Raw genomic sequence first — 144179 nt, 5'->3', positions numbered from 1 at the left:
ACTAACAAGGATGTTGTTGTATACTGAATAGTAATTCCAATATCACCTTAGTCCAGTAACCGAACTCTAAAACTAGCTAGCTAATGAATCTCATGGGATATTTCCCTATTTTCTGGTTGTAAATATGACAGGCTACCCATTGACCTATGGCTGAGGGTGTCGGCTACTATATTCGTCTTCCCCGGATGGTATAAAATATCAACGTCATAGTCTTAAGTAGCTCCAACCATATCCTTTGAAATAAATTCAATTCCTTTTGCTTGAAGATATACTGAAGGCTCTTATGATCCGTACAGATATCAACATGAATGCCATAAAAGTAGTACCTACACATCTTTAGTGCATGAATCACCGCGACTAACTCTAAATTATGGGTCGGTTAGTTCTTCTCGTGCTTTCTTAGTTGTCTAGAATCATAAGATACAACTTTACCATGATGCATCAGCACACAACCCAATCCAATGCCTGAAGCGTCATAATAGATCACATAACCATCGGTCCCTTTTGGGAGCGTTAGAATCGGTGCTGAAGTTAAACTGTCCCTTAGTACTTGGAAACTCAATTCGCAAGCATTAGTCCATTGAAACTTTGCTCCCTTCTGAGTCAAATTTGTCAAAGGTGCTGAAAGAGAAGAAAATCCCTCTAAAAATCTCCTGCAATAACCTGCCAAACTAAGAAAGCTACGAATATCCGTTGGTGTTGTGTGTCTAGGCCAAGTCTTTACTGCCTCAATCTTTTGTGTATCTACCCAGATGCCTTCACCGAAATAATATGCCCAAGGAAAGCTATAGAGTTCAACCAGAATTCACATTTAGAGAATTTTGCATACAACTTCCCTTTTTGTAGAACTCTGAGCACAGTATGCAAATGATCTGCATGCTCAGCCTCTAAAGGAGAATACACCAATATATCGTCGATAAATATAATTACGAACATATCTAAAAAGGGCCTGAACACACAGTTCATTAAATCCATGAATACTGCTGGGGCATTGGTCAAATCGAACGACATAACACGAAACTCAAAGTGCCCATATCTGGTCCTGAATGTTGTCTTCGGAATATCTTCCTCCTTAACCCTTACATGATGGTACCCGAACCTCAAGTCTATCTTTGAAAACCACTTTTCACCTTGTAATTGATCAAATAAATCATCAATCCTCGGAAGCAGATACTTATTCTTGATCGTCACCTTAATCAACTGTCTATAGTCAATACACATCCGTAAGGAACCATCTTTCTTCCTCACAAATAACACAGGTGCTCCCAACAGTGATGTACTAGGTATGATAAAGCCTTTTTCAAGCAAGTCCTTTAGTTGTTCTTTCAACTCTTTCAGCTCTATGGGGGCTATTCTTTATGGAAGAATAGATATTGGATGAGTATCTGGTAGTAGGTCAATAGCAAACTCAATTTTTCGCTCTGGCGGAAGACCCGAAAGCTCATCGGGAAAAACATCGAAAAACTCATTAACCACAAGGATGGACTGAATGGTTGATGACTCTACTTCCACATCCTAAACCCGAACTAAGTGATAAATATGGCCCTTTCATATCATTTTCATTGTCTTGAGATAGGAAATAAATCTACCTCTCGGTGACGTCGTATTACCTTTTCACTCTAAAATAGGCTCCCTTGGAAATTGAAATCGGCCTATCTTTGACCTACCATCAACGTTGGCATGACAAGAATCCAACCTATCCATACCCATTATAACATCAAATTCTACCATATCTAACTCGATTAGGTCCGCTATGGTAGTTCGACTATGAACTACTATTATACAACCCTTATATACTCGCTTAGCTATCACTGAGTTCCCAACAGGTGTAGGCACCTCAAAAGGTTTAACCAATTCAAGTTTTATTCCAAACTTACTAGCAATCAACGGAGTAACATATGATAAGGTGGAACATGGGTTAATCAGTGCATATATATCATATGAGGAGACTGAAAATATACCTGTAACCACATCAGGCGATGACTCCTGATCCGATCGTCCTGCCAATGCATAAATGCGGTTTTGAGGACCGCTTGAGCTAGATGATCCGCCTCTGCCTCTACCATGACTCATTGGTGCTTGTGAACCTTGACCAGGGCGTACCGATGAGGACGAACCATCTACAGATCTTGCTGGCTGAGCTATGCTTGCATCACCTCCATCGGACAATCCCTCATAACGTAGCCCGAATAACCACAAGTATAACAAACACCTGATCTCATACGACACTGCCCGATATGTTGCTTACCATACTGAGCACATCGTGGCAAGGGAAAATTCTAACTATGCTTATCTAATTCAAACTTATCCTTATCATGATCAACTTCTTCAACACTTCCCCTCAAGCTAGTGAGAGGTGTAGTTACCACTCCTAGCTTGCTCTGAAAACCTGCAAACATTTGCTTAGTCAATGCCTTAGTATGAATGTCAGCTAGCTGATCTTTTGATCTAACAAACCTTGTGACTAGCTATCCACTAGCAACCTTTTCTCTAACAAAATGATAGTCCATTTCAACATGCTTAGTTCTGACATGTATTACTGGATTGACTATCATATATAGTGCATTTAAGTTATCACAGAACAGGGTTGGTACAGTTTTTAAATGAACCCCAATGTCATTGAAAATGTAGTTATCCATGTCCTTTTAGCTGATGTCGAGGCTAGTGCTCTATACTCAGCTTTTGCACTAGACCTTGCCACTGTGTGTTGCTTCTTGGATGTCCGAGATATGCAATTTTCTCCTAAGTAAACATTGTAGCCTGTAGTTGATCTCCTAGTCATATGACACCCTCCCCAGTCTGTATCAGAGAAACCATATAGCATGAATGGTGACTGAGATATGATTCTTAGACCATACTTAGTCGTGCCTTTCACATACCTAAGGGTCCTCTTCATAGCTTGGTAATGAGTGTTGTTTGGGCTTTGCATGAATTGACTTGCTAAATTCATTCCATAAGCTATGTCTGGCCTTATGAGAGTCAAATACTGCAGACTACCAACAACACTTCTGTATAGTGAGGTATCAACTAGATTATCTACAGCTTCTTGTAGACCATGCTTCTGTGCTAGAGGTGTGCTTATTGGCTTAGCAAGTGTCATGCTAGTCTTGGCAAGTAATTCTGCAACATATTTACTTTGATTCAGATGGATACCTCTAGTAAAGTAAGTGACCTCAATCCCTAAGAATAAGTGCAAAGGGCCAAGATCCTTCATAGCAAATTCCTTACCTAGTTCATCAATAATTTCTGAAATTAGTGCAGTATGACTTCCAGTGATAATTATATCATCAACATACAGAAGGAGCAGGATTGTTCCTCTTTTACAATGCATCACAAAAAGTGAGGAGTCTGCTTTACTGCACTTAAAACCAAAGTAGAGCAGGTGCAAACTGAACCTGTCAAACCAGGCTCTAGGTGCTTGTTTAAGACCATACAGTGCTTTCTTTAGGAGATACACACTGTCAGGATGTCTAGGATCTTTAAAACCTGGTGGTTGACTCATGTACACCTCCTCATGTAGATGTACATGCAGAAATGCAGTCTCTACATCTAGTTGCCTAATACACCAGTGGAGACTCACAACTACTGAAAGAACTACTCTTATAGTGGTTGCTTTAACAACTGGGCTGAAGGTTTCCTCAAAGTATACTCCTTCAAGTTGTGAATAAACTTTGGCAACTAGTCTTGCCTTGTACCTGTCAATGGATCCATCAGCCTTTAATTTGGTTTTAAACATCCACCTAGAGCTAACTATATTCATACCAGTGACTTAGGCACCAGTATCCAAGTCTTGTTTTGGTGAAGTACATCTATCTCCTCTTGCATAGCTGCAAGCCATTCTGGTGAGCTAAGTGCTTCATTTATAGTCTGTGGCTCCTTATCTGCTATCAGACACATGTGTCTCACTGGTATGTATTTTGATTTCTGTCGTGTGACCATGTGATGATTTTGTGCATTTGATGTGTGCTCTGCTGGTTCTGTATCATCAATTGATGTAGGTTGTAATGGTATAGCTTGTGTGTTAGGTTCAGTATTAAACCAATGAGACAAGTTGACTTCAAGTTGAATTCCTTGTGGATCATAAACTGAAAATTCATTAGAGTTAGAAGGTGCATTGTCTTGAGCTGAGCTGTTTGGTTCTTCACTCTTAACAGTCATAAGATCATCTGTTCCTGTAGGGACTGCTGCTAAAGGAGATTCAACAGGCTCAATAGTAGATACAGGCTCAACAGCCCATCAACAGCCTCATCAAGAGCATCAACTGGAGTTAGGGGTGAGCTGATCACAAGGTGATGGTGCATTCACATCAGTTGTAGGTTGATCACCTACACCAATTAATGATGAGCCATTCAAAACTTTCCTTAAATTAGAGGAGTGCACATCTGGTCTTGAGGAGTCCTGCAACCTAGAGAAAAACTTATAAAAGGTAGTAATGTGAGTAGAATCACTGGAACAGTATAGTGGTGCACCTGGTTGCACATAAGGCAATGTGTGCTCATCAAAGACCACATGTCTTGAGACAAACACTCTTCTGGTAGGTGGGTGATAGAACCTATAGCCTTTGTGAAGACTATTGTATCTAATAAACACACAAGGACAGGTCTTTGGAAAGAATTTTGTTTTTCCTTTCAAGTAAGGAAAACATATGCATCCAAAAACCTTTAAGCTATTATAATCTGGATGTTCTCCAAAGTGCTTAAAGAATGGAGTTACCATTTGTAACACTGATGAAGACATTCTGTTAATTAAGAATACAGCTGTCAAGAAGGCTTCTACCCAAAGAAACTGTGGCAGCTTTGCATGAAACAGCAGGGTCATACCAGTTTCTACTATATGTCTGTGTTTCCTCTCAAAGACTCCATTCTGTTCAGGTGTGTGAGGACATGATATATGTCTAACAATACCATAGTTATCTAGATGTTCAACAAATGCAGTGCTATTAAATTCACCACATCCATCACACTGAAAAATCTTAATAGTCTTTGTGAATTGTTTCTCAACCATCTTTTGAAACTTAACAAAAATATCATAGAATTCAGATTTCCTTCTTAATGGATAGAACCAGGTATATCTGGTACAGTCATCAACAAACACTACATAGTATCTCATATGCTGAGATGATTCAACAGGAGCTGGACCCCAAAGATCACAATGAATTTTAAATAAAGGCTCTTTTTCAATCTTATTTCTCAACTCAAATGGAAGCTTACATCCTTTTCCTAACTGACAACTGACACAAACAGTAGGAACTTTATTCCAATACTTGACATAAATACACTTGTTACTACTAAGAATCTTTAAAGACTTTAAGCTTTGATGACCTAATCTAGCATACCAAATACTATCTATATTCTTCCACTCCTTTGATGCAGATAAGGCATAAAAATTATTGTCTTCCAATGCATATAGATCATTCTTCGCTTAGATCCCTTGGCTAGAAGTCTCTCTGAGCTCTTGTCCTTTACAACAAAATCAAACTTATCAAACTCAAGTATACAAGAATTGTCCTTAGCAAGTTTACTATTTGACAACAGTTTCTTCTTAATCTTAGGAACAACAAGGATTTCCTTTACTTTAAGTCCAGATTTTATTGTATTTCCAATATGTGATGTCAAGTTTAGAGCCATCCCCAATTATTATCTTATCACAACCATTATAAGGTTGAAGGTTTGATAGATTTCATGTTGAATTAGTTATGTGACTGCCTGAACCAGAGTCAACATACATAACTTCATCTTCAGCCTGTGTATTCTGCAGATTAATAGCAGAAAAGGCCTGTGGTAGATCCTCTGTGGCTGGTAGGAATAGTCCCACCTATAGAAGCATTTTAACGCGGTGTGATTGTTTTTTTCCACATATTTGGCAATTTTCCTTGCCCTGTTGTGGTCTTGAATTTGCAGTGTTCTGATTAGTTTGATTACTCTGATTTCTGCCTTGTCCTGCAGTCTGAAACCTCTTTCTCTTGAGGAGAAGTTTGAGTTTCCTCTTCTGTTAGAGTAACCTCCACGACCTCTTCCTCTTTGAGCAGCAAAAGCCATATTGTAGCCTTGTTAAACCACTTCCTCTTCATCTTTTCTCATGTCAAAACCTCTAAGAGCATTGACAAAGTGGTTCAGTGTAGTATATGGGGCTTTTCCCAGCATGACAATCCTAAAAGTTTTGTACTTTTGACCAAGTCCTCTAGCAAATTGATTATTTTGCTATCTTCATCAACATGATTGTGTATGGCTGAGAGACCATCACATATGCCTTTGAATTCCTTCAAGTATTCATCAAGCTTTTTGGTTCCTAGCTTGATGTTCTGCAGTTGTTGCTTAAGCTGAAATTCTTTATCTTTGGTTGCTTGTAGGTATGCTTCCTCCAAACATTCCCACATTTCCTTGGCAGTTGAGCATCCCACTATGAGATACATGCTTTCTTCAGTCATTGTAGCAGAGATCCAACTCCTCAGGAGCACATCTTTTTCCTCCCAGTCGACAGTCTTATCAGCACCATCAGAGACAGATGAACTGCTTGTGTCTGACTTACCTTCCTTGATCAGGTTTGTCACCTTCATTACCTAAATCAACTGGAGTATTTGTGTCGTCCAGATCAAATAATTTGATGGGTTCAACTTAACTGGACAAGAGGCAATTAGATGGTGCAGGAAAGCAGGTGACAGACACAAAGAGGTTGAGGGTGTTATTATGGCCATGTTTGATCGTGTGGGCAGCGTAGCTTCAAGAAGCTCTGATACCATATAGAAAATCACACGATTGAGAGGAAGATTGTATTGAAGAATCGTGTATTTCAGATGATGTTACAAAGCCATAAGTGGCTGAATTTACACAAGTCACAAAACAATAACTACTACTAGTGAACTTAGGGGTCGTTTGGTATGAGGTATAAGAAGGTATAAGGGTGGTATAAAAATTTAATACCACCTTAATACTCTATTTGTTTAGCAAATCATGTATAAGTTATTCCGGTGTTAATTTTAACACTAGGATAACTTATACCTTACAGAAGGTGGGGTAATTAGTACCGGTATAACTTATACCTTCTCCTTAAAAATTATGCAATTATCATTCTTAATACGACATATCAAACAACGAATAAACAACAATCCCAGCATAACTAATCTCAGCATAACTTATCCCAATATAACTTATACCGGCATAACTTATACCGGCATAACTTATACCAATATAAACTGTATTTCAACCAAACGACCCCTTAGAGTTCTACTACTTGTATAACTATTACATTGAGTTAGAGTTCTACTCTACAATACTATCTAACTATGCTTATCTAACTCAAACTTATCCTTATCATGATCAACTTCTTCAACACCAGTAATTCCCATAAAATTAAAATTGTAGCACCGCTCCGCCTTTGTTAATCACATTCCTATATTTTATGTTCAACTTTTTTTCTTTGTTTAATAATCATGTGGCATGCGCATGAACTGTTCCCAGTACTTTTTATCAGAGATACCAAATATTACAAGAATCCAAACGTCAAAAAATACCAACTCACACCTACTTTGTTTTGCCTCTTTACACTACCTCAATGCACGCATAGTATTCAAGAAACTGTGTATAAACAATCAATTCCCTTCCCTTTTACGTAATTCATAAGCTATGTTATTCTCGTACTCCTTTACTATTCCCGGAATATTTATTGATTGCACTTTCTATTCACCTATTCATATATTTACCTTTATTATTTTTTCTAAGATTGGTTAACAGTAGTTTCCTTTAATTATTGTTTTTTACCTAGCAGATCAATCATTGACATTTCTTTTCTATATATAAATTTAAATTAACCAAAAAATTAAAATATCATTTAATTTACGCTTGCAAATAATTTCATGTAGCATTTTCACAATATTAAAGAAAAAGGAGGAAAAGAAGTCACTACTAGTAAATTTAGCACAAGGTGACCACTATCTCGTTGCCTAATAAACCTTTTGAAAAGTTTATGGTTAAAATTAATTCCAAGAAAAACCAAAACAGTGGTTAAGAAGACAGCTTTGAGGTGGTGACCCACCAGTATTTTAATAAGAGCTGTACTTTATAAATCGCTCCATGTTACACTCTGTCAAATTTCGGGCAGCGGGCAGCCCTTCCTTTATTTGCTGTCACAATTTGAGTATTATTTAATTAACTAAACTTTAATTTCTAAATATAAAATAATGTATGGGCTGTTAGAAGGGTTACTCCTTTTCAGTGTGAACAATGTTAGTACTCCTATTAGTTAGATAGATAATAGAAAATGAAATATAGTTCAAGTTTTGTTCGTTCCATTTTGAACCAATAAATGGTAACAAAATTTTCCAATAGCGAAACACCAAAATTCTAGCTTCAATTTCTCCATAAATGACGCTTCAATTCAACAGTAGTTGAGCTCAGCTACATGCATTTTTTGTACAATTTTACTATATTTTTATGTGTTCCATTCAAGTACAAAACCTAATATAACTTTTTTTCTTTTGTTTAAAACCAATATTCTTTGCAAAATCAGTCAATCTCATAAACTAGTTCGTTTAGTTCAAAACTAATGACACTCCCAAAATCATATATATATATATATATATATATATATATATATATATATATATATATATATATATATATATATATATATCAACAATTTTATTGTCGGATCAAAATACTTATAAGTAAGGAAAGAAGAAGTCTTGTCATGTTACGACCGAAATAATTATGTGTCATGAGACAGTTAAAAAATTAAATCTTAAATGACGATAAATCAAACAATAAAAGAGAAACATACCAAAAGAGATACAAATATTTAATGTGGTTCGGTCAATTGACCTACATTTACGGCGAAGATAAGCAATCTACTATATACAAGAGAGTACAAAATATCGAGAGAACAACCTCACGAATAGGCAAATACAAGTGACACACTAACACTTTTCCTGTAAAGTTCTTCTCCTAAATACGACTCTCAAACCCCTACATTATGGATGCTATTGAATTAGAAAAAAAGATCCTCAATTTATAGAACCCCAAACCTTTTCCCAAAAAAAAAAATTCACGGAGATTTATGTTTCCTTCTAGAAATAGAAAAACTCAATTATAATAAATAGATTATCCTTTCCTTGCGTGTATAGGAAAGATAAAGAAATCAGGACAACATGATTAAAGACTTAATGTCCAACATAATTAAAACACTTTCACATGTGGTATCGCACTTTCAACGGGCAGCACACCTGCCCATAATTCTTCTTCGCTTTCCTACACCACACAACAGCTAATATAAAAACAGCATATTAGTCCATAATCCTCCTTCACTGTCTCTGCGGTTCCTCTTTGCATTTGCTTTTTTCAGCATTTTGCTCTCAAAGAGGAATTTCAGAGTCTCTCATTTACTCACATTCCCAAATTTCTACAAGAAAATGGAGGGCATTAACACGAAGATGTTTGTTGTTGCTGTCGTCATGATGATGATGGCTATCTCCGCCGTGAAGGGCGTCGCCGCCGCTGATGCTCCGGCACCTTCTCCGGCATCCGACGCCACCATCTTTGTCCCCACCTTCTTCGCTTCGTTTGTTGCTCTTGCTTTTGCTCTTCTCTTCTAATTTAGCGCCATCATGTATTCTTGATTAAATCATGAGGGTCGTTTCGTAATTTGGGTTTTTATTTTCTTTTTTCTTTTTGTTTTGGGGTGGCTTTTTTATTGTATTTTGTTAGTTTCATGTATTTTTGTGTAATATATTTGAAATTTTAGTGAGTTTTTAGGTTATTACTATTAATAAGAGATCTTGACTCTAGTGATTTGGCTCCGTAATTCTCATTTCCTTAATTATATTTAGCTTTTATTGATGATACTATATTAAGATTCGTTTATTTAATATGGTAGAGATAATTATATGTTGAAAAAGTGATCAAACGACCTTAAAATTATAGTATGATGTTTTATTCCCTAGTATATTTGAAACTAATTTGGTAAATACTTCTTTAATATGTTTTGTTTCCTTAAATGTGTACCTAATTGCAAAAATCTCAAAAAGCAAGGGCACATTCTAACCAATTCAAAGTAAATTGAGAAAAATAAATTGACGAAAAAGAATCTTTATAAGCATCATATGTTGGACAATGTATTATGTTGCAACGAACTCTCCAAAATAATGTCGTATTCGCGTCGGATCCTCCAAAAATACATGATCTGATATTCAACCAGCGACATTTTCAGAGAGTACGAGCAACATATACCATATATAATTTTTAAACCTCTTTTGTTATTCTTTCTAGAAAGAACTCCAAACCTATAAATTTACTTTAAATTAAAGGCCTAACTAGTTGAACTACCTTTGGAGCCTTTTGTAAGGTGAAGTTCTTTATTAAAGTAACAAACAAGTTGAGTGATTCCACTACTTGCAGTTGCAGTGGAATATATGTACAATAATGATTATTATTCTAAGAAATGTGAATTCCAAAGTCTCCAAACATATGCATTTTCAAACCTCAAAAGGTTACAATGATCTAAGAATTTAAAGAAAGACCATATTCTGAAGTCCATATATAGCAAATTAAGAGATTGCCTTTTTATTATTACCATGATATTTTGCATGCATGGAATCATCAATTGTGTAAGGTGGAGCGAAAATAGGGATGGCATTTGGGCAGCGCAAGGCAAACTCTAAATGAGGCAAACTCTATATGGGGCAAAGCAGGGTAGGGCGGGACATGGCAAACTCTAAACGAGGCAGGCAGGGGAAGATTTAAATGGGGCGGGACGGAGCAGGGCAGGGCAAAAATCTGAGAAAATACTAAATGGGGCAGGATAGGGAGGGTCAAAATGTTAGCATGCCCGGGCTTGCCCCGTCCCGCCATATTGTCATTCCTAGGTGGCTACCCGAAAAAGAAAAGTAGCTAGGTTGAGGTATGCAAGCTAGCACGAACACTATAATTATTAAATAAAAACAAAATTAGCTAGAAATTTCTAAATTCGAATCATGTGGTAGCATTACATGAAAATAAATCCTTAGCCAGGTAATACATATGAAGGGGAAAAAATGAAGCCCTACAATGGCAAGTGATTAGGGTATTAAGAAAAGTGTAAAATGGGACAAAAGGGTGGCAAAGTTGCTTTTTAACTATTTGAATGGTCAAGTAAATTGAGGAATAGAAGAAGCACAAGTGAGATTGAATAGATGCCATAAATTAAGTGATACTCTTTTGTTGATTAGGAACCATTGAAGAGAATTCTCTAGGCATCAAGTGATGGTGACTCTTGAGTTGTACATGTGAACTAACAAGTTGTGCTCTTTATTGAAAGTCTCAATGAAAGGCCACCAAACTACGCCCAAAATATGGACAACTCATCTCATAAATTTATAGCTTACCAAATTTGGACAATGATGGACCTACATGAGAATGCTGATATGAGTAACGAAAAATACTGTGAAAAATATAATCGCCTGCTAATGGAAGGCTTTTTTACGTTCAATCAATCTACGAGGTTCTTGGGGTATTCGAGCCCTTATTGTTTTTAATCCAAACCCTATAGTTATATATAGAGAGGGAAACTATCATTAACATACATGTAATTAGGGGTGTTTATAAAAACCCGAAAAATCGAACCAAAGCAAAAACCGAACCAAACCGACCAAAAAAACCGATACTTTTTGATTTGGTTTGGTTTTGGTTTTGAATTTTAAAAATCGATCAAATTTGGTTTGGTTTTGGTTTTAATCACAAAAAAAACGAAAAATACCGAACCAAACCGGCTATAGGAGTAGCTATTTCAAATTTATTATTACACCTATATATATGTATATTTTTATACAAAGTTTCAAAAATTTAATGGTAAATGTTAATAGTTTGCACTTTTAGTATAATTCTTTACCTTTACATTCTAGTTTGATTGATAGTTTTCTTTTGTTAAGTGTAAGAATCCATTTCGTGTTAAAAATAATATATTTTTAATTGAGTCCTTAAATTTCATCACTATTTGATTCAATTATCATCAATATATCTTGGTAAATAATAGATTTCTCAAAGGGCAATTAATTTGATAGTGTTACATTGAAAATGTGGTCGCCGGAATATGTGCTTGGTAGTGTATGCCTTATATTTAAGAAAAAACCGACAAATAACCGAAAAAAATCAAAAAATCGACAAAATCCGACATAAACCGAATCGAGAAAAAACCGACTTAATTGATTTGGTTTGGTTCTAATATTTGAAAAACCGACTTACTTGATTTGGTTTCTTTTAAGGGAAAAACCGATCCAAACCGAACCATGAACACCCCTACATGTAACTTGACTACACATTCTTTTGTGATTAGTAGCAACTCCAAAATAAGCATCCACCATTGAATGAGGCTGATAGCTAGGTGTTCTGATACTTTATATTTAAATCTTGTTCCTATGAGCAGCTGCCACCAAAATCTCATTTGATAAAGATTTACCTTAATGTATTAACTTTCCTATTTCTTTAGAAATAAATTAATGGGATGATCTCCTCTTTATGTTGCTAGATTTCTTTGTTTTGGTTTCCATGTGTGAATATAATTCACTTAAACCAAAAGTATGAACTTTTGGAGCCATCACAAACAATGTCAAGGGTCACTGCCAAAATTCAAAAGCCCTAGAATTTTCCTTTTAAGCAAAATGTTTAAAAGTAGAATCCACTAATTCAAACCTCCACATGGCTAAAAAAAAAGAAGAAGAAGATACTCCACCAAATCAATATGCTAATATCTTGATTAAACATGATGAATATCTATCTATAATTCATTTGGGGTGCACATGGGGGGTAGATAATGGAAAAGAGAAAATGCCTAAACATATGCCTTTCCCCCCTAAATATATGATTAATCCATCCCTCGATAATTCTTCATCATCATCAAAATGCAGCTCCAAAACTTGGTCGGTTGGTTTGGACCTTTATCACTAAATTATACAAGTACATATTTATCTATCAATGCCTTTTTTTTTTCCCTTTATTCGCGTGAGTTTGTTCGTTTAAGAAATATGTCAAGATTTACATCACTTGAACTCTTATTTGGGATATCCATGTATGTTACTTTTCTTACTTTGCATGGTATATTTCATTTTGATGACACTACTAACAACGACCCAGTATCAAGTGAAATCTAGAGAGGGTAGTGTGTACGCGAACCTTACCCCTACTCCAAAGGAGTAGAGATGTTGTTTCCGAAAGACCCTCGGCTCAAGAAGACGGAAAAGACGAGACGAGAAGGGAAGGGATGATGACATAACCACAAATGTTGCAAATAATTTACTTTGTTTTACTAATGCCAATTAAACTCGAAGTTAACGACAATAAACCATCACAGACAACAAATGTTCTTAGTGAAGAGCATCCTCCCCTCAACAGTCGACGCCTTTTGTTAATGACAATAAACCATCACAGACAAATTCATGCAGTGTTACAAGTCTCCCTCTGTCATCATGTAATAATATACATAGAAACCTGTCTCAAAATTTACAAGATTGTTGTCATGTTTCCATCTAAACTCTAAAGCACAAGAGCTCCGGTTACCTGCGTATTTGAAAAACTTTCTGAAAAAGATAAGATACAACATGGGGCCGTAGCAACTAACCCAAAGGGGAAGAAATAAAAGGGAACGAAGAAGACCACTCTACTTGCTGTAGAAGCCAGATTCTGAGATCTAACTTCTCTTTGCTTTAGTGATAATCCAATGCAAGAGACAACGACTAGTGGCTTACGAGTCTCCTGAGGAGGACACTCTTGCTGATGATGTCTCTCCCAGCGAAACAGATGCCAAAGACGAAGCCCAAACTCGAGCATTCCTAGCACCTTTATGAAAGTTTCTTGTTTTGCTCAGCTTTAGCTTGCTCCAAGCCCTCTTGAGGTCAATCACGTGGAAAACGCGCCCCAAAAGCTGCCTTGACTCTCCAAAGATTCCCATGTTTAGATGAGGAATATATGCAACCCACAATGCTACTACATGAGCTACCAACCCAGGAAAGAAATAAAGGGACGCCCTAAACAATAGGAATGCAACCGACAGTACAAGGTAAGGTTCACTCAAGAGCAATTCCCTTAAAGAGGACCCTTTCCATTGCTGAAAAGCTTTGTGACCATCAGCCTTATAAGTAATTTGATGTTCAGTCACTTCTATCACAGGATCAAGCCCTGAAAACAAGCATAAATGTGTGAATTCTATACCATTAAGTTGAAAATGAGAAAGTGTAAATCTGATTTGTTGCATTCCATAAAAATAAGTAATTCTATTACTTATATATCATATGGCTGCACGGTTAAACCCTGTATATATGCCAAAGTAGCACTTCAAATTTTTAGACTTTACTAAACAAAGCAGTCATTTTTGGGGGCAGGTGGGCCCTTACTGGTGTTCATTCGACAAGCTACAGCGAATTTCTTGGCATTTCAGCAGTCTCATATTAAGGAATGTCCATCTGTGGAACTCCCAAGGATACCAAATCTCACTTCTATGCATCAGTTTGATTGGGATGTGGATATATACTTGGTCTTTGCTGACTTATTTCATCCTAACTTAATTCTTGTTCTTTCTGTTATGTAAACATGCAACAAATAATTGCAGGCATGCCTTTTGCTAATCTACAGTCAGCTTAGCAGCTAATGTGTAGCTCATCTAGTTCTCCAGTATCTTAAAGGTTGATCCTCCAGATGCCTACAAGCTACAGCCACTTGATTACTTTTACCTAATTATATATCACATGGTCATGTTAATTTTGAAAAAAATGCAAAAGTAAAATGAAACAGAAAAGGGAAATAAGAATGTAAAGCCCAGTACTATTCAGATTCTAGTGAAGTTTTTAGTTGTGGGCTCTTCAGCTTGGGACCAAATCTAAATGTTAAGTGGGGTGGGGTTGTGCTTCAATATAATTGTATGGACCTTAAATTGAAGAATATACTGGGGTTACCGATTTTAGCTTTTCTTTGCTTCAACATTGAATTTTGCCAAAAGTGCCAAAGTGAGGAAAAGCTATAGTGGAGAAGCGTACCAAAATAGAAAAAGCCCTTTCCCCTTTCTCTAATAATAAGGTAAGGTAGGATGCATTTTAGAGTATTCCATTCCGCTTTTCAGCTGGATCTGAACCTCTTGTTATTGTTCGGCCTGAACTATATTCAGTAGAGAGAGGGACTTTATCGAAAGGCTAGAAATTTTTATGTATATAGATATAGTGTGTGCATACAGGGTGTAGGTATGCCACTTAAAACAAAGAACCCCAAGTCAGTAAAGTAGTTAACCAAATACAAGTAACAAGTTAAGAAAGATCCTCACACATTGCAAATATTAATTGGCTTAAGCGATGAGCATAGGCTAAGTGTAAAACATTTTAAAATCAGAATTCAGCTTTTTTGGGCCGATCCGCTCCATCTTTTCCTTAAAAAAATGGCACCAGGCTGAAAACCAAATGTAATGAAATTGAAAAGCTAAAACCATTCCACCACATTAATCAAAGCGCAATGACCTAATTTTAGGCTTAGCTAGTGTTTTGGAAAAGATGAAAAATGCTCACTCCTCCAAACAGTTAGGATGAACTCTTACAATTATGCCACCCAAGAGCAGGCAAAAGGAGAATATAGGCAAGTAATTGGAAAGGTCACCTGTAGTCCTCTTGTAGAAGTTCACAAGAGACTGAAGATCTTTCCGGCCATGATACCACACTCTCGTTGTCTGATTCACAATCAATATTGCTGGAAAGCTGTGAACTCCATATCTGGAGAAGACACTGCAGGTGAGAGGCAAGACACGTGATTAAAATTGAGAGGAATAGCTGAACGAGAGCAGAGAAGCTTGGGAGAGAGGAAAATGCCAAATACTTTTATCAATTTTCCTTTTATTGGGAAACTTTATGATGTAGCACACATGCCATATTATTGATGCACATAATAGTACCTATTTAATTGAAAGCATATGTAGGTAAGGACTCAAAAAGGCTTCTGTCACTACGAGGAAATATTCATCTGATATTTACTTTTTTGATAAGGTAAATTTATCTGACAGTTTCAATCTCATACTTTTCCCTAGACAAATTTGCATGCAGTACATCCACATCCTGAAAACAAAAAGGTAGAGTTGGGACGACATCCCAGGTACGGACGACCGGTGCACACCTAGGGCGGACCGGCCGGCCCATCCCAAAGTCCAACTACGAGCTTTTTAACTGCAACAACTTAAATATACGCTATTGGAGCTCTTTGTGTGGGGTAACTACCTCGTAGGGATTAGTTTGATTGTACAATTTGAATTGCGTGAAAGACACGTAAACGAGGTGACGAGTGTGTATGCGGCCTTATATGTGGAAACTTTACCGGTTTAGACTCTTTGGACTGCCAGTATCAGTCATAGATGGCATGCTTTCAGCACTTTTTCAACTATTTAATTATTTAATATCCAGCAATGGTTAAGTATTCTTAAAAGGGGCAAAAAGGGGAGTCAGGGATCAGCAGTTTTCATAAATTTTAATGGCACCTTGTGAGCAGTTACTGCTGTATTGCACAAGCTCTAATGGTGGAGCAAAATGCTAATAGAGATGGCACGGCTTTAACATACTCAGAAAAGATAATAATGCAGCAAAAATTGAACCCACCTAGGCATGGCTTTTGATTGCTCAACCATCACATGTCTGATTCGCGGGAACATGGAATTCAGAGCACCAAACTTTGATTTAACATCTGTCGAGAAAGGACACCACGAGGCATAGAACAAAATAGCAGTAACATCATCTTTCTGACTGGACCCTAGAGCCTTGTCAAGTGATTCTCCATCCGTCTTTTGTGAGGAGATTGAATAAAGGCACAAAAATCACGATAAAAAAGAAAAATAACTATATTAAGATGCATGCCATAAAAAAATAGAAGAACGTAGTTTACGTGACGAATTATAAAGTTATTTATGAGAAATTAGGTCCACAATTCCCTCTCCTACACCATATAAGAAAAAGAAAAGAAAACACAACCCAGCTCTCTTGCCCCAAGGAACAAATGGAAAGAAAATGATAATATAACAAATGTAAACTATGGAAAACTGTAAAAGGAGATCTAAATAAGATCCATCCATTCAGCACAAACTGCTTAACAAGGCTGCACGCACTTCAGGCTGGAGATGAATTAATGTAAGAAAAGAATAAACATTCCTCACAAGTATCCAGAAGAAACTAAAAGACCAGCTATGGAGGTAGAAGCTAAATTTTGAAAACAACTTACAAATAAAAAAGCTTTCACATCAAAGAGAGAATAAGCCGCCTGTTGCATTCAACACATAACAAGCCCCCCCAAAAAGGAGCAATCCCAGAACCAAAGTGATGTATATTACTGAGACACAAACAATCGCACACTGATGGACATTTATTTGGTACATCATCATCTAGAGAACCCACATTATAAGTTGAATAATCTATTTTTCAAAGATGATCCCAACATTACAAAACCATTTGAAGCCCCAACCGCAAGTTAGGTAAACATCCATTCAGCATAATAGAGCTTGACTACCAACTACTCCGTTATTAACCACTTGATGACCACTTCTTCATTCACTTACCTGAAAGCCGGTTCTTTTCCTAATTCTATTCCGGCTCTTATACATGCTATTGTCACCCTTCAAACCAAGCTCTTGCCATCTTTAGCTTGTAGGAACTAGGAAGTTGTAATATAAGTGCCTTGCTTTAACTTGCATAGCAAGTGTGGATTTACTAGGACAAGAGAAGCATGGAGCCAGAGGAGGTTAAATAGAAACTTATTCTTATGGATTCCCCCTTCCCTAATACTGTTGAAAAACATTATAATGTTCACCTAGAGTGGAAATAATGCCACATTCTGATTGCAGCCAAGATAAAATGCCATGATTGATGTTTCACAATCAGTCAAATCATTATCAGCGGATGTTTGCTGATAAAAGAAAAAAATCATTAGAGGATGTCCATAGGAGCAGTCATCCTAAAGGACATTACAGAAGCTGACCAGTTCACCTAACACTCTTCGAACCCAAGTTTTCCTCTCTATGCACACTTCGTTGTCTACTCTCGAAACAATAGAATACACTTTGCAACACTTGGCAAAGCTCCAAAACAAAATTAATCACATGATATTGAGCTTTTCCAACTCAAAGGCTTCGCCAGGGGATGAGGGGAGGCTGCTGATACCACTTACACATCTTTTTTATCTAATACATATATTCATGATAAAATATCCAAAAACCAATATTTCTAAACGCACTATGTACACTTCACTGTCTACTCTCGAGACATGAAATACAATTTCCAAATAAATCTTCAAAAACAAAGTAAATGTCATTCCATCATACAGTATCCTACTCATGGGCGCCTCTGCAATGATGGGGAGGCTATCAACAACAACAATAACAACAACACCTCAGTCAAAACAAGTTTGGGGGGACTACCAATACAACTTAATACTCCAGATTACTTTGATCTGTTTCTCCAATCCTCAATAAAAAATATTGTTCTTTTGTAATTTCTTAATTCAAAGAAAATCTTTAGTTTTTCCATCTAAACTATGCTCAAATGATCAGCTATGCTGCAACAAGGAGTTACAAAGAGGACCCTGAAACAGGAATGTTCAATACTTAATGATAGAATTTCCATATCACCGGTGACTTAAGTAATCTTTTCAACGTCTACAGCAATATACATTACCAAATTCATATTTTTCAAAAGATGCTCCTAAACAATCAGCTGCAACTCCATGAGTAAGCAAAACTAAACCATGATTAGCTATTGAAAGTACTTAAAATGAGCTATGATGCAACAAGGGAGTTATAAAACTGCCAAAGTTGACAGCACATCTGAATACAAGTATCTCCACATTACCATGACTTGAAAAATCTGTATTTTCTCCAATACCTTATCTACTGAATCATAAGATAATCTCAAACCCCAAATTAACTTTAAAAATCCAATCTTTTAAAGCAAATATAATGAAAATCAACAAAAACAGAAGCAACTCAATGAAAAATCACTTAATCACAAGTCATAATCAAACCATGATAAGCTATTGACAAAATAAACCCAATTAATCAAAGGGAAAAAACCCCAGCAAAGATTCTCACAAATCCTATAACAACTTCAAACCCCTAATAATCACAAAAATAAGAAAACCACTTCAAAAAATATGAAATCTTTAGCAAAATCAAACAGCAAAATTTTTGAAAAATTCAACCCTTTTCAATTAATCAACTAAACCCCAATACAAAAATACCAGATATATACTGAAACCAAATAAACAAAAAATCCCCAGAAAAAAAAAAGAGATAAAGAAATTAAATTACCTCAACAAGCAAAGGAGGTGGAAAGGAGATCCGAAGAGGGCATTGAGACCTCAGATCGTACAAAAACGTATTCGTATTATACGATGAAAATACGTATCCAAAAGCTGAAAATACATAACACAATATTACTATGTATCTCATCGACACCATCATCCTACAAACAACAATACTCACTCCTTTCTGATTTTCTCCAATAAAAAGAAACCCAAATAAAATTCTCTAAATATTAAATACAAAAAGAAAAATTCTTCCCCTCTTAGCCTCTCTTTAAGAAAATCTTGAAATTTTGGGTGATGAAGTCGCCTTCTTTTTTCCTTTTATATTTTTTGTATGTGTAGTGTCAATGTTCTGTCAAACTAGCTATTCTTCTAAAACTCTCTCTCTCAGCCACTTTTTCGTCTTCGCACGATTTTAATTTAATTATTTTTCGATATACTTTAATAAGGCCTATTTGATTTGTAATCTTGGAAAGTAAATATTAAAATATCTTCCTACTTTTGATAAAACAAAAGAAGAAATTACTTTCTTTTTTTTGTGGCACGAGTTTGAATAATATATGATCAATTAATTACTATCAATCGAATACAGTATTTTTTGTAAAACAAAAGTAATAAATGTTATATTAAGCTACAGAATATTTTGTGATTTTAATTATGTTATAATTTTATTTTAATTAAATATAGGATAAACATGTCTTAAATTTAATTTCGAGATTAATTATTTTCCCTCGTACAGATCAACCCTAATAATGCAATTCTTCTAGGGTGGATGGAACATAAAAGGGTTGAATAAATTGATCAATTTTGACAATTTAACCAAAGACCATACCAAGCCCCAACCAAATAATCTATAAAAATTATATAAATACGTAGAAAATTTATTTCCATGCTGGCAATTATTCCAATTCTTCTCCACGCTTGGGAGAAAAAGAAGAAATAAATAAATAAATGACAAAAAAACATTATTTTGTACTTCCACTTGTTGCTCCACTCTACCGACAGCTTCAGGTAAATGATTCTTTTCCCTTTCTTCGTTTTGTCATTCTTCTGATGACTACAGTAGCTATATGGTATTTCTTCTGATCTTTGATTTTTTTGTTGTATTTTTATTTGGATTTTCTGTTTATGTAAAGGGGCTTAGATCATTGCACAGTGTTTTTCCTTGCATGCCTTTAAGACCTCAACATCAAAATTGTTTCTGAATTTCCACTGCTTTAGATTTGGTTTTCATATGCTTTTTCAAGAATTTCAAGCCTTAAGAAAAAGGCCTGCTAGCTTATATTGATCCATTCATATTGTCTTTTTTTTTTTTTTTTGAGAAGGATATACTGTCTTTTTGGAGTTGCAGTTTCTTGAATGTTGCTGATTTATACTGTAGTTTGATGTCTTTGAGTTTTGGTGTATTAAGATTGTGTTCAAAGCTAATTTACCATTTCAAAAATAAAAAGATTATGTTCATAGATTGAAATTTGTTTGATTGTAGCTGAATATGATGGGATTTATCTCTTACTAGTATGCTGTAATCACCAATGATTTTCCTTTTTGGATTGATGATAAAGATTGACAAGAGTGGGTTGCTCTAGCGGTGAGCACCCTCCACTTCCAACCAAGAGGTTGTGAGTTCAAGGTGGAGAGTTCTGGGAGGGAGGGAGCCGAGGGTCTATTGGAAACAGCCTCTCTACCCTAAGGTCTGCACACACACTACCCTCCCCAGACCCCACTAGTGGGTTTATACTGGGTTGTTGTTGTTGTTGGTTGTTGATAAAGATTAATGACTTTCTCCTTTTATCAATCCTGGGAAAAAATCTCATCCTTCAGTGAATAAAGTCACCCTTTGACCCTATTCCTGAAGCAATTGAGATAACTATATGCAGTGAACAGGAACTGAGTTCTGGATTATTGCCAAATCAGTGAGCTTGTCCTCGAAGTTGATTCCTTTCCCCTATGGATCGACTTAGTGAGCTGCCTGAACGGATACTGGTTCACATCCTCTCATTTGTGAACATGAGAGATCTTGTCAGAACAGCCATTCTCTCCAAACACTGGCGACACCTGTGGTCAACTGTCCCAAATCTTGATTTTAGTGATGATGATTTCTATCCCTATCAGAATTATGTGGACTTTGTGAATCGGACCTTGCTTTCTCGTGGCACTTCTAAGATCAGAAGACTTAAAATTGGTCTCTTTTTAAATGCTAGTTATCGTAAAGATTATGATGGATGGATTCTGTATGCTGCAAAGAATAATGTAGAAGAGCTCTTCTTAGAATTTAATCAAGACTGTTGCTACTGGTTCCCACCTCAGTGTGTGTATCGCAATTCTTCATTGAAGATATTGAGTTTGTGGAGCTGCAAGTTTATAAGTGATGTGCAAATATCCTGGAACTTGTTGACAAAGTTAACCCTCCGGTTCTCGGTGTTGAGGAATCAAGATGTTCATAAGATTATGGTGGGTGCTCCAAAACTGGAATTCCTTGACTTGGATTCTTGCTGGGGCTATGATGATCTGAATATTGATTCTCCTTCTTTAAGAACACTGATTGTATGTGAATGGGAATCAGTTGAGTTTGAACTTGGTCCCATCATGACAATTTCAGCGCCCAATGTTCAGACCCTGCGCCTATCAGGATTTCTTTATAGGAAGTGTATTTTGATGAATGTGCCGTCCGTTGTTAATGCCACCCTCAATTTTCGTCCGCACACTGGTTTTAGTGCTGAAAAGAAGAACTTAAAAGGGCAGCAGGACAACCTAATGGAGCTAATTAGGAGCCTTAAACATGTTGAGAACTTAACTTTGGGTGCTTGGTGCGTTGAGGTTAGTTTTCGAAACAAGTTATCTGTATCTGATCTTTCTCTTTGCCTACCTTTAAGAGCTTCTTTTTTTTGTGTGTGTCGTTATGAGGTAGATATTGGGTGTCTTAACCTTTGGAGCAGAATGAAGTAATTGTTACAATCACTAGCTTTAGTTCTCTCTTCTCTGATTAATTTTGCTGTCTAGGCATGACTATATACATCAAGCACATTGGCCGAATCTTGATGTTGAAACAAGCACATTAGAGAGATGTTCCTTAGGGTCCTCCAATTTTTTAGCATTAGGTTACTTTGTAAAAGCTAATAACTTCAAGACACAAGTATTATTCTCTACTTTTTCTTTGTAAACAAACAATATTCCTTCCAAATGCAACTGTAAGTACAATTCCCGAAGCTCACAAGGAAATTGAACTGTTACTGGCTCACCTGAATTCTTCAACCACATAATATTTGTAAACAAAATCTAACTAAAAAAAAACTAATTCCTAGGTTTACTTAGATCAGAATCTATTGAGAAGAAATCTCTTAAGCTCTCCAATGGCAAAAAGATATCTAAAATGACCAAATTTTCAGCACGGTAATTGAATGCCTAAAGAGGGAAACACCTTAGAGGAAGTAGAAATCATTTCAAAGCAAGCATGAATGAGCACATTTCTCACCTCCTTTGATCTTTATCTAAGAAAAAATGTTGTAGTGGTCAATTTAGCTTTCTCGTTAGCCATTTGTTGGGATGCACCAGGTGGAAGTTGCAGGACTAAAGACGGTTGAAGCCTTACCTTGAAGTTGGCATAAATCCACAATGTTAATCTTGGTACCGAAGTTCCTGTTAATGCTTTCCGCACTCTCTCATTCTTCTGTTTTTCTTCCTTCAACCACGCCACAAACCTTTTATGTCTTCTCTTATACTTAGACAGGATGCTAACTTTCACTGAACTACCAGACTTCCACCTAATGTGGCCTGTGTTAAGAAAATGACAAAGACCAATAGCACATAATGCTCTACGGGAGCACCATGCTTGGTTTGGATCATGTCAGAAGGAGGCAAGCCAAAAGTTTATCATGTTTTCTTTTTATGATCTAGTACTAGTATATGGCTAGGTTTAAGAAATTAACAGCTTGGCAGTGTGTCTGTATATTATAACTTCCCCATAACTACACATTACAGAATTTCTTTTTCTTGAAATTCTGACGGGTACTAAAAATATCTACTTTTTCCCTCTGGATTCTGTGAATTTGATGATACAAGATTCTAGCACTAAGGGAGAAGAAACGTATTCCTTCTCAGATTTCAACTCGCAAATGTGTCACGTTAAGTATACATATGAAAGAAGATGATCTTTTGGGAACAGTTAACCTGCTAAAAGGTTCACCAGCTCTGCAGATGCTAATAATAGACATGGAATATGGACCCTATGAACAGGTACATATTTCCTACACTTTCTTGTTCTCTATTTCTTATCTGACATATTCTGCCCAGAGTATTTGCTAGAAATTTGTGGAGAAAAAGCACTTTCAGTCAATCTAATTCTCTTGTAGACAAGTGGTATGAAAGCATGGTGCTATTTCTTCTCTCAACTTGACTTAGAAACCAAAAAATTTAAGTATGTAGGTTTTTATATGTATTCTTCTTACATGTTCATAGTTTAATCATACATGCATTCTTACATTAATCTCCTAATACATGAACTAAGAAAATCCATATGCTTGGGATGAATCTAGTTTATTTATCAAACACCCCCTTAAAACCTGATTCATAACTCCAAGAAACATTCTGGATTTTAAACTGGACTCTTGCTGGCACTTGGTTATAATACAATTCAAATGTTAAAATTAATACTATAAGGCTCAAAGAGAATGGAAGAACGAGATAGCACAAAGCACAGTAGTAACATTAAGAATAGTTTAATCTTACAAAAGAACACAGTAGACTCACGTATGCATAGCTACTACATTAACCCTTATACTCCTTATTTCATGAACCATCTAAGATATCTCAACTCAAATGTCACACTTCAAGAACAACTTTCGAAACATACACATTAGACTTAAACACCTGGAAAAACTCAATATACAAATAACCTCGAAACTTGTTCATACTGTTTATATTCAATTTTACTAGTATTTCCAACAGTATCTTCGCGATGAACAGGTTATGGAAATTTAGCTTCAGTTAATAAACTAAATGCCGCATTCATTACATTTTCTTGAGCTGATTTTCTGTTTTCTCCAAAATAAATCTTTTTTCCTTTCGCTGTCAGAGAATTAGACAATGCTTTCATTGACATAATATTCATTGATCTCATCCTCCTTATAAAAAGAAAAGAAGCATAAAGAAAAACAAAAATAAACATTATCCATTAGGTCTGATCCTCTACTGGCTTCTGGAGCTCATTTCTATTATTCATTTCTGGTTCTATCTAAATGTAACCGAACCTTGGAAATTTTTTCTAGCCAAAAGGCGCGGAGTTGGCAGATTCAGAAAATTTCTACACTTCTATTGGTGCAAACTACTTAGCGTCACAAGCAAAGCAGGTTAAATGTTTGCTACACCATTTGAAGACAGTCAAGATTACCCAATTTGTGGCAAAAACTTCCGTGTTTCCATTTCTGGAGTTCATTTTGAAGAACGGGAAGGTACTAGAGAATGTAGTAATCATAGCAAAAAGGGTAGATGCAAATTCACCAGACTACTTGCTAAAAGTTGCTCAAATATTACTAAGTCTGCCTAGGGCTTCCTCCCGAGCAGTTGTTACGCTCCTCAACTGACGACATTAAGTCATTTTGTAATTCGATAATTCATCAGCTTGTTCGGAAGCTGCATGGATTATGTTTTATTTCTGTGGGGTGTCAGACATCTTAAATAGTTCAAACATGTTTTTCTAAGATGAACTAATGCATTTTGTAAAGGTAAATGTCTCTTGTTGTTGTAATATTGCTATGATGCTTCTTGTCTCCTGGATATTATATATTCTGTTGCCTCAAGTTAATACTTGAGTATGTATATCCCATTAGGATTGTTGTTGTCAATTTACACAGATTCTATGTAAATCCTCAGTAATTGAAACATGCAATGAGATGGATCTACAATGGAGGAAAGTTTGAGAGAGAAGGAAGAAGAAGATTTTTTATTTCAGTGTCTCTAACATATGAGCACATTGTTCTTAACAGTGTTAACTACCCTTTTTACCGACTAATAATTACAACTTTCTCTAATTACAAGTTGACCCTTACAATTTATCCTATATCACAACACTCCCCCTCAAGCTAGAGGGTGTGTTAGCGGAAACGTAAAAGAAAGAACACAAGATTTAACGTGGTTCAGATCAAAATAATCCTACGTCCACCAGAGAACAATTGCCCTTTTAATATTAACAAAGGAAGGGGAGATTTCCAAATTACACTTAAAAGAATTTCTCTCTTAACTCTCTACGCACTACAATGTATTGTATTATTTTGGGATGATTTCTACAAGTGAAGGAGTGCATCTATTTATAGAGGTAGAGACCTCCTCTTGATGTCATTGGTGACATCAAACTACCTCCTCTTGATGTCATGGGTGACATCAAAGGAGGAAGCTTCCTCCTAGCATCCACACCAACTCTTTCCACCAACTCTTTCAATTGGCATGCCATTGTTGACTAAACATAAACCAACATTTTCAGCATGCCATTGTTGACTAAACATAAACCAACATTTTCAATCTCCACCTTGGTTTGTGTTTCGAGCGTGTGAACAACTCTGGCCAAAACTTCTAAGCTTACTGGGCAACCCCGTTGTAAGAAACAAGAAGAATCAAACCATTGTTGAACATACCACCTCTACCTAGCAACTGTTCTCTTCGGAGTTGCATCAGTTGATGCACACCCCCGCCAAGTCCTTGCAGTGTGCAAACTTAGCGAGCGAGACTATCTTGGTCAACATGTCTGCATCATTATCGTCTGTGATAACCTTCACGACTTTGATAGTTCCCTCATCAATAACATCTCGAATAAAATGAAATCTGACATCAATGTGTTTAGTGCGCTCATGTAATCTCTGATTTTTCATTAGATGAATAGTACTCTGACTATCACATCTAAGAGTTGATTCCAGCTGAACCAAACTCAATTCCGTTACTAAACTTTTCAACCAGATAGCTTCCTTTACCGCCTCCGCTGCTGCCATGTATTCTGCTTCTATCGTAGACAAAGCGACAATCGACTGCAAAGTCGACTTCCAACTGACGGCACTGCCAACGAGGGTAAAGATGTATCCAGTTGTGGACCTTCTTCTGTCAAGATCTCCTGCATAGTCAGAATCCACATAACCGAGAATTGAAATACATGTACCACTTTTTCGAAAGGTAAGACCAACACCAGAAGCTCCTTTGAGATATCTCAATATCCACTTGACAGCTTCCCAATGCCTCTTTCCTGGGTTGGACATGTATCTACTTACCACACTTACAGATTGAGCAATATCTGGACGTGTGCATACCATAGCATACATAATACTACCAACTGCACTGGCATAAGGAATCTTTGACATATGCTCCACCTCATCCTCGGACTGAGGCATTTGTGACTCTGAAAGTTTAAAATGAGGAGCTAATGGTGTACTTACAGGCTTGCACGTTTGCATATTGAATCTTTCGAGAACCCTTTCAATATACCTCTTCTGAGAAAGATGTACAACATCGTCTTCTCTTGAAATCTCCATACCAAGGATTTTCTTTGCAGCTCCTAAATCCTTCATGTCAAATTCCTTACTCAATAGTTTCTTCAAAGCATTTATCTCTGTAATGTTGTTAGAAGACAATAAGCATATCATCAACATACAACAGTAAATAAATCATTGAGTTACCAGACATCTTCTTGTGATACACACAACTATCAAATGCACTCCTTGAGAATTCATGTGTAGTCATGAATGCATCAAACCTCTTGTACCACTGTCTAGGGGATTGCTTCAAACCATACAAAGACTTCTTTAGTTGGCATACGTGATCTTCTTTTCCCTCAGCTAGGAAACCTTCAGGTTGATCCATATAGATTGTCTCTTCTAGATCACCGTGTAAGAAAGCAGTTTTGACATCAAGTTGTTGAAGCTCCAAGTCAAATTGTGCAACCAATGCTAGTAGCACGCGAATTGAGCTATGCTTCACGACCGGAGAGAAAATCTCATTGTAGTCAATTCCCTCCTTTTGGCTGAAACCTTTTGCAACCAATCTCGCCTTGAACCTAGCATCTTCCACTTCAGGAATTCCCTCTTTCTTTCGGTAGACCCACTTGCATCCAACTGTCCTCTTCCCTTTTGTCTTTTCACTAAGACCCATGTCTGATTCTTGTGAAGAGACTCCATCTCTTCAGTCATGGCTAACCGCCATTGTGCGGCATCCTTGCAAGAAGTTGCTTCAATATACGAGGAGGGCTCCAGATCTTTAATCTCTTCTTGTGCAGCTACGAACGCATATGCAATCAAGTTTGCTTGATTTATAAGGCGTTCCGGTTCTCGTGTCTGCCTCTTCTCCCTCCCCTTCGCAATTGTGTATGGTTCATTGACAGCAAGTTCTTCAACGCCTACATCTTCTGACTCATTTTTAACCTGAGTCTCTTGATCAAGCTCCACCGGAAGCTCCACCTGCTCGTTGTTCTTGTTTCCTGAAAACTCCACGGAAACTTTACGGGGATCAAGTATAGAGGATTCATCGAAGGTGACATCTCTACTAACTATAAATTTGAGTAAAGACAAACACCAAAGTTTGTACCCTTTTACTCCATCCACATACCCTACGAATATGGCCTTCTTAGCCCTTGGTTCAAGCTTTCCTTCATTAACGTGATAATAAGCTGGACACCCAAATACTCGTAAGTATGAATAGTTAGAGGGTTCACCTGACCATACCTCATTCGGAGTCTTAAAGTCAATTGTCGATGCTGGAGATCGATTGACAATATGAGCAGCAGTGTGAACTGCTTCAGCCCAAAATACTTTGGACATTTTGGCTTGTAGGAGCATACAAGGAGCCTTTTCAAGAAGAGTTCTGTTCATTCTCTCGGCAACTCCATTCTGCTGTGGGGTATGCCTGACAGTCCTATGTCTTGAGATCCCATGAACCTTGCAGAATTCATTAAACTCTTCATTGCAAAACTCCAAGCCATTGTCTGTGCGAAGATACTTGATTTTCCGCTCCATTTGATTTTCAACCAAAATCTTCCACTCTTTAAATGCTTCAAAAGCATCACTTTTTGCCTTCAAAAAATACACCCAAACCTTTCGTGAGAAATCATCAATAAAAATGAGAAGATACCTCTTTCCGCCCTTCGATGGAAGTTTAGAAGGACCCCATAAATCTGAATGGATGTAGTCTAGCACTCCTCTTGTCTTGTGTTTGCCAGTGCTGAAGCTGACCTTCTTCTGCTTCCCTAGAACGCAGTGCTCACAGAAGTCAAGCGTGCTGATCTTCTCACCTTCCAAAAGTTTACGATTGCTCAACATCTCCAGTCCACGTGCGCTCATATGACCCAGTCTCATGTGCCATAGTCTTGCCTTGTCATCATTAGATAACTGCACTGTAGATGCATTTGCAGAGCCAACAATGGTGCTTCCGGCCAATGTGTAAAGGCCGTTCTCCAGCTTGCCTTTCAGCATGACTAAAGAACCTTTAGTCACCTTCATAGTTCCTGCTTCGCTCATGTACCTGTAGCCTTGTTCATCCAGAGTACCCAAGGAGATCAAATTCTTCTTCAGATCAGGAACATAACGGACTTGTGTAATAGTCCTCACGATTCCATCATGGCAGCGAACCCGAACTGAGCCAATGCCAACTATTGCACAAGTTGCATTATTGCCCATTACTACGGTTCCTCCACTTTTCTCGTAGCTGCTAAACCAGTCTTTTCGGAACGTCATATGCAGAGTACAAGCAGAGTCTAACACCCATTTGTTTTCATAACTACTATTATTATTACACGATGTTGTTAGTACATAATCATTATCAAAATTATGTACCTGTTCAACTGTAGATGCACTCGCCTTTTCCTTGGACTTTGACATTGGGCAATCTCGTTCAAAGTGCCCCTTCTTGCCACAACCCCAACACTCTGTATTCTTCTTGTTCACACGAGACTTTGATCTGTGCTTTGATTTGGTCTTTCCCTGTTGGCTAGTCCGGCCTCTTACAAAGAGGCCACTTGCCTGGTCATCTCTATCTCCTTCAATGTGCCTCCGCACATCACTAGAGTTAAGTGTCTGCCGCACTTGCTCAAGCTTGATAGGCTCCTTGCTATACATCATTGAATTCTCAATATCACGATATCCTGAAGTCAATGAAAATAGCAAAGCACATGCAAGCGTCTCCTCCTCCCTTTTAATTCCTGCAATCTGTAAGTCCATGACAAGTTTATTAAACGCATCTAAATGATCTTGTAACGAAGTACCTGACCCCATCTTAAATGTGTGAAGACGCCGTTGTAACAACATTCTTGTTGTCACTGATCGGTCTTGGTATAGCCCTTCTAGCTTTTCCCACAACTGTTTGGTCGTCTCTTCGGTACCCGTACTCACTTCACAAAGCACGTTAGGTGCAAGGGATAGTTGGATTGCACTCAATGCATCCCCTTCAATCTTCTCCTTGTCGGGAGCTGATATATCCGTAGGATACTTTCCGTCAATAGCATGGATTGAACCTTCCCTCCGCAGTAACGCCATCATCTGGATCTTCCAGATATTGAAGTTGTTGCGTCCATTGAATCTATCAATTTCAAACTTCATGGAACTCATATTTGCTTGTTCTTTCTCCTTGGATCGTTAAAGAATCATGTCGCTCTGATACCAATTGTTAGCGGAAACGTAAAAGAAAGAACACAAGATTTAACGTGGTTCGGATCAAAATAATCCTACGTCCACCAGAGAACAATTGCCCTTTTAATATTAACAAAGGAAGGAGAGATTTCCCAATTATACTTAAGAGAATTTCTCTCTTAACTCTCTACTCACTACAATGTATTGTATTATTTTGGGATGATTTCTACAAGTGAAGGAGTGCATCTATTTATAGAGGTAGAGACCTCCTCTTGATGTCATTGGTGACATCAAAGGAGGAAGCTTCCTCCTAGCATCCACACCAACTCTTTCCACCAACTCTTTCAATTGGCATGCCATTGTTGACTAAACATAAACCAACATTTTTCGGGGTGGAATACATCGAGCACTCCTAGCTTGTCCAAGAGTAACTTGTGTTGGGCTGCTGCAAGTCCTTTTGTCATTAGATCTGCCATCTGTTGCTTTGTGGGAATGTAGTTAGTTGTGACCATTCCTTTCTTGATCTTTTCCCTTATAAAATGACAGTCGATTTCTATGTGCTTTGTTCTTTCGTGAAAAATTGGATTTGCTGCAATTTGTAATGTTGTCTTACTGTCACAATGTAGATGTATAGGTTCCTTTACTTTGTTTCCCAGTTCTTCCAACAGACCCATCATCCATATGAGCTCTGCGACAGCTGCTGCCATGCTTCTGTATTCTGCTTCTGCAAAGCTTCTACTAACAGTTTGTTGTTTCTTGGATTTCCAGGACAGTAGAGAATCACCCAATTTCACCACATAACCTGTCACTGACCTCCTAGTGTTTGGGCAGGCTGCCCAATCTGAGTCACAGTATGTTGTGAGCTCATCACTGGCTTCACCTTTTAGTAAAATTCCCAGACCTGGCCTTCCTTTAACATATTTGACAACCCTTAGAGTTGCTTCCATATGTGACTCTTTAGGATGTTGCATGAACTGGCTCAATACTTGGACATCAAAGGATATGTCTGGCCTTGTGATTGTTAAATACAATAGCTTACCAATTAGCTTTTGATTGCTTCCTGCAACTCTGCATCATTGATATTTCCAGCATGCTTGTCATATTCAACTGTGGTAAGCTTGTGATTTTGTTCCATTGGTGTAGATACTGGCTTGCAAGCACTTAGTCCAACTTCTGAGATCAGTTGCAAGGCATATTTTCTCTGGTTGAGTAAAATGCCTTTGTTGGATCTCATCACTTCAATTCCCAGGATGTAACTGAGTTTCCCTAAGTCTTTCATCTTAAAATTGTTGTGTAGAGTCTCCTTTGCTTCCTGAATCAAACTACTATTACTTCCTGATATTAGAAGATCATCCACTTATACCAATACAATGACAATATCTGCCTTATCCCTTTTGGTGAATAGTGAATGATCATATGAGCTCTGAGTGAAACCAACTTGTAATAGTGCATGTGTTAACTTGATGTTCCACTGCCTCGAGGCTTGCTTGAGGCCATAGAGGGATTTAAGCAGTCTACATACTTTAGACTCCCCTTGACTGTGAAATCCCTGAGGTAGCTGCATGTAGACTTCGTCACATAAGTCCCCTTGTAGGAATGCATTTTTGACATCCATTTGAAAAAGAGGTCAGCCTTTAGATGCTGCAATAGCAATGACAGTTCTGACAGTCACCATCTTAGCAATAGAAGAAAACGTTTCATGATAATCTAAGCCTTCCTGTTGTGTGTAGCCTTTGGCTACCAATCGAGCTTTAAACCTTTTAACCTCACCATTGGCTTTATACTTGATTTTGTACACCCATTTGGATCCAATAGCCTGTTTATTAGGTGGAAGATTTACAATCTCCCATGTATGATTGTCTTCTAAAGTTTTGATTTCCTGTTGCATATAGGGCTGGGCATAATTTGGTAAACACCGAATTACCATACGGAAACCGAAAATTTTGGTATTTGGTATACGGTATTTTGGTATTTGATATGGTATTTGGTTTAAATTTTTAAAAAATTGGTATTATGTATGGTATTTGGTATTTTAAGATAAAATGTCGAAATACCGATACCGTACCGAAATATATATTATATTATACAAGACACATATTATCAATTATAACATAAATATAAAAAATATAAAATTTTACTTTCCTTTATTCTCAAAGTTCATCAATTAACTCTAAACAAGTAACAAGACATTTCTAATGATAAAATATTCTTTTATGTACAATTTTCTCTATTTGGGTCGATATTTGCTAGTTTTGGACAAAATTTTAGTCAACAAACATTTTCAATTTTGTATTTTTGAGTACTTTAATTAAGAATATTAGAGTATATGGCTCTATGCACTAGTTAGTATTCAAACCGAATAAACCGAAGTTACCGATCCGAATAAACCGAAACCTAAAGGAGAATAACCAAACCATACCGAATTTAATTAGGTACGGTATTGGTAAAGGATTTTAAGAAACCGAATACCGAAAATACCGAACCGAAATGTCTAAATACCGTACCGTACCGACCGACAAACACCCCTAGTTGCATAGCAAGTACCCAGTCTGGATTTGTTGCTGCTTCCTTGTATGATGTAGGCTCCACTGAAGCAGAAAAAGCTTGAAGATATGTCTAATATGCAGTTGAAAGTTGAGTATAAGATAGATGATTGGACATAGGATATATATATTTGCTTGGTAGTTTAGTGGTGACATAGTCTTTGAGCCAGAGTGGTTGCTTGATTTGTCTGTGAGGTCTGGTGTTTTCAACAATTGTAGCAGGTGGAGGTATGGTAGTAGCGGAAGGTGAGTTGATCAACATGTCATTTTGGGGAGCTGGTTCCTCCACCTGGGAAGTTGACTCCTCCACCTGGGAAGTTGGTTCCTGGCCTTCATTAATAGCAACAGTCTCAAAACCCTCTAATGTTATTTCAGGTTCTGTCAAGATGGGTGTAAAGGTGGCTTCCTCATCTTGTGAGGTAGATTGTGTATGCTGGGAAGGTGGATTGAGATAAAAAAAATAGGTTCAACAGATGTTGAAAACAATGCTTCTTCATTAGGGTTGTTAGAAGTCTGTTTGAAAGGGAAAACATACTCCTGAAATTTGACATCACTGCTAACAAAGACTACATGAGTATCAAGATCATATAGTCTATAACCTTTTTGTGTCTCAGAATATCCAATGAACACTTCTCTCCTTGCTCTGGGAGAAAATTTGTCTCCTTTAGGAAGATTACAAGCAAAACTTTGACATCCAAATACTCTCAAATGATCCAAGATAGTTGACTTCCCATAGAGCATAGCATATGGTGTCCTGCCTTGCAGCACTGAAATTGGGAGTCTATTGATTAAGTATACAACAGTCCTAATACATTCACCCCATAATTTCAAAGGTACTCCACTGTGAAGTTTCAGTGCCCTAGCAACATCTAGAATGTACCTATGTTTTCTCTCAACTATGCCATTTTGTTTAGGAGTATATGGGCAATTACTTTCATGTATGATCCCATTTTCAGCCAGCAATTCATTACACTTGGCATTGAAAAATTCTGTACCATTATCTGATCTCATGGTCTTGATTCCAGTGTCAAACTGTGTCTTTATTATTGCAATAAAATTCTTCAATACAACACACACTTCACACTTCGATTGTATCAAGCATACCTATGTGTATCTAGTAAAATCATCAACCGTAGTCATAAAGTAATACTTTCTATCATATGTATGTGTCTTGTAGGGACCCCATACATCTAAATGAACCAGCTGAAAAACTACTTTAGACTTGCTTACACTGTTAGAAAACTGCAATCTACTCTGTTTAGCTAGAGGACAAACACTACAATTTCTTGATTGTCCTGCACATATCTTGTCTTGTAGAGATGATATATGTTGTATAGAATTCCATGATGCATGTCCCAGTCTGTAGTGTCAAAGTTGTGTTTGCTCTTCTTTTATTACTGCTCCTACTGTTATGCATGTTGCTTGTGCATATTCCCTTAGTATGTATAGACCATCAGATTATCTACCAATCCCCAATACCTTGCCACTGTAAAGTCCCTGCAACACACAAAAATCAGGGAAGAACTTCACTGTGCAAGTGAGGTCTCTAGTGAGTTTTGCTACTGACAGCAAATTAAACTTGAAATCTGGCACATGCAATACATCCTTTATACATTTGCCTCCTAAAATAGTAGTTTTTCCCGTATACATTATCTCTGTCTTATTTCTTGTTGGCAATTGAACTCCCTGTCCTCCAAATTGTTTTATATTACTCATTATATTCTTATCATGAGCAATATGATGAGTTGCCTCAGAGTCTACTATCCAACTAGTTAGAGGAATATTGGATAGTAAAGTCATAATACCTGCTATATTTGTAGAGCATTCTTCACCTCCTTGCTTGTTCAGAAGCCCTATAAGTTGTTGATACTATTCTCCAGTGAGGAAATGGCCTTGTGGCTGAGTGCTTGTCCCTCCTGTTTCTTCAGTTCTTGTAGCATTGACAAAAGATCTGTTTCCTCCTGGCTGAGGTTTCTTTTTGCTTTTAAAGTCAGCTGGATAGCCAACAATTTTGTAACAGCTCTCCTTCAAATGTCACTTGTAGCCACAATATTCATAAATCAGTCCAAACTTCTTAGGCTTAAAACCCTGTACTTTTCCTGCAAGCATAATCAATGGATCTCTATTTGTGTCAACTACACCTAGTGTTCGATGACTCTCCTCCTGTGTCACTATGGCATAAGCTTCATTTACAGTCACAACTGGTCTTTTGAGAAGAACATTGCTTCTTACATTGCTGTAGCTCTCATTTAGGCCCATGAGAAATGAGTAGAAGGCCTTGATTCTTCACAATCACATGAAGGTAGAGGTACCAATACATCTAATTCACTCCATAGATTTGACATCTTTATATAGTAAGTAGTCACAGAATCAGTACCTTGTTTAAGACTAGAAATCTCTGACAGAGGTGATATATTCTAGTCAAACTACATCTATCAAATTTCTCCTTAAAATCACTCTATACTTTCCTAGCACTAGGTGCAAAAACTATGTTTGGCATCAATTCATTAGAGACTGTGCTTCCAATCCACTCCTTCCAATCCACAACAGTACAATCGCATCACATTTTTTCCATTGTACTACTAATTCTCCTCTATATGAACTTTTAACACATGTTCCATCTACAAATCCTAGTTTGCCTTTCCCCATAAGTGCTAGTTTTATTGCCCTACTCCACAGGGCATAATTTTCTGGCCCTATGAGTTAAATTGAAACTCAAACTAGACCTGGTGCATCTGCTGCTTGAAGAAATAGAGGATGATTGTGTTCGAGTGAGGTTACCTCATTTCCTGCCATGGCGATCTGAAATTCTGCTTCTTCTCCAGTGAATTTCTTCAAACTTTAGCTGACTCGCCGGAACCTCTCGTCGGAGCTAACGTCCTCAGTCTCGCTGCTCTGATACCATGTCAATTTACACAGATTCTATGTAAATCTTCGGTAATTGAAACATGCAATGAGATGGATCTACAATGGAGGAAAGTTTTAGAGAGAAGGAAGAAGAAGATTTTTCATTTCAGTGTCTCTAACATATGAGCACACTGTTCTTATATAGAACAGTGTTAACTACTGATGGGTTTTTAATGCCTTTGCTTTATGTTTTGATGATCTAACAAACTTACTGTAAAGACCCAGACAAGGAACCTGACACACTTGGTACACATTTCAAATGAACGAAGTCCAGCCTAAACTCCAGCTAATGTGAACTGGTGCAAATAAAGAGAAAGAGGAACAAGACAGGGACCTGATCCCTGGATGTTCTCTGAAAGAAGTATAAGTCAACTATACAGCTGGAAAGCAACTGCAAAAAGTAATTGCCTGCAACTGTACACGCGACAGTGCAGCAGTCACTTCCCATTGGGAAGAGGCGTGTACCAACCATGAACTGACATCATCCTTGGGATGTCTTTGGTAAGTATAACAACATGGTGCAAGGCACAAGATACTCATTTGAGCATTTAGTGATATTCTCTCAAGCATTAAGGAGTTGATCCAGTATTGAAGTCACAGTGCATCAAGAACAAGAAGACAACTCCACTAAGGATCAGTTCCACAATGAGTCTATGTGTATCCGTAGTTGAGTTGTAATCTTGTTATTTGTTCTTCATTGTAACTCATATCCTGCTTTCTTAGAAGCTGTGTTTCAGGAAACCCAAAATCATAAACCTTCTGAGTTTATGTTGTAACTAGAGTTAGTCATAAGTTAAAGTCTTTGTAACTAGTGTGTGACAAAGTGGCTTGTGGTAAGTGTATCACAAGTTAGTGAGTTGAAATCTTTGTAATAGAGTCATTACAAAGTGGCTTGTAATAGTGTGATTGCAAGTTAGTGAAATTGAAAGCCTACAAGTGTAGGTCGTGGTTTTTGTCCCCTTGAGTGGGATTTTTCCACGTAAAAATCTCGTGTCTCATTTTCTTACTGCTTCATTAGTATTCTCAGTAGAAACTTATAGAGGATCAAGTACTCTATAGTTTGGTGGATCCATATAAACTATCAATACCTGGATCAACTCTTTAATGCTTGAGAGAATTGATCAACTCTCAGAAAAACCTGTAAACCTGATTCTCTTCCAGTTAAATCAACTCAGGAACCTCTTGTTTATCCTAAGCCCTTAGAATCCATTCCACCTAGTGAGATCCCTGTTGATGAAGATGATATGGTTCTCAGCGTGCGGTTTAAGATGCGCAAACCAATAGAGACTCCTGAATCCTCTTCCGAACGACTCACTACCAGGTTGCAGCAGAAAGAGACTTTCGAGTCTGCCTTGCAGAAAAGTAAGAGGAATGTTAAGAAAAAGAAGAAGAAGTTGATGAAACAGGGGGAATTTGTGTCTGACAAAAGCATTCTAGTGGTTGAGGTTAATGAAGATGTTGTAGAGGAACACAGTTCCTTAGTAAAACGATCTAGAAAAATCTAGAAGTCTGTGGTTGGAGCTTCCGGTGAAGCTATTGAAAAACAAAGTGGAACATCCATGAAGGGTAGCAGTAAGTCTAAGAAGGTTGTAGTTGAGCAAGCTATGTCTGAAGGAGATATTGTTGGGGTTGTAAATCGAAAAGGGAAGTTTGTTGAGGAATCTAGAAAACGAAAACGGGAAACTGTAGGGGCACCTTGTTCTATGAAGACCATACCTAGTGACAGTGGTCGTTGGCAGAAGAGATTGAGAACTCAGAAAGTCTTGTGGGGTCGTATGTTTGATCCGGCAATCTCAAAGATGGCAGGTAGGAGGCAAGTTCTGGAGATGGTGAAATTTTAGCAATAGGAGCATTTGTTCCAAGAGGATGTGCCTAAGGTGTACAAAGATGCGGTACAAAATTTCTACGCATCTCTCTTCACTGTTGAGGGGGATCACATCTGTTGCTAGTAAATGGAGTAGACATTGTGCTTGACGCTTCAGCATTGGGGAAAGTTCTCCAAATTCCATGTGAAGGGATGTCCTCAGTCAAGGGTGCCTGTGGTGCTAACTTTAGGAGAGCTATCATGAAAGAGCAAGTTGTTCAGTAAGAGGAACGGGTGCATAAGAAGGCACTACATCCTGAGTATCAGCTTCTCTTTGAGCTGGTCAATAAAGTGTTTTTACCTCGTACTGAGAGGCGGTCTATCGCTTTAAAGTCTGATCTGGTATTAATGAAGGCTCTTGATGAGTTTGTCCTGATCAATTTGCCAGCAATCATAATAGAACATATGCAAAAGGTGGCAAACTTTAAATGTGGCAATCACAGGCTTCCATATGGTTTTCTCCTCACTCGAGTGTTTAAATTCTACAAGGTTCCTTTGGCTAATCCCAAAGTGGGCACACGCAAGCAAACCTTCTCCAAAACCACTCTAGAAGAATGTGAGTGCATAGAAAAGGTTGGTGGAAGCACTTCGACTATTTCTCAGCTAATCAATGCTCAAAATGCTACTTCCGAAGAGATCAGGAGGTTGAGGGCTCAGAATGCCATACTGGAAACTCATCTTAGTCAAGCTGTTAGGGGACCTGGTTCTGTTAATTCCACAAATGAAGAAGTTGCCCGCGTGACAAAGGAAAATGATGAGCTTCGCGCAAAACTGCTTGAAGAGCAGCTGTCTGCAAATGCTCGTATAGACCTGGTTTTCAAAACCCTTGTTGTCTCTTTCTCCAAGTCTCCCTCTTCTAGTGCCCCTTAGAAACCTCTCAATGCCTAGTTGTCTTCTGTTATGATGTTTTGTGGCTGTTGTTTCTTTTTTTGTTGATGGCATGTTGGATTTCACCGTTACTGCTCCTGTTTGCTCAGTCCATTGTTCATATCAATGAAACAGCTCTTCTTTTTGTTTGTACAATGTTGTTTTCCTTTGGTTTCTCTTTTCTGTCATGTTGTGTGCATATATGTGGCATGAATTGGCTGTGTTAGACTTCTTTATGTTGTTTGCCTGTTTGTGTATTTTTAATGATGCCAAAAGGGGTAAGTATAGTATAAATGCATAAATACAATGGAACTTGTTTGAAATTGGGGATCTGACTAAGGGGGAATCAAAGTTAGGGGGAACTTGTGAAGTTCCTGTTACTTCATCTGGTTATTTCTGCTCTAAATAAATGATATCAATGCCTAAATTTGTCATCAACAAAAAGGGGAAAATTGATGGGTTTTCAATGCATTTACCTTATATTTTGATGATCTAACAAATTTACTATCAAGACCCAGACAGGAAACCTGACACACTTGGTACACATTTCAAATGAACAAAGTCCAGCCTGAACTCCAGCTAATGTGAACTGCTGCAAATAAAGAGAAAGAGGAACAAGATAGGGACCTGATCCCTGGATGTTCTCTGACAGAAGTATAAGTCAACTATACAGCTGAAAAGCAACTGCAGAAAATACCTGCCTGCAATTGTACACGCTACACTGCAGCAGATAGTGCAGCAGTCACTTCCCATTAGGAAGAGGCGTGTACCAACCATGAACTGACATCATCCTTGGGATGTCTTTGGTAAGTATAACAAATATGGTGCAAGGCACAAGATACTCACTTAAGCATTTAGTGATATTCTCTCAAGCATTAAAGAGTTGATCCAGCATTGAAGTCACAGTGCGTCAATAACAAGAAGACAACTCCACTAAGGATCAGTTCCCCCATGAGTTTATGTGTATCCGTAGTTGAATTGTAATCTTGTTATTTGTTCTTCATTGTAACTCCTATCCTGCTTTCTTAGAAGCTGTGTTTTAGGAAACCCAAAATCGTAAACCTTTTGAGTTTATGTTGTGACTAGAGTTAGTCATAAGTTAAAGTCTTTGTAACTAGTGTATGACAAAGTGGCTTGTGGTAAGTGTATCACAAGTTAGTGAGTTGAAGTTTTTGTAATAGAGTCATTACAAAGTGGCTTGTAATAGTGTGATTGCAAGTTAGTGAAGTTGAAAGCCTACAAGTGTAGGTCGTGGTTTTTGTCCCCTTGAGTAAGATTTTTCCACGTAAAAATCTCGTGTCGCATTTACTTACTGCTTCATTAGTATTCTCAGTGGAAACTTATAGAGGACCAGGTACTCTATAGTGTGGTGGATCCATATAAACTATCAACTACCCTTTTAACCGACTAATTACAACTTTCTCTAATTACAAAGTTGACCCCTACAATTTATCCTATATCACAACAGTTGTCAAGTCTTTAAATCATGTGATTCCCCTTAGCAATTCCAACTGCCCTTTGTTTTATAATGCTGATTTTTATTTTCTGTTGAAAAAGATGAAGGGAGAAGTGGATTCTTTTAATAGCTTCAATCCTTGAAATATTCGACTTTGGTTTAGTTCATATCTTGAGAAATAGCGGTTGCATTTGTGCATTTGTAAGTTATTATACATAAGATTAGTGGAAAACAATTGTTAGGGTAGTTTAGTTGGTTAGCTACTCGAACTTTCACCTTGTTGGTGAGGGTTCGATTTCCCACCTTGTTATAAAATGACTTTTATTGTTGCTACCTCTTTGGTAAGTCCACTACTTAGAGTTCTCATGTCCGTAGGGATGTGGACTGTCTATCACCTTATATGGTATTGGGCAATTCCCGCCTCATAAGCTACGTAGTACTTGAGGTTCGAGTAGTCTTATAGAAGCTTTTTAGAATTTAAAATATGCACTACCAAAAATCAGGTGATTTCCGACCGAAATCGGTCGGAAATTGATAATTTCCGATCAAATTTCGACCGTTTTTAATTGGACGGAAAAAAAATGGTCGCAAATGCAGACCGACCGCAATTGGTCGCAAATTTCCGATCGAAATCGGTCGGAAAATATTGGTCGAAAATTTCCGACCAAAATCGGTCGATAAAATCCAATGCGCTGACTGGCAATCAAACTCTATTTTCCGACCGAAATCAGTCGGAAAATATTATTATTTAGTTATTTTTTATTTTAGTTTTCCGACCGAATTCGGTCGAAATTTTAAAAAAATAATAATATTATTTCATTAAATAATTATTTGTAAATTGTTAATTTATTTAAAAAAATTCGGTCGGAAATTTCAATAATCTGGGGAATTTATTTGAAATTTCCGACCGAATTCGGTCGGAAATTACGAATTTCTGGGCAAAAAAATAATAATTTCCGACCGAATGGGTAAAAACTGGGCAGAAAAAGGCTCTTTTTAAGCTACACTCCCTGCCAATTTAAACCAACATACATCCTATAATGGCAGCTTACATTGATGCCATTCAACCATGAAAACTCAATAAAATAACTAATAGCCACCAACAACAACAATTAACCAATAACTAATAACCACAACCACAACAACTAATAACCACAACAACAACTACTAAAGTGTTCAATAACAATATAATCATCATTCAAATAACCAACAACAAAATATTGACAAGTTCACAACTTTGTTTAACAATACACAACATTCAATGAATTTTTTATGTAGCACCATCTTCATGTAATGTCCTAGAACCTTCATCGCCGGCAGGTGGGGAAGGAGGAGGAGACCGGGGAATGGGGAAAGCACCACAAGCAAGAAGATTGGCCAGCTGACCTTGAAGGAGATCAAATTGTTTGTCCCTCCTTTCTAGATGACCTTGAAGGGTATCAAAATTCTTCTTTTCTCTAGCCTTGGTCTCTTCAAGCTCTGCTGTCAGCTTTGCGATCTTCTCTTCCATGGACGATATAGCCGAACTATCAATCGTCTCGCCTTGGGCGGAAGTCCCTATACCTTGCAATCCAGCCCTGTAGCGCCGAAACGATTTATCTGAAAGGCCATATGCTATCCCCTTTTTAGGACCACCGACAGTACTCAACCATATCCTCTTCTCTTCTTCGTCTGAAATGGGCGGTCGCTCGCCTTGCTCATTTAGTGGCAAGCTCTGAGTGTACTCCTCCAAATTGATCTTGTAGCGACCCTTTATTTAGAAGATAGAAAATTACTAACTATATAATATTAGAAACATTTATAGTAGTTATGAAACTTACATGTGTAGTCTCTGCCCGGTCCTCGACCCATCTAGTTGGATCTACCGGTGCCTTCTTCCGGATGTGAGTCCCCATGAAGAACTCATCATGACTCATCTTCCTCCCCAATTTTCTTTCCTACAAATATAATAAACATGTTAACGAAAACTATAGCAATACACGTATTTTGTTGTAAAAGCAGAGTGCAATTTAAGAGATAGGAATTTTAAGTAACTAGATTCTTGAGAGAAACATAGAATAAAAAATACAACATGAAGCTGGGATTATATGGAGTCCACTTGAGCTTCACTGAAAAAAACTTTGGTTTTTGATAGCCTAGAGCGGTTAGTCTATATAATGTTTGGCCATACAACTCCAAGGTTGTGTTCTAGTTCCAATATTCTCTAATTAGTTTGTGTTGTATGTTAACCAGTACTATGTTCTTTCCCCTTCTAAAATTGTGGTCTTCATAATTTTCTTCAAGATTTTAGATTTTTGTGTTGTTGAATACAAATTCCTATCAACATGAATTTGCTCATTTAAAATAAACAATATATTAAAATATGATTCTTCAACAAATTTGGAACCAAGGCTTCTCAAATTGAAAGAGAGATTTTTCATGAACATCAGCGCTTATAAACATGAAAAATACATTAAATAGAAATCTAATAATAGATAAAGCAACATCTTAAACCTAATTAAAACAAATTTCATGCTTTTTAGTGTACTGTCAAGAAACCAACACTTACCAGTTTGTGTTAAGCAACAATTCAAATGAGGAGTGTGTTATATAGTGCCAGCCCAAACAACAAATATTATTATAACCTAAGTTTCTTTGCTGGTAGAAGATAAAACTTATATGTTATTGTACTGTATTTGTTTGGCAATATATATATTTCTCTAAGCAAGGAAACAGAACAAAAACAACCTCATTTAATATAAATATGGTAGTCACATAATTCTGCAGTTAATATATAATTATGTAGTTAATAAAAACAACCTCATTTAATATAAATATTGTATGTTACGTGTGTATTTTTGAAATGCCAACTTGCCGTGATATTCCAAAGTTTTGGGAGATATATAAATATAGTTCTATAAAAATAGACTGAAATATTTTAAGAAATTACCAGATGTCTCCTTGTATCCCCCATGCTCCTTGAACCCAGACAGTGCAAGGATCCACCCTTCTCAGATGCTCGGGCCTTCTTTCCCTGTTCACTCTACTTCTTAAATTTGTCGGTGGTCCAATACTTCTCCAGATCCACCCATATATGCGGTAGAACCCATGAAGGCCTCTTTTTAACCCTTCGAACGGTGCTGAAGGAATCAGAGAGTCTCCTACGACATTTGTACTCCCAATTTTTACAAATTTCACGGTTATACTGGTCCTCCCAGGAACACTTAGTCTGCAAATAAAGTAAGTAATGTTAGATGAAAATATTGTTAATATAACACTTAACAATTTGTTTATTTGACAGAATACAGTACTACTAAACTGCATATCCATTCAATGAAAATTCTATCCAAATTACACTATCAGACCTTATTTTATTACTTGAAAAAAGAAAATAATTTTCAGCAAAACTCCTGCAGTTTAAAGAGGAGTAAAAGCACAAACATGTACATCAATCTACAATCAATTAATATTTAAAAAAAGAACCTAAGTAATTAACCCCCAGCATAACTAAATAACCATCAAAAGAAACACAATCGTTGCTAAAAAACAGCGTATTTGTTTGCAATGCTCTAACTCTATCAATCAATTAAGACCTTATAGTCCTCATCATAACACTCAACTGTAAGTGGTCAAGCATATTTTCCAAGTTGGGTAAATCAGTTAGCTAATACTCTTGTGCAAGTTCTTAAGCATATTTCTTATGTGGGAAACAGTGAGACGGAACATACATAAACAATGGATCAAAATTTTATTTCAAATTACAGTTCCTCCTTCTCTCAAATGATTATTCTTTCTCTACTCAAGTCAATACTAAGTCATACGTTCAAGAATCAAGACTTTATTGCAATTAGCCAATTACCCAAACTTTTCAACCCGTAATATATGTTCTCGTAACCACACAAGAAATTATATATACAACAAAAGCCACAAAAAAAGGACCACACTTGTTACAATAGGTTATCTAAAGTATTTGTCGATCCAATTCACTTAGAGCTGATAGATACACATGCATGAATATAGAGGCATCAATACTAAAACATGAACACAAATATAGATACAATCAGCTCAAGCACTTTTAAGACTAACAAGAGAAGCAACTTAAATAATCCAATTTTTGTTTTAAAGGTAGAGATATCAAGAGCATATCTTTAACACTTCACAGTCCACTATAAGGAACAAAGTAATAAAAAAATTTATCTCTGGTTCACATGGTTCAAGAATGTCAATTACAACCAGATTCTAATATATGAATTATATTATATATATTTTAAGGCGCGCTAAAGTTAACTGATGAAAAAATTGGGATCTTGAGTGCTAAGGAGATTCTTTTTCTATTCAGCATATTCTTTAGTAGTATCCCACATATCATCCTAGTAAGTCAAATTACAGTTCCTCCTTCTCTCAAATGATTATTCTTTCTCTACTCAAGTTAATACTAACTCATACGCTCAAGCCAATTACCCAAACTTTTCAACCCGTTATATATGTCCTTGTAACCACATAAGAAATTATCTACTCAACAAATGCCACAAAAAAAAAAGGACCACACTTGTTACCAATTAAAAATAAAAAGAGAAACAAAAAATCAAAAACAAAATTAGAGTGATCTAAGGAGAGAAATTAAGAAGCTAACTTTTAAAGTATCTACAATTCAGAAGAGAACAATATAAATATAATGTGTAATTATCAGAAAGGAAAATAAACTAAAATCACATTTAATTGAATCAAAATTTAAGGGGAAAAAACGAAAAATGCATAAGCTGAAACATCATAATAATTCGATTCAATGAAAGATCCACTCTTACTTTGAATTTAGCTCCAAATGCCTGACAATGGAATTCCTTTTAGGTAAAATCTGTGTAATAGGAGTCTCAAGATCCTAAGAAGGATCATCAAATTCTCTTCTTTATAGAGAAAGAAATCACATCATTCATAAAGATCATCCAAATACAACGGCATAGAGAATAGTCCCCGACTTCTTCCAAAATTTCATGATACGGTTACACCTTTCATCTCTGAGTCCTTTAACAACCACGACTTGACAGAAAGAGGGGGGTGAGAGCTGAAAGATGATTAGATCTAACAGTAGTAGTGAGGGTTTTGGGAGAGCAGAAGAAGGAATTTGGGAAAATAAATTTTTTGCATCGGCTATGGTTTTGGGAAAAAGGGAAAGGGATTTGGAAAAACGAGGGAAACTGTTATAAAATAAAGACTATAAAGTAAAGACAAGTACAAGAGAAACTGATATATTATTCGAATTTAAACTGATGTACATAATGAACTGAAATCTCTTCTATTTATAGAAGAAAGGAACCTGCTCTGTAAGCTGCTACTACAAGCTGCTGTGTAAGCTGCTACTACAAGCTGCTGTGTAAGCTACTACTACAAGCTGATACTACAAGCTGCTGTGTAAGCTGCTACAAGCTGCTGTGTAAGCTGCTACTGTACCAGATATGGATAATCTTCTACTGAGAGCAATATTTATCCATAACGGAGTACTGAATGGATAAGCTTATTATACCCGGTATAGATAATCTTCTACCTAGGGTAATGTTTATCCATAACCGGGTACCGAAGTGATAAGCTTCTTCACTCGGTATGGATAAACTTCTATTGGGGGTAATGTTTATCCATAACCGGGTACCGAAGTGATAAGCTTCTTCAGGAAGCTTATTTCCAATATAGTACTAAATAGATAAATAGATAAAATCTTGTAGCCTTAGATGAGTCCAATCATAACGTGCCTGTGGAAGAACGACCATCTTCAGGTGGTCATATCTATCTTTCAAATTATTCCACAGTATTTAGTAATACGCATTGCTAGGTGCCTCATTAAAAACCTTATAAGGAAAACCCCATGGGAAAAAACCTTAGTAAGGGAAAAAGAGTGCATCGCGTATTTTACTCCCCTGATGAAAACCTTGTTTCAAATATTTGAGTCTCCGCATTCCAATCTTGTATACCATCTTCTCAAAAGTTGAAGTTGGCAAAGATTTAGTGAATAAATCTGCTGGATTATCACTTGAACGGATTTGTTGCACATCAATGTCACCATTTTTCTGAAGATCGTGCGTGTAGAATAATTTTGGTGAAATGTGCTTCGTTCTATCTCCTTTTATAAATCCTCCCTTCAATTGGGCTATGCATGCAGCATTGTCTTCGTATAAAATTGTGGGTCTTTTCTCACATTCCAAACCACATTTTTCTCGAATAAAATGAATTATTGATCTCAACCATACGCACTCCCTACTTGCTTCATGAATAGCTATTATCTCAGCGTGATTTGAAGAAGTAGCAACAATAGATTGCTTTGTGGAGCGCCATGATATGATAGTACCTCCATATGTAAATACGTAGCCGGTTTGAGATCGAGCTTTATGGGGATCAGATAAATAACCTGCATCTGCATAACCAACAAGGTCTGCACTATCTTTGTTAGCATAAAACAAACCCATATCAAGAGCTCCCTTTAAATATCGCAATATATGCTTAATCCCGTTCCAATGTCTCCGTGTAGGAGAAGAACTATATCTTGCTAGTAAATTAACAGAAAATGCTATGTCAGGCCTTGTAGCATTAGCAAGATACATTAGTGCACCAATTGCACTGAGATAGGGTACTTCGGGACCAAGGAGTTCCTCGTCCTCTTCTGGAGGTCGGAACAAATCCTTATTCACTTCAAGTGATCGAACAACCATTGGTGTACTCAATGGGTGCGCTTTATCCATGTAAAAGCGTTTTAAGACCCTTTCTGTATAGGCAGATTGATGGATAAAGATCCTGTCTGCTAAATGTTCAATTTGCAGACCAAGACAAAGTTTTATCTTTCCAAGATCTTTCATCTCAAATTCTTTCTTAAGATATTCAATTGCCTTTTGGAGCTCTTCTGGAGTTCCAACAAGATTTATGTCATCAACATAAACAGCAAGTATAACAAATTCTAATGCCATTTTCTTTATAAAAATACATGGACAAATAACATCATTTATGTAACCTTCTTTCAGCAAATATTCACTAAGGCGATTATACCACATGCGCCCAGATTGCTTTAAACCGTACAAAGATCTTTGTAATCTGATTGAATACATTTCCTGAGATTTTGCTTCAGGTATTTTAAATCCTTCAGGAATTTTCATATAAATTTCATTATCAAGGGAACCGTGCAGATAAGCTGTAACTACATCCATTAGATGTATTTCAAGCTTTTCATGTAGTGCTAAACTGATGAGATATCGAAATGTTATGGCATCCATAACAGGTGAATATGTTTCATCAAAATCGACTCCAGGTCGTTGTGAGAATCCTTGTGCAACAAGGCGAGCTTTGTATCTTTCAACTTCATTTTTATCATTCCTTTTTCGCACAAAAACTCATTTATGACCAACTGGTTTTATACCAGTAGGTGTTTGGACTACTGGTCCAAAGACCTCTCTTTTAGCAAGTGACTTCAATTCCGATTGAATTGCCTCTTGCCATTTTGGCCAATCAGATCTTTGTCGACATTCTTCGACAGATCGAGGTTCAAGATCCTCACTATCTTGCATAATATTAAGTGCAACATTATATGCAAAAATATTATCCACCACTATTTCAAATCGATTTAAATTAATCCCATCACCGTTCGAACTTATTAAAAGTTCCTCACTCACATGAGCTTCAGGTTCATTGATTTCTTCAGGAATCTCAGAACTAATCAGATTTTGGGTCTCTTCAGGGGATCCCTTCATAGTATCGTTTTGATCATTTGTCGATTTTCTTTTTCGAGGATTTTGATCCTTAGAACCCAAAGGCCTACCACGCTTCAGGCGTGCTTTAGGTTCACTAGCTCTCATGCTAGTAGATGGTCCTACTGGGACATCAATTCGGATAAGCACATTCTCTGCTGGGATATGTGACTTAGTTATCCTTTTCAAATCAGTAAATGCGTCTAGCATTTGATTTGCTATATTCTGTAAATGGATGATCTTCTGGACCTCCTGATTACATATAGGGGTACGGGGATCAAAGTGAGATAATGATGAAACTTTCCACACAATTTCTCTTTTGATTTCCTTTTTCTCTCCCCCTAATTGTGGGAAATTTGTTTCATCAAACCGACAATCTGCAAATCGAGCAGTAAATAAATCTCCTGTCAATGGTTCAAGATAGCGAATAATAGAGGGTGATTCAAACCCAACATATATTCCTATCCTTCTCTGTGGTCCCATCTTACTACGTTGTGGTGGTGCTACTGGCACATATACAGCACATCCGAAAATTCGTAGATGGACAATATTTGGTTCATGACCAAAAACCAATTGTGACAGAGAATATTTATTATAATGTGTCGGTCTAAGACGGATAAGTGATGCTGCATGCAAGATAGCATGGCCCCAAACAGTAGTGGGCAATTTTGTTTTCATAAGTAGTGGTCTTGCTATCAATTGCAAGCGTTTAATAAATGACTCTGCAAGGCCATTTTGAGTATGAACATAAGCTACAGGATGTTCAACTTTTATCCCAACGGATAGACAATAATCATCAAAAGCTTGAGATGAGAATTCTCCAGCATTATCAAGGCGAATAGCCTTTATAGGATAATCTGGGAATTGTGCCCTTAATCGAATTATTTGGGCTAATAACTTTGCAAACGCCAGGTTGCGAGATGATAGTAGACACACATGAGACCATCTTGAAGATGCATCTATTAGGACCATAAAATATCTAAACAACCCACTTGGTGGGTGAATAGGTCCACATATATCCCCATGTATACGCTCTAAAAAGGCAGGGGATTCAATATCAACCTTCATTGGTGATGGTCTAGTGATCATTTTTCCTTGATAACAAGCATCACAAGAAAATTCGTCATTTGTAAGAATCTTCAGGTTCTTTAATGGATGCCCACTCGAATTTTCAGTAATTCGTCTCATCATTATTGATCCGGGATGGCCCAAACGGCCATGCCAAAGCACAAAAGTATTTGAATCCGTAAACTTCTGGTTTACGATAGAGTGTGCTTCAATTGTACTAATTTTTGAATAGTATAAGCTAGAAGATAAAGTTGGTAACTTTTCTACAATGCATTTCTGGCCAGAAATATTCTTTGTAATACAAAGATATTCCCTGTTCATTTCATCTATTGTCTCTACATGATACCCATTTCGGCGGATATCTATAAAACTCAACAAGTTTCTTCGGGACTTGGAGGAGAACAATGCATTGTCTATAATAAGTTTTGTTCCCTTAGACAGAAATATTATGGCTCTTCCGGAGCCTTCAATCAAACTTATATTACCAGAAATTGTTGAAACATTTGTTTTTTCCTTATGCAAATAAGAAAAGTATTTCTGATCGTTGAATATGGCATGAGTTATTCCACTATCAATAACACACATATCTTCATGATTTGTCTTTGATCCAAACATAATTTGAGGGTTATCCATATTCTTCAAAATAACATAAATAAAATATATTATAGTAAACATCATTATCAAAGCATAACTTTTATTTATGTACAACAATTACATAACCATACTATTTATTACAAACAACAAAAATTAAAATATTTACATTTCTACAGATTCACTACCGATTACATGACTTATTTCTCCTTCTGGGAGTGCAAAGTAATCAGCTACATCCAAATGCATGAAGTCTAAATTATCTTCAGAAATAAAATTTGCTTCAGCATTTTTCTCTGTCTTCTTCAGGGAGGCTTGATAAAGCTCAACCAGGTGCTTTGGCGTACGACAAGTACGTGACCAGTGCCCTTTTCCTCCACATCTATAGCATGCATTTGGCGCTTGCACCGCTTCATGCTTTTGTTCCTTCCTTTTCCACTGCTGGTGGTGAGGAGGCTTCTTTGGTGCATTATTATTACCATGATTGGGGTTTCTTCCCCGACCACGGCCATGACCACGACTGGGGCCACGACCTCTTCCACGTTTAGCTTGGTGGAAGTTCGTCTCATTCACTTCAGGGAATGGACAAGAACCAATAGGTCGACTTTCATGATTTTTCATTAATAGCCCATTATGTTGCTCTGCTATAAGAAGATGTGAGATAAGTTCAAAATACTTTTTAAATCCCATCTCTCGATATTGCTGCTGCAGGAGCATATTCGAGGCATGAAAAGTGGTGAAAGTTTTCTCCAACATATCATGATCAGTAATATTATCACCACATAATTTTAATTGGGAAATAATTCTGAACATAGCAGAATTATACTCACTGATAGATTTAAAATCTTGTAGCCTTAGATGAGTCCAATCATAACGTGCCTGTGGAAGAATGACCATCTTCAGGTGGTCATATCTATCTTTCAAATTATTCCACAGTATGACTGGATCTTTAATAGTGAGATATTCCATTTTCAGGCCCTCATCAAGGTGATGGAGTAGGAATATCATTGCTTTGGCACGGTCTTGGTTTGATGCCTGATTTTTATCCTTGATGGTGTCTGCCAGACCCATCGCATCAAGATGAATTTCAGCATCAAGCACCAAAGACATGTAGCTTTTGCCCGATATATCCATGGCTACAAATTCAAGTTTAGAAAGATTTGACATTATTTAGGAAAAGAAAGTTCTTACCTCAGATACTTTCAAAATATTTGCTCGAGATGGTAGAGCTTCGTGCTGATAACGTGTTATAAAATAAAGACTATAAAGTAAAGACAAGTATAGAGAGAAACTGATATATTATTCGAATTCAAATTGATGTACATAATGAACTGAAATCTCTTCTATTTATAGAAGAAAGGAACCTGCTCTGTAAGCTGCTACTACAAGCTGCTGTGTAAGCTGCTACTATAAGCTGCTGTGTAAGCTGCTACTACAAGCTGCAGTGTAAGCTACTATAAGCTGCTGTGTAAGTTGCTACTACAAGCTGTTGTGTAAGCTGCTACAAGCTGCTGTGTAAGCTGCTGCTGTACCAGATATGGATAATCTTCTACTGAGAGCAATATTTATCCATAACGGAGTACTGAATGGATAAGCTTATTATATCCGGTATGGATAATCTTCTACCGGGGGTAATGTTTATCCATAACCGGGTACTGAAAAGATAAGCTTATTATACCCGGTATGGATAAACTTCTACTGGGGGTAATGTTTATCCATAACCGGGTACCGAAGTGATAAGCTTCTTCAGGAAGCTTATTTACAACAGAGTACTAAATGAACATCCATAATATAATATATTTATAACAGAAACAAAGAAAACACTAGCAGCATATTTCAATTTCTTAGGTTTTAGCAATATAATTTAAAAAAATAAAAAAGGTTAGTATATATTTAGTAGCGACTTTGTCGCTGCAAATAAAATTTTGTGGCGAGAATTTTAAGGTCGCTACAAATTATTTTTCATCAAAATTTCAAAATAAAAACATAGTACTACTAGAGGCGACCTTAGTGAAGTCACCACTAAAACCGGACTTTATGAGGCGATGATTAAAGTCGCTGCTAAATTTATAATATTTAGTGGCAACCTATTCAAGTCGCCACTAAAACTAGTATTTTTATGGCAACAAGAGCCGTCGCCACTAAAGATCGTCGCTAAAAACTTAATTTCTTGTAGTGACTGCTCGGCGCACCGTTTATCCAAAATCAAATAAAAATTATCCAAAATCAAAATCATCAGATTATTCTTCGCATAATTCGAATAGAAAGTCTGATGCATTGAAGAATTTTTCTCAAACACATATTCTCAGTCTCAGGGAAGTACACAAAAGTTGGGGCAAAGGAAGCAAAATTCCGGGCAAAACATAACTAACCTGATAACTGTTTCGGCGAAGCGCAGAAACTGTGCCGCAAGAGAGAAGATCGGAAGAGATTTGAGGAAAATAGATCAAAATCCGGAGAAAGAGTAGTAGCGCAGACCTTCTTCGAAATTCTGTGCTGGTTTGGGCTTCGCATAGAGGCACAGACTGGAAAATCAGAGATAGCACGTGTCCAGAAAGTCAAAAAATATTATTCCCAAAATACCCTTACTACCCCAAGCTCCTCTCCTTAGTCCCTTCTATGATAGTAGTAATATATACTATACTATACTATACATTTAGGTAGTGTGATTACGAATTTAGAATAAATCATCGGCAAATCCACTTATGCTTATTGTAATTATCAATTTATATAAGCTAGTTGTCACTAATACACTTCTACGTAATAAAATTATCAATTTACGCTCGAATCAAACCTAACATTACTTAAGGATATTACTAAAGGACTTATACTTAGTGTAATCTCAATCTATAAGCTAATTACAACTAATACACTTACTATAATATAAGCGACAGAAAAAAAGTCTGTCGGTACTGCTGCATCGGTAAACAACTGTTTTTTAGTAAAGTGTATAGTATATATAAGATAGTATAGCATATATATATATATATATATATATATATATATATATATATGTGTGTGTGTGTGTGTGTGTGTGTATGTGTGTGTGTGTGAGAGAAAGAGAGAGTATATCGAATATAGCATATAATTATCAATGTATAGGCTAATGAATCACTAACGTTACTTCAGAATAACACTTATATTACTTAACGATACCACTAATAAACTTTCACTTACTTTAATTATCAAACTAAAGATAAAAAATCACAAACATTTCTCACAAATATCATTAATACACTTCCATTTAGTGTATAATTATCAATGTATCGGCTAATCAATCACTAACGTTACTTATATAAAGATACCACTAGTTCATTAATTGTTAACGTTACTTAAGGATACCATTAATGCAGTTCTACTTACACTAATTATCAATTTAAGATATATATATACACATACACTATATAGACACACTATACATTTAGATAGTGTGATTACGAATTTAGAATAAATCATCGGCAAATCCACTTATGCTTATTGTAATTATCAATTTATATAAGCTAATTGTCACTAATACACTCTACGTAATAAAATTATTAATTTACGGTCGAATCAAACCTAACATTACTTAAGGATACTACTAAAGGACTTATACTTAGTGTAATGTCAATCTATAAGCTAATTACAACTAATACACTTACTAATTACTATAAGCGACAGATAAAAGTCTGTCGATACTGCTGCGTCGGTAAACAACTGTTTTTACGGTCAAATCAAACCTAACATTACTTAAGGATACTCCTATATATATAAAAATATATATATATTAGTTATAGTAAATATTGTTCCGACCGAATTCGGTTGGAAATATTTGTTTATAATTTTTTCGGTTGGTTAATTAAATATATAAAAAAATCAAAGTTTCCGACCGAATTCGGTCGGAAACTTGGAAGTATTTTAATAAATAATTATTTATGTACAATGTTGACCAAATATTTGACCACTTTCCGACCGAATTCGGTCGGAAATATTGAGTTACAATTATTTCGGTTTTTTGTCTTGCACGGGAAACAAAAAATTCAAAAAGCAATTTGGAAATTTTTTAATAAATAATTATTTTTTACATTATATACAAGGTTGACCCAATATTTGATCAGTTCCCGACCGAGTTCGGTCGGAAATTTGGAAATATTTTAATAAATAATTATTTTTTACATTATATACAAATTTGACCAAATATTTGACAAATTTTCCGATCGAAATCGGTTGAAAAGTTTATTTTTTTTGCTGTCAGTCACTTTTGTTGTGTTTTGCGACCAAATACTCTTAATAAATAATTATTTATGTACAATGTTGACCAAATATTTGACCACTTTCCGACCGAATTCGGTCGGAAATATTGAGTTACAATTATTTCGGTTTTTTGTCTTGCGCGGGAAACAAAAAAATCAAAAAACAATTTGGAATTTTTTTAATAAATAATTATTTTTACATTATATACAAGGTTGACCAAATATTGGATCAGTTCCCGACCGAGTTCGGTCGGAAATTTGGAAATATTTTAATAAATAATTATTTTTTACATTATATACAAGTTTGACCAAATATTTGACAAATTTTCCGACCGAAATCGGTCAGAAAGTTTATTTTTTTTGTTGTCAGTCATGTTTGTTGTGTTTTGCGATCAAATACTCTTAATAATTAATTATTTATGTACAATGTTGACCAAATATTTGACCACTTTCCGACCGAATTCGGTCGGAAATATTGAGTTACAATTATTTCGGTTTTTTGTCTTGCGAGGGAAACAAAAAATTCAAAAAGCAATTTGGAACCGTCGCCACTAAAGATCGTCGCTAAAAACTAATTTCTTGTAGTGACTGCTCGGTGCACCGTTTATCCAAAATCAAATCAAAATTATCCAAAATCAAAATCATCAGATTATTCTTCGCATAAATCGAATAGAAAGTATGATGCATTGAAGAATTTTTCTCAAACACATATTCTCAGTCTCAGGGAAGTACACAAAAGTTGGGGCAAAGGAAGCAAAATTCCGGGCAAAACATAACTAACCTGATAACTGTTTCGGCGAAGCGCAGAAACTGTGCCGCAAGAGAGAAGATCGGAAGAGATTCGAGGAAAATAGATCAAATCCGGAGAAAGAGTAGTAGCGCGGACCTTCTTCGGAATTCTGTCCTGGTTTGGGCTTCGCATAGAGGCACAGACTGGAAAATCAGAGATAGCACGTGTCCAGAAAGCCAAAAAATGTTATTCCCAAAATACCCTTACTACCCCAAGCTCCTCTCCTTAGTCCCTTCTATAATAGTAGTAATATATACTATACTATACTATAGATTTAGATAGTGTGATTACGAATTTAGAATAAATCATCGGCAAATCCACTTATGCTTATTTTAATTATCAATTTATATAAGCTAGTTGTCACTAATACACTTCTACGTAATAAAATTATCAATTTACGGTCGAATCAAACCTAACATTACTTAAGGATACTACTAAAGGACTTATACTTAGTGTAATGTCAATCTATAAGCTAATTACAACTAATACACTTACTATAATATAAGCGACAGAAAAAAAGTCCGTCGGTACTGCTGCATCGGTAAACAACTGTTTTTTAGTAAAGTGTATAGTATATATAAGATAGTATAGCACGTATCTCTCTCTCTCTCTCTCTCTCTCTCTATATATATATATATATATATATATATATATATATAGAGAGAGAGAGAGAGAGAGAGTATATCGAATATAGCATATAATTATCAATGTATAGGCTAATGAATCACTAGCGTTACTTCAGAATAACACTTATATTACTTAACGATACCACTAATAAACTTTCACTTACTTTAATTATCAAACTAAAGATAAACAATCACAAACATTTCTCACAAATATCATTAATACACTTCCATTTAGTGTATAATTATTAATGTATCGGCTAATCAATCACTAACGTTACTTATATAAAGATACCACTAGTTCATTAATTGTTAACGTTACTTAAGGATACCATTAATGCGGTTCTACTTACACTAATTATCAATTTCAGATATATATATATAGAATTACATATATACTAACTGTATAGTATATAAGCGATATTCGATATAACATTAGTGATATTAAGATGTGTGTGTATGTATATATACACACACTTAAGGATACCATTAATGCAGTTCTACTTACACTAATTATCAATTTAAGATATATATATACACATACACTATACATTTAGATAGTGTGATTACGAATTTAGAATAAATCATCGGCAAATCCACTTATGCTTATTGTAATTATCAATTTATATAAGCTAATTGTCACTAATACACTTCTACGTAATAAAATTATTAATTCACAGTCGAATCAAACCTAACATTACTTAAGGATAATACTAAAGGACTTATACTTAGTGTAATGTCAATCTATAAGCTAATTACAACTAATACACTTACTAATTACTATAAGCGACAGAAAAAAGTCTGTCGATACTGCTGAGTCGGTAAACAACTGTTTTTACGGTCGAATCAAACCTAACATTACTTAAGGATACTCCTATATCAAATATATATATATATATATATATATATATATATTAGTTATAGTAAATATTGTTCCGACCGAATTCGGTTGGAAATATTCATTTATAATTTTTTCGGTTGGTTAATTAAATATATATAAAAAATTCAAAGTTTCCGACCGAATTCGGTCGGAAACTTGGAAGTATTTTAATAAATAATTATTTATGTACAATGTTGACCAAATATTTGACCACTTTCCGACCGAATTCGGTTGGAAATATTGAGTTACAATTATTTTGATTTTTTGTCTTGCGCGGGAAACAAAAAATTCAAAAAGCAATTTGGATTTTTTTTAATAAATAATTACTTTTTACATTATATACAAGGTTGACCAAATATTTGATCAGTTCCCGACCGAGTTCGGTCGGAAATTTGGAAATATTTTAATAAATAATTATTTTTTACATTATATACAAGTTTGACCAAATATTTGACAAATTTTCCGACCGAAATCGGTCGGAAAGTTTATTTTTTTTGCTGTCAGTCACTTTTGTTGTGTTTTGCGACCAAATACTCTTAATAAATAATTATTTATGTACAATGTTGACCAAATATTTGACCATTTTCCGACCGAATTCGGTCGGAAATATTGAGTTACAATTATTTCGGTTTTTTGTCTTGCGCGGGAAACAAAAAATTCAAAAAGCAATTTGGAATTTTTTTAATAAATAATTATTTTTTACATTATATACAAGGTTGACCAAATATTGGATCAGTTCCCGACCGAGTTCGGTCGGAAATTTTGAAATATTTTAATAAATAATTATTTTTTACATTATATACAAATTTGACCAAATATTTGACAAATTTTCCGACCGAAATCGGTCGGAAAGTTTATTTTTTTTGTTGTCAGTCATGTTTGTTGTGTTTTGCGACCAAATACTCTTAATAATTAATTATTTATGTACAATGTTGACCAAATATTTGACCACTTTCCGAACGAATTCGGTCGGAAATATTGAGTTACAATTATTTCGGTTTTTTGTCTTGCGAGGGAAACAAAAAATTCAAAAAGCAATTTGGAACCGTCGCCACTAAAGATCGTCGCTAAAAACCTAATTTCTTGTAGTGACTGCTCGGTGCACCATTTATCCAAAATCAAATCAAAATTATCCAAAATCAAAATCATCATATTATTCTTCGCATAAATCGAATAGAAAGTATGATGCATTGAAGAATTTTTCTCAAACACATATTCTCAGTCTCAGGGAAGTACACAAAAGTTGGGGCAAAGGAAGCAAAATTCCGGGCAAAACATAACTAACCTGATAACTGTTTCGGCGAAGCGCAGAAACTGTGCCGCAAGAGAGAAGATCGGAAGAGATTCGAGGAAAATAGATCAAATCCGGAGAAAGAGTAGTAGCGCGGACCTTCTTCGGAATTCTGTCCTGGTTTGGGCTTCGCATAGAGGCACAGACTGGAAAATCAGAGATAGCACGTGTCCAGAAAGCCAAAAAATGTTATTCCCAAAATACCCTTACTACCCCAAGCTCCTCTCCTTAGTCCCTTCTATAATAGTAGTAATATATACTATACTATACAATAGATTTAGGTAGTGTGATTACGAATTTAGAATAAATCATCGGCAAATCCACTTATGCTTATTGTAATTATCAATTTATATAAGCTAGTTGTCACTAATACACTTCTACGTAATAAAATTACCAATTTACGGTCGAATCAAACCTAACATTACTTAAGGATACTACTAAAGGACTTATACTTAGTGTAATGTCAATCTATAAGCTAATTACAACTAATACACTTACTATAATATAAGCGACAGAAAAAAAGTCCGTCGGTACTGCTGCATCGGTAAACAACTGTTTTTTAGTAAAGTGTATAGTATATATAAGATAGTATAGCATCTCTCTCTCTCTCTCTCTCTCTCTCTCTCTATATATATATATATATATATATATATATATATATATATATATATAGAGAGAGAGAGAGAGAGAGAGAGAGAATATCGAATATAGCATATAATTATCAATGTATAGGCTAATGAATCACTAGCGTTACTTCAGAATAACACTTATATTACTTAACGATACCACTAATAAACTTTCACTTACTTTAATTATCAAACTAAAGATAAACAATCACAAACATTTCTCACAAATATCATTAATACACTTCCATTTAGTGTATAATTATCAATGTATCGGCTAATCAATCACTAACGTTACTTATATAAAGATACCACTAGTTCATTAATTGTTAACGTTACTTAAGGATACCATTAATGCGGTTCTACTTACACTAATTATCAATTTCAGATATATATATATAGAATTACATATATACTAACTGTATAGTATATAAGCGATATTCGATATAACATTAGTGATATTAACACACACACACACACACACACACACACACACACACACACACACACACACACACACACACACACACACACACACACATATATATATATATATATATATATATATATATATATATATATATATATATATATATATATATATATATATATATATATACACACACACACACACACACACACTATACATTTAGATAGTGTGATTACGAATTTAGAATAAATCATCGGCAAATCCACTTATGCTTATTGTAATTATCAATTTATATAAGCTAATTGTCACTAATACACTTCTACGTAATAAAATTATTAATTTACGGTCGAATCAAACCTAACATTACTTAAGGATACTACTAAAGGACTTATACTTAGTGTAATGTCAATCTATAAGCTAATTACAACTAATACACTTACTAATTACTATAAGCGACAGAAAAAAGTCTGTCGATACTGCTGAGTCGGTAAACAACTGTTTTTACGGTCGAATCAAACCTAACATTACTTAAGGATACTCCTATATCAAATATATATATATATATATATATATATATATATATATATTAGTTATAGTAAATATTGTTCCGACCGAATTCGGTTGGAAATATTCATTTATAATTTTTTCGGTTGGTTAATTAAATATATATAAAAAATTCAAAGTTTCCGACCGAATTCGGTCGGAAACTTGGAAGTATTTTAATAAATAATTATTTATGTACAATGTTGACCAAATATTTGACCACTTTCCGACCGAATTCGGTTGGAAATATTGAGTTACAATTATTTTGATTTTTTGTCTTGCGCGGGAAACAAAAAATTCAAAAAGCAATTTGGATTTTTTTTAATAAATAATTACTTTTTACATTATATACAAGGTTGACCAAATATTTGATCAGTTCCCGACCGAGTTCGGTCGGAAATTTGGAAATATTTTAATAAATAATTATTTTTTACATTATATACAAGTTTGACCAAATATTTGACAAATTTTCCGACCGAAATCGGTCGGAAAGTTTATTTTTTTTGCTGTCAGTCACTTTTGTTGTGTTTTGCGACCAAATACTCTTAATAAATAATTATTTAAGTACAATGTTGACCAAATATTTGACCACTTTCCGACCGAATTCGGTCGGAAATATTGAGTTACAATTATTTCGGTTTTTTGTCTTGCGCGGGAATCAAAAAATTCAAAAAGCAATTTGGAACCGTCGCCACTAAAGATCGTCGCTAAAAACCTAATTTCTTGTAGTGACTGCTCGGCGCACCGTTTATCCAAAATCAAATAAAAATTATCCAAAATCAAAATCATCAGATTATTCTTCGCATAAATCGAATAGAAAGTATGATGCATTGAAGAATTTTTCCCAAACACATATTCTCAGTCTCAGGGAAGTACACAAAAGTTGGGGCAAAGGAAGCAAAATTCCGGGCAAAACATAACTAACCTGATAACTGTTTCGGCGAAGCGCAGAAACTGTGCCGCAAGAGAGAAGATCGGAAGAGATTTGAGGAAAATAGATCAAAATCCGGAGAAAGAGTAGTAGCGCGTACCTTCTTCGGAATTCTGTCCTGGTTTGGGCTTCGCATAGAGGCACAGACTGGAAAATCAGAGATAGCACGTGTCCAGAAAGCCAAAAAATGTTATTCCCAAAATTACCCTTACTACCCCAAGCTCCTCTCCTTAGTCCCTTCTATGATAGTAGTAATATATACTATACTATACTATACATTTAGGTAGTGTGATTACGAATTTAGAATAAATCATCGGCAAATCCACTTATGCTTATTGTAATTATCAATTTATATAAGCTAGTTGTCACTAATTCACTTCTACGTAATAAAATTATCAATTTACGGTCGAATCAAACCTAACATTACTTAAGGATACTACTAAAGGGCTTATACTTAGTGTAATGTCAATCTATAAGCTAATTACAACTAATACACTTACTAATTACTATAAGCGACAGAAAAAAGTCTGTCGATACTGCTGAGTCGGTAAACAACTGTTTTTACGGTCGAATCAAACCTAACATTACTTAAGGATACTCCTATATATATATATATATATATATATATATATATATATATATATATATATAGTAAATATTGTTCCGACCGAATTCGGTTGGAAATATTCATTTATAATTTTTTCGGTTGGTTAATTAAATATATATAAAAAATTCAAAGTTTCCGACCGAATTCGGTCGGAAACTTGGAAGTATTTTAATAAATAATTATTTATGTACAATGTTGACCAAATATTTGACCACTTTCCGACCGAATTCGGTCGGAAATATTGAGTTACAATTATTTCGGTTTTTTGTCTTGCACGGGAAACAAAAAATTCAAAAAGCAATTTGGAATTTTTTTAATAAATAATTATTTTTTACATTATATACAAGGTTGACCAAATATTTGATCAGTTCCCGACCGAGTTCGGTCGAAAATTTGGAAATATTTTAATAAATAATTATTTTTTACATTATATACAAGTTTGACCAAATATTTGACAAATTTTCCGACCGAAATCGGTCGGAAAGTTTATTTTTTTTGCTGTCAGTCACTTTTGTTGTGTTTTGCGACCAAATACTCTTAATTCCAACCGATTTCGGTCGGAAATTCTTGGACGGAAATCACCTGATTTCTAGTAGTGATGTGTTTTATTTGAAGGGTAATGAATTCTTGTCTTTCTATCCTTTTCTTTTGTTTTGATTGTAAATCTTTTTGGGGCTTTGGAGTTATTTTGCATTGATTAATTATATTTTCAGTTTTAATTGTTTGTTCTCTTTTCAGTTTCTTCATTTATTGTTTATGTTTAATTTCATGAATAAATGACATGAAATTTGTTGTGTTTTCTAACGGTATTATAGTGCCATTATCTTCGGTTTTATTTTGGTTCAACAAATATTTAACAAGCTAATTAATGGTACTCTACTAATCTGTTGGTTTCTGTCTTAACAATTACAGAATACAGACGATCCCTACGTATACATAAATCTTTTTTGTTTATCTAATAGTATCAATTATTCCTTGACATTTATGCTATAACTGGTCATAAAATTCTTCTTATATTATTTTTTAAAGGGGTCAAAATAGTTCTTCATTTTTCCACTATCAAGAGAAATCAACCAAAAAATAGCTAGTTCTTACAATTTTTTTCCCTAAAAGATAGCTTCTTCATATTTTTTTCTAACTAAAAAGATAGCTCAATTGAAGGAAGAAAAAACAAGGTGGTATAAAATTTCATTTTCTCAAACTACCTTTCTTTTCTTTCAAAAAAATATTTAATTTTTCCGTCTCTATATTATACACTTAATTCCATATATCAAACATAGTTTGATATAAATTATCACTTACCCTATACTCAAAATTGTAAGTAAATTTGCAACAAAAAAAAAAGGATGTTTGATCAAAGATGAAGAAGCAAAATGATGGATTTGAAGGAGAGAATATTTTATTTTCTGTCTTTTATAATTTCCCTTATTATTGGTCTTTTCTTTCCTTTATCTGTTGATTCACAATGTAATGGAAATCTAGTAATTATCAATTTTGGTGACTCCAATTCTGATACTGGTGGCTACGTTATAATACGTGGAATGATCGGACAGCTTCCGAAAAAACACACCATCAATCATGATTTAGCTGGTCGAATGTGTGATGGCAAATTAGTCATTGATTTTCTATGTAAGTTGGTTTAAACTTTAATTTTACCTCGCAATGGCGTACACAAAATTTTTCGTAAACAAACAGTGTCAATTTATTAACACAATTTGGGTTATAAGCGTTTGAATTTGCTCCTTTGTGAGACTAGTCTGATAGAGTTTTTGTTTAAGTCAGCTAGTGACAATGTTGTGTCTTACTACTCTTTCGTTTTTCATACTGTTGGATCTATGTAATGGCTATCGCTTTTGCTTTGCATCTATTTTCTGGTTTTCATGATGTTATTGGTTTCTGTTGGTAGTACTGATATTGTCTCTTTTCATCTTCTTGAGTCGAAGGTCTTTCGGAAACAGTCTCCTCAGACTCGACTAATGAAATTTCACTAGGTCATTGTTATTGTTTTTTTTTTCAACGGTATACGTCTTTGCATATACATATGTTTTTGTTTTTTTCTTAAAGATACCATTTACACTGGATTTGTTGTTACTGTTGTCAGAGGCAAAGCCACACTTTGGTTAGGCAGTCAATTGACCATCTTTTGTCGGAAAATTATACTGCGTATATAGGTAAAATATCAGATTTTATAGGTACACAAGGGCGGACCCAAGTGGTGAGAAGAGGGTTCAACTGAACCCGCTTCGTCAAAAAATAATACTGTGTATATGTATAAATTATGGCTAAAGCAAGGTAAATTTTGTATAGATATTATTTTTGAACCCGCTTATACGGCTTATACCGCTTATGTTAGTTATGGATTTATCCGACTGAACCCGCTTGCATAAAATTCTAGGTCCGCCATTGTAGGTACATAACATATATTGAACACCTTTTGTTGGGAATTGTTTTTACTTCTTTTAAGTTCGAACACCTTAAGAAAATTCTTGACTTCTCCAATTTTTTTATCCTTTTTTTGTTAAGCAAGCACAAATATCATTAACTCGTCCATTTTCAAGGCTCGTGTTCATCTTTTGTTTATTTATTTGTTTGTTTGTTTAATTTTCATTTTTTTAATTGCAGGCGAAAGTGTGAAAAATGGTTATTTAACTCCATTTATGGAGTCAATGGGCAAAAACTTTACAAACGGAGTTAATTTTGCTATTGCTGGTTCTAAAACTCTTCCAGCCTCAGATTCTTTTAATTTAAAGATCCAAATTGCCCAGTTCCATCGGTTTCGATCTCTTTCTCTTGAGTTATTTGACAAAGGTATATATGAAATTATAACCATATTAAAAAGTTAATCTTTCCTATTAAAAATAATGACATTTTCAGGCCGAAAGGAAATAAGAGACAAAAAAGTGAAGTGACGATGCAAAGACAACAATTTCTTTTTATAATCAAGAAATCTCACGGTTCGAAACTTGGTGGCTAATGAACTTGTCGTTCTACCCCTCTCTATTTAAATATTAGGTTCTTATCTACGACAAAATTTGAACTCATAACGTTTGCCTAATCCATACATTTATACGCTCTTACCATTGGACCAGAGGCTCGAAGGCAAGACAAGAATTCTTTTTAGTTAATTGTTGTTCAATTCTTAAATTAGGAATATTATTTGTATATTTTAGGTAATGGAAATTTGCTAGGAGATGAAGATTTAAGGAATGCCCTCTACACAATTGATATTGGACAAAATGATTTGGATGGAGTGTTTGGTGGTCTCTCATATGAAAAAGCTATCCTAAAAATTCCTGATTTTATTTATGAAATTGAAAATGCAATAAAGGTAAGCATACTTTTATATTCCTCTCCCTTTTTATCTTTTGTTTTTTCTTTCTAAATGTGTATACTTTTGCTCTTTTTGCTTGTTATTTTTTTTTTCTTCAATCGTATTGAATTTATACATTATATTGCAGGCAATTTATGAAGAAGGTGGAAAGAATTTTTGGGTACATAATACAGGGCCAATAGGGTGCTTGCCTAAATCACTTACAACATATAACAAGTATAAGGATGATTATGATGAGCATGGTTGCCTAAGATCTCTAAACGAAGGTGCAAAAATATTCAATGACAAACTGTACCTTCTCTCCGAAAAACTAAGAGATGAATTGAAGAACACCACCATTGTTTATGTTGATGTCTACTCCATCAAATATGACCTCATTGCCAATTCTTCAAACTATGGTAAGTGTTCCTTTCTTTCATTTTTCCAAAAATATAATGACGCATTCACCCTTTTCACCTCAAAGGTTAAATTGCTTAGTTTAGTGTAAATACTCGGTGTGGATATATATTTACTGATTTCTTGCATGTGTATCACTATCTTAAAGGATAAATTGCTTGGTTTAGTGTAAATACTAAGTGTTGTAGGAGGGAGTCTAGCGTTTTCTACATTATTTCCGGGGGGCGGGACTAGGCTGATAATGTTTCGCCTTGGATTGTTAGTGGTTTATGTAGCTTCCACACTATTTTCTATGGCATTATTACTGGGTATTGTTATTGCTTTTATATTTATTTTCTATTTCTTATGATGTTAATATTATTTTATTTTTCTGGCTTCTGTTGTTGTCAGTGATCCATTATTTATTTTCTTTTTCTTGAGCCGAGGGTCTTTCGGAAACAACCTCTCTAAGATCTGCGTACACTCTACCCTCCCCAGACCCTACTTGTGGGATTTTACTGGATTGTTGTTGATAGTGTAAATACTAAGTGTGTGGATAAATATGTACCGATATCTTGCTTGTGTATCGCTATAAGAAGTCATTGGGTCTATTTTTGCAGGGTTTGTGAATCCATTGATGGCATGTTGTGGATATGGAGGGCCACCATACAATTTTGAATCAAACAACAAATGTGGGCAAGGAAATTACACAATATGTGAGGATAGATCCAAGTACATTAGCTGGGATGGTGCTCATTATACAGAAGCAGCTAATGCAGTTGTTGCCTCTAAAATACTCTCATCAAACTACTCTACACCTCCACTCAAGTTCAATAGTTTTTGCAACATTGCACCTTGATATGGGACTAAATACTCTGGTCAATCAGTGAGGTTGTATGCAGTTTTGTTTGGCAAATAAGTTTTTTCCAGATTTTGTATCAAAAACAATAGTATGCAAACCTAGCAATTTCAATGTCAAAAGAAGCTATCTAATCTATCTCCCCAGTCTGGAAACTAGGAAAACTTCAATACAAGATCCTGTAGAATTCAAAATTTATATACAAACAAGCAGATCAATCAAAAATGCATGCTATCAGGCTCTTGAGGCATGATTTTGTATAGATAACGCGTAGAACAAAGGATAAATAAGTTAAAGTTTTTAACAGCCTGACCCAAGATAGGGGCATGAACACATGTACTTGTTGTCTAGAGGCATATACACCAATAGACAACTATATCTCAATCTTAAACTAGTTAAGAACTACATGACTCTATCATATGTTCTGCTCCATTTGGATCCATTTTCACTCCAATACTCAATAGCTCATTCCAAGATGATACTAACAAGAGAAACTTAACCATTTAAGAATAGCCAAATATAGGTAACAAGATCAAGCTAAAGATGACAAGCTGGAATTGGTGTAAAACTCCATAAAACCTACTTCAAAAAAGTTTTTGAAGTACATAGCTTATTCAGCTAAAAGAATCTTCCCATCCATTTGGATAAAGCAGTCCTCCCAAAACTAAATTGGTAGGAATATCAAAAAAGACCAAATGCCTAACCTAAATTTCACGAGTCAAGGTATCGCCAAAAAAATCTTAAAGCACCCTTTCACTTTGAAGGTGTGAAATTAAAGAAATAGATAAAGAAGTACTAATACAACAATGCAAAGATGTTATTCTAATAGAGCTCAACTGAGCGGATGTATCTTTTAGAAACAAATCACAATCCGAGTTTCTTCTCCGCCTTCTGAATTTGGTTAAGGAAAATCCAAGTCATCTGCATAGGGAAAACAAAGAAGTAAACATATGGTAAAAGCTGACATGGAATCGAAAGAACTTTAGTTGGAAGAAACAGAGGGAAACATACCATAACATGAGGAGCAATCCTAACACAATATACTGGAAATCCGGTGTAAAATTTGAACGGTCCTCCTGCCTTCAAAGTTTTCATGGCACAATCGAAAGAACCAGAGTAAGGCAACTTTCCTTCAGCATCTGGCTGCATTTTCTGTATCTGAGTCTTGACGTAATCAAATGGTAAACTGCAAGCAGCAGCAAAGAATCCAGAAACACTGCTGGCCCCTGTGTTTTAGGAAAGAGAAAGGATTTGTAAGAAGGGGAAACACTGCGCCTCATGGGAGATATTAAATTTTACATCATCCAATGATAACACTAACGTTCAAGACAGTCAATGTGAAGAGCGAGAGAAAAAAATGTACTTGAACACACAATATCCCAAACAAACTTTGCAAAGCACTATTTCCATGTTATTGAATGCCACAGCAGAAATGACTTCCTAGAGAACATTTTAGAGTCAGAGCAGAAGAATGAACTGCCCTACTCATTGGCAACACCTCAAAGGCATAGCTTACACCATCTAACAGTCTACAATGACCAACTTTACCAGAGTCCCAAATTCCCTCAATCTACCAAACAACTTGAATGAAATTAAGTTTCATAAGTAGAAAGGCAGTAAGCAAAGTAGAGATTAACATATGCATTTCCCAACAAGCAGTTTTTTTCCGTAAGGCACTAACTGCACCAAAGAAAGGAATCAGGCTGCCCAAAGATGCTGCATTCTCTAGCAGATAGTAACTTAAATGATTGACCAGGCTATACAAAAGATGGGTGAAATTTCCTAAAGAAAAGTTTACTGATTCTTTTTCTAAGACAAGTTGCATCATTTGTTCCCCTCTTGAAATTACAATCTGAGCTTAAACCCTTCTTGAGGGAAGACATTGAAGAAAGTCAAGTACTTAAGACTAAAATCAGGACCCTTAGAAGCATTAGAACAGAAATTATATTACCTACTACTGTAGCAGCCTCACTCATGCCAAGGTTGTCCCTACAGAACTCCACACTTTGGTCATAAGAGGCAAGCATTCCCATGTTCAATGCCATTGCCCTTACTACTGTGGGGCCAGCACCTTTCCAGAGGGCTAGAACTCCTTCATCAGCCACAATACGGGAGAGTGCATGAAATGCATTTGTGTAATGACGTCTCTGTGCTAAAGGCAAGGTAGCATCAGCTTGCATACGAATGAGGGCTAAATCTGCTGGACTACCAAAACATGCACCAATTGCTCCAGCAGTAAGACCGCATAAAGCCTTTTGGTACAGAGGCAAGGGCTTTCCTTCATTGGCCTCAATGGCCTTGTTCGTCAAAATTCTATTTCAAGAAAACCAGAAGAGACGCAGAAAAGTAAGTCCTTTTTTCTTTTATTGGATGAATATAGGCAAGAATCTTATCAAGCAAAAAGCATAACAGCAATAAGTGGGGCTATTGTATAAAATCATCCTCAATATCACCAATAATACAGTGCTTTTAGCTAGGTCCTCTTTGCTCCAAGGAGGAAATTGAGCTTAATCTTATTACACAAATAGCTACAATCGACACTCCAAACATGCATGGTGAAGTAGGTTATTAAGTCTTTGTATTATCTAAAATTCGTCGTGTCACTTATTCTTCCACCTGCTGAGTTTTATCACACCAATTCTTTCAAAAGGTGTGTTAGCTCAATATTCCATAAACACATAAAATTTTAGCAAAACCCTGCATCTCTATGGAGGTCCAACAGTGATATCACAGGCCTTGCAACAAGAATCATCAGAAAAGCACAACAGAGCAAACCCAATAAGCACAACCACCTCGAAAAAAAATACAAAATAAGACCAAACCGCAAAACTTTCAATAAACTTAACAGCCAAGTGGAGGGAAGGGGGAAAGGATAACATGGAGTGTCGTAATCAACTAATCCCAAGCTCTTCAAAATATTAGAAAAGCAAGACTTGCAGAAAATCAATAAGATCACATTGTTCATTAATTTTTTTTCCTATGTTGACACTTGACATATCCAAAGAGTAACTTCTTTAGACGGAAATTCCAATAAGATGCGCACAGCACCTCATTATGAGCGGTGTGCAGAGTAAATCCTTTGAAAACCTCCAATTTATTACAGTCTTATGTAATATATAAGACATACTATTGGGATGGTATGATCAATGATATGTCACAACTATGAGCCTAGATGCATCAAAGAACAATTGAAGGCAATCCTAAGGGCTGTGAAGTATTATGAATCTTGACGTATATCAATAGTACTTGAAAACTTAAATAAATCTGGCGCATTATGAATGGAGAAAAGACAAAATTTAGACAAACAGTCACCTGAATGACCCAAGTCTGGCTGTTGTATAGGTTGCCTGCCTAAGAAGCCCAGCTGACAAACCCTGCATATGACGATAAAATAATTGATGGCATGGAATCACAAAAAACCATACAACACAAAAAGTTAGAGAAAATTATGCATTAAATAAAACAAGTGCATCAGGCCATCAGCTTTCAATGAAGCTGATCCAATAATGGACGGCATTACTTTGGACAACCTTGACACAGAACATCAGCCTTAGATTTTACATTGATAGTATGACATCCATCTCAGAGTCAAGATTATTCAAGTATTGCGAAGTCCAACTAATCTTTGAAGCTACAGTCACTAAAGCTTAAAGTATTTGTAAGCTTATCAATTGTCTTTCAAGTAAAACCATCTGGATTTTAGGTATGATAATCTATTTTCCCCAAGAACTCTCACGGGAAATCTAAAAAATCTCAATTGATAATCATACAACAGATTAATGCATTTGGGAGTCACCTTATATAATCCAATCTATGTTACTCGGCACCAGTCTTATCCATGATAGGTTATACTTGTAGCATTCACCAATTAAAAGTTTGAATGGAATCAGAGTATCTCTTACGCATTACGCCAAAGATGGGTATTGAAAGACGTAAAACATTTGTATTAAATACAGAAAGACTTTCACCAGCTCATTTCTAGAGGAAAGCATCATCTAGTTCTCTTTCTGATATTTTCCAGGTGTACTATCGATTGACAAAAAAATTCAGAAATTGTTCCTTTCAGGCATTTAAACTTTTCAGGATCATATGAGATAGTAAAAGGTAATGCTAAAATACCATAAGCTCCAAAAAAGTAGCTAATTTGGTAAGGCATAACGCCATAACCAAGGTGAAACATTAGAAATATTTATCAGTCGTCTCTTGAGAATACTATAATATAAGGACTACAAACCCATTCAGCACCAAGTTTAAAAGAGCAGGTATACTCATTATTAGTGGGGAATTAAAATACCTATCTGTTTCTTGTGATCTAAGATAAAATAATGAATTATTCAGTCAGAGATCAACAAGTAAATGGTGCAACATTATTACTCAAGGACCGAGTTAACCAATATAAATCTCAGGGAAACAAACCTTGTAAAAGGCACCAAAGCCTTCATTTTTAAGCATGGTCTTGGTGACATCAACTGCTGATCCCTGACCCAATTGTATCCTCACCTGCCATCATAAGAAAGTACCATAAATCAGAATAGATCCCATCAAATTTAAGTAGTAGTATTACAAACTGCAAGATTCAAACTTTATCTCATACTGAATAAAAAATCCAAAGATTCAGTTTTTTGTTATAATGGTAGTGTCCGTGCCAGCTTGCGCGCAACTCGACTATTCCATCGGATACCTGCTACCTCCCACAAGCACCAACATAGGCAAAGGGCGCTAGCCTTTCGGTAACCCATTAACTTAAAAAGACTAAAATTCTGAACTAATAAACTTCAAATCCTAGCTCCGCCTCTGAACATAGGTACTGGATAACCCTGACACCAAGGGTTAGGAAGATGGGAAGAAATTCCTAGTGTAAAGATCAAATCTTTTTAAGGCTAGATCTTGTTCATTCACCACAAAAACAGCTCTAAATTGGAAAACGTAAAATGAGACATTGCAGCATAATCCCCATTTGATCTAAGATCTGAATTCACCAGATACACCATAAGATCAAAACCAAACATCACATACAAAACAAAAAAGCAATAAAACCCCAAAATGACACTCATTTGAGCCAAGATCTGAACTTGACCCACTAACGAAACACATCTAAAAAACAGAACACCCTCAAAACATCAAAAAGGCAGGATCTTCACAAACAAGAACAGTAATAGTCATACGTGGTTTAAGGGGTATACCTTGATCATATCGATGGGCTGAATAACACAGGTGGCAAGCATACCAGAAGCACCTCCATTAACAAAGGGCTTAACAGTGGGCCAAACACCTCCAGATTTTGGCTTCTCTACCATTCTATTTTCCTGTTCTCTTTTCCCTTCAGATTCAAAAAGAAAAAGAGAATAATAAATGGGGGGCTGAAGCTCTCTGAGGGTTTACAGAGAAAAAGGAGAAAATGTAGGGAGAGGGGGGCTACGTATTTATACACAGTTGGAAGCAGCAAAGATCAGCTCACTCGTCGAGCCAACAAAAGCAAACCCTCTTTGTGGCCTCTTGTATCCCGCTTGTGTGTGACTAGGACTACATAATTTATTGTCTATACTCTTGGCCCTTGATTTTGGAAAAATTACACTTTTAGAAACTACTATTTTTTATTTATTATTTTTGGGATTTTGAATTAAATTCTTTGCTTTTTTTTTTTTGGAAACTTCTAGGAAAACGCGCGGTCGCTACAGTCTCTGCCCTTTGGATGAGCACTCTATGGTAAGCACTTTGTGCGCACTGAGTAAACCTTCCACTATGTAATAACCTGCAAACCATTAAGGAAATGTAAATCGCATTAGTCAAGTCTTGTGCGACAGACTCGACCCAGAAGACATTGAGGTCATCTATATGGATGATCCCCTCCAAACCAATTGGGCCATCCCGAAGCGATAAATTCTTTGCTTTCACTACTTCTTTCGTCTCATTTTATATACGTAATAGTATTTAACGGTTTTTAATAAATAATAAAATATTACCCCATAAGCTAAATATTTGTGTCATACCGAAAACTTTTTTGATACATGATGCCTTCAACATGTCATTTATTAAGCGCATTTTATTAAGAGTAAAGTAAAAATATTAAAATTAAAAGGTTTCATCTTTTTTTATAAGAGACATAATAGACTATAAATTGAAGGGCACCTTGGAATAAAAGTTCTTCTCTCATTCTTTTAGCTCTAAAATTAAATCAATTTTTGGTATAATTATATATGAAATCTTTTTACTCGGAAAAAAATATATATGTAATTTTCCAAGAAATATAATTCCATAAAAGTCTGCTTAATCTGGAGAAAGGAACATATGGCCGTGACAGCTTCTAATTTTATTCTTCAAGATAGCGAAAAGGCAACACTGACTTTAGATCTTCCTCAATTCTAAGGGATGCCTTGCTTTAATGGTGGTTATTAAGGTGAAAGAGCAAGTATTCCAATTATTATTTATTTGGTGTTGTATAATATAATGAAAGAATATTTCTTAAGAAACAATTAAATTAAATGAAATTGTAATCTCTTGTTTGAAAATTACGTATCTCAAAATGTCAAGACATTTACAATATAGCAAGGATATTTTCTTTTATCATTTTCTTCAAATATTAAGATATTATACTGCAAGTATGCAATGTTTAAAAAAAATGAGTAACGAAGAATAAGAGGAGAGAAAAGTGGGGATGATATATTTAGAGTATGCAAAGACTATTCGCCAAATTAACTATTTCCCTTGGTTGATTTTGGTTCAAAGTCGATAGTGAATTGTAAATTTGTAATATTGTATCCTTATTGCACCAATATGTGGTGTGTGACTATTGCAAACAAATTGACCAAATTGTTGTTGTTGTTTACCGCAAAAATAACAATAGTGAAATTCTGAAATCTGAAAAGGATAATATATACGTAAACTTTATCCCTTCCATGGAAAGACCGAGAGGTTGCTTCCAATATACTCAGGGGCTAAGCTATGTTGTACTACGTATAAGATAAAATATGTACTTGTTATTGATTAAAAATAGACTCTGAACACACTTGCATAGCTCACGGCAAAAAGTATTCAAAATTTGAATACCCTTATTAAATTTTCTGAATTCGCCGCTGAATATACCCTCGACTAAAATTGAAGAAAAATATAAATAACGAGTATTATTCCATATACAAGTTGAAAATAAAAACAAAATATCCTAACTGTTTTCGTGAACTTCCAAGAAAACCAAACATTAGAATTGGTGATGGGCATTTTCTTAAATTGGAATTTGACAACAAAATGGGCAGAACGTTAAAGTAGAGGTGATGATGATTCTTCCAAATAAATTGTGACTTTGCTGTTAACATAAGGCACTTTTTGCCTTTGCTTGACACACTCTCCGTAAGAGTAGTAAATTAATTGACCAATCAAGGGCACATATGTAATTTAATGCCAATATTATAATTTTCGTTTTCGAATATCCACCAGATTCAGATTTCAATGTTGGCGAGATGAGAATTTTTTAAATTATTTTCCCCACTTGTTTAGGCGGCGATATTTTCAATAAAATAAATAGTGGCATTAAAAGTAAAATTAGATTATAGAGAGGGTGTTAAAGGGATTCTAAACCTTTAAACATTCAATCTTGCCCGCCTTACGAGGTATGCAGGTAAGTTAATCAATCCGACGATCGCTTCAAAGCATGTTTTGCCAAAAATACCCCCAGCTGTAACATCAATAACAATAGTAATAAATAATAATAAAATTTTATGCTGTGAGTTTCAATATTTGTGTTCTATTGATATTTGCACTTGCACATTTCGGATGACACTGTTCATATGTTTTGTGCGCTAAACGTTTGAATTTATATCTTCAAATTAAAATCATCTAAGTTGTATGTTGGCTAAATGACCCAAAGATACTCTTAACATGGTGTGATATTATCCGCTTTGGGCCAAGCCCGCACGCTTTTCCCCAAAAGGCCTCACACTATTAAGAGATTCCTACACATTATATGTAGACTCCAAATCTTTTCAGCTACCAATATGTGACTTTGTTCGCATACCCAACATTGTATTATTTCCTTCATGGGCGAAGCCACCTTTGACCACCCTTCGCCGAAAAATTACACTGTATATATAAGTAAAATATTAGTTTTAGATATATAAAACTTATATTGAACACCCTTTGTCGGAATTTTTTTTCTATTTCTTTCAAGTTTGAATACCCTTAGAAATATTTCTGGCTTCGCCACTAATTTCCTTTTAGGAATCTTTTAAATAAATACAATTTTTAAATGTTAGGTCATCCCTTTCAAATGTCACTTATTTTCATTGAATTCGTCTTCGGAGCAATAAAACTATAAAATGTTTGCTCAAGAGACATATAAGAAAAAAATAATTTTGTATGTTGTTAATCGTTTATTTTGCTTGAACTATGTCAATCTATCTCCTACTTAAATTGCACTCGATCTAAGCTAGCGTTTGAAGATGAAAATTTATTTGGACATAATTTTTTAAAGTATAATTTACTTTTATTTTTTGAAAGAATATGGAATGTGACTTATTCTCATAAGTTTTAAAAATTATCAAAAATACCCAACAACTCTGAAAATTTTCATACAAAACAAACGAAACAAATCAGAAGAAAATTCATACAAAATAAGTGAAACAAATCTGAAAAAATTTACATAAAAATATTAGCAGATTTTAGCAAATTACCTTCAAATTTTGTCTTTGTGGTGAATTGCCACATATTGGCACAATAACTTTAGCGAAGGTTTTCTTCTATTATAGAGAAGCGTAAAGCCGCGTGAGTTTAATAAGGAAAAAATTGGTAGATATGAATTAGTTGGGTCATAATAATAGAAAGTGGGTATTTTATAAAATATAAAAGTTTGAGGTACTTTTTAAATTTTTTTAAAAAACCAAGTGGTAATATTTTGGGCTAAAAACAGCTCTTGAGCTGGTTTTGGGATTTAAATTTTGAGATTCGGAATTTTGCCAAATATAGATAAAATCTATAAACAAACATGTATTTTCCAAAAAAAAATTGAAAAATATTTAGCAAAATCTATGTCCAAACGGGGGCTAAATTAATCTAAGATAAAGCTTTGAAAATAAGTACCAGAAAGATCAATTGTTATAAAAATGTAATTTGACATTAGCTCAAACAGCTTTAACATCTACGACAATATTTATTTATTAATATGTTCTTGACTGATCTTAATTTTAGAAGAAAAAAAAGTCATTTGTTCATTTCTTGAATAATCTATAGCAAGGAGTTGCATGCATATTTCCTACAAGGAGTTGCATGTATCTTCCCTTTTGAATGATATATCATTTTTCACTTATTAATTACTTTTATTAGATTATTTTTGCGTATTATCGATTTTTGCCTCTGACAAGGATAATTCAATTCATTTGGATATTTTTTATTTATTCTTTTTATTGCAAGCATTTTCATACTTTTTCCTCCTCACATTTTCATACATTTATCCTTTCTTTTTCTCATTTTTTTCCTCTTCCCAAATTCAGGGGTGGTAGGGCTAAGTTTCAACTGTCTCTTTAATTTGTATTTTATTTCAAAACAAAAACAAAGAGTACTATGCAACAAATGTAACAAGAAGAATGGCTAAGAATTAAGTTGATGTCAACGCAATATTTTTCGTCTTTTTCAATAATTCCTTATTTATTGATAAAGCCAAAGTGCTCTTGGAATTTACTAAGGTTCAAAATTTGTGTAATTTCGTGGGAAATTTAATTGTCACATCACATGTTATATTACGACTTTAAAAGGCAGCGCTGTCAATAATTGATTTTAGTTAACTAGTCATAACACTTTTTTTCTTGTCTTTCACTTTAAGTCAAAGTCAAGAAAAGTACAATGCGCCTAAACAAATGAAGTCAAGAAAGTGTGGTGGAGAGGCTGTGAACTTGGGCGTATCTAGGGTGGGTTGCATGGGTCACGTGAACTCATGATTCCCGCGCTAAATTATGTATAGTAATATTATTTTTTTTAAAATATATTTGTGTACATAGGTGCTTAAAGTATTATATGATGTGATGGTTATTAAGTGGATCTCTTTAAGTGAAATTATGAGTTTAGATCTTATGTTAATCTTATTTTTTTTTCTTGTTTTTTTCAAGAAGTAGACGCCTACGGCAGATGGGTGTATCTGGTGTTATTTTTTGCATATTAATTAAGTATTTTTTTCTTTTTATTTCTTTTTTGTTTGGTTTATTCTTTCAAAATTTTCACATCTTAAAATTCCTATTCTTCTTTTATCGCTGTAAAATCTTATATATGATTAAACAAAATGTGTATATTAAAACTAGTAGCAATGTATGATGTAGCATATAGTCAGTGGGTTCAACTGATCTCAATATTTTCAACATGGAAAATAGATATAGATGTAAAAAAATTACTATTTTAAAAATAATAATTTTGAACTTATAATTTCAAAAGTGCAATGGGCCCCAATTTATATTCTGGATTCACCGCTTCTTAATAGTGCACCCATGCTGTTAAAATCTTGAATCCGCCAGAACTTGTGATCAAACACATTATACATTAGTCTAAATTAGGTGAACATGAATATTTTTTTTTTCCAGAGTAATTATTTGCCATATTTAATATAAGACGTCATACACCCGTCTCATAATTAAAATTCTTCAATTATGCTAGTTTTAGTTATATGTAATACTAATTGAAAGAATAGATCTACAAACGGTACAGTAAAGTAACATTATAACTTTTCCTATTGGTACAATTAAATTAACATTGACGACGAGTAAAATTAAAATTCATCTCCCGTGTGGTTTGCGAGTTATTGCACAGTGCGCATTCGAACGATAACGACGGCGAGTTTCCCTGAAAAATTTCCTTAAAAAAAACACTAACATTCATCGAGTATTATTTACATCTCTGCTTTGAAACTTCAGTGATACACTTGTAAAAGATCTTCTCACGGGACCTCTACGAAAGCTTGATCTATATTTGTGAATTGTGTTAATAATTTTAAAACTATAAGGTTTTCTATTAATACTCAATTCATATATCATATCATATCATATCATACTATATTATAAGTGTCCCAAAGTCAAAAATGAATTACTAAAATATCCCATAAAAGTTAAAAGACCATTTTATCCTTTCTCCTGAATGCTACTTTTTATATTATTTTTGTATTAAAAAGTAAATTTAGCTTCAATAAATAACCATGTATACATTAAATCAGATAATTGAGAAGACAATAGTGTGAAAGATAGCTACAGTAAATGCTAAATGTGTGTGTTGCATCCTTTCAACTCGTAGATAAAATTGTATTGGTTTGCAGCCTTTTAATTCCTAAATAGAATTACTTTATCTTCTTTAACGCTGGTCACCGTCTCCTGTATACATAACGCATCTACAAAATGTCAAATAAGGTGCACCTTTTTCTTTTTTACAAGGGTTTTGGGACCAAAATAGGAAGAACAACTTCATCATGGCTCCTAATAACTGGTGTAGTTAATAATTTTATTATGTTTCTTGATTTGCTTTTGTATAAAGAATATCCTTGTTTATAAAGAACTTTTACGACGATACAGTTTATCATTTGATCATATGATTCTTAATCTTTATTACTAAAATTATAATGCTCTCTTTGTTATTTTTTTTCCCAGTAATGATTTATATAAATGACATTTTTTCCAAGGGCACGTTTAATACTTGTGATCTAAATTATAAGGAATTATTTGAATTGTATTACAAAAGTAGATTGAGCCTAAATTACTTTTCCTTTATTGTTAAAAATTATTAAGAAAAGGTATAACTTCAACAGCAATGATTAAGAAAGTAGTAATTAATGGTGTCAAAAATATAGAAAGAATTACAAGAAAATACACATGACTTCACACCATAATAAAAAATGGCCCATGTTTTTAAGTTTTACCCCACCTAGCCTATATTGTATATATTTTGAAAATACTAGCTCTTGCAAATTCAAAATATATGTTCTTACAATCATTGCTTCTAAAAGCTATAGAGTTAAATCTGTGTTCTCACAACCATTATTTTCACTTTCTCTTCTTCTCACTTTTTTTTACATATGCTTCAAGGGGCCATCCGCCATTACTACTTCTCTCCCTATAGCACCTGGTTGCAATGTAAAAAAATTAAAGAGTAGAAGTCCACCATTAAAGGACATTCAAAGCTTTGCTTTAAAAAATAGAATTTCTTGCAATTCTTAGTTGTTTGGATTGGGTGTTATTCCAATTGATTGAAAATATCAAAAGGAGTTCAAAGATTAAATTTGAAGTGATTTGGAGTAGATTTGAGCAAGATTTGAGTTAAATTTCAGAAAAAATGCAAGGAAGAAGACGAAGTCAGTTTTTTGTATAATTATGTATAATCTTGTATAATAGTGTATATGAGTGTATAAACACAGCGTATACACTATTATACACATTTATACAAACGTATGTAGACGAACTTCTTCCACGATTTTCAGTTGCAATTCCTATTCAAAACCAGTCCAAATCTCCATTAAATGACTTCAAATTTTATATACAACCTCTTTATACTATTTCTAACAAGTCTAAATAACACCCACTCCAAATTTCTCTCAAAATCAAATTCGGAATTTAAACACACATATTTAAGCTTGTTAAAAATCTAATTTTCACCACCCAAATGGATTTGGTTTGTTGAACTAATATTTGAGTCACAATTACTAATTCGAAAATTAACTTAAAAGCTTGAGCAATCATTTTTAAAAATTAAATGATAATTTTGAGAACCTATTAGAGTTGGATGTTGAATCTTAGCCTATTATTTTTGGGCTAGTTGGTTGTAAATTGAAATATGGACTATAAAATTGAAAAATGGGGAGCCCAATTGTTCTTATGTGAAATTATCCCAAAAATATATTGTTGCCAAATAGTATATGTTATCTTTGATTTTCTCTATTCATTTTTGGTGCTGAAATTGGTCTTCCTTTTCTTCTTATTAGAATTCTTTTCTTCTCCTTATTAACCATTCTTTATTTTCTCGCCTCCAAATAATTGTGAAAGGTGCAGACTTTAATTGGAGACAAACTTTTAACATTTCATGTAGCTACATTTTTAAAATTCTGAATCCTCTTCAAAACAACGATTTTCACTTGAAATTAGACTCCACGAGAAATATTTTTTTTTTCCATAATATACTTAAAAACTAGATTAGGTGTTCCACGCCTCTTTGGTATTGTATATTGACATCTCAAATATATGAAGTAAAATTATCTTTAAAATTTGTATTGTATCTCATATAAAGCGCTTTTCATAAATATTTTTGGCGCATGATGTACAAGGGACGAGTCAAAGAGTCAAAGTGTAAAATAAGTTTATGTTGATTTCTGCTTATATGTATACATCGTATCTATCTAACTAAATTTAGCTAATCATTTTTATTCAACAATTAAGTTTGAGCTTGTATTTTTATTTCAAAATTAAGAAATTCGTGCATCTTATCACACAGTATTATTTTATAATAATTTAAAAGTTTTTACCGATTAACATAGGATGCACGTGCAACGCACATGTCCAAGAACTAATGTAGTTAAAAACATATAGTTTACTGGGAATAGAGGTGTCAAATGGGCTGAGTGAATGGATGATCGGGTTAATGAGCCAACCCAAAAGTGGGCTAAAATTTAGGTCATAGCCCAACCCGCCGACTTTTTTTTAGATAACTAACAATTTTATTAATCACCAATAAGCTTTACAATTCCATGGTCTGCTTATAACTCAGCAGCCATATCTGTCAAAATAAGAAAACTCAAACCTACATAACTGTTTCTAATAAAATATAAAATGTTGTACTAAACTACTAATTCCATTGGTGGCTCTCACATTACATATGTAGGCTATTTCTCTAGCAATACTATCAACTCCTCTGCTTCTCTGTTCAAATATCCTCATATTCCTTTCAATCCACAGAATATGTGTGATCTCAGCATACACCATCCTATACAGTTGAGCTCCATGAGTCCTGCCTTTAGCACATTGTATCACCCATTGTTCATGTTGCTCCCAATTGTCTCGAGCTACACCTTGCCTTTGCATCCACTGAAGAACTTTCTGCCATACTGCCTTTGCAAATTGGCATTTTACAAACAAGTGATCTCTGGTTTCATCATGGTTCAGGCATAGAGAGCATCTTGGTTCCACAGTTACACCCCATTTGATCAACATGTTAGATGTTAATAGTCTCTCGTGCAATTGTAACCACATTGTAAATATAGCCTTTGGTCTAGCCTTGTTTTGGAACATCAAACATTTCCAAGAGACTCTTGGCCTATTTTCCAGTAGCTGGAGGTAAAACTGACTAATCACACTCTTCTTGACATGCTGCATATGTTGCACTTGCTGTAGTGTTGTTTCAGCTTGCCTGTTGGGGGATTGCCATCTCTTCTCAATTCTTATCTTTTATATAAAACATGAATCCACCATATCCGTAGTCAATCTTGTTTACTTGCTACATCCCAACATATTTTTGCTAGTGTTGCCTTGTTCCACAATTGCAAGTTAATCGAGCCTAGACCCCCACTTGATTTAGGTGTACACATTCTATTCCATGCAACCAGAGTCTTTTTTGTGATGGTATTAAACCCAGACCAGATATAGCTCCTGCAATAAGCTTCTATCGTCTTCAAGACTTTTGTAGGAAAATTGAACAACTGTGACCAGTAAGACTGAATACCAAACAATACAGTTTGAACCAATTGCACTCTTCCAGCATATGATAGTTTCTTTGTTGTCCATGAAGAGATCCTTGCAACTATCTTCTCTACCAGAGGATACCATTGTATCAAAGAGAGCTTCTTGATAGTAAGAGGAATACCAAGATATTTAAAAGGTAGCTCTCTAGCTGTGAATCCCAACTTCTGTATAATCTCCATTCTGACACTCTGATGAACTCCCCCAAAATATACTGAGCTTTTCTTCAAATTGGCTTGTAGACCAGAAACTTGAGAGAAATGGTTGAAACATCCATGAATATGAGAGAGAGAATTTAAATCACCTCTAGCAAATAGTAAAAGATCATATGCATAGCCGAGGTGTGTAATCCCTAGCTTTGCACATCTTGGATGAAACTTGAAACCTTTTACCTCCTTCAATTTATTAAGGCTTCTGCTGAGATATTCCATTACTATTGCAAACAGAAAAGGGGAGATGGGGTCTCCCTGTTTCAAGCCTTTTGCATCATCAAAAGGTGGGGTAGGCTCTCCATTAATCATGATAGTGTAGTTAACTGTAGTAACACATTCCATTACCCATGTCACAAACCTCATTGGGAATCCCAACTCAATCATAACTTGCTTTAAAAAGCTCCATTCAACTGGATCATAAGCCTTTTGTAGATCAATTTTGATCATGCATCTATCATAAATGTTCCTCCTTGTGTAAGCTTTCACTAGCTTATGTGCTAGTATGATATTATCAGCTATCTTCCTACCCGGAATGAAACCAGCTTGTGCCTCACATATGACTGATGCAATAACTTGCTGTATTCTGGCTGCTAGGACTTTAGATATCAGCTTGTAAAGCATGGTGCAACAAGCAATTGGTCTATAATCTTTTATTGTGCTAGGATTAGTCAGTTTAGGTACCAGTGTGAGAGTAGTACAATTCATAGCTTTATAAAGATTTCCAGTAATAAAGAACTCTTTAACAACTTGAATAACTTCTTCTTTAATAATCATCCATGCCTTCTTAAAGAAATAGGCATTGTATCCACCAATTCCCGGTGCTTTATCACTGTCAATAGCACATAATCCAGCATAAATCTCTCTGCCTGTAACCTCAGAACACAGAGCAATCTTTTGTTGTTGTGACAGAACTGGGTCGTTTTCCATAATCAATCTATTTATAGCAGGGAGAGAGTGAGTTGCTGACCCCATTAGAGACTTGTGAAATTCCATAACTTCTTGCTTTATAATGTCAGGATGAGTAATCTTATCACTTGTGAGTGCAACAAGCCCATTCAACTGTTTCTTCTGGCTTCTTTCATTCATAATTGCTGCAAAGTACTTAGTATTGGAATCTCCCAGTTTGATCCATTTTGTTCTTGCCTTCTGCTTCAATACACTTTCTTCTAAAAAAGACCATTTTCTAAATTCTGCAGTATACTCTTTTCTTCTTCAAGCAGTGAATCATTGCATGTTGTAGTGATCTTTTGTTGCACCTCTTTTAGACTTACTCTAGCCTGTTCAATCTTCATACTAATGGTTCTAAATTATTCATTATTCAGAGTTTTGGATAAAGGCCTTAATGCCTTCAACTTTAACCAAATGTTCTTCATTTTGCAAGTAGTATGAGACTGTTTCCAAACTCTTTCCATAAGTGTATCAAAACTGTCATGATCTGCCCATATGTTGAAGAATTCGAAAGGTATTTTGCCAGGTTTTGAGGCTGAGTGAAAGGTAATTAGCATTGGGCTATGATCATATATAAATGGAAGACCATATTCCGTGGTCACATGACCCCATTGCATCATCCACTCATAGTTGTCAAATGCTCTATCAATCTTACTGCTGATCCTGTTTGTACCATACTGCTTATTTGACCATGTATAATATTTGTTGATACCCAATTTTTCCCTATATATTTTTTAATATGCAAGATACTTTTAAAACAGCATGTGTATGCATGTATAAGTGTGTCCAAATGTTTTATTATTTTTCCTTATTTTTTTAAAGATTTTTAACCAATTTATTCCCCTATTTTATTCATAAAAACCAAATAATAATTCCCAAAATTATCATTTTTGGTGATTAATTTATTGAATTCTTATATTTGTGCTAAAATATAGCTAAGATATTTTTGCATATTTTTACAAATTTATTTAGTATTTTTTATAATTGCAATATTAGCCCCTTTTAAGATTTAATCTCCAGTATTTTTAAATTGATAATTATGTGTTATAAATTATTTTAGTACCTTTAATTTATTTCCAGAAACCAATTTGCTATTTTTTATAATTTTAAAAGGGGAAATTGGCTATTTAAATAATAGCCCAAATTCATTTCAATCGTAGCCAAAATCCTACCCCAGTTTTAACCCAATTCTCGATCCAATGTAACATCGCCAAAGCGTATCATCAGATTTGACTACGAAGGAAGGAACTCGAAGTGAAATACTTGGTCATTGTCATTGAGATTCATGTCAATTCGGATTAATATTTAGGTATAGATATTACCTCTTTTTTTTTCTCCTTTCAAACAAAGAAAAATGATTGAAGTTTTTCTATTTGGAATCGTGTTAGGTCTAATTCCTATTACTTTGGCTGGATTATTCCTAACTGCATATTTAACCCAATTCTCGACCTAATTGAACTCATCGGACCAGGCCCAAACATAGTTTCATAAACTGCCCCACTTACCCGTTTTAATCTAGGCCGTTGATCACTCAAGTCAACGGCCAATAGTCGCCCTTGCCTTAATTAATTCCAAACGACCCCAAAACCCTATCATTTCTCACTTACCGCCGCCTTAGAATCCCCTTCCTCTCAAACACTCTCTGCAACACCACTCAAACCCTAGCCGCCACCACCCTAATCCGCCCTAATCCATGGCCTTATGAGGTAATCGGAGACCTGTACCAGCCTTCCCTAGCTCCTATGTGTTTGTCCTTATGGTTTCAAGGCCAGACTATGAAGAGCTCTGGTTCAGTCTTCGTTCGATTTTAGTTCATGGCCCTTCTCCGGTCATCTTCGACCTTTCTTCGGCCGACCATGGTCATTCGAGTCAGACCTTTGACTCTCCTAGTTAGATCAGTAACTTTCGAAGTCTTTCTCATCTTTTTTGGGTTTTCTGAAACCCTAATCTCTAAGGTCTTTCGATTTCTTTCAGATCTACTTTAGATATATGCTTGCTCTGAACTTTTAAGCATCTTCTCGAAGTTTCTTCAATTTTGCTTTCAAAAACGACTCTTTGTCTTTTTTCGATTAAGGGTTTTCCTGTTAAGTTATTTCAAAATCTTTTCTCTAACTTTTAATATGTTTAAGATGTGCATTTGTTTGTTTAAAATCTTGCTTGACTCGTCTGTTTACCATCTTTCGAACTCGTTGTTGTTGAAAACTCTAAATTCTTGTGGGTCTCAGTCGAGTTCTAAAAGTTATTTGTTAGATGAGTATTTGTTTGGTTAAGTTTTGTTTGATCTATTTTTAGGGCTCGACTATTGTTGAAAACCCTGTGGCTTTGGGTCTGAAACTGTTCGTTTAAATGCCTAACTCGATTTGAAGTTCCTTGTTTCAGAATCCCTTTTCCTTTATGTGATTCCTCTGACTCTAGGTTTCTACTATCTTTAAAACTTGACTATGCTTGAAACCCTAACTTTTCAAAAGGTTTCTCATCTATTACTGTGAGACCTTTGTATGTCTCTGATACTCTATTTTTTCACTATTGATTCAATGTGACTTGACCTACTTGATTAATATGCTTCGAATGTTTGCTTTACTACTAGCTTATTTCTGCCACTATTGCATGTTTGTGATTATCTCTTTTGTTTGGCCTCGCATGTCTGATCACCCTATTCACTTTATTTATATGCTGAAATTTCTTCCTTGATTAATCTTCACCTTGTGACTGATTTCTAAAGTTTCCCTTTTTTGAACCCTGATTTCACTCGCCCGTTCAAAATTGATTGATTCTTTTCCCTTTATTGTAATATTTACCTTGCTGAATCTATTTCCAAAATAAGTATATTATGTACTTAGACTTGATTACTTACTGAATGCTTGAACCATTTTTTTTATGGCAATAATCAGTCTGTATCTAAACTGATCTCTTTCCTTATTTGAATCTGATAAACAACGATTCCTTAATTAAAGGGAATCACCCATGTAATTGATTCTAACCTATGATTGTTTGCATGTTTGTATCTTATTACTTTTCATTCACTCATTTTAAAAAAAACTATAAATACCCTGCACCTCTCGTCTTTCAAGGACATGAATCAATTGAGTTCAAAAACACACACTTCACTCAAACTCTCTCTCTTTTCTCTGTTACTACTTGTATTTCTACCTTGTATAGCCGGCTGAAAGCCAAGGCTAGGCTGTGGGAAACTTGCCTACTTTTTCTTTCTGCATTTGCTTTCTTCACTAGTATATCCTAATTACTCTTCCAGCATCAGCAACAACATGTTTCTTTATTAATTCCTTCACTCTTACCTGTTTCCTGCTTATTTTTAATCGAGTTTCATTATCAAGCATGCTATGATATGCCCTTTCCTTTTTCTGAATTAATGTTTTCTCATGTATGAACCCAATACCCCATACCTTCTATGTGTTTGTATATTGGTTTGAGAGCATGTCATCATCATACATTGCCGTGCATGACCTAAACCTGACCCTCCATGGGTCATATGTTCCACATCCCCTATGTGTTTGGTATCTTTGGTTGGTTTTGGGGCATGACATCATTGAACATTGCTGTGCATGACCCAAACCTGATTCCCTGGGATCATAACCTCCATATCCCCTCTATATGTTGTGTGTTTTGGTTGGTTTATAGGCATGACAACACTATCTATTACTGTGCGTGCGCAAACCTGGTCCCTACCTAAGGATATATGCTCCTTGCAATGTATTTCCCAAACCCCTAACCCTTTTGTGCAATTGCTGATTCTGTGATTTTAGCTTTACTGCTACTGTTTTCAACTCAACCCTCTCCCCTCTCCATTCTCCATTCAGTTCTAAATCTCTACTCCTGCACTTCTACCATATTCTTAGACTTAAGTTCCGCCCCTCTTGTGTGAGCCTTGCCTTGGGACCCATGGGCTCCCTCTAAACTTGGACACATAAGGGCTGGCCCTTTCACACTGCACTCATCTCTATTTGGTTATGAAACTTGGGTGTAAGCACTGCCCGGGGTCCTCTTAAGACCCTTAGGGAACTTTGACACACTCAAGTCTGAGAAAGGCTTTGAAACAATGACACTTGAGGTGGTTTATTCCATAACTCCGAGAGGAAGTCAAGAATCAGGCTTCATCTGGTTGTAACTTTTCTTTTGTGCTTCCTTGATGTAATTCATTGTCTAGTCTGTAATAATTTTGTAATAAACATTTGGGGGCTTGGCTAGTGAAATGGACCAGGTAATTATGCATGCTCAAGGGTAGATATCACGTCTATAGGATTTAAAATTCTGCATGTTCAGTTCTGCAATTTAGATATCATCTGTTGTTCTGCATGTTTAATTATGTATCCAGATACTATGCCTATAAGATCCAATTTCATTAAATTTCTGAATGTTCTACATTTAGAGAATATGCCTATAGGACCTAAATTCTGCATATTGAATTCTGCATTTAGAGAACCTGTCTATAGGACTTGTCTTAATTTCTGCATTACCACACTTAAACACCATGCTTAGGAACTAACGGGCTAAAAATCAGATATCATTTTCAGTACCCCCTTTCGTAGAAGTCATGCCTATAGGGATACTGCATGCTTCAATTCACGCTCGACTAGATATCATGTCTATAGGAATTAAAATGAGCAACACTAGATATCTTGCTTATAGGCTGAAACCAATTTAAAATCAGTTTGACTCTGAATCAGTTTTAAACAACCTTACTCTTTCTTTAACGCGGTTTAGAAAGCATGCCTATAGGATCCAAATCGTTCGTCTTCAATTGTTACTGTTTCGCTTCATTCTGAATAGATACCATATCTATATGATCTCTCCTAAACGCTTAGGCAAGCCTTAGGTGATAACAACCAAAAAATTGAATCCGCCTTTGTTAATTGCTACAACCAGCAGGTAGGCATGATTCAGACTTCTTATCTGAGTTATGTAATAAACTGGTCTGTCTCAACAATTGAAATTTCCCTTACCTTAGTATGCTAAATTCAGACCTTAGATGTATGTTTAAGTCATGCTATTTATGTGCTTTGTTTGAGGAGGTATACATGAGCCTCTTATTTGTTATATGTTTCCCCTAATGTGCAGCCCCTATATGTTTTGTATGTCGCCTTAGCTTTTTCACCTTTAAAACCTAAAATCAGCTTAATATCCCTCCCCTTTAGGAATAGTAGTCCTAAAAATCCTCCGGGACTAATAGAAAGGGATGGGTAGTAGCATGCAATAGACATCGAGACCAATCCGCGCTTTAATACCTTAACGGGGTGGGAAGGATAGATATGGATATGATGACTGGTGCGCTAATGCCACGTGTATCCACTATTCTGAGGAGTGTCATACCGGGTATCGCATTGATGTAATCCATATTATAAATAAACCTAGGATCCCCTTCTTTTCCTTTTTTATATTTTCAAGTATTTGTAGAAATTATAACCCTTTCTTCTCAAAATTCGCATTTAATTGTTTTCAAACTCTTATATGTTTAAACTTAAACCCCCTACTATTTGAGCCTATATTTGTCTATTTGCTAAATTGTACAAATTCACAATAAACTATCTGGCCGGGAACTACACTAGTGGATCCTGGGGGGTGCCTAACACCTTCCCATTAGGATAATTTCATGCCCTTACCCGATCTCTGGTTATCAAACAAGCTTAGGAGTAGATCTTATAGGTGTCCTAATGCACCTTAAATCATTAGGTGGCAACTCTTCAAAATGCAAAACCCAGTTCCCAAAAGGAATGAGTTGTCCCATACCAAATGTCACAAACCCGATCTCCCGATTTCATAAGAGGGAAGAAAGGGGGCGCGACAACATGGCGATTCTGTTGGGGATATTTAGGCTTTTACCATTTCAGACTGTTATTGCGAATTTATACCTCTTTATGTGCAATTATTTGTTTAATTCCTTTAAGCATTCAATTTCCTTTTCAACTGCAAAAATGACTTGTCTTCTTTGTTTCTTTCCTTTACTATTGCTTTAAATTATGAAACTGCTGTATTTACTGCTTTCTTAATGTGCAAATACATGTCAACAAGCTTTTAATTATTGCATAACCATGCTCAACATCATACTCCACTCGTGCCAAATAAAATATCATAGCAACGCTATAATGAGTGGTTGCGCTCTTCCTATATTATTACCCCATAAATCCGAAAAAGGCATATTTGCGGTAAAACCAGCCAATCAGCGATGCAGTTGACGCTTCCGTGCCTTTCCTCCTTGAGTTGTCCGCTCAAAGTTACCAATCTAAAACCCCATAGAAGCCTTACTCGGTTCGAATTATGCATGCATCATGGTCAAACCTAGCCGGATCAGTTATGTTGTCCACATAATTATCCTTTAAGATAGCCTTGTCCAAAAGTCCACCGGGTTTCCCTAAAATTCAAACGGACACCATCCGTTCTGTGCATTTATTTGGGAAACTAAATGCTTCATGCTAATTGTTGATGATAAATAGTCGAGTCTGGTGGGGTTAGGGTCTAACCCTTTTGTTTTGCATAAAATGAGGCACGATGTCCCCAGTTTCGGTATGATTAGCATGCCCCCACTCTTGCTAGACTGGTGGAGGAGTCCTCCATCCAGTAACCAAATCAATGAGTGGAAAGAGAGGGCCACCAAAGCTAGCGAAAAGTTGGAATATCTGGAATACAATCTGCTGGAATTAGAAGGAAAAGTGAGGAAGAGAGTCACCGACTGCCAGAACACTGAGGGAAACGAAGGAGAACACCTGGCAAAGGCATTTTTACTGGTGAACCTACGCGAACTGGAGGAATTGATCAACGAGAGAATTCAACCTGAGGAAGGTCCTTCTGGGACCAAATAGATAGGAGTTTTATCTTTTTGCTTTATGAAATGTAATAAGGCCAATGACCATTAGTGACATTTTATTTCCTGTTTATTTAGTGTCAATTTGGGATTCGTCTATTTTTATCAACAAAATGAGGCATTTAGAATCCTAAGTTCTCCAAATCAATTTGTCGCTAGGCCTACCTCATGCACAAAGAGGTCCCCCAAATTAGGACACGATTTACATTCTCGCACTATGTGTTTAAATATTGCAATACTTCCTATAATCCTCACTAACTTGGTTACCCTTTGTTTTTATTTTTGTTTTTTGTTTTTATTATTCCCCTCCCCAAAGGTTAGTTCATGCACTCTGGCAACATCATCCTATTCCACGAGATCCAGGGGCCCTCCACCCACTTATTCTCTTAGTCTTGTCAAAAACAAGAACAAAGGAAAGATGAAAGATTTGAACAACATCAGAAATGAGAACTCAACTGAACGGGTAAAGGTCACTCATGGTCATGGTACTCAGGTTCCTAAGGAAAATGCATCCCAACTTGAACAAAAACTGTTGAAATTCCAAGAAGAACTTGATCAGGTTTGGAATCTGGCAAGTCTATCATTTTCCCTCACTACCCCAGATATCAATTTCCCAAATGCTCAGAACTCTATACCTCCACAGAATATCCCAAAGCAATAGAACTATCCCGCTCCTCACCATCTCTGCAACACTTGCCATACCTGAAACAATACCCGTTACTCATCCCAGAACTCCAAAACTTCACAAATGACCACTTTCACACCCGCCATAACACCCATATCTACGTGGAGACCGTGCCACACTCCACCCAACCCATCTCAAGCACACCCGAGTCTGATGATAAGGACGTGCTCATCAGGAACCTAGCCGAAGAACTTAAGAAATTGACTAGCTAGATTCAAGGCGTCGAAAGAAGTAAGGGAATTGAAGGGTTGAACTGTGAAGATCTTTGCATACAGCCCGATGTCGAACTGCCGGAAGGGTACAAACCTCCAAAGTTCGAAATGTTTGATGGTATAGGGGATCCAAGGGTCCATTTGAGAATGTACTATGACAAGCTAGTTGGAGTAGGGAAAGACTAGCGAATCCGCATGAAGCTTTTTATGAGGAGTTTGAAGGGAGATGCTTTGTCTTGGTACATTATCCAAGATCCAAAGAAGTGGTCAAATTGGGTAGGCATGGTGTCCGACTTTATGGACAGGTTCAGGTTTAACACAGAGAATGCTCCGGACGTGTTCTATATTCAGAATCTAAAGAAGAAGCCCATAGAAACATTTCACGAGTATGCTACTCACTGGAGGTCCGAAGCTGCTAAGGTCAGACCTGCCTTATAAGAGGAACATATGAACAAATTCTTTGTTCGGGCTCAGGACCCGCACTATTATGAAAGATTAATGATGATTAAGAGCCATAAATTTTCTGACATTATCAAGCTGGGTGAAAGGATCGAAGAGGGCATCAAAAGTGGTATGGTTACAAATTTCAAGGCCTTGCAAGCTACAAATAAGGCCTTACAGTCCGGTGGTGTGTCCAAGAAAAAGGACGTGGGCACCGTAATGGTTGCACAGAGAACCAAATCTCCTATCAAATACCAAACTTACCCAATACCTCCACTCACATATCAACCAACTCCGAACTACCAAGCACCATCACCCGCATACCAAGCTCCACCACCCACTTATCAATCACCTCCACCTCCCACATACCAACCCACTTCGCCCAGATATTCCCAACCCATACATGTCTACCAAACCTACAATACTCAACCATCCTACTATCAATAACCTCCTACACACCAAAATTTCCCTAAACCTCGACCAAATTTTGATCGCAGACCCCCAAAACAATATGCAGCCATTGCTGAACCTATTGACCAGTTGTACGAGAGACTCAAAGTTGCTCTTATATTACCCCCATTCCTGCTGCAACCCTTGAGAACCCTTCCCAGTGGGTTAACCCAAAAAAATCCTGTGTCTACCACTCCGGCATGAAGGGGCACATCATCGATGAATACCGTTCTTTGAAAGATAAGATCCAATCTTTGATCGATAACAAGATTATTGTGGCAAAAGAACCCGATCCAAATGTCCGCAATAACCCCTGCCATACCATAAGGGTGGAGGCGTTCACATGATTGAAATAAAGGATGATTGGGATCCCAAGGGATCAATCGAGTTGATCGCGGAAGGTGAAGAAGTCAATAGTTACTCTTAATCCGATCATAGTCCAGATTCAGTCATTTGGGGATGCTGAGGTAAATATGTCTGTGCCACTTGAGTTTGAAGCAACGTCATCCACAAAGACACCAGCGCCAATTGAGGTTGAATTTGTGTCTCCGGCAAATGCACCCACACCGTTTGAAGTTGCAGTCTTGCCGCCCAAGGCACATGCTCCATTCAGAGTAAGGATAGCCACGCCGATCCCAATGGCGATGTCTACCATGACACCATTCCATATAAAGGTTGTACCTTGAGACTATACAACCGAGGCAAGGAGGAAAGGCAAGGTCAGGTTCGAAGAGACTGTTGCCGCACAGGGTATGTTGAGAACTGGTAGGGTTTATACCCTAAAACACCTAGTTGAGTCAAGTAAGCAGGCCTCCAACCGGCCACCCATTATTGAGATAGGTCCAGACGATCTTTGGAGAAAGATACAAGCCAAGGAATACGCGGTCATCGACCAGTTGAACAAAATGCCAGCGCAAATCTCTATTCTTGCTTTACTACAAAACTCTGAGGCACACAAAAATGCTCTGCTAAAGGTACTAAGTGAGGCATACGTACCAAGAAACATCACTGGCAGAGAAATGGCTAACATGGTAGGACAAGTGTTGAAGAGCCATAAGATCACTTTTCATGAGGACGTACTACCACCTGAAGGGTTGGGACACAACAAAGCACTGCACATCACTGTGCAATGCGAGGACTACTTCATCACTAGGATCCTGATCGATGGGGGTTCCAATCTCAATATTTGTCCACTGGTAACACTCAAGAAGTTGGGTAAGGGATTGCACGAGATAAAGGACAGAGCCATCAATGTGAAAGCTTTCGATGGTTCTCAAAGGTCCACCATTGGGGATATTAGTCTATACTTGCTGTCACACCCCCTTTTCCTCACGAAATCGGGTTTATGACATTTAGGAGGACAACGCATTCCCTTTTGGGAATTGGGTTTGCATAGAAGAGTCGCCACATAATGATTAAAGTGCATTAGGACACTAAAATGGGTTTGTTTTGAGTAACCAGAGATTTGGTAAAGGCTTGAAATTATCCCAAGGGGAAGGTGTTAGGCACCCTTTAGGATCCACTAGTGTGGTTCCCGGCCAGACAATTATTGTGACTTTAAGTGCAAACAACACGTAGGCGAATAAGACTTCAAATAAGAGGGGATTTTGCACATGAGGGTTACAAGTAAGAAAACTAAAAGAGTTGATTTTGAAGAAACAATTTAAAAGGTTTAAAAGGAAGAAACAAAGGAAAAAGGGGGGAGGGTCCTAGGTTTATTAATAATATGGATCACCCCACACAACATCCGGTAATCACTTCTTAGTGAGGGGCTACATGTGATGTTACCGCGTGGTCATCATATCCATATCTACCCTTCCCGCCCTGTTTAAGGTATTAAAGCGCGGAATGGTCTCGTTCACTTATTGCATGCTATTACCCGTCCCAATCCTATCAATCTCGAAGGTATTTGGGACTACTAATCCTGGGGGGGGGGGAGATATTGGGCTTATTTGCGGTTTCAAAAGGGTAAAATACTAAGGCGACATACAAAAACATGCATAGCAAATTGGGGAAAGCATACAACAAGTGGAAAGGCTCAGATACACCACCTTTAAACAAAGAAAGCAAGTAATTAGCATGACTTACACATACTGTTTAGGGCCTGATTAAACTTAAAAGTCGAGGCAGACTGATTTATCACATAATTCAGATAAGAAACCCAAATCAGGTCTGCCTGCGGGTTGTAGTTAATAACAACAGATTGAATTTATAAACTTTTACCCTATGGCTTGCTTAAGTGTTAGACAAAAACCCTATAGGCGTGATATCTACAGACTTCAGGAACAAGGATATGAGATGATTACATACTGATTAAAGAGAAGGTGTCAGTTATTAAAGAAGGGCGAGTTTTAGCAAAAGATCATAAGTTCTGCAACTGGTAATGCATCATTATTACTGATTTTAGACTTATAAGCGAGTGAAACATTTCAGACTTGATTAATAGCTCCTATAGGCATGCTTTCTACGCATTATTGATTTTAAACACTTTCATAGACATAGAAAAATGCAAAAACCCTGTAAGCATGATATCTAGGTGCTGAATTTCGTTTAAGACCTATGAACACGATATCTAATTGCAGTTGATTATTAAGACCTACAAACATGATTGCCTAATGAAGAATGGATGTGCAAGGTTCAAAAGACCTATAGGCATATTCTCTATGTGCATATGCAGAATTCAGATTTTTAGGTAATTATAGACATGGTATCTATATGAGAGAATGCAGGATTCCTATAGACATGATATTTATATAAGAGAATGCAGGAATCCAGAAACTCCTAGAGGTAGGATATCTACCCCTTTTTGCAAACATGGTTACCCCTCCCTTTTTCACTAGCCATCCCCGAGATTTTACTACAAAGTTATTACAGCCCATAAAAGCAAAGTAAAAAATACATCAAAAATTAAAAAGTACAACCAAGGAGAGCCTGATTCAGACTTTCTTGTCTGAAGTATGAAGTAAACCAACTCCAAGAGATCATATTTCAAAGCCTTTCTCCCATTTGGGGTGTGTCAAAGTTCCCTAAGAGTCTAATATGAACTCCGGGCAGTGCTTACATCCAAATGTATCACCAGATTAACACATAGTGCAGTGTGGAAGGGCCAACCCTCAGATTTCCAAGTTCTGAGGGAACTCAAGGTCCCAAGGCAAGGCTCATAAGAGGGGGGCAGAACTTAGGGACTAAGAGAGCGTGCAAGTGCATGAATAGAATTCTGAAAGGGGAAAAGGAAAGGGAAAAAATATTACATCAATACACATAGTGGTATATGGAATGGAGAGGTGGTAAATAGGCAAAGACAGACTAATGGGCATACCCAACAATTGGAAGTGTTGGCACACCCATAAGCCTGTTAGAACACACTGTTTAGAGGTTAGAATCCCCTAAGGGACCAAGTTCAATCCATGGACAACAACTTACATATTGCCATGTTTTAAACCATAACTTAAAACACAAAAGAGGGGTAGGGAGCAGGGATTCATAGCAGAAGATGGAAAACACATTGTTGTGATGGTGAAGTTTAAATTAGGACATACCGGTTTCAAAGAAACAAATAAAGGAAATGTAGTAGGTCTTGTAAATAGGCCACATCACAGACAAGAAAAGAATATTATTGAGAGAGTGTGAGTTTAGAAGGATTCTCCTCTTTCCTCTGTGAAAAAGGGTCGTGCCTTTTATAGTGTAAAAATCATGAAGAAATAAGGTAAGAAAATAGTCAAGGAACTGATTATCAATCAATTACACAAGACTTCCCTTAATTAAGGGATTCAAATTCAAACGGGTAAAAACAATTTAAGGAAAGAAAAATGAATAAGCACTTTGAGCACAACATGCAATTAAGGGTAAATACATAAAGGTTATTTAAGGACAGAATTTCTAAAATACACGGTTGAACAAACAAGGCAAGAAAATCAATTAACATCTAGTAAATCAAAGGTCAGGGATCTTGTATTAATGAACCGAGTCAAAAAGATGAGAAAGGTTTTTTAACTTAAGGGAAATCAACAAACAATGGAAAGAGAATCAATCAGACCTATTTAGAAGGAAGCTGAATCAATCACGAGTTGAAAACCTTTTTAGAGGAAGATTCATCACATATAAAGAGCACACAAACACGTTGAGTTGGAAGAAAATGTTGTGCCATTGCAAAAATCAATAGAAAAATCCGGTGAAGAAAGAGTTTTTAGAAGAGTTTAGCCAAAGGTCAGAATCATATGCAAACACGGATGTCCAAACTCAGTTCAGAGACTCGAAGTTAGTCTGAAGGAGTTAGGGGTTCTAAAATAAAAACCCCAGTTCAATTAAATCACATAATTAAACTTGGCAGAACCCCCGAATTCTAGGGTTTCCACCTTGAATCAAGTACAGAGATGAGAAGGCAAGTAATCAAAACAAGCTCAGAGGTTTCAATTCTATGAAACCTCTTGCATGTTTCTTTTAGCAGCAAAAACTCATGAGAAAACAATGATAGCAAGTAACACACAGAACATAGTAGCAGAATTCAAAGAAAAATAGAGTAGAAGAAGCTAATACGAAACATAATAGAGAAGACTGATAAGAACAGTAGAAGAAGTATGCTAAAAATTTTTAGAAGAAAATTTAAACAAAGCTTAGTAAAAGGAACTTAATAAGGAAACTTAAGAACTTAGTAAGAAAATATAGTAGGAGAAACATATCAAAACACAATAGAGAAAGCATACAGTAGAAGAGTATACGAGAACATAGTATAGGTAAATACAACAGAAGAAGCACGTAAGAACATGGTAGAAGAAAATACAAGAACCCAGTAGAAGCAAATACACATAAGAGGAAAAAGAAAGTTAGAAATCACTTAAATACTTTCAGAAAACCCTAGATCGGAAAAGAAAGATTTTGAAAGTGATTTTTTGAAAGAAAAGTTAGGAAAACGTTTAAAACCTTAAAGAAAGCATGGATCTGGAACATATCTAAGGGAATCGGAAAAACCTCAAAGGGTTAGGGTTTTAGAAGAACCCTAGAAATGAGAAAGGCTTTGAAAAGTCACCAATCTGAGTTGGAGAGGTTAGGATCAGGCTCAATCAACCATGGTACGCTGGAGCAAGGCCGGAGATGGCCGTGGAACTTGAATCGAACGAGGTATGGGTACAAACCTTCAAGGTCAAGCCTTGAATCTTCAGAGATCAGGTGTATAAGATCAACATGAGGTAGGTATAAGACTCCCATAGCCTTGGAAGCCATGGATTCCGGTGGCTTTCAGGGTGGAAGCGGTAAGAGGCGGCTAGGGTTTTGAGAAGACTCGAGAGAGTGTAGGGTTTTAGTAGCGGCAGGTAGGTGAAAATGACTTAGGGTTAGTGGGGTTAGTGAATTAAAAAAGGAAAGGAGAGAATGTGGCCATTGATCATTTTGATCAACGACCTGGATTAAGTGGGGAGCCGGGCGGGTTGGATTTAGTTGGGTCAGGGGCGGGTAATTTTAGGAATTGGGCTGGGGTTCTATTGGATTTAATTGGGGTAGAATTTAGGTTACAATCGAAATGAAATCTAGCTAGATTTTAAATAGCCATTTTCCCCTTTTATTTTTTTTATAAAAATAGTAAATTAAATCCTTAAAATAAATTGAATGTACCAAAATAATTTATAACATATAATTATAAATTTAAAAGTACTGGACTTAATTTTTTAAGTATAAATGCAATCAAATCATAAAAGAGGCTAATATTGCAATTATGCAATTTTGTCCTTAAAATACCAAATAAATTTGTAAAAAATGTGTAAAAAAATATCTTAGCTATATTTTGGTAAAAATATGAGAATCCAATAAATTAATCACCAAGATAATAATTTTGGGGATAATTATTGGGTTTTTCTTTATAAAATATGGCCATAAATTGATTTAAAAATCTTTAAAAAAATAAGAAAAATAATGTAGCCTTGGGGTATACTTATATATGCATATACATGCTATTTGAAAGGCATGTTACATATAAAAATACACGGTGAAAAAATCGGGTATCATCAACTGCCCCTCTTTACCCGGGAGGGATGAAAGAGTTGTCGGGTAAAGATATGATGGCCAATTTTGACCGAACGAAAGGGTTCGAGGAGACTTAGACCTTACTCTAGTTTTTGAGATGCCTACACATCCCTGGTTTTACAGGAATCAGGCCATATGTAGTTCAGGACCCATCAACGGAGTAGGCCGATGGAGACTTTCAAGAACGGATGCAATATTCAGGTTAGGGTGAATGGCTTGAAACTTGCAAGGGCTGCGGGAATTGGAGCGGGATCGCTCTTGCTGGGATGTTTGTTGCTCGCTAGTTTAACTGCAAGTAAGCGATACAAGCATATATTGTGCGTAAAATTAAACATGATACAAATTCCCGTTGGACCATGAGAGTTGTCATCGGACGATGAGGATGATGCCCTTAGACCATGGCGTCCTGGGCCTTGAAGGGTATAATAAGGGATTCGCAGGCCGTGAAATGATGCTCTCGGGCTATGAGAATGATGCCTCCGAACTATGATGCCTTTGAATAATGATATGCAAAAGATTAAAAGGGGTCCTCATGCCATGATATGATGTTCTCGGGCTATGAAAATGGTGCCTACGAACAATGACGCCTTTGGATAGATTGGCGATATTTTAGCCCATGAGATGTAGAAGGTGGCGATCTTTCAACCGATGCAAGATGTAAATGAAGTGGTGATCTTTCAGCCGATGCAAGATGTAAATAAAGTAGCGATCTTTCAGCCATACAAATGGAGGTAGAGCTTAACCTCGGAAGGCATAATGGTAGGCTTATGCAATGCAGGGAATGCAGATGGAGACAGAGCTTAGTCTCGGAAGGCAGAATGGTATCCTTATAGAATGCAGAGAATGCAGATGGAGACAAAGCTTAGTCTCGGAAGGCAGAATGGTAGCCTTATGCAATGCAAGAAAATGCAGATGGATGTAGGGCTTAACATCGGAAGGCAGAATGGTAGCCTTATGCAATGCAAGAAAATGCAGATGGAGGTAGGGCTTAACCTCGGAAGGCAGAATGGTAGCCTTATGAAGGAAGTATTAAGGGCAAACAACAATAGAGTTTTCTTAGCTGATAGCGGATTGCGGTATAGCGATTGCTGGGGATATTATGCTTGCTGGGGACATTGTTGTATGCGGATAACAGTTGCAAGCAAGTGCAACGGTTTGGAGAGTTGTATTGCTGAACTTTATGATTGAGCGTATAGTATATTTGATGATTTTGCAACTCAAGTGCATGCATCCAAAGAAAAGTCGTGAGTTTTGTAAAGGGGGAGGTTAGTTCGTATCCCCGTTGGCTCTGCTTGACCTGCTTGGTTCTGTTTCAGTAATACTATGTGTATCATTGGGGGTAGCGTTGCTAAACAAAGCAATTTCGGTAACAGACATGCATGATTTAGTAAAAATATAACATAAATACATAATCGAGAATAGTTTTCTTTAGATGAACCGACGGCTGCGACGTGGTTCAAGACATTGCAACTTCTTTTGCTCCGGAATTTTGAGGGTCTTTCTCAAAATTCTGCTCCAGTTTACTAGGTTGCTGCTTCTGATGGCTGCTTGCGGCGAATGGCTGAAATCACTTTAGAATTTTGAGGGTCCTCCTCGAAATTCTGCCCCAGTTTCCAATTGCGGGGGAAATGAAAATTTTATTGACTTTTGACCGAACCCATAGGGCTTCCTATGTATCCCCTCTTAAACGGGAATCAAGTCAGGCGTAGTTCAAATTACATCATGAAGGAAAGCATAAATATTACACATAGTATCGCTTGACTACGTCTGAATTAATCGGCTTTGGCCAAACTTCTCCGTCCATTTCCACAAGTATGAGGGCTCCTCCTATTAGAACCCAGTGAACCATGTATAGACCCTGCCAGTTGGGAGAGAATTTCCTTTTGGCTTCATCTTGATGCGGAAAAATCTTCTTTAATACCAGCTGCCCTGGTGTGAATTGTCTTGGATTGACTCTTTTCTTGAAGGCTCTGGACATTCTGTTCTAATAAAGTTGACCATGGCAAACTGCGTTCATTCTTTTTCCATCTATAAGAGCCAGCTGCTCGTAACGACTCTTCACCCACTCTGCATCGTCGAGTTCTGCTTCCTATATGATCCTCAAGGAAGGGATTTCTACTTCGGCGGGAATGACCGCTTCTGTACCATATACCAGCATGTAGGGGGTTGCCCTAGTTGATGTGCAGACTGTGGTGCGGTACCCCAATAAAGAAAATGATACATTCTCATGCCACTGCTTATGCTTCTCTATCATTTTCCTTAGTATCTTCTTGATATTCTTGTTGGCGGCCTTTACGGCTCCGTTCATCTGAGGTCTGTAGGCTGTAGAATACTTGTGTTTGATCTTGAAGGTTTCACACATGGCTTTCATCAGGTCACTGTTGAGATTGGAACCATTATCAGTGATGATTGATTCTGGGATCCCGAATCGACAAAAGATACGATCGCGGACGAAGTCTGCCATGACTTTCTTAGTCACTGCTCTGTAAGATGCTGCTTCAACCCATTTGGTGAAATTATCAATTGCTAATAGGATGAACCTGTGCTCGTTTGATATGGCAGGTTTAGTTGGTCCGATGATATCCATTCCCCAAACGGCGAACAACCATGGCGAGCTTGTTGCATTAAGCATATTTGGAGGCACCTTTATCATGTCTGCATGTATCTAACAGCGGTGGCACTTTCGGACACACTGGATGCAGTCTGTTTCCATAGTCATCCAAAAATAACCAGCCCGGAGTATCTTCTTGGCTAAGACAAAACCGTTCATATGAGGACCGCAGGTCCCAGCATGGATTTCTTCTAGTAGTTTAGATGCTTCCTTTGCATCGACACACCTCAGTAACCCCAAATCCGTAGTCCTCATATACAGGATTCCTCCGCTGTGAAAGAAATTGTTGAACAACCTCCGAACTATGCATTTTTGAGTAGGATTTGCAAGCTCTGAGTATTCTCCTTTTGTCAAGTATTCCTTGATATTATGAAACCAAGGCTTTCCATCTGCTTCTTTTTCGACATGAGCACAGTAGACTACCTGATCATGGACCTTTACTGGAATGGGATCAATGAAGTTCTTGTTTGAATGTTGTATCATGGATGATAGGGTAGCCAATGCATCAGCGAACTCATTCTAGACTCTGGGGACATGCTGGAACTCCATCTTTGTGAACCACTTTCTCAACTCCTGTACATGATGTAGATAAGGGAGTATTTTGGAGTTCTTGGTTGCCCATTCTTCTCAGACCTGATGTATAAGCAAATCTGAATCCCCAATCACTAGTAACTCTTGAATGTTCATGTCAATAGCCATCTTGAGCCCTAAGATGCAGGCTTCGTATTCGGCTAAGTTGTTGGTACACGAGAATCTGAGTTTGGCAGAGATAGGATAATGCTGACCGGTTTTTGATACCAGAACTACTCCTATTCCAACTCCTTTGAAATTTGCTGCTTCATCGAAAAACATCCTCCAACCATCATAGGTTTCTGCAATGTCTTCTCTTATGAATAATACCTCTTCGTCGGGAAAATACATTTTCAGGGGTTTGTATTCTTCATCCACGGGATTTTCAGCGAGTTGATCTGCTAGTGCCTGTCCCTTGATCACCTTCTGAGTCACGTAGACAATGTCAAATTCACTCAACAGGATTTGCCACTTGGCTAGCTTGCCAGTGGGCATGGGCTTCTGAAAGATGTACTTCAAAGGATCCATCCTTGATATGAGATATGTAGTGTAGGCACAGAAATAGTGCCTCAGCTTCTGAGCTACCCAAGTCAAAGCACAATAGGTGCGCTCTAACAGAGAATACCGGGCCTCACACGGGGTGAACTTCTTACTGAGGTAATAGATGGCCTGCTCCTTCCTTCGCGTTTTATCATGTTTCCCCAGAACACAATCGAATGCTCTATCCAATACTGCGAGGTAGAGTAATAGAGGTCTACCTAGCTCGGGCGGGACCAAAACTGGTGGTGTTGATAGGTACTCCTTGATTCTATCGGAGGCCCTTTGGCAGTCATCAGTCCATTTGGTAGCGGCATCCTTCTTCAACATCTTAAAGATCAGCTCACAGATAACTGTAGATTGTGCTAGAACCGGCTGATATAGTTAAGTCTCCCCAAGAAATTCATTACGTCCTTCTTGTTCTTTGGCAGTGGAAACTCTTGAATAGCTTTGACCTTTGATGGATCCAATTCTATTTCTCGGTGACTTACAATGAACCCAAGTAGTTTTCCGGCATGAACCCCAAATGCACACTTCGCAAGATTCAATTTTAGGTTGTACCTTCTCAGTCTACTGAAGAACTTCCTCATATCTTCCATGTGATCAATGACTTTCTTGGACTTGATGATAACATCATCTACATATACTTTGATCTCCTTGTGTATCATATCGTGGAAAATGGTGGTCATGGTCCTCATGTAGGTGGCCCCTGCATTCTTCAGGACGAATGACATCATCTTATAAAAGTACATTCCCTACAGCGTAATGAAAGCTATTTTCTCAGCATTTTCTTCATCCATCCAGATCTAATGATACCCCGCAAAACAATCCACAAATGACTGCAATTCATGCTTAGCACAATTGTCGATCAGGATGTGTATATTTGGCAATGGGAAGACATCTTTCGGACTGGCCAGGTTTAGATCCCGGTAGTTGACACAGACTCTGACCTTCCCGTCCTTCTTTGGTACTGGCACAATATTGGCCAACCATGTTGGGTATTCTACTACCCTGAGAACCTTGGCTTTGACTTGCTTAGTAACTTCTTCCTTGATTTTCAGACTCATGTCAGGCTTAAATTTTCTGAGCTTTTGCTTTACCGGTGGACATGTTGGATCGGTTGGCAGTTTGTGAGCCACCATAGATGTACTCAGACCAGTCATGTCATCATACGACCAGCCGAATATGTCCTCATATTCCCTTAAAAATTCTGTGTACTCTTCCTTTTATGACGGTGACAAATGAATGCTGATTCGTGTTTCTTTGACATTCTCTGCATCTCCCAGGTTAACAATCTCAGTCTCGTCCAGGTTGGACTTAGGTCTGTTCTCAAAATTTTCGACTTCTTTAATAATCTCTTCCGGTATGTCGTCTTCCTCTAAATCTATGTCCGTTTGTTGCGTTGTCTTGTTGCATGTCACAGTCATTGGTTCATCAAGATAAGTAACAGTAATGTTGTATAAGTAAAGTAATGAGAGAAAAATAATAAGAGTAGGATTTATAGGGAAAATTGAAATGCTTTGATAAATTCCATAACTGTTTTGAACATTGAAGGTCTTATTGCGAAATTTTAAAATGCAAAAGGAAAGTCAATTAGTAAAAATAAAAGATTGTGCATGATGCTTGTTCAACCTTGCTACCCCGAGGCTTTCTAGGCTCTGGTAGTTCTGATGGTCCGGTTATTGAGGCATGCTCCTCTGCTTACTGCCCGTATGGAAGGGCCTTCCTCCCCCTTCTCCTTGAAGATGACACAACAATCCATGTCATTATCTTCTAGGAACAAATTCCTTACTGCTGCCAGTGCTTCCTCTTCTTCTGACCCATACATAACATCGACTGGCTGGAAAGTCTACTCCAAATGTGGTATTAGCTGCTCCAGCGGATAGTAAGGACCGCGCCATGGTGGCGACCAGTTGTTGAATTCTTCCCAAGTGTACTCATATCCCAGACCGAAGGTGGTGCCATGTTTCTTTAGTGTGATAGGCTTAGCAATTCCTTGGAGGTTCTTGCCAAGCCCCTTTCCAGGTTCGTATCCTCTCCAGTTCAATATGCTTTCAATTTTATTATCCCACCATTTATCCTTGTCGACGGCGTTGACTCGCTCGATATGGTGATAGGTCTCCCCGCCTATCTTTCTTCTACCTCCAATTGCTGGTATGGTTTGGTGACTATATATGGGATTGCTACCATCGCTGTGAATGATCACCTCTTGGTGGTTCCACGCAAATTTCACCGCCTGATGTATTGTTGACGCTATGGCCCCAGCAGCATGAATCCAAGGTCGTCCCAATAACAAATTGTAAGATGTCGGCATGTCTATCACTTGAAAATCAACATCGAACCAAGTTGGCCCCATTTGCAAACACAAACTAATCTCCCGATGGTGGACCTTTGGGAACCGTTGAAAGCTTTCATGTTGATGGCTTCGTCCTTTATCTTGTACAACCATTTTCCCAATGTCCTGAGTGTTACCAATGGACAAATGTTGAGGCTGGACCCTCCATCAATCAGAATTCTGGTGATAAAATAATCTTCGCATTGTACGGTGATGTGCAACGCCTTATTGTGACTCAACCCTTCTGGTGGCAGCTCATCTTCATGAAAAGTGATCTTGTGACTTTCCGATACCTGCCCTACCATGTTTGCCATTTCTCCTCCGGTGATGTTGCCTGGTACATATGCCTCACTCAGCACTTTTAGCAAGGCATTCTTGTGTGCCTTAGAATTTTGTAGCAAAGCAAGTATGGAGATTTGTGCCGGTATTTTGTTCAACTGGTTGATGACCGAGTATTCTTTGGCCTGTATCTTTCTCCAAAGATCGTCTGGACCTTCTCAATGATGGGCGACTGATTGGAGGCCTGCTTGCTTGACTCAGCTAGGTGTTCTGGGGTATAGACCCTGTCGTTCCTCATCATACCCTGTGCAGCAACAGTTTCCTCGAACCTAACCTTGCCCTTCCTCCTTGCCTCAGCTGTATAGTCCCACGGTACAGCCTTGGTATGGAATGGTGTTACGGCCGACAATGCCACTGGGATCGGTATGGACATCTCCACTCCGAATAGAGCATGTGCTTTGGGAGGTAAAACTGCAACTTGATATGGTGGAGGTGCATTTGCTGGAGTCACGAATTCGATCTCGATTGGTGTTGGTGTCTTTGTAGTTGCTTCAAACTCAAGTGGCACAGACATGTTTACCTGAGTGTCCTTAGATGGCTGAATGTGGACTCTGATTGGATTAAGAGTAACTATTGGTTTCTTTGGATCATCACCTTCTGTGATCAACCCAATCGATCCCATGGGGTCCCAATCATTCTCTATTTCAATTAGGTGAACACCTCCACCCTTGTGGTCTAGCAGAGGGTTATTGCGGACATTCAGATCAGGCTCTTTCATCACGATAATCTTATTATCAATCAAAGTCTGTATCTTATCTTTCAGAGAACGACATTCATCAATGGTATGTCCTTTCATGCCAGAATGGTATGCATAGGATTTGTTTGGGTTAACCCATTGAGAAGTGTTCTCTGGGGTTATAGTAGGGATAGGGGTGACATAACCAACAACTTTGAGCCTTTCGTACAGCAGGTCAATGGGTTCAGTATTGGCAGTATACTGTTTGGGAGGCCTGCGGTCAAAATTTGGTTGAGGTTTAGGAAACTTTTGACGTGTGGGAGGCGATTGATAGTGGGGTGGTTGAGTATTTTAGGCTTGGTAAACATGTGCGGGTTGGGAGTATCTGGGCGAAGTAGGCTGATATGTGTAAGGTGGGGATGATTGATAAGTGGACGGTAGAGTTTGGTGAGAGGGTGAGGATGTTTGGTAGTTCGGAGTAGGTTGATATGTGAGCGGAGGCATTGGATAGGCTTGGTATTTGATAGGGGATTTGGTCTTCTGTGCAACCATTACAGCACCTACGTCCCTTTTCTTGGACGTACCACCAGACTGTAAAGCCTTATTGGTAGCTTGCAAGGCTTCGAAGTTCGTAACCATACCACTCTTGATGCCTTCCTCGATCCTTTCTCCCAGCTTGATGATGTCAGAAAATTTATGGTTCTCGATCAACATTAGCCTCTCATAATATTGCGGATCTTGATCCTTGATAAAAAAACTTGTTCATTTGTTCTTCCTCTAGAACAGGTCTGACCTTAGTGGCTTCTGATCTCCAACGAGTGGCATACTCGCGGAATGTTTCCGCGGGCTTCTTCTTTAGGTTTTGAACGTAGAACACATCTGGTGCATTTTCTGTATTGAACCTGAGTCTGTCAATAAAGTCGGACGCCATGCTTACCCAGTTTGACCATTTCTTTGGATCCTGGCAGATGTACCAAGACAAAGCATCTCCTTTCAAGCTTCTCATGAAAAGCTTCATGCGGATTCTCTCAAACTTTGGAGGTTTGTACCCTTCGGGCAATTCAACATCGGGCTATATGTAAAGATCTTCATAGTTCAACCCTTCAGTCCCCTTACTTCCTTTGACGCCCTAAATTCATCTAGTCAACTTCTTAAGCTTTTCAACCATACTCTTGATGAGTGAGTCTTTATCATCAGACTCGGGTGTGCTTGAAATGGGTTGGGTGGAGTGTGACATGGTTTCCACGTAGATGAGGGTGTTATGATGAGTGTAGAAGTGGTCATTTGTGGAGTTTAAAGGTTATGAGATGAGCAGTGGAGTACTGTTGGGAGTGTGGCAAGTATTGCAGTGGTGGTGAGGAGCGGGATGGTTTCGTGACTTTGGGATATTTTCTGGAGGTGTGGGGTTCTGAGCATTCGGGAAATTAATGTCGGGAGTGGTAAGGGAAAATGATAGATTCGCCAGATTCCGAACTTGATCAAGTTCTTCTTGAAATTACAGCAGCTTTTGTTCAAGCTGGGATGCACCTTCTTTGGAAACCTGAGTACCATGAATGACCTCTACTCGTTCAGTTGAGTTTTTCTTTTTGTTCGAATCTTCCATCTTCCCTTTGTTCTTGTTTCTGATAGGACTAAGAGGAGGAGTGGGTGGAGGGACCCTGGATCTCGCTGAATAAGATGATGTTTCCAGAGTGTACGAACTAACCTTTGGGGAGGGGAATAAATAAAACAAAAGTAAAAACAAAAAAGGTAACAAGTCAGTGCGAATTATAAGAAAAAAATGTTGCGATATTCAAACACATAGTGCAAGAATGTAAATCGTGTCCTATTTGGGAACTCTTTGTGCCCGATGTAGGCGTAGTGACAAGTTGATTTGGAGAACTTAGAATGCTAAATGCCTCAATGTATTGATAAAAAGTAGACGAATCCCAAAACGATGCTAAATAACAGGAAATAAAATGACACTAGTGGCCATGGGCCTTATTACATTTCTTAAAGCAAAAGAACAAACTCCTATCTACTTGGCCCCAGAAGGACCTTCCCTAGACTCGGCATCGTCAAACAACTTTCCCAGCTCGCGAAGTCCCATCAATAGGTAGGCTTTGTCTAGATGGTCGCCCTCATGTCCCTCAGCATTTTGGCAATCCTCGATCCTTTTAAGGAACTTCATTTCTAGCTCCACTATGCCTCGCTCCAAATGTCCCAGTCGCTTGTTGGCACTGACAGCCATGTCTTTCCACTCCTCGATCAGTTTTTGGTTGGCTTTTTCTATCTCACGGTGCTCGCTTTCACATTCCCGGATCCTCTTGCGCAGTTGATTGTATTTGACATGTGCCTCGGCCCTTTCATCTATGATCTTGTGGCCCCTAGTAAGTCCTGGCTGACCCAGACCATCGTGATTAAATTCCAACCAGCCTGAATAGTATGGAGTACAACAAATATGGTATCTGTCTGGTTCGATAGTGTCTCTTCCCATGATGATCTTGCAATGCCACATATGCTGAGCTTGGCACTTATAAGGATTGTCATCATCTTGGAAGTCAGCCCGGAAGTGACTCATCTTGTCTACCCTTGGTATAACCTGCTTCCTACCAGCCTGTCTCAAAACTCGGAGAGGGACATAAGGGTAGGTTCCTCTCAGACCGATTAGTATCAAAAATGGCGCATCCTTCGATCGGACAATGAACTCCTCAGTAGGGAACTACTCGAACATCCATTGTACTTGATTCTCAGTTAGATTTTCAAACATCTCTAACCATCCCTTGGCGTCTTCTAGCTGGGCGAACATGTTGGGCATGTAGTTCATTCGTTTCGGATGATGGAAGGCGATATGATCATCCCAGTCTCTTCACTGAATTTCCTATCGGTATTCACCCCTTTGTTGATGCTCCATGAGCCAAAGCTGAAGTGGCAAATTGCAGCCTTCGAAGCGTTCAGCTCCTCGTTGACACTTCTCCAAGGCTCGGTATATCTCCGCAATAATCATGGGCACAATGCTGAATGGTTGCCCACCAATTCCCTCCATTAGAGTTTATGTTACCATAGCTAGCCTGGTGTGGACCCTAGCTTTCTTTATTGGAAACACTATCATCCCCAGGAAGCAAAACATAAAGACAAAGACTCTTCGGTAAATATGCCCCAATGATGTGAGGGTGAACTCGTCCGGATAAGTACGGTAAGATTTGATGTGACCTTACCTCTCGTACAAATAATCAAAGGGAATATACGACTCTTTCAAGCATGTCAGGTCCAGATTCTTCTTTAGACCCATCATTTTGAGGAAATCTCTACCCTTGCGGTTTTCCGGCATTAACAAACCCGGAGTTTCCCATGGTATACCAGCTAATCCTCCCATTTCCTCCAGCAGGGGTGTCATCTTAATGTCCCCGAAGCGGAACACAGACCTATCACAATCCCAAAATAGAGTAGCAGCTTCTATGATCTTGTTGTTAGGTTGGATTTCCAGGAGAGAAGGTAGATTTCCTAGGTATTTCCGGACAAGAGTCTAAACACTGGAATGAAGATCCCCCCACCAGCTTAGCAATTTTGGGTGGATGTTGGTGACCATACCAAATCTGGGGACTTCGTGCCTCATATTTCTGCAAGACAAAAGGGTTAGGCCCTTACCCCCACCAGACTCGACTATTTAATATCAACAATTAGCATGAAGCATTTAGTTCTCCAAATAAATGCACAGAACATGATGATGTCCGTTTGGGTTCAGGGAAACCTGGTGGAATTTGGACAACGCTATCTTAAAGAGTCATTATGCAGACAACACAACCGACTCGGCTAGGTTTGGCCACATGCATGCACAGTTAAACAAAGTAAAGTTTCTATGGGATTTTAGACTGGTACCCTTGAGCGAACAACTCAAGGGGGAAAGGCACGGAACCGTCGACTACACCGTTGATCGAATGGTTTTACCGCAAATATACCTTTTCCGAATTTAGGGGGTGATAATATCGGAAGAGCGCAACCACTCATTATAAGCGTTGCTATGGTATTTTGTTTGGCACGAGTGGAATATGATGTTGAGCATGCTTATGCAATAATTAAAGTAGATTGTCACGTATTTACACATTAGGAAAGCAGTAAATACAACATTTTTTCGTAAAATTAAAGCGGTAGTAGAGGAAAGCAGTAAAGAAAAGTAATAAAGGGAAGAAACAAAAAGACAAGTCAGTTTTGGAATCGAAAAGGAAATTGAATGCTTAAAAGAAATAAACAAATAATTGCGCATAAAGAAGCATAAATTAACAACAATAGTCTGAAATGGTAAAAGCCTAAAAGTTCCCTTGCAGGGTCGCCACGCTGTCGCGCCCTCTTTATCTCGTGAAATCAGGTTTATGACATTTGGGAGGACAACTCGTTCCCTTTTGGGAATTGGGTTTGCATAGAAGAGTCGCCACCTAATGATTAAAGTGCATTAGGACACTAAAAAGGGTTTGTTTTGAGTAACTAGAGATTGGGTAAGATCTTGAAATTATCCCAAGGGGAAGGTGTTAGGCACCCCTCAGGATCCACTAGTATGGTTCCCGGTAAGACAATTATTGTGACTTTAAGCGCAAACAACACGTAGGCGAATAGCACTTCAAATAAGAAGGGATTTTGCACATGAGGGTTACAAGTAAGAAAACTAAAAGAGTTGATTTTGAAGAAACAATTTAAAAGGTTTAAAAGGAAGAAACAAAGGAAAAAGGGGGGAGGGTTCCTAGGTTTATTAATAATATGGATCACCCCACACAACATCCGGTAATCACTCCTCAATGAGGGGCTATACGTGATGTTACCGCGTGGTCATCATATCCATATCTACCCTTCCCGCCCTGTTTAAGGTATTAAAGCGCGGAATGGTCTCGTTCACTTATTGCATGCTATTACCCGTCCCAATCCTATCAATCTCGAAGGTATTTGGGACTACTAATCCTGGGGGGGAGATATTGGGCTTATTTGCGGTTTCAAAAGGGTAAAATACTAAGGCGACATACAAAAACATGCATAGCAAATTGGGGAAAGCATACAACAAGTGGAAAGGCTCAGATACACCACCTTTAAACAAAGAAAGCAAGTAATTAGCATGACTTACACATACTATTTTGGGCCTGATTAAACTTAAAGGTCAAGGCAGACTGATTTATCATATAATTCAGATAAGAAACCCGAATCAGGCCTCCCTGCGGGTTGTAGTTAATAACAACAGATTCAATTTATAAACTTTTACTCTATGGCTTGCCTAAGTGTTAGACGAAAACCCTATAGGCGTGATATCTACAGACTTCAGGAACTAGGTTGTGAGATGATTACATACTGATTTAAGAGAAGGTGTCAGTTATTAAAGAAGGACGAGTTTTAGCAAAAGATCATAAGTTCTGCAACTAGTAATGCATCATTATTGCTGATTTTAGACTTATAAGCGAGTGAAACAATTCAGACTTGATTAATAGCTCCTATAGGCATGCTTTCTACGCATTATTGATTTTAAACACTTTCATAGACATAGCAAAATGCAGAAACCCTGTAAGCATGATATCTAGGTGCTGAATTTTGTTTAAGACCTATGAACATGATATCTAATTGCGGTTGATTATTAAGACCTACAAACATGATTGCCTAATGAAGAATGGATGTGCAAGGTTCAATAGACCTATAGGCATATTCTCTATATGCATATGCAGAATTCAGATTTTTAGGTAATTATAGACATGGTATCTATATGAGTGAATGCAAGATTCCTATAGATATGGTATCTATATGAGAGAATGGACGAATCCAGAAACTCTTATAGGTAGGATATCTACCCCTTTTTGCAAACATGGTTACCCCTCCCTTTTTCACTAGCCATCCCCGAGAGTTTACTACAAAGTTATTACAGCCCACAAAAGTAAAGTAAAAAATACATCGGAAATTAAAAAGTACAACCAAGGAGAGCCTGATTCAGACTTCTTGTCTGAAGTATGAAGTAGACCAACTCTAAGAGGTCATATTTCAAAGCCTTTCTCCCATTTTAGGGTGTGTCAAAGTTCCCTAAGAGTCTCATATGAACTTCGGGCAGTGCTTACACCCAAATAAATCACCAAACTAGGACATAGTGCAGTGTGGAAGGTCCAGCCCTCAGGTGTCCAATTTTAGAGAGAACTCAAGGTCTCAAGGCAAGGCTCACAAGAGGGGGCAAAACTTAGGGACTATGAGAGCGTGCAAGTGCAGGAGTGGAATTCTGAGAGGGGAAAGGGAAAGGGAAAACAACTTACATCAATACACATAGTGGAATAGGGAATGGGGAGGTGGTAAATAAACAAAGACAGGCTGATGGGATACCCAACACTGGGAAGTGCTGGCACACCTATAAGCCTATTAGAACACACTGTTTAGAGGTTAGGATCCCCTAAGGGACCAAGTTCAATCCATGGACAACAACTTACATATTGCCATGTTTTAAACCATAACTCAAAACACATAAGGGGGTAGGGAGCAGGGATTCATAGCAGAAACAGATAGAAAGAAATCGGCATGCTAGTTTAAACATTGAACTTTACAAAAACAACAAATAAACATGGAAAACACATTGTTGTGATACTGAAGCTTAATTAGGACATACCAGTTTCAAATAAACAAATAAAGAAAATCCAGTAGGTCTTGTAAATAGGCCACAACGCAGACAAGAAAAGAATATTATTGAGAGAGTGTGAGTTCAGAAGGATTCTCCTCTCTCCTCTGTGAAAAAGGGTCGTGCCTTTTATAGTGTGAAAATCATGAAGAAATAAGGTAAGAAAATAGTCAAGGAACTGATTGCCAATCAATTACACAAGACTTCCCTTAATTAAGGGATTCATATTCAAACGGGTAAAAACAATTTAAGGAAAGAAAAATGAATAAGCACTTTGTGCACAACATGCAATGAAGGGTAAATACATAAAGGTTATTTAAGGACAGAATTTTTGAAATACGCGGTTGCATAAACAAGGCAAGAAAATTAATTAACAACCAGTAAATCAAAGGTCAGGGATCTCCTATGAATGAACCGAGTCAAAAAGATGAGAAAGGTCTTTTAACTTAAGGGAGATCAGCAAACAATGGAAAGAGAATCAATCAGACCTATTTAGAAGGAAGTTGAATCAACCACGAGTTGAAAGCCTTTTTAGAGGAAGATTCATCACATATAAAGAGCACACAAACACGTTGAGTTGGAAGAAAATGTTGTGCCATTGCAAAAATCAATAGAAAAATCCGGTGAAGAAAGAGTTTTTAGAAGAGTTTAGCCAAAGGTCAGAATCATATGCAAACACGGATGTCCAAACTCGGTTCAGAGACTCGAAGTTGGTCTGAAAGAGTTAGGGGTTCTAAAATAAAAACCCTAGTTCAATTAAATCACATAATCAAACTTGGCAGAACCCTCGAATTCTACGGTTTCCACCTTGAATCAAGTACAGAGATGAGAAGGCAAGTAATCGAAAGAGGCTCAGAGGTTTCAGTTCTATGAAACCTCTTGCATGTTTCTTTAAGCAGCAGAAACTCATGAGAAAACAATGATAGTAAGTAACACGCAGAACATAGTAGCAGAATTCAAAGAAAAATAGAGTAAAAGAAGCTAATACGAAATATAATAGAGATGACTGATAAGAACAATAGAAGAAGTATGCTAGGAAATTTTAGAAGAAACTTTAAACAAAGCTCAGTAAAAGGAACTTTATAAGGAAACTTAAGAGCTTAGTAAGAAAATATAGTAGGAGAAACATATCAGAACACAGTAGAGAAAGCATACAGTAGAAGAGCATACGAGAACATAGTATAGGAAAATATAGCAGAAGAAGCAAGTAAGAACATGGTAGAAGAAAATACAAGAACCCAGTAGAAGCAAATACACATAAGAGGAAAAAGAAAGTTAGAAATCACTTAAATACTTTCAGAAAACCCTAGATCGGTAAAGAAAGATTTTGAAAGTAGTTTTTTGAAAGAAAAGTCAGGAAAACGTTTGAGACCTTAAGGAAAACATGGATCTGGAACAGATCTAAGGGAATCGGAAAAACCTCGAAGGGTTAGGGTTTTAGAAGAACCCTAGAAATGAGAAAGGCTTTGAAAAGTCACTGATCTGAGTCGGAGAGGTCAGGATCAGGCTCAATCAACCATGGTACGCTAGAGCAAGGCCGGAGATGGCCGTGGAACTTGAATCGAACGAGGTGTGGGTAAAAACCTTCATGGTCAGGCCTTGAATCTTCAGAGATCAGGTGTATAAGAGCAACATGAGGTAGGTATAAGACTCCCATAGCCCTGGAAGCCATGGATTCCGGTGGCTTTCAGGGTGGAAGCGATAAGACTCGGCTAGGGTTCTGAGAGGACTCGAGAGAGTGAAGGGTTTCAGAGGCGGCGGGTAGGTGAAAATGACTTAGGGCTAGTGGGCTTGGTGAATTAAAAAAGGAAAGGAGAGAATGTGGTCGTTGATCATTTTGATCAACGACCTGGATTAAATGGGGAGCCGGACGGGTTGGATTTAGTTGGGTCAGGGGCGGGTAATTTTTGGAATTGGGCTGGGGTTCAATTGGATTTAATTGGGGTAGAATTTAGGCTACAATCAAAATGAAATCTAGCTAGATTTTAAATACCCATTTTTCGCTTTTAATTTTTATAAAAATAGTAAATTAAATCCTGGAAATAAATTGAATGTACTAAAATGATTTATAACATATAATTATCAATTTAAAAATACTGGACTTAATTTTATAAGTATAAATGCAATCAAATCATAAAAGAGGCTAATATTGCAATTATGCAATTTTATCCTTAAAATACCAAATAAATGTGTAAAAAAAATATCTTAGTTATATTTTGGTAAAAATATGAGAATACAATAAATGAATCACCAAGATGATAATTTTGGGGATAATTATTGGGTTTTTCTTGATAAAATAGGGCAGTAAATTGATTTAAAAATCTTTAAAAAAATAAGAAAAATAATGTAGCCTTGGTTATACTTATATATGCATATACATGCTATTTGAAAGGCCTTTTAAATATAAAAATACACGGGGAAAAATTGGGTATCAACAACTGTCTCTCTTTACCCGGGAAGGATGAAAGAGTTGTCGGGTAAAGATATGATGGCCAATTTTAACCGAACGAAAGGGTTCGAGGAGACTTAGGCCGTACTCTAGTATTTGATCTGCCTACATATCCGAGGTTTTATAGGAATCAGGCCATATGTAGTTCAGGACCCATCGGAGGAGTAGGCCGATGGAGACTTTCAAGAACGGATGCAATATTCAGTTTGGGGTGAATATCTTGAAACATGCAAGGGCTGCGGGAACTGGAGCGGGATCGCTCCTGCTGGGTTGTTTGTTGCTCACTGGTTTACCTGCAAGTAAGCAATACGAGCATATATTGTGCGTAAAATTAAACATGATGCAAATTACCGTTGGACCATAAGAGTTGTCATCGGACGATGAGGATGATGTCATTAGACCATGACGTCCTGGTCCATGAAGCGTATAATAAGGGATTCACAGGCCATAAAATGATGCTCTCGGGCTATGAGAATGATGCCTCCGAACTATGACGCCTTTGAATAATGATATGCAAAAGAATAAAAGGGGTCCTCAGGCCCTGATATGGTGTTATCGGGCTATGAAAATGGTGCCTCCAAACAATGATGCCTTTGGATAGATTGGCGATCTTTTAGCCCATGAGATGCAGAAGGTGGCAATTTTTCTGCCGATGAAAGATGTAAATGAAGTGGCGATCTTTCAACCGATGCAAGATGTAAATAAAGTGGCGATCTTTAAGCCGATGCAAGATGTAAATGAAGTGGCGATCTTTCAGCCGATGTAGAATGTAAATAAAGTGGCGATATTTCAGCCATACAGATGGAGGTAGAGCTTAAAATCGTAAGGCAGAATGGTAGCCTTATACAATGCATGGAATGTAGATGGAGAAAGAGCTTAGTCTCGGAAGGCAGAATAGTAGCCTTATGCAATGTAGAGAATGCAGATGGAGACAAAGCTTAGTTTCGGAAGGCAGAATGGTAGCCTTATGCGATTCAAGAAAATGCAGATAGAGGTAGGGCTTAACCTCGAAAGGCAAAATGGTAGCCTTATGCAGTGCAAGAAAATGCAGATGGAGGTAGAGCTTAACCTCGGAAGGCATAATGGTAGCCTTATGTGGGAAGTAAAAAGAGCAAACGACAATAGAGTTTTCTTAGCTGATAGCGGATTGTGCTATCGTGATTGCTAGGGATATTGTGCCTGCTGGGGACACTGTTGTGTGCGGATAATAGTTGCGAGCAAGTGCAACAGTTCGGAGAGTTGTATTCCTGAATTTTATGAGTGAGCGTATAGTATATTTGATGATTTTGCAACTCAAGTGCCTGCATCTAAAGAAAAGTCGTGAGTTTTGTAAAGGGGGAGGTTAGTTCGTATCCCCGCTGGCTCTGTTTGGCTCTGTTTCGATGATACTGTGTGTACCATTGGGGTAAGCGTTGCTACACAAAGCAATTTCGGTAACAGACATGCATGATTTAGTAAAAATATAACATAAATACATAATCGAGAATAGTTTTCTTTAGATGAACCGATGACTGCGACGTGGTTCAAGACATTGCAACTTCTCTTGCTCCGGAATTTTAAGGGTCCTCCTCAAAATTCTACCCCAATTTACTGGGCTGCTGCTTCTGACGGCTGCTTGCGGTGACTGGCTAAAATTAACTTCGGAATTTTGAGGGTCCTCCTCAAAATTCTGCCCCAATTTCCAATTGCGGGGAAAATAGAAGTTTTGTTGAATTGTGACTAACTTGTGACCGAATCCATAGGGCTGCCTATGTATCCCCTTTTAAACGGGAATCAAGTCAGGCGTAGTTAAAATTACATCATGAAGGAAAACATAAAGATTACACATAGTATCGCTTGACTGCATCTGAATTAATGGGCTTTGGCCAAACTTCTCCGTCCATTTCTGCAAGTATGAGGGCTCCTCATGTTAGAACCCGGTGAACCATGTACGAACCCTGCCAGTTGGGAGAGAATTTCCCATTGGCTTCATCATGATGCGGAAAAATCTTCTTTAATACCAGCTGCCCTGGTGTGAATTGTCTTGGCTTGACTCTTTTGTTGAAGGCTCTGGACATTCTGTTCTGATAAAGTTGACCATGGCAAACTGCGTTCATTCTTTTTCCATATATAAGAGCCAGTGGCTCATAACAACTCTTCACCCACTCTACATCATCGAGTTCTGCTTCTTATATGATCCTCAAGGAAGGGATTTCTACTTCGGCGGGAATGACCGCTTCTGTACCATATACTAGCATGTAGGGGGTTGACCCAGTTGATGTGCAGACTATGGTGCGGTACCCCAATAAAGCAAATGATACCTTCTCGTGCCACTGCTTATGCTTCTCTATCATTTTCCTTAATATCTTCTTGATATTCTTGTTGGCGGCCTCTACGGATCCGTTCATCTGAGGTCTGTTGGCTGTAGAATTCTTTTGTTTGATCTTTAAGTTTCACACATGGCTTTCATCAGGTCACTGTTAAGATTGGAACCATTATCAGTGATGATTGATCTGGGATCCCGAATCGACAAACTATACGATCGCGTACAAAGTCTACCACGAATTTCTTAGTCACTGCTTTGTAAGATGCTACTTCAACCCATTTGGTGAAACAATCAATTCCTACAAGGATGAACCTGTGCCCGTTTGATGCGGCAGGTTCGATTGGTCCGATGACATCCATTCCCCAAGCGGCGAACGACCATGGCGAGCTTGTTGCATTAAGCACATTTAGAGGCACCTTTATCATGTCTGCATGTATCTGACAGCGGTGGCACTTTCGGACATACTGGATGCAGTCCGTTTCCATAGTCATCCAAAAATAACCAGCCCGGAGTATCTTTTTGGCTAAGACAAAACTGTTCATATGAGGACCGCAGGTCCCAGCATGGATTTCTTCTAGTAGTGTAGATGCTTCTTTTGCGTCGACACACCTCAGTAATCCCAAATCCGTAGTCCTCCTATACAGGATTCCTCCACTGTGAAAGAAATTGTTGGACAACCTCCGAAGTGTGCGTTTCTGAGTAGGATTTGCGAGCTCTGGGTATTCTCCTTTTGGAAAGTATTCCTTGATATCATGAAACCAAGGCTTTCTGTCTGCTTCTTTTTCGACATGAGCATAGTAGGTTGGTTGATCATGGACCTTTACTGGAATGAGATCAATGAAGTTCTTGTCTGGATGTTGTATCATGGATGATAGGTAGCCAATGCATCGGTGAACTCATTCTGGACTCTGGGGACATGCTGGAACTCCGTCTTTGTGAACCTCTTTCTCAACTCCTGTACATGATGCATATAAGGGAGTATTTTGGAGTTCTTGGTTGCCCATTCTTCTCGAACCTGATGTATAAGCAAATCTGAATCCCCAATCACTAGCAACTCTTGACTGTTCATGTCAATAGCCATCTTGAGCCCTAAGATGCAGGCTTCGTATTCGACCATGTTGTTGATACACGGGAATATGAGTTTGGAAGAGACCGGATAATGCTAACCGGTTTTTGATACCAGGACTGCTCCTATGCCAACTCCTTTGAAATTTGCTACTCCATCGAAAAACATCCTCCAACCATCATAGGATTCTACAATGTCCTCTCTTATGAATAATATCTCTTCGTCGGGAAAATACATTTTCAGGGGTTCGTATTCTTCGTCCACGGGATTTTCAGCGAGGTGATCTGCTAGTGCCTATCTTTTTATCGCCTTCTAAGTCACGTAGACAATGTCAAATTCACTCAACAGGATTTTCCACTTGGCTAGCTTGCCAGTGGGCATGGGCTTCTGAAAGATGTACTTCAAAGGATCCATCCTTTATATGAGATATGTAGTGTAGGCACAGAAGCTTCTGAGCTACCCAAGTCAAAGCACAACATGTGCGCTCTAACAGAGAATTCCGGGCCTCATATAGGGTGAACTTCTTACTGAGGTAATAGATGGCCTGCTCCTTCCTCCCCGTTTCATCATGTTGCCCCAGAACACAACCGAATGCTCCATCCAATACTGCGAGGTAGAGTAATAGAGGTCTACCTGGCTCGAGCGGGACCAAAACTGGTGGTGTTGATAAGTACTCCTTGATTCTGTCGAAGGCCCTTTGGCACTCATCATTCCATTTGGTAGCGGCATCCTTCTTCAACATCTTAACGATCGGCTCACAGATAACTGTAGATTGTGCTATGAATCGCCTGATATAGTTAAGTCTCCCCAAGAAACTCATTACGTCCTTTTTGTTCTTTGGCGGTGGCAACTCTTGAATAGCTTTGACCTTTTATGGATCCAGTTCTATTCCTTGGTGACTTACAATGAACCCAAGTAGTTTTCCGGCAAGAACCCCAAATGCACACTTCGCGGGATTCATTTTTAGGTTGTACCTTCTTAGTCTACTGAAGAACTTCCTCAAATCTTCCATGCGATCAGTGGCTTTCGTGGACTTGATGATAACATAGTCTATATATACTTCGATCTCCTTGTGTATCATATCGTGGAAAATGGTGGTCATGGCCCTCATGTAGGTGGCCCCTGCATTCTTCAGGCCAAACGACATCATCTTGTAACAGTACATCTCCTTGTAACAGGTTGGACTTAGGTCTGTTCTCAAAATTCTCGACTTCTTTAACAATCTCTTTCGGTATGTCGTCTTCCTCTAAATCTATGTCCGTTTATTGTGTTGTCTCGTTGTATATCACAGTCATTGGTTCATCAAGATAAGTAATAGTAATGATGTATAAGTAAAGTAATGAGAGAGAAATAATAAGAGTAGGATTTATAGGGAAAATCGAAATTCTTTGATAAATTCCATAACTGTTTTGAACATTGAAGGTCTTATTGCGAAATTTTAAAATGCAAAAGGAAAGTCAATTAGTAAAAATAAAAGATAGTGCATGACGCTTGTTCAACCTCGCTACCCCGAGGCTTTCCGGGCTCTAGTGGTTCTGATGATCCAGTTATTGAGGCATGCTCCTCTGCTTACTGCCCGTATGGAAGGGCCTTCCTCCCCCTCCTCCTTGAGGATGACACAACAATCCATGTCATTATCTTCTAGGAACAAATTCTTTACTGATGCCAGTGTTTCCTATTCTTCTGACCCAAAGATAACATCGACTGGCTGGAAAGTCTGCTCCAAATGTGGTATTGGCTACTCTAGCGGATAGTAAGGACCGCACCATGGTGGCGACTAGTTGTTAAATTCTTCCCAAGTATACTCATATCCCAGACTGAAGGTGGTGACATGTTTCTTTAGTGTGATAGGCTTAGCAATTCCTTGGAGGTTCTTGCCAAGCCCCTTGCCAGATTCGTATCCGCTCCAGTTCAATATGCTTTCAATTTTATTGTCCCACCATTTGTCCTTGTCGACGATGTTGACTCGCTCGATATGGTGATAGGTCTCCTCGCCTATCTTTCTACTGCCTCCGATTGCTGGGATGGTCTGGCGACTGTATATGGGATTGCTACCATCGCTGTGAATGATCACCTCTTGGTGGTTCCACTCAAATTTCACCGCCTGATGTAGTGTTGATGCTACGGCCCCAACGACATGAATCCACGATTGTCCCAACAACAAATTGTAAAATGTCGGCACGTCTATCACTTGAAAATCAACATCGAACCAAGTTGGCCCCATTTGAAAACACAGACTAATCTCCCTGATGGTGGACCTTTGGGAACCGTCGAAAGCTTTCACGTTGATGGCTCCGTCCTTTATCTCGTGCAGCCCCTTTCCCAATGTACTGAGTGTTACCAACGGACAAATGTTGAGGCTGGACCCTCCATCAATCAGAACTCTAGTGATAAAATAATCTTCGCATTGTACGGTGATGTGCAGCGCCTTATTGTGACTCAACCCTTCTGGTGGCAGCTCATCTTCATCAAAAGTGATCTTGTGACTTTCCAATACTTGCCCTACTATGTTTTCCATTTCTCCTCCGGTGATGTTGCCTGGTACATATGCCTCACTCAGCACTTTTATCAAGGCATTCTTGTGTGCCTTAGAATTTTGTAGCAAAGCAAGTATGGAGATTTGCGCCAGTGTTTTGTTCAACTGGTCGATGACCGAGTATTCTTTGGCCTATATCTTTCTCCAAAGATTGTCTGGACCTGTCTCAATGATGGGTGGCCGATTGAAGGCCTGCTTGCTTGACTCAGCTAGGTGTTTTAGGGTATAGACCCTGCCGTTCCTTGTCATATCCTGTGCGGCAACAGTTTCCTCGAACCTAACCTTGCCCTTCCTCCTTGCCTCAGATGTATAGTCTCATGGTATAGCCTTGGTATAGAATGGTGTTACGGCCGACAACGCCACTGGGATCGGCGTGGACATCTCCACTCCGAACGGAGCATGTGCTTTGGGAGGTAAAACTGCAACTTCAAATGGTGGAGGTGCATTTGTTGGAGTCATGAATTCGATCTCGATTGGTGTTGGTGTCTTTGCAGTTGCTTCGAACTCAAGTGGCACAGACATGTTTACCTCAGTGTCCTCAGATGGCTGAATCTGGACTCTAATTGGATTAAGTGTAACTATTGGTTTCTTTGGATCATCACCTTTTGTGATCAACCCAATCGATCCCTTGGGGTCCCAATCATTCTCTATTTCAATTATGTGAACACCTCCACCCTTGTGGTCTAGTAGAGGGTTATTGCGAACATTCAGAGTAGGCTCTTTCGTCACGATAATCTTGTTATCAATAAAGGTCTGTATCTTATCTTTTAGAGAACGGCATTCATCAATGGTGTCACACCTCTTTTTCCTACACCCCGAAAGGGGCATATAAGGGAGTTTTTTCCAATTAAAGTGACAATCGAAACGGGATTATTTATTTATTAAATTCAGAGTCTCCACTTGGGATAATTTATGGTGTCCCAAGTCACCAGTTTTAAATCCTGAATCGAGGAAAATATTGACTCTGTATTACAGTCCACGAACACAGAAATCCGAGTAAGGAATTCTGTTAACTTAGGAGAAGGTGTTAGGCATTCTCGGATTCCGTGGTTATAGCACGGTCGCTCAACTGTTATAATTGGCCTATTATCTGATTTTAGTACATGTTTAGCCTATGATACAATTTTAACTAATTAACCGCTTTTAATCATTTTTAAGGAAGATTGCAGCGTCATTTAAAATAAGTCTTGAACCACGTCACATAAATGCACCCGCGGTCCCCGACACATTTTATCCAACATTATTGAGATTTGGATTTGGGTCACATAAATGCGCACCCGAGTTTTGGAAATTAAGCGTCACAACTACGTCACGGGAACCGTACCCGTAGCTATGATAAATTAATTAATGCGCCTAAAGCAAACTAGCGCATTTGGATTATTTTCCTGATCTTTTGAGATTGTTGTGATGCCAAATTTATGGACAAGATATTACTGGGGAGCAAATAGGCTAGCTATCTATTACTTGGCCTAAATTTCTTATAGTTCAAGACCCACCCTATAGCCCATTCTCATTCCTTGCCAAGAAAGAAACAACTCCAGTTTTCATCTACCCAATTAAAAACATTTATTCAAGAACCAAGACTACATATATCACAATAAAAACTAATTAAAACAACTAATCAAAAAATGAAATACAGAGCAAATTTGACGACCAACCCATCGTTTTTATAACTTTTATGAGCTCACTATAACACTTATTTGTTTAGGTAATTCCAATTAAATATAACAAACTTTCAGGTACAATTAGATACATGTCATTTTTCGGTATAAATTTTGGCAGTTAGCCAATTGGATCACAATTTTACCTTAAATACTTTTCATTATACAAAGTTGATATCATTTAGATGTATGATTAAAATTATTTATAATCAGCACTTATACAAAAATGTATCTTATATATTCATGTCTAATTACAGTTAGATTACTCCTATATTAACCATCCTGGTGGTAATATCAAGGAAACTTTTATATTAATCCCATACTGAAATATCAGGAAGGTGATATCTCGATACGAGATTTGATCCAATTGATAAGATACATTTTTTTATATCTAAAGTCTCAAACACAACAAGAACGAAATCTGTAAATTAAAATGGGGCAATATATTAAACTACCACTTAAAAAAATGACTAAAGAAAAACATGAAATTTGACAAAGTAAAATCAGTCATTCATAGATCTGAGTAAGTATAAGCAAGAACTGACGATGTTAAAGATGAAATTATAAAAAAAATAATACTCTCATTAGTTTACCTCATACAGCTTGGAGATTGTCACTGATCACTTGAAGCTTAACATAGATTTCAATGGAGTAAATGTGTTAGTCCGTTCTTTGAGCTCAAAAGCTCTTGCTCAGCTGCTCTAATGAATAACAACTTTAAACTAGGAACGGAACCAACGAACGGACCACCTATCGACCGCAAAATTATATCGGCGACTTCGGCGGAATTGAAGCTCGAAACTGCTGTTGTGTTATATGAAAGAGTGGACTGTTTTAAGGGAGGTTTTATCTGGGTATTAGAGCTCTTTTTTGCTGGTTTGATGGAGTTATTTTGAGCATAAAGCAGAGCTGATTAAGGGGTGATTTGAGGTGGTGTTTTGGAGCTCTTACAAGGCTAAAAACAGAGGGAAGAAGATGATACTTGGGATAATTTTGGACAGCTGTTTGGACTCTAATGGCTGAAGGTTCTTGGGATGGAGGAGATGGTCCTTCTCCTTCTTGCTCAAGGGGTGTTCTTTTTTGTTCAAAAGCGATGGAAACGGCTGGAGATTTAGGCATGTTAGGATGTTGATCGATCTTCTTTCTTTAGGTCTCATTTAGATCCTTAGGTCTTTTCTTTGTATTTTAGCTGACCCCCCCCCCCCCCTCTTGTGTATAAGTTTAGATTAGTTTAATAGGGTTTTTTAGGTTAAGGGGTATGGGCCTAGGAGTTATGGGCTTTAGAAATTATGGGCTAGGTCCGGTAATTAGGCTTAAAAATGGTCGTTTGAGCCCAAATTTTATTCTTTCTCCGCGAACGAGCCTAAAAATACGATATCATTTATTAATTAATCATACTTAAGTAAAATAACCATTAAAATAAGACTGGCCATTAAAACAAAACTATTTTTGGTATTTTTCAAGACTAAAAAAATGACTACAAAACATTAATGAACCTATTTTTTTGTAATTTTTGTTTTCTTGTAATAAAATAAAGTAAAAGAGTAAAAATGAGTTAAAATATCTATATTAGGCCTAAATTAAATATTTACGTGCTAAAATATGAAAAATCTTGGGGAGGGTTAAAAATCACATGTCTACATCTACCCCTCTTTGACTGGAAACGCGAAGAGTTTTCAGACAAAGAACGACTAGACAGGTTTTTTTTACCCGACCCTTATTTGGAGAGACTAAAACTATGGGAAGGTGATCGAGCTCTGGTATCTGAGCTGCCTACATATCCTTGGCTATAAAGGAATCACACCACGTGTAGTTCAGAGGTTAGGGAGATGATGGAGTATACCGAGGTAGGGAGCCGGTCGAGGTGCGTTCTGCCGAGGTTCCGGTTCGCAGTCCTGTTATTAAATCAAAAATCAAAACATGAAAAAGACTAGCTAAGCCTACCAACTACGAGTTACAAGATTCCTATCTATAAGTCTTCTGAAGCTTGATCTTGAGTTTTGAGTGGTTCTTCATGCAGACTTTAGATTTAAGCCTTGACGCTTGCTAGTTGCAGGTGCTAGTTCGTTCTTCTTCAGCTTTTCAGACCAAAACGGGACATGCAGAGCTTGTGACCTCATCCCTGTCTTGAGCAGCTCACATCTTTTATTAACTTCTGCATTTGGATTCACTTCTTGTCTTTCTTTTTGTTTTTTTTCTTTTTATTCTAGATTGTGACTAATTTATGTTGATCATCTTGGACTGCTGACTCGCATTCTTGACGCGAGCTTCTTTTGTTGCTGACCTGAATTGCATTCTGAATTGAATTCCTCTTTTTTTCCAGGTGGGCGCCTGATTGCTGAACTTGAACCGTCTTCTCTTGTTACTTGACACTGTTTTCCCTTGCACCTTGAACCATTTTTCCTTGAAACTTGAATTGTCTTCTTTCGAAACTGCTTTCCCTTGAAACTTGAGTTGTCTTCCCTCTACACTGATTTCTCTAGAAACTTGAGTTGTCTTCCCTTTTTCTCTAGGTGGGCGCCTGATTACAACAAAACAGACAAAACAAAATAAATTTTTTCTGCCCTAGTTTGCACTAGGAAGATTTGTGAGTTGTTAGCAAAATTGTAAACCACTTGTACTATTGATGCAATGATGAGAGTAAACTAAAGAATAGACTAGGAATACTATAAACTAAGCTTGACTAAAGTAAAGACTGACCCTATTCTCCAGGCGGGACCCCTGATTTCAAGAAAACTAAACATTGATAACTTAAGAAAACTAAAAATTGACCCTTTTTTTTTTCAAATCTAGACTTCCTCTTTTTCAAATTATCCTAGGAGAAAATTTGTCAGACTAGGTTTTCTATCTTAGGAGAAAGATTCATCAAAACTAAGATGTTTATCCTAGGAGAAAATTCATCATACTAGGTCCCCTTTTTTTTGGTATCTTATGAGAATGATTCATCAGACTAAGAATTTGATCCTAAGAGAAAATTTATCAGACTAGGTATTTTTATCTTAGGAGAAAAATTCACCAGACTAAGATTTTGATCCTAGGAGAAGATTCATCAAACTAGGTCTATTTTTGTTATCTTAGGAGAAAGATTCAACAGACTAAGAATTTGATCCTAGGAGAAAATTCATCAGACTAGGTTTTTATCTTAGGAGAAAAATTCATCAGACTAAGATTTTGATCCTAGGAGAAGATTCATCAGACTAGGTCTATTTTTGTTATCTTAGGAGAAAGATTCATCAGACTAAAATTTCTATCCTAGGAGAAAATTCATCAGACTAGATTTTCTATCTTAGGAGAAAAATTCATCAGACTAAGATTTTGATCCTAGGGGAAAGTTCATCAGACTAGGTATTTTTATCTTAGGAGAAAAATTCATCAGACTAAGATTTTGATCATAGGGGAAAGTTCATCAGACTAGGTATTTTTCTCTTAGGAGAAAAATTCATCAGACTAAGATTTTGATCCTAGGAGAAGATTCATCAGACTAGGTCTATTTTTGTTATCTTAGGAGAAAGATTCATCAGACTAAGATATTGGGAGGAAAATTTATCAGACTAGGACTTTTATCCTAGGAGGAAAAATGCGAAGATCAATGGCAAGATTTTATGCATAATTAGCAAGACAAATAAAGACAAAGGGTTGAGAAACTTCCCTTTGTCGGCTCTTCTCGTCTTTTCTTTTTCTTCTCTTTTTTGTTGTTGTTGTTTTTTTCCTTTTTTTTTCTCTTTTTGAATCACTTTCCTTGCACCGCTTTGTTCTTGTTTCATACAAGGAAAAATTTGTCAATTTTGAAAATGGTGGTCGGTTTGTGGCCTTGAGTCTTGGGCAACTTGGCTTCTGCTCAATCAGCTTAAGTCGGTCTCAAAAGACCTTTGTTCTGCACCAACTCTGATTGTTTAACATCAGTACCATTTGTATTTGCAGCTCAAATAGCTTTATCCCAACCAGAGATCTTTTCTTAGGTGACCCTTTTCGATATCTTGAATGACTTCCTGCTTTGAGCAATTTGTCTGTCAGAGAGAATCACAAGTTATCTTTGTTTGCGGCAAGCAGGCTGACAAGAGTCTTTTGGGGGAGCCTTTGTATGAATCCTCAAGGCATGTTGACATTAACAACTAAGTTTGATGGCCAAACTTACTTGGTACAATTGAAAAGCTGATAGCAGATTTTGAAATCTTTTCTTGCTTGTTTTGAGAAGGACTGACTCAGAGTGGAAGACACAAATGATGCAAAGAAACAAATATTAACAAGAAATGCCCCTATCGGAAGGACAGAAGGAAGATTTTTTTTTTCAATAACTAGACTTAATGATCATGACATGCATTTTGGACTCAACGGCCTGATCTACTAAACTAATCCAATCTTCCCTTTTACCATTCTTATGAGCTTTGAATTCGGGCTTGTTCGTGCCAATTCTTTGCATCAGCTTCGCGACTCACTTTCGACTAGTGGTGCCCCGAGGGGTTTTCACCAACAAGTCTCTCTCATTTATTCATCTCTGCTTACTGTCGTCTTACAGTTCCCGTGAGGGTTTTCACTAATAAGACTCTTTTCTTTTTCTTTCTCTTTTTGTGAGAAACTCGACGGTGTTCTACGTCATGTGACAACCATTGCTCATTGCATGATTCTCTTGTCATTCTTGAAGGCATATTGGGAGGTCTTTATTTGGAAGGTTTTTGGATAGGGTTGGAAAGAAAGGTCGGCATGAAGGCTCAAAATAAACTCAAAATGAGGGGTTGTAGACTTACAACTCTTAGAATCGACTCTTTCAAAAATGAAATAAAAGCTTTGCCCCACTTTCAGATGCTGGGGATTTTTGGATTTTTCTATTTTGTCTAGTTTTTTCCTTTTTCTTCTAAATTCTTATTTGGTTGGACCGAATCGTGAGGCTGCCTACGTATCCTTATTTTTTAAGGAATCAGGTCGAACGTAGTTCAAACATCTGACCTAAACTATTTTTCATTTTTCTTTCTATTTCTCTTTTTTTCTTTTTTTTCCTTTTCCTTTTCTTTTTTTTTTGTTTGCCCCAGCTACTATTTTTGAGGGCGTGGATCTTTGATAATTCTTTTTTTTTTTCTGAGCTTTCTAAGAACTGCCCTAGTTTGTACTCTTGGGACATGGATTTTTTCTTTTCTTTTCTTTTTTTTGACTCTAAACTTGATTCCAAAAGAGGGTAGTCAAAGAAAAATAACACAGGCTCAAAAGGTGTAGCAAAGGATATAAAGTGTTTGGGTAGCAGAAAAAGGGCCTCCCAACCTCAAGAACATCAAACATGGTATCTTTTCGCGATCACAGCATTTTCGAACATGTCTGTCTCCTTGGTGTGCCGTGGTCACAAGACATTTTTTCATCCCTTAGTGACAAACTTTCCAACAAACATCAATTGATTAAACATCCTCAAGCCTGATCTTCACAATGATTTGAAGGTGAATTTTACTCGACCTTAGTTCCAAAGTATTCCAACTCTCTATTCATCCTCAAAAGTATTTTTTTAATTATCAGCTTCCAGATTAAATCAGTTCCTAAGATCTGGCCAAAATTTCGCATGCATGTCATGTCATTAGAACTAGTGAGAAAAGAACTAAGAACAGAATGACACAAAAGGACAAACTGTATTTTATTGAGTAAAGGATGAAAGGGTTTACAACTAACCAAGCAACCTAAAATACGAGTTACAACCCTAAAATAACCCGAATAATGAAAATAGCAACAGAACAGACAGACAAGACTCACACAAACAGAATGGAGGGATAAAAGGGTTTGACTCAATAAAATAAATAAAATCTGGATCACAACCCTGAAATAACCCAGATAATAGAAAAGACATCAAAACAATGCTACCAAGATTCCTTCCTAGTGAGAAGGGAATGACTTTTCAATTGCTAGGCTTGACATTTAGCCACAAATTTGCTCATCAAAATCAGCAGAGCCTTCTCCAATTTCAACATCATTAACTTCAATTAGCAAGTTCCTAAGAGGATTCTCATACTCCATGTCACCAGGCATTATCCCCACAAAGTGTGCATCATGATGTGCAGGTAAAGGATTTTGCGCGACATTTTCGGTGTCATTGTCTTGGATCACAATCAGGTTTTCCTGGATCATCCTTTCTATTTCTCTTTTCAAATCCCGACAGCTTTCGTCATTGTGCCCCTGGGCATTGGAATGGTATTCACACCTTTTAGAAGGGTCAAAGCTTCTTGCACGTGGATCCACATGATTTGGAGGAATAGGTGCAATCATGTCATAATGTTTTAACTTCTCAAATAAGCTTGCATAGGACTCTCCTATTGGTGTAAAATTATCTTTCAACCTTTGTTCCCCTTTATACCTCTGGCTTAGATGTGGGTTATAGGTCACCTGAAAATTTTGTGGAGGCTATTGGAGATTTTGTGATGCTCGTGCTCACCTTCTGGGGTGTTTTGGTGGCTGGACAACATACTGAGGTGGAGCAACAGAGTATTGAGGGTTCTGAGGTGGATAATATTGCTCAGGGGAGTCATGGGAAACTTGAGTAGGCTGCTCATACCTTCGAGATGTTCTCCTGGGACCTCTTCTCGACCCTGATGTCATCATGATTTCTTCAACCTTCTCATTTGTGTCGCTAAAATTATCAGATTCAACCCGGACAGCCTGAGTTGCGGCTTTAAAAACTACTTGACTTATAATTTTACTTGTCTTAAGACCTTTTCTCCCATTTTGATTACTTCCGAGAAGGATTTTCCAACTGCGGACATCATGTTTTGAAAGTAATCTGGCTCTTGAGTGTGAAGGAAGACAGTGATTAGCTTATGGTTGTCTATGGGTGGCTTAACTCTAGCTGCTTGCTCTCTCCATTTAATGGCATATTCCCTGAAACTTTCAGTTGGTTTCTTCTTCAAGTTTGAAAGGGAATTGCGGTCTGGGGCAATGTCAATGTTGTATTGGAACTGTTTGACAAAAGCCTATGCCATGTCATCCCAAACATACCAGCGAGACGTGTCTTGATCCATAAACCATTCAAAGGCTACTCCCATAAGGCTTTCCCTAAAATAAGCCATCAACAATTCTTCATTTCATCCCGCACCTATCAGTTGATTGCAATACCTTTTCAGGTGGGCTATGGGATCTCCATGTCCATCATACTTTTCAAATTTGGGAGTCTTGAAACCAGGCGTCAAGTGGACATCGGGGAATATACATAGATCTTTGAAGGCAACACTCTTTTGACTGGCCAACCCTTGTATGTTTTTCAACCGTTGTTCTAAGCTTTTCACTCTTTGGGTCATTTCTTCCTGTACCATCTTTCGGGCAGGCTTCTCAATGTTTGTAGGCAGATCAAACGAGTACGAGTGGTACTCAGGAGAGTGGTATTGCTCTTGCTATGTAGCAAATTATGACTCATGACGAGGCTGTCCTTGACCACTAGCCCATGCTTGACACATTTCGGTCATTTGCTGTTTCGGTATTCTATTTTTCTCAAATACAGTAGACTCTTATTGAACCCTCTGACCCTGAGTCTCTTGAGCACTTGTAGCAGCTTCGATGTCAGTTATCATTTTTCCTTGGATCTTTATTTCCATCTTACCACAAACCGACCACCTCAACTTTCTTCACAATTCAAAAGAAAACATGTTAGAATGGACTCAGTCGGTCCTTATTATTATCAATATTTTTTCGTTTCTTCATTTTTTTTTCATTTCTTTTTAATAGTGATCGAACCTGATGTGAGTTTCCTACATATCATGTGGGAACATGAATCAGATCTTGTGTAGTTCGGGAAGATCATGAATAAAGTAAATAAACTAACTTTTTTTTTTGAATTTTTTATTTTATTTTTCGAAAGAAAGACTTATAAAGAAGAAAAGGAATATTTTTGGATTTTAATTTTTCTTCAGCATTTTTGCAAAGAAATACTTCTAAAGAAAAAAGATTTTTTTTTTGAATTTTTTTTCCTGGAATTTCGAAAGACTTCTAAAGAAGAAAGAAAATATTTTTGAATTTTATTTTGAATTTATGAAAGAAATGCTTCTAAAAAAAAGAAAATATTTTTGAATTTTGAATTTTCTTTTTAATTTTGAAAGAAGAATGAAAATATTTTTGGATTTTTGGAAGGAACTAAAAGAAAATATTTTTGTATATTTTTTTTAAAAGACAATTAGGATCTAAAAGAAAGGCTTTCTAAAGAATCAAGTAATGGAAAATATTTTTGGATTTTTTTGAAAATTGGGGTCTCAAAAAAAAGACTTTTCTAGAGAAGAAGTAAAGAAAAATATTTTTGGATTTTTTAAAAATTATGGGCCGGAACCGATGAGGTTTGCCTACGTATCTCACACCCGGTGAGAATCAGACTAGCGTAGTTTGCCTAGTTTTGACGGAACAAAAGAAAATATGACTTATTTTGAAATGACTTTTCTTTTTTTCAAAATTTCAACAGAATTTCACGGTAATTCAAATACCTACCTCTCACTCTCTTTTCTTTTCTCTTTTTTTTTTTTCGATTTTCATTTTTTTTCATTTTCTTTCTCTATTCTAGAAGCCAGTCAACATGCAAGCCGAAATAGACAGATACACAAGTAGCACGTAAGATGTATCAGGATGGTCTTTTAATTTGGGTGCATCTGTCCTAGATGGACCCAACCCCTGTGTTGAGTCCCCAAAGTCAAATGCACATGATACAAACAAACGTTCCTACTAGGGATCCAGCATGAGGCTGAGCTATTCTAAGCTAAAAACCTGGGTATATTATTCTAGACTTGTGTAACCGAGCGAACAACTCGAGCCGAGGAGGGGGCTACGTACTGGGAACCGAAAGGCCATCCGGCTTTGTAACTTGTCCGAGCCTCTTTCTTATTTCAAGGTACGACACTAACAGAAGGAGGAGTCACGCCAGCATGCACATCCCCGAAGATGAGAAGAGAAGGGTTTCGTAACAGTTTATATACAGTTCAAATAGTATCAAAGCGGTAAAAAATAACACTTAGCACATTAGGCCCAAACACGTAAAAATCAGATAATAAACAAAGCCAACTATAACAATTATTCCAAGCTCGAATTCTGAACCCTGAACCAGAAGTTCTGGGTGTTTATTCCCCAGCAGAGTCGCCAGAGCTATCACACCTCCTTTTTCCTACACCCCGAAAAGGGCATATAAGGGAGTTTTTTCCAATTAAAGTGACAATCGAAACGAGATTATTTATTTATTAAATTTAGAATCGCCACTTGGGATAATTTATGGTGTCCTAAGTCACCGGTTTTAAATCCCGAATCGAGGAAAAGATTGACTTTGTATTACAGTCCGCGAACACAGAAATCTGGGTAAGGAATTCAATTAACCCGGGAGAAGGTGTTAGGAATTCCCGGATTCCGTGGTTCTAGCACGGTCTCTCAATTGTTATAATTGGCATATTATCTGATTTTAGTACATGTTTAGCCTATGATACAATTTTAACTAATTAACCGCTTTTAATTATTTTTAAGGAAGATTGCAACGTCATTTAAAATACATCTTGAACCACGTCACATAAATGCACCCGCGGTCCCCGACACATTTTATCCAACATTGTTGAGATTTGGATTTGGGTCACATAAATGCGCACCCGAGTTTTGGAAATTAAGCGTCACAACTACGTCACGGGAACCGTACCCGTAGCTATGACAAATTAATTAACGCGCCTAAAGCAAACTAGCGCATTTGGATTATTTTCCTGATCTTTTGAGATTGTTGTGATGCCAAATTTATGGACAAGATATTACTGGGGAGCAAATAGGCTAGCTATCTATTACTTGGCCTAAATTTCTTATAGTTCAAGACCCACCCTATAGCCCATTCTCATTCCTTGCCAAGAAAGAAACAACTCCAGTTTTCATCTACCCAATTAAAAGCATTTATTAAAGAACCAAGACTACATACATCACAATAAAAACTAATTAAAACAACTAATCAAAAAACGAAATACAGAGCAAATTTGACGACCAACCCATCGTTTTTTATAACTTTTATGAGCTCACTATAACACTTATTTGTTTAGGTAATTCCAATTAAATATAACAAACTTTCAGGTACAATTAGATACATGTCATTTTTCGGTATAAATTTTGGTAGTTAGCCAACTGGATCACAATTTTACCTTAAATGCTTTTCATTATACAAAGTTGATATCATTTAGATGTATGATTAAAATTATTTATAATCAGCACTTATACAAAAATATATCTTATATATTCATGTCTAACTACAGTTAGATTACTCCCATATTAACCATCCTGGTAGTAATATCAAGTAAACTTTTATATTAATCCCATACTGAAATATCAGGAAGGTGATATCTCGATACGAGATTTGATCCAATTGATAAGATACATTTTTGTATATCTAAAGTCTCAAACACAACAAAAACGAAATCTGTAAATTAAAATGGGACAATATATTAAACTACCACTTAAAAAAATGACTAAAGAAAAACATGAAATTTGACAAAGTAAAATCAGTCATTCATAGATCTGAGTAAGTATAAGCAAGAACTGACGATGTTAAAGATGAAATTATGAAAAAAATAATACTCTCATTAGTTTACCTCATACAGCTTGGAGATTGTCACTGATCACTTGAAGCTTAACATAGATTTCAGTGGAGTAAATGTGTTAGTCCGTTCTTTGAGCTCAAAAGCTCTTGCTCAGCTTCTCTAATGAATAACAACTTTAAACTAGGAACGAAACCAACGAACGGACCACCTATCGACCGCGAAATTATATCGGCGACTTCGGCGGAATTGAAGCTCGAAACTGCTGCTGTGTTATATGAAAGAGTGGACTGTTTTAAGGGAGGTTTTATCTGGGTATTAGAGCTCTTTTTTGTTGGTTTGATGGAGTTATTTTGAGCATAAAACAGAGTTGATTAAGGGGTGATTTGAGGTGGTGTTTTGGAGCTCTTACAAGGCTAAAAACAGAGGGAAGAAGATGATACTTGGGATAATTTTGGACAGCTTTTTGGACTCTAATGGCTGAAGGTTCTTGGGATGGAGGAGATGGCCCTTCTCCTTCTTGCTCAAGGGGTGTTCTTTTTTGTTCAAAAGCGATGGAAACGGCTGGAGATTTAGGCGTGTTAGGATGCTGATCGATCTTCTTTTCTCTAGGTCTCATTTAGATCCCTAGGTCTTTTCTTTGTATTTTTAGCTGATCCCCCCCTCTTGTGTATAGGTTTAGATAGATTTTTATAGGGGTTTTAGGTTAAGAGGTATGGTCCTTGGAGTTATGGGCTTTGGAAATTATGGGCTAGGTCCGATAATTAGGCTTAAAATGGTCGTTTGAGCCCAAATTTTATTCTTTCTCCGCGAACGAGCCTAAAAATACGATCTCATTTATTAATTAATCATACTTAAGTAAAATAACCATTAAAATAAGACTGGTCGTTAAAACAAAACTATTTTTATTATTTTTCAAGACTAAAAAAATGACTACAAAACATTAATGAATCTATTTTTTGTAATTTTCGTTTTCTTGTAATAAAATAAAGTAAAAGAGTAAAAATGAGTTGAAATAGCTATATTAGGCCTAAATGAAATATTTACGTGCTAAAATATAAAAAATCTTGAGGAGGGTCAAAAATCACAAATGGTATTTCCTTTCATGCCGGAATGGTATGCACATGATTTGTTTGGCTTAACCCATTGAGAAGGGTTCTCAGGGGTTATAGTAGGGATATGGGTGACATAACCAGCAACTTTGAGCCTTTCGTACAACTGGTCAATGGGTTCAGCAATGGCGGTATACTGTTTGGGATGCATGCGGTCAAATTTGGTCGATGTTTAGGAAAGTTTTGACGTGTGGGAGGTGATTGATAGTGGGATGGTTGAGTATTGTAGGCTTGGTAAACATGTGTGGGTTGGGAGTATCTGGGCGAAGTAGGCTGATATGTGTGAGGTGGGGATGATTGATAAGTGGGCGGTGGAGTTTGGTGAGAGGGTGAGGGTGCTTGGTAGTTCGGAGTAGGTTGATATGTGAGTGGAGGAATTGGATAGGCTTGGTATTTGATAGGGGATTTGGTCCTCTGTGCAACCACTAAAGCACCCACGTCCCTTTTCTTGGACGTACCACCAGACTGTAAAGCCTTATTGGTAGCTTCTAAGGCTTCAAAGTTCGTAACCATACCACTCTTGATGCCTTCCTCGATCCTTTCTCCCAGCTTGATGATGTCAGAACATTTATGGTTCTCGATCAACATTAGCCTCTCATAATATTGCGGATCCTGAGCCCGGACAAAAAACTTGTTCATTTGTTCTTCCTCTAGAGCAGGTCTGACCTTAGCGGCTTCTGATCTCCAACGAGTGGCACACTCGCGGAATGTTTCCGCGGGCTTCTTCTTTAGGTTCTGAACATAGAACACATCTGGTGCATTTTCTGTATTGAACCTGAATCTGTCCATAAAGTCGGACGCCATGCTTACCCAGTTTTACCATTTCTTTGGATCCTGGCAGATGTACCAAGACAAAGCATCTCCTTTCAAGCTTCTCATGAAAAGCTTCATGCGAATTCTCTCGTCTTTCCCTACTCCAACCAGCTTGTCACAGTACGTTCTCAGATGGACCCTTGGATCTCCTGTACCATCAAACATTTTGAACATTGGAGGTTTGTACCCTTCGAGCAATTCAACATCAGGCTGTATGCAGAGATCTTCATAGTTCAACCCTTCAATCCCCTTACTTCCTTCAACGCCCTAAATTCGGCTAGTCAACTTCTTAAGCTCTTCAACCAGACTCCTGATGAGTGAGTCTTTATCATCAGACTCGGGTGTGCTTAAAATGGGTTGGTTGGAGTATGGCATGGTTTCCACGTAGATAGGGTGTTATGATGAGTGTAGAAGTGGTCATTTGTGGAGTTTAAAGGTTCCGAGATGAGCAGTGGAGTACTGTTGAGAGTGTTGCAAGTATTGCAGTGGTGGTGAGGAGCGGGATGGTTTCGTGACTTTGGGATATTTTCTGGAGGTGTGGGGTTCTGAGCATTCGGGAAATTAATGTCGGGAGTGGTGAGGGAAAATGGCAGATTCGCCAGATTCTGAACCTGATCAAGTTCTTCTTGAAATTTCAGCAGCTTTTGTTCAAGCTGGGATGCACCTTCTTTGGAAACCTGAGTACCATGAGTGACCTCTACTCGTTCAGTTGAGTTTTCCTTTTTGTTCGAATCTTCCATCTTCCCTTTGTTCTTGTTTCTGATAGGACTAAGAGGAGGAGTGGGTGGAGGCCCCATGGATCTCGTTGAATAAGATGATGTTACCAGAGAGCACGAAACTAACCTTTGGAGAGGGGAATAAATAAAACAAAAGTAAAAACAAAAAAAGGTAACAAGTCAGTGCGACTTATAAGAAAAAAAGGTTGCGATATTTAAGCACATAATGTAAGAATGTAAATCGTGTCCTATTTGGGAACTTCTTTGTGCCCGATGTAGGCCTAGTGACAAGTTGATTTGGAGAACATGGAATGCTAAATGCCTCATTCTATTGATAAAAGGTAGACGAATCCCAAAACGATGCTAAATAATGTCACTAGTGGCCATGGGCCTTATTACATTTCTTAAAGCAAAAGAACAGGCTCCTATCTACTTGGTTCCAGAAGAACCTTCTCCAGACTCGACATCGTTGAACAACTTTCCCAGCTCGAGAAATCCCATCAATAGGTAGGTCTGGCTAGATGGCCGCCCTCATTTCCCTCAGCATTTTGGCAATCCTCGATCCTTTTGAGGAACTTCCTTTCTAGCTCCACTATGCCTCGCTCCAAATGTCCCAGTCGCTTGTTGGCGCTGACAGCCATGTCTTTCCACTCCTTGATCAATTTTTGGTTGGCTTCTTGTATCTCACGGTGCTCGCTTTCACATTCCCGGATCCTCTTGCGCAGTTGACTATATTTGACCTGTGCCTCGGCCCTTTCATCTATGATCCTGTGGCCCCTAGTAAGTCCTGGCTAACCCAGACCATCGTGATTAGATTCCAACCAGCCTGAATAGTATAGAGTACAACCAGCATGGTATCTGTCTGGTTCGATAGTGTCTCTTCCCATGATGATCTTGCAATGCCATATATGCTGAGCTTGGCACTTATAAGGACTGCCATAGCTTGGAAGTCAGCCCGGAAGTGACTCATCTTGTCTACCCTTGGTATAACCTGCTTTCTACTAGCTTGCCTTATAACTTGGAGAGGGACATCAGTTTAGGTTCCTCTCAGATCGATTAGTATCAGAAATGGCGCATCCCTGGATCGGACGATGAACTCCTCAGTAGGGAACCACTCGAACATCCATTATACTTGATCCTCAGTTAGATTTTCAAACAGCTCTAATCATCCCTTGGCATCTTCTAGCTGGGCGAACATGTTGGGCATGTAGTTCATTCGTTTTGGATGATGGAAGGTGATATGATTGTCCCAGTCTCTTCGCTGAATTTCTTGTCGGTATTCACCCATTTGTAGATGCTCCAAGAGCCAAAGCTGAAGTAGCAAATTGCAACCTTCGAAGCGTTCGACTCCTTGTTGACACTTCTCCAAGGTTCGATATATCTCCGCAATAATCATAGGTACAATGCTGAATGGTTGCCCACCAATTCCCTCCACTAGAGTTTTGGTTACCATAGCTAGCCTGATGTGGATCTTGGCTTTCTTCATTGGAAACACTATCATCCCCAGGAAGCAAAACATGAAGACAAAGGCCTTTCGGTGAATATGCCCCAATGATGTGAGGGTGAACTCATCCGGATAAGTACGGTAAGATTTGCTATGACCGTATCTCTCATACAAATAATCAAAGGGAATATATGACTCTTTCAAGCATATCAGGTTCGAATTCTTCTTTAGACCCATCATTTTGAGGATACCTCTACCCTTGCGGTTTTCCGGCATTAACAAACCCGGAGTTTCCCATGGTATATCAGCTAATCCTCTTATTTCCTCCAGCAGGGGTGTTATCTCAATGTCCCCGAAGTGGAACACAGACCTATCACAATCCCAAAACAGAGTAGCAGCTTCTATGATCTTATTGTTAGGTTGGATTTCCAGGAGAGAAGGTAGATTTCCTAGGTATTTCCGGACAAGAGTCTGATCACTAGAATGAAGATCCCCCCACCAGCTTAGCAATTTTGGGTGGATGTTGGTGACCATGCCGAATCTGGTGACTTCGTGCCTTATATTTCTACAAGACAAAAGGGTTAGGCCCTTACCCCCACTAGACTCGACTATTTAACATCAACAATTAGCATGAAGCATTTAGTTCTCCAAATAAATTCACAGAACGTGGTGATGTCCGTTTGGGTTCAGGGAAACCTGGTGGATTTTGGACAAGGCTATCTTAAAGAGTCATTATGCGGACAACACAACCGACTCAGCTAGGTTTGACCATGATGCATGTACAGTTAAACAGAGTAAGGTTTCTATGGGATTTTAGACTGGTACCCTTGAGCGGACAACTCAAGGGGGAAAGGCACGGAAGTGTCGACTACACCGTTGATCAACTGGTTTTACCGCAAATACGCCTTTTCTAGATTTAGGGGTGATAATATCGGAAGAGCACAACCACTCATTATAAGCGTTGCTATGGTATTTTGTTTGGCACGAGTGGAATATGATGTTGAGCATGATTATGCAATAATTAAAGCAGATTGTCACATATTTGCACGTTAGGAAAGCAGTAAATACAACAGTTTTTCGTAACTTAAAGCGATAGTAAAGGAAAGTAATAAAAGAAAGAAACAAAAAGACAAGTCAGTTTTGGAATCGAAAAGGAAATTGAATGCTTAAAAGAAATAAAAAAATAATTGCGCATAAAGAAGCATAAATTCACAACAATAGTCTGAAATGGTAAAAGCCTAAAAGTTCCCTAGCAGGGTCGCCACGCTGTCGCGCCCCCTTTTTCTCGTGAAATCGAATTTATGACATTTAGGAGGAAAACTCGTTCCCTTTTGGGAATTGGGTTTGCATAGAAGAGTCGCCACCTAATGATTAAAATGCATTAGGACACTAAAAAGTGTTTGTTTTGAGTAACCAGAGATTGGGTAAGGGCTTGAAATTATCCCAAGGGGAATGTGTTAGGCACCCCTCAAGATCCACTAGTGTGGTTCCCGGCCAGACAATTATTGTGACTTTAAGTGCAAACAACACGTAGGCGAATAAGACTTCAAATAAGAGGGGATTTTGCACATGAGGGTTACAAGTAAGAAAACTAAAAGAGTTGATTTTGAAGAAACAATTTAAAAGGTTTAAAAGGAAGAAACAAAGGAAAAAGGGGGGAGGGTCCTAGGTTTATTAATAATACGGATCACCCCACACAACATCTGGTAATCACTCCTCAGTCAGTGGCTACACGTGATGTTACCGCGTGTCATAATATTCATATCTACCCTTCCCGCCCTGTTTAAGGTATTAAAACGCGGAATGGTCTTGTTTACTTATTGCATGTTATTACCTATCCCGATCCTATCAGTCCCGGAGGTATTTGGGACTACTAATCCTAAAGGGGGGAGATATTGGGCTTATTTGTGGTTTCAAAAGGGTAAAATACTAAGGAGACATACAAAAACATGTATAGCAAATTGGGAAAAGCATACAACAAGTGGAAAGGTTCAGATACACCTCCTTTAAACAAAGAAAACAAGTAATCAACATGACTTACACATACTATTTAGGGCCTGATTAAACTTAAAGGTCGAGGAAGATTGATTTATCACATAATTCAGATAAGAAACCCGAATCAGGCCTGCCTGCGGGTTGTAGTTAATAACAACAGATTCAATTTATAAACTTTTACCCTATGACTTGCCTAAGTGTTAGACGAAAACCCTATAGGCGTGATATCTACAGACTTCAGGAACAGGGATATAAGATGATTACATATTGATTTAAGAGAAGGTGTCAGTAATTAAAGAAGGGCGAGTTTTAGAAAAAGATCATAAGTTCTGCAACTGGTAATGCATCATTATTGCTGATTTTAGACTTATAAGCGAGTGAAACAGTTTAGACTTGATTAATAGCTCTTATAGGCATGCTTTCTACGCGTTATTGATTTTAAACACTTTCATAGACATAGCAAAATACAGAAACCCTGTAAGCATGATATCTAGGTGCTGAATTTTGTTTAAGACCTATGAACATGATATCTAATTACGGTTGATTATTAAGACCTACAAACATGATTGCCTAATGAAGAATGGATGTGCAAGGTTCAAAAGACCTATAGGCATATTATCTATGTGCATATACATAATTCAGATTTTTAGGTAATTATAGACATTTTATCTATATGAGTGAATGCAGGATTCCTATAGACATGGTATCTATATGAGAGAATGCAGGAATCCAGAAACTCCTATAGGCAGGATATCTACCCCTTTTTGCATACATGGTTACCCCTCCCTTTTTCACTAGCCATCCTCGAAAGTTTACTACAAAGTTATTACAGCCGAGGAAAGCAAAGTAAAAAATACATCGAAAATTAAAAAGTACAACCAAGGAGAGCCTGATTCAGACTTCCTGCCTGAAGTATGAAGTAGACCAACTCCAAGAGGTTATATTTCAAAGCCTTTCTCCCATTTGGTGTGTGTCAAAGTTCCCTAAGAGTCTCATATGAACTCCGGGCAGTGCTTACACCCAAATGTATCACCAGATTAGGACATAGTGCAGTGTGGAAGGTCCAGGCCTCAGGTGTCCAAGTTCAGAGGGAACTCAAGGTCCCAAGGCAAGGCTCACAAGAGGGGGGGCAGAACTTAGGGACTAAGAGAGCGTGCAAGTGCAAGAATAGAATTCTGAGAGGGGAAAAGGAAAGGGAAAACAGCTTACATCAATACACATAGTGGTATAGGGAATGGGGAGGTGGTAAATAGGCAAAGACAGGCTGATGGGCATACCCAGCAATGGGAAGTGCTGGCACACCCATAAGCAAGTTAGAACACACTGTTTAGAGATTAGGATCCCCTAAGGGACCAAGTTCAATCCATGGACAACAACTTACATATTGCCATGTTTTAAACCATAACTCAAAATACATAAGGGGGTAGGGAGCAGGGATTCATAGCAGAAACAAATAGAAAGAAATCAGCATGCTAGTTTAAACATTGAACTTTACAGAAACAACAAATAAACATGGAAAACACATTGTTGTGATGCTGAAGCTTAAATTAGGACATAGCAGTAGGTCTTGTAAACAGGACACAATGCAGACAAGAAAAAGAATATTATTGAGAGAGTGTGAGTTCAGAAGGATTCTCCTCTGTGAAAAAGGGTCGTGCCTTTTATAGTGTGAAAATCACGAAGAAATAAGGTAAGAAAATAGTCAAGGAACTGATTGTCAATCAATTACACAAGACTTCCCTTAATTAAGGGATTCAGATTCAAATGGGTAAAAACAATTTAAGGAAAGAAAAATGAATAAGCACTTTGTGCACAACATGCAATTAAGGGTAAATATATAAAGGTTATTTAAGGACAGAATTTATAAAATACGCGGTTGCACAAACAAGGCAAGAAAATCAATTAACAACCAGTAAATCAAAGTTCAGGGATCTTGTATGAATGAACCGAGTCAAAATGATGAGAAAGGTTTTTTAACTTTAGGGAAATCAGCAAACAATGGAAATGGAATCAATCAGACCTATTTAGAAGGAAGTTGAATCAATCACGAGTTGAAAGCCTTTTTAGGGAAAGATTCATCACATATAAAGAGCACACAAACACGTTGAGTTGGAAGAAAATGTTCTGCCATTGCAAAAATCAATAGAAAAATCCGGCGAAAAAAGAGTTTTTAGAAGAGTTTAGCCAAAGGTCAGAATCATATGCAAACACAGATGTCCAAACTCGGTTCAGAGACTCGAAGTTGGTCTAAAAGAGTTAGGGGTTCTAAAATAAAAACCCTAGTTCAATTAAATCACATAATCAAACTTGGCAGAACCCCCGTATTCTAGGGTTTCCACCTTGAATCAAGTACAAAGATGAGAAGACAAGTAATCAAAACAGGCTCAGAGGTTTCAGTTCTATGAAACCTCTTGCATGTTTCTTTCAGCAGCAGAAACTCATGAGAAAACAATGATAGCAAGTAACATGCAGAACATAGTAGCAGAATTCAAAGAAAAATAGTGTAGAAGAAGCTAATACGAAACATAATAAAGAAGACTGATAAGAACAATAGAAGAAGTATGCTAAGAAATTTTAAAAGAAACTTTAAACAAAGCTCAGTAAAAGGAACTTAATAAGGAAACTTAAGAACTTAGTAAGAAAATATAGTAGGAGAAACATATCAGAACACAGTAGAGAAAACATACAGTAGAAGAGCATACGAACACATAGTATAGAAAAATACAGTAGAAGAAGCACGTAAGAACATGGTAGAATAAAATACAAGAACCCAGTAGAAGCAAATAAACATAAGAGGAAAAAGAAAGTTAGAAATCACTTAAATACTTTCAAAAAACCCTAGATCGGAAAAGAAAGATTTTGAAAGTACTTTTTTGAAAGAAAAGTCAGAAAAATGTTTAGGACCTTAAGGAAAGCATGGATTTGGAACAGATCTAAGGGAATCGGAAAAACCTCGACGGGCTAGGGTTTTAGAACCACCCTAGAAATGAGAAAGGCTTTGAAAAGTCACCGATCTGAGTCGGAGAGGTCAGGATCAGGCTCAAATAACCATGGTACGCCGGAGCAAGGCCGAAGATGGCCGTGGAACTTTAATCAAACAAGGTCTGGGTACAAACCTTTAAGGTCAGGCCTTGAATCTTCAGAGATCAGGTGTGTAAGAGCAATAAGAGGTAGGTATAAGACTCTCATAGCCCTGAAAGCCATGGATTCCAGTGGCTTTCAAGGTTTTTTCCCTAGTCTGTTCATTCAAGTCCTTTCCTACTCTGCTAAGTCATCTAGTCTCTCTAGTTGTATGTGTGAGGCTTATGTACTCTCAACATCTTTGCTCCATGTCTCAATCATCTACCCTTGTAACTAACCTAGTAATTCTGTACATCTGTTTGCTTTTGTGCTCCACTTTCCTCAAGCTATTTTACCACCAAATTAGTACTAGTTTTCAGAAAATCTTTTCACCTCTAAGAGTCCTCTCTATATTGTTTACCAAAACCCTTTTCAAATTATGCACTCTCACTTACTCTTAGATTATTAAGTCATGCCCCTCTGGTATGTGTACTGCTTAGAGATCTTGAGATCTCTCTAAACTCTGGCATATCAGGGCTGACCCTTCCACACTGCACATAATCAGTCCTTATTTGAGAAAGTTTGGGTGTGAGCACTGCCCAGGATCCTTGAGGTCCTTTGGGAACTCTGACACACCTGGACATGAAATTGGCAATGAAATCCTAGGCATTTGAGACTACTGGAGGCCTGGTTCACCAGGCTTTGCTTTGGGCTTACTTCAGGCTCCATATAGCTTGATTACATTTTATTTATGTAATTTTTATTTAATCATTGGTATGTAATAATTAATTGTAAAAAGATATTGGGGTTACTAGTGAAAAGGGAGGGTAGTTGTATGGTACTGTGGGTAAAATGGGAAGAAAACATGCTATAGCATTTATATTCTGCAAATATGTGTTAGAAGCCATGTTCTAGGATTGTTCTGTTTGCTTACATTTAAACCCCATTGAACTTGTGTATTAGATAATCTGCTCTTAGGGTATTCATACTTATCGCTTCAACATACTATATGTCACATATTCCATGCTTTAATCTTACACAAGTATTGTCACTTAGAGGTCATGCTCCTAGGCTAATAACCGTGTCATAATAAGGCCGGCATTCCTGTATGCATTAGATATCATGTCTTTAGAAACTCTGTTTGCATTTCATTAAACATGTCCATTTTGACTAAATAAATCGATGTCTTTAAAAAGGTTAAGCAGCCTCACACATAGACGTCGTGTCTTAAAATAAAATAAAACGCTTGTTATAATCTATGACATCTAGAATAGCATGTCTGTAGTTTGAGAAATTTCTTAACTTGTTAATAATCCCCTGTAATTGTGATTGCCAACAGTCCCCCGCCTAGGAAAGCCTTAGGTTATCAGTCTCTATATATACATAAACTGGAAATTGCGTTTGATTGTGCTTAAGCTTAACATGCTATAAAACCAGTAGGCAAACTAGTTAGGATTCTTCCACTTTCTTTATGCATATCCTGAATCTGTAACATTCATCTAGATATCATGTTCTTAGGATTTGTGAAATTTTTTGTTTCACAATCTGTGTTTTAGACGTGCCGTTTGATTGCCTATATACGTGTGGAGGTAAATATGAGCCTTCTAACTATTTATCCCTATTTGCCCGTCCTACATGTTATTTGCTTGTTGCCTAGATTTTTACCTTTTAAAAATCTTAGGTTGTCTAGAACTGCCCAGCTTTAGAGGTCCTAAAATTCCTCTAGGACCATAAGGAAGGGACGGGTAGCAGCACGCTCAGAGGTCGTTAATTAAACTCGCTTATATAACCACCAAGGGGAGGGTAATAGGTAGTTAAAGTATATGATGACTTGTGCGCTAATCCAACGTGTAGCCCCTCTCATTAATGAGTGATTACCGGGCATTGCATGGGTATGATCCTGTAGGTTAATCAACTTAGGACTTCCCTTTCCCATTTCCCCTATGTGTTTAAATTCTATAAACTTCCTCTCCTTTACATATACATGTGTAAACTGTGCAAACCTCTCTTACTTTCATTATCTGAATTTCCTTGATCATATATGTATTTATAATGTGAAAACTACCTTTATTTGCAAATATGTGTTGAAACTATTTACTTGTTAAAGGGATTAATTCACATAGTTTAAGTTCGGTCGGGACCCACCGTTGTGGATCGCGAAGGATGCCTAACACCTTCCCCTCAAAGGTTATTTCGAGCCTTTACCCTAATCTCTGGTAATGCAAACTAGTTACATGAGTTAATCGCTCTAGGTGCCCTAACGCACCATAATCCGTTAGGTGGCGACTCTTCAAACACCCAATTTCCAAAAGGAAATGAGTTGTTCCCCCATGAATGTCGAAACTCGGACTCCCACGAGGGAAAAGGGGGCGCGACACACAACTGATAAACCCGGCGACAACGCAAGTCTGTAAGCCACCTCTCCCATACGATCAAGGATCTCAAAAGGTCCGATGAACCTAGGGCTTAGCTTGCCCTTCTTCCCAAATCTCATCACGCCCTTTATGGGCGACACCCGGAGAAACACTCGCTCTCCGACCATGAATGCCACATCACAAACCTTATGGTCGGCATAACTCTTTTTCCTGGACTGAGCTGTACGAAGCCTATCCTAAATAATCTTAACCTTGTCCAAGGCATCCTATACTAAATCTGTACCCAACAACCGAGCCTCCACCGACTCAAACCACCCGACTGGCTATCGACACCGTCTACAATATAATGCCTCAAAGGGAGCCATCTGGATGTTCGACTAGTAACTGTTGTTGTAGGCAAACTTCGCTAATGGCAAGAACTAATCCCAAAAACCTCCAAAGTTAATAACACAGGCACGAAGCATATCCTCCAAAATCTTAATAGTACGCTCTGACTTCCCGTCCGTTTGAGGATGAAATGCAGTTCTCAACTCGACCTGTGTACCCAAATCATGATGTACTACCCTCCAAAAATGCGAGGTAAATCGCGTACCTCGGTCCGAAATGATAGACACGACACACCATGAAGGCAAACAATCTCCCGGATATAGATCTCAGTTAACCGCTCTAAGAAATAGGAAACTGCTACAGGAATGAAATGCGCTGACTTAGTCAGCCTATCAACAATAACCATACTGCATCGAACTTCCTCTGAGTCCGTGGGAGTCCAACAATGAAGTCCATAGTGATACGCTCCTACTTCCACTCAAGAATCTCAATCTGCTGAAGCAAACCACCAGGTCTCTGATGCTCATACTTTACCTGCTGACAATTCAAACACCGAGCTACATATGCAACAATATCCTTCTTCATCCTCCTCCACCAATAATGCTGCCTCAAATCTTGATACATCTTAGCGGTGCCCGGATGAATAGAATACCGGGAACTATAGGCCTCCTCTAGAATCAACTCACAAAGTCCATCCACATTAGGCACACAAACACGACCCTGCATCCTCATAACTCCATCATCTCCCACTGTAACCTGTTTGGCACCATCGTGCCGCACTGTGTCCCTAAGGACTATCAAGTGAGGATCGTCATAGATACGCTCAAATAATGAAGACCGAGCGACCGTGCAAGCTAAAATACGACTGGGCTCCGAAACATCCAACCTCACGAACTGATTGGCCAAATCCTGAACATTCAGAGCAACCGGTCTCTCACCGACCGGAATATACACAAGACTGCCCATATTGGCTGACTTCCTACTTAAAGCATCGGATACCACATTGGCCTTACCGGGATGATACAAGATGGTGATGTCATAGTCTTTCAATAGCTCCAACCACCTTCTCTGCCTCAAATTTAGATCCTTCTGTTTGAACAAGTATTGCAAACTCTTATGATCCATGAACACCTCACACGACACGCCATATAGATAATGTCTCCAAATCTTCAGCGCGTGAACAATGGCTGCTAGCTCCAAATTATGAACTAGATAGTTTTTCTCGTGAATCTTCAACTGATGCAAGGCATATGATATAACCTTTCCATTCTGCATCAACACCGCACCAAGTCCAATACGAGATACATCATAATAAACTGTATATGGCCCTAAAACTGTGGGCCACACCCACACCGGTATTGTAGTCAAAGCCGTCTTAAGATTCTAAAATCTCACCTCACACTCGTTCGACCACCTGAACTAGGCACCCTTCTGGGTCAACCTGGTCATTGGGGCTGCTATAGACGAAAACCCATCCACAAACCGACGGTAATAACCAGCCAAGCCCAAGAAACTTCGGATCTCTGTAGCTGATGTGAGCCTAGGACAGTCCTTGACTGCCTCAATCTTCTTAGGATCCACTTGAATACCCTCTGCCGATACAACGTGACCCAAGAATGCAATTGAACTCAACCAAAACTCACATTTCAAAAACTTAGCGTACAACTGGATGTCTCTCAGAGTCTGGAAAATGACTCGAAGATGCTGCTCATGCTCCCCTCGGCAACGGGAGTAGATTAAGATATCATCAATGAAAACAATCATAAAGGAATCCAGATAGGGCTTGAACACCGGTTCATCAAATCCATAAATGCTTTTGGGGCATTTGTCAACCCAAATGACATCATTAGGAACTCATAATGCCCGTACCGAGTGCGAAAAGCCGTCTTAGGGACATAGGATGCCCTAATCCTCAACTGATGGTAGCCAGATCTCAAATCAATCTTCGAAAATACCTTGGCATCCTGAAGTTGGTCAAACAAATCATCAATCCTCGGCAATGGATACTTGTTCTTGATGGTGACTTTGTTCAACTGCCGATAATCTATACATATCCTCATCGACCCATCCTTTTTCTTAACAAACAATACCGGCGCACCCCAAGGCGAGACCCTAGGTATAATAAAGCCCTTATCAAGCAAATCTTGCAACTACTCCTTCAATTCTTTCAACTCTGGCGAGGCCATACGATATGGCGGAATAGAAATAAGTTGATTGCCCAGAGCCAAATCAATGCAAAAGTCAATATCCCTGTCGGGTGGCATTCCGGACAGGTCTACAAGAAACACATCTGGAAACTCCCGAACAACTGGCACATAATCCATAGAAGGAACCTCAGCACTAGAATCACGAACATAAGCCAAATAAGCCAAACACCCCTTCTCGACCATACGACAAGCCTTCATATATGAGATAATCCTTGCTGGTATAATGATCAAGAGTCCCTCTCCACTCCAATCGAGGCAACCCTTACAAAGCTAAGGTCATGGTCTTGGCGTGACAATCCAATATAGCATGATAAGGGGACAGCCAATCCATCCCCAAAATGACATTGAAATCCACCATATCGAGAAGTAGGAGGTCTATCACACCTCCTTTTTCCGCCCCCCGAGGGGTGAAGGAGTTTTTTCCAATTAAAGGACAATCGAAACGGAATTTGTTTGTTTATTTCAGAGTCACCACATGGGAGATTTAGGGTGTCCCAAGTCACCAATTTAATCCCGAATCGAGGAAAAGAATGACTCCATATTACAGTCCGCGAACCAAAAATCCGGATAAGGAATTCTATTAACCCGAGAGAAGGTGTTAGACATTCCCGAGTTCCGTGGTTCTAGCACGGTCGCTCAACTGCCATATTAGGCTTGTTTATCTGATTTTATACAATTATGAGCTCATGTGCAAATTTTAACTCTTTACCGCTTTTATTATATTTTTAAAGGAATGTGAACATCGTTTTAAAAAAACATGTCTTTGGATTGCGTCACATGAAATGCACCCGCAATTCGGAACATATTTTATTCAATGTTTTGAGATTTGGATTTGGGTCGCATGAAATGCACACCCGAGTTTAAGAAGGTAAGATTATTAAAATGCGCCTAAAGAGTCTAACGCGTTATTATCTTTGGGGAAGGCAGTGAAATTCACTAAACAGTCCATCCCGAATTCTAAATATTCAATTAAACATTTATTGAGGGCCCCGCAATTGGTGCGTTTTATTGGGCGAGGCTCATCTCATTTATTTTTAAAGGATAATCCTAAAATGCCTACATTTTTCTCTATTAAATTTGTCTCTACAA

The 144179-nt window shown here is 37.4% G+C and overlaps 5 protein-coding genes and 1 long non-coding RNA gene across 12 annotated transcripts; 2 read left to right on the top strand and 4 right to left on the bottom strand.

Annotated features, from left to right (window-relative positions):
* Positions 1–13311: 13311 nt before the first annotated feature.
* Positions 13312–19622, bottom strand: LOC107806970 (5'-adenylylsulfate reductase-like 5). The gene is made up of 4 exons (XM_016631242.2): positions 19282–19622; positions 16586–16767; positions 15600–15724; positions 13312–14138 (listed from the first exon to the last, which is right to left on the bottom strand). Exons 1-4 carry the CDS (start codon positions 19432–19434, stop codon positions 13705–13707), a joined length of 894 nt encoding a protein of 297 aa, XP_016486728.1. The 5' UTR covers positions 19435–19622; the 3' UTR covers positions 13312–13704.
* Positions 19623–20143: 521 nt separating this feature from the next.
* On the top strand, positions 20144–25117 carry LOC107806971 (putative F-box protein At1g49610). 6 transcript variants are annotated; one of them, XM_016631244.2, is made up of 4 exons: positions 20144–20288; positions 21099–22094; positions 23337–23510; positions 24542–25117. In XM_016631244.2, exons 2-4 carry the CDS (start codon positions 21225–21227, stop codon positions 24854–24856), a joined length of 1359 nt encoding a protein of 452 aa, XP_016486730.2. In that variant the 5' UTR covers positions 20144–20288; positions 21099–21224; the 3' UTR covers positions 24857–25117. The 6 variants fall into 6 exon arrangements, with proteins under 6 accessions (XP_016486730.2, XP_016486732.2, XP_075093686.1 ...); XM_016631246.2 differs by having other exon boundaries at positions 20173–20288; positions 21155–22094; XM_075237585.1 differs by lacking the exon at positions 20144–20288 and adding an exon at positions 20312–20350.
* Positions 25118–40636: 15519 nt separating this feature from the next.
* On the bottom strand, positions 40637–44759 carry LOC107806973 (uncharacterized). The gene is made up of 4 exons (XM_016631249.2): positions 44294–44759; positions 42439–42717; positions 41330–41446; positions 40637–41259 (listed from the first exon to the last, which is right to left on the bottom strand). Exons 2-4 carry the CDS (start codon positions 42460–42462, stop codon positions 40780–40782), a joined length of 621 nt encoding a protein of 206 aa, XP_016486735.1. The 5' UTR covers positions 42463–42717; positions 44294–44759; the 3' UTR covers positions 40637–40779.
* Positions 44760–61197: 16438 nt separating this feature from the next.
* LOC107783678 (GDSL esterase/lipase At1g09390-like) lies at positions 61198–65308 on the top strand. Its single transcript, XM_075236480.1, has 5 exons — positions 61198–61450; positions 62444–62629; positions 62992–63149; positions 63280–63550; positions 64148–65308. Exons 1-5 carry the CDS (start codon positions 61198–61200, stop codon positions 64384–64386), a joined length of 1107 nt encoding a protein of 368 aa, XP_075092581.1. The 3' UTR covers positions 64387–65308.
* On the bottom strand, positions 64944–69756 carry LOC107783696 (mitochondrial dicarboxylate/tricarboxylate transporter DTC-like). The gene is made up of 6 exons (NM_001325368.1): positions 69570–69756; positions 68803–68886; positions 67699–67760; positions 66338–66699; positions 65398–65612; positions 64944–65307 (listed from the first exon to the last, which is right to left on the bottom strand). Exons 1-6 carry the CDS (start codon positions 69681–69683, stop codon positions 65251–65253), a joined length of 894 nt encoding a protein of 297 aa, NP_001312297.1. The 5' UTR covers positions 69684–69756; the 3' UTR covers positions 64944–65250.
* A 6483-nt stretch (positions 69757–76239) lies between these two features.
* LOC142173012 (uncharacterized) lies at positions 76240–129705 on the bottom strand. 2 transcript variants are annotated; one of them, XR_012702438.1, is made up of 3 exons: positions 129096–129705; positions 119136–121063; positions 76240–76467 (listed from the first exon to the last, which is right to left on the bottom strand). It is a non-coding gene; the product is annotated as an uncharacterized LOC142173012 (long non-coding RNA). The 2 variants fall into 2 exon arrangements; XR_012702437.1 differs by lacking the exon at positions 76240–76467 and having other exon boundaries at positions 119033–121063.
* Positions 129706–144179: the final 14474 nt, after the last annotated feature.

Source organism: Nicotiana tabacum, chromosome 18 (assembly GCF_000715075.1).
Source record: "Nicotiana tabacum cultivar K326 chromosome 18, ASM71507v2, whole genome shotgun sequence".
Lineage (NCBI taxonomy): Eukaryota > Viridiplantae > Streptophyta > Magnoliopsida > Solanales > Solanaceae > Nicotiana > Nicotiana tabacum.
This window is presented reverse-complemented; position numbering and strand designations above follow the sequence as displayed.

Excerpts from the sequence above, each read along its gene's own strand:
- LOC107783678 (XM_075236480.1), top strand. The coding sequence starts at position 61,198 with ATGGATTTGAAGGAGAGAATATTTTATTTTCTGTCTTTTATAATTTCC. Across the intron at positions 61,451-62,443 it reads ATTAGTCATTGATTTTCTAT|GCGAAAGTGTGAAAAATGGT; the intron begins GTAAGTTGGTTT and ends TTTTAATTGCAG. Across the intron at positions 62,630-62,991 it reads TCTTGAGTTATTTGACAAAG|GTAATGGAAATTTGCTAGGA; the intron begins GTATATATGAAA and ends TGTATATTTTAG.
- LOC107806973 (XM_016631249.2), bottom strand. The coding sequence starts at position 42,462 with ATGGGGGATACAAGGAGACATCTG. Across the intron at positions 41,447-42,438 it reads GGGATACAAGGAGACATCTG|GAAAGAAAATTGGGGAGGAA; the intron begins GTAATTTCTTAA and ends TTATATTTGTAG. Across the intron at positions 41,260-41,329 it reads ACCGGGCAGAGACTACACAT|GGTCGCTACAAGATCAATTT; the intron begins GTAAGTTTCATA and ends TTCTAAATAAAG.
- LOC107783696 (NM_001325368.1), bottom strand. The coding sequence starts at position 69,683 with ATGGTAGAGAAGCCAAAATCTGGAGGTGTTTGGCCCACTGTTAAGCCC. Across the intron at positions 68,887-69,569 it reads AGCCCATCGATATGATCAAG|GTGAGGATACAATTGGGTCA; the intron begins GTATACCCCTTA and ends TTATGATGGCAG. Across the intron at positions 66,700-67,698 it reads GCCAGACTTGGGTCATTCAG|AATTTTGACGAACAAGGCCA; the intron begins GTGACTGTTTGT and ends TTCTTGAAATAG.
- LOC107806970 (XM_016631242.2), bottom strand. The coding sequence starts at position 19,434 with ATGATGGTGTCGATGAGATACATAGTAATATTGTGTTATGTATTTTCA. Across the intron at positions 15,725-16,585 it reads CAATCAAAAGCCATGCCTAG|TGTCTTCTCCAGATATGGAG; the intron begins GTGGGTTCAATT and ends TCTCACCTGCAG. Across the intron at positions 14,139-15,599 it reads CTTCTACAAGAGGACTACAG|GGCTTGATCCTGTGATAGAA; the intron begins GTGACCTTTCCA and ends GCTTGTTTTCAG.
- LOC107806971 (XM_016631244.2), top strand. The coding sequence starts at position 21,225 with ATGGATCGACTTAGTGAGCTGCCTGAACGGATACTGGTTCACATCCTC. Across the intron at positions 22,095-23,336 it reads TGGGTGCTTGGTGCGTTGAG|ATTCTAGCACTAAGGGAGAA; the intron begins GTTAGTTTTCGA and ends TGATGATACAAG. Across the intron at positions 23,511-24,541 it reads AATATGGACCCTATGAACAG|CCAAAAGGCGCGGAGTTGGC; the intron begins GTACATATTTCC and ends AATTTTTTCTAG.